This window comes from Tinamus guttatus, unplaced genomic scaffold (assembly GCF_059628265.1).
Source record: "Tinamus guttatus ecotype Peru unplaced genomic scaffold, ASM5962826v1 Tinamus_guttatus_pri_ptg000120l, whole genome shotgun sequence".
Classification (NCBI taxonomy): domain Eukaryota; kingdom Metazoa; phylum Chordata; class Aves; order Tinamiformes; family Tinamidae; genus Tinamus; species Tinamus guttatus.
The window spans coordinates 11254-155432 of NW_028288654.1; the positions used below are offsets into that span (position 1 = coordinate 11254).

Consider the following 144179-nt stretch of genomic DNA (forward strand, 5'->3'; position numbering starts at 1 on the left):
CGCACGCTTTCAGCCCAACAATTAGAAGCGATGGCCGTGGTATTAGCGTGTGGGCTATTCCCAACAGAACACCTCAACATAGTAACTGATTCAATGTTTGTGGCCAAGCTTTGCTTGGCCATGTTGGGGCCTGGCGTGTCAACATCCACGACGGCCCTAATGCTGGAAGAAGCACTTTTTTCTCGAAAGGGCACCATATCAGTCATCCACGTCAATAGCCACAGCCCAATTAAAGGGTTTTTCCAAATCGGTAATAATAAAGCAGACGCCGCTGCAAAAAGACTATGGACGCTAAGAGACGCTCGACAGCTACATGAGTCTCTCCATATCGGAGCCAAAGCGTTGGCAAAAAGATGCGGGATTTCAATCACTGACGCGAAACATATAATAGCTACGTGCCCCCACTGTCAGAAAGCACCACTGTGGTCTAGCGGGGTAAACCCCAGAGGTCTTAAACCTTCCGAAGTGTGGCAAACAGATTTTACACTCTGCCAGTTGTTGAAACCTCGAGCGTGGCTAGCGGTGACTGTAGACACATATAGTGGAGTGATCGTAGCCACTCAACACCTTAAAACTGACTCCAAAGCAACCATTCAACATTGGCTAACAGCCATGGCGTGGCTTGGTGTTCCTAATCAGATCAAAACAGACAACGGTCCAAATTTTGTATCTAAATCAGTCCAAGCATTTGCCCTGAGATGGGGTATTACCCTAACACATGGCATCCCATATAATAGCACAGGACAAGCCATAGTAGAACGAGCAAACCAAACTCTGAAGTCTAAATTAGAGGTATTAGCAAATGCAGAGGGCTTTAGCAACGCCATTCCCGCAGGAGACCAAACACGTCTACTAGCGACTGCCTTGTTAGCACTAAATCAATTTCCCAGGGGGGAGGAAGTGAAAAGTCCCACCCAAAAACACTGGGCCACTCGAGCACTAGAAGAAGGCCCACCAGTTATCATTAGAAATGAACTGGGAGAATGGGAACAAGGGTGGAAACTAGTTCTAACAGGGCGAGGGTATGCCGCCGTCAGGAAAGATGGCAGAGTCAAGTGGTGCCCGCTTAAGTCTATTAAACCAGACCTTCAAAATAAAACTAATGAAAATTGTGAGTTTCTGTTCACAGAACCAGATCATCGGGCGCCCCAAGTAACCCGTGCGCCCCAGTGACATACATCCCACCGGAGACTGTGAGTTCCACGCCGACTGAATCCAGAAAACAACAAAACACCCTCCGCAAGAGGGGTCTGCGATGTCTTTGCGTCATCTTAATTCCGGAACTTATAAGACAAGTAAAGTCACACCAGTCCTTCAAATAGATACTTGAACAGATATATCCACTCAGTGGATATCCACCATACCTTCTTCTTTGTGCCTTATGCTTTTTAATGCCAAAGTTATGATACATAATTTTAACATTGTTATAAGGATAGAATAATATAATAATAAGAATAGTATAGTAAAAATAAGGTAGTAATAATAACAGTAAGTAAGAATAAAATAAGAACAAGTAATTAAAATTAGAATTAGATAAGAAAATAAGTAAGAATAAGATAGTTATATTTTAGCTAATTTTGTTATGCATGGGGGGGGGGGGGGGAAAATGTTGCAGGTAGTTAGGTCCGGCGGCCGGAAGATGTCGTGCTGTACGGAAAGATAGGGCCCCTAATAGCCAATAGTGTTAGTTTATGATGTAAGCAGACGGATGTGACGTTGTAAACCTTAGCTATATAACACCTTGTTACCCATCAATAAAGGCCATTTTGTCGTCCATCACATTGGTGTCAACTAGTTAATGGACCGAGTGGCTTGGGGGTGGTCTTGAACCGGGTCGCTGCGCTGTTTGAACGGCAACAGTAGAGGACAACAGGGAACAAACTTACTAGATGACCCCACCACCAGCTTTACAGGTCTAATGAACAGGAGCTCAGTACAGTTAGCCAAAGCACCAGGAAGCCAAGTCACTGCAGCAGGTCTCTAAATGAAAGAGCTGAGCAGAGGGGCTCACAAGTTGATCCACTCAGATTACACGAGCACCTTGCACAATTCCTACCCATTGGAAGGGTTTCCTTAGTGGCCTTTTTGGAGGCTCTGAAGAGGCTTATAGCAAGCAGGGGAATCCTTCTGCAGTGGTTTCAAGCAATCTCCTTCAGAATGTGCTCAGGCACCTGCCTGAAGGCATCCCAATAGCAGCAGGAGACTAGGGAGATTCCCTTGAGCATGCAGTTTTGTTTTAGTGGAATCAGATTGGAGTAGCTTCATTGCAAACAGGAATCTAGAGGTTAAAAGCACAGAGAGTGAACAACTTGCAGCAGGCCTGAAACTGTGACATGCCCAGTTTAACTTTACAGTATATGATTGGCTAAAATATATTTTAATAAAAGCTTAATCATAGAATCATAGAAAGCTTAAGATTGGAAGGGACCTCTAGAGATCTAGTCCAACCCCCCTGCATACGCAGGGTCACCTAGAGCACGTGGCACAGGACTGCATCCAAGCGGCTTTTGAAGATCTCCAGAGAAGGAGACTCCACAACCTCTCTGGGCAGCCTGTTCCAATGCTCCGTCACCCTCACTGTTAAGAAATTTTTCCTTAAGTTCTTGGGGAACTTTTGGTGCTTCAGTTTGTGGCCATTACCTCTAGTTCTGTCGGTGGCCACCAGTGAAAAGAGGCCAGCACCATCCTCCTCACTGCCTCCCTTGAGGTACTTATAGACACTGATTAGATCCCCTCTCAGCCTTCTCTTCTCCAGGCTGAACAGGCCCAGCTCCCTCAGCCTCTCCTCATAGGGCAGATGTTCCAGGCTCCTGATCATCCTTGTGGCCCTGCGCTGGACTCTCTCCAGCAGTTCCACATCCCTCTTGTACTGGGGGGCCCAGAACTGGACACAATACTCCAGATGCGGCCTCACCAGGGCTGAGTAGAGGGGCAGGATCACCTCCCTCGACCTGCTGGAGATGCTCTTCTTAATGCACCCCAGGATCCCATTGGCCTTCTTGGCCACGAGGGCACACTGCTGCCTCATGGTCAACTTGTCGTCCACCACGACACCCAGGTCCCTCTCTGCAGAGCTGCTCTCCAGAAGGTCGGTCCCCAGCCTGTACTGGTGTCTGGGGTTATTCCTCCCCAGGTGCAGGACCCTTGCACTTGGCCTTGTTGAATTGCATGAGGTTTTTCACCACCCAGTTGTCCAGTCTGTCCAGGTCCCTCTGGATGGCAGCGCAGCCCTCTGGGGTATCAGCTACTCCTCCCAGTTTTGTATCATCAGCAAACTTGCTGAGGGAGCACTGTATGCCTTCATCCAGGTCATTGATGAATAAATTGAACAGGACTGGACTGAGGACTGACCCCTGGGGGACACCGCTAGCTACAGGCCTCCAACTAGACTCTGCACCGCTGATCACCACCCTCTGAGCTCTGCCATCCATCCAGTTCCTAATCCACCTCACTGTCCACTCATCTAACCCACACTCCTGGAGCTTGCCCAGGAGGATGTTGTGAGGGACAGTGTCAAAAGCCTTGGTGAAGTGGAGATAGATGAGGGGAGAGCAGTGGATGTCTTCTATCTTAATTATTTGCAATGCAAATCTAGTCCTCTCCAGAGATAACTGCTTTAGCATGGGATGGCAATCACAAAAAGCAAAACAAAGAAAACAAAACTGTCCCTGCTCAAAAAACTCCCAAAACCCACCAAAAAAGCCTAAAAAACACCGAAAACCCCAAACTTTTCAGTCTAGAAGTTTTTTTGGCCATAAACTAAGAAAAGCCATAAGACCAAACCTATGTCTCTTCCCCCTCAGGGATATAGGCCAATATTAAGGGATATAGTTTGCTTGTATATTTTTCGTTCTGCAAAATACCTGGGATTCACCACATTAAATCCTTAAATTCAAACCCCATCTTTGATCAAGATTCCCACCTCTTCTTAAGCATTAGAATTTTGATACCTACCAGTATTCATAGTTTTATTATGAAAAAATCTTAAGGTATCAAAATGGGGAAATGGAGGTTGAAGACCGTGTTTTTAGTAGCCATAGGTTGCAGCGTATTATCAAAAATAAATGGAAGAGTTTGTTATGAAGCCCACGTGAACTTCAAAGGCAAGGAGGACTCATCACCCTCCTGAAGGGGAAGTCACTCGATGGCCTGGTTTCTGCTGCTCTCTTTGAAACACGAGAATAATATCCCTCTCAAAGGTGTTGCATGGGATGGAGAGATGGGCATATGCACAGGGGCAGAGGTGGGGGATATGAGGTAGATTATTTTTGTCTCACACAGAATTCACCGCAATAGAATCACGAGTGGCATAAGCCCAGCCTTCCTCCAGCCTTTACAGCACAGTCATAGTGAGCCTTATATCAACTGTCTGATGCAGCCTGACAACCTGCATCTCAAACTCATGATGACTCCATAGCATAGAAGGCCTTCCCACTCTTTTCAGATGGTACACTGCATTTTACCTGCACAGCAAAAAGGCAAACAGAGGTAACTGCTGTGTTTTACAGGTAAGAAATCAAACTACAGAAAAACTGAAGGTCAGATTATGCAGGAGGCCCCAATGAAAGCAACTAGCAGCTGAGTAACTTAATAAGTGAATAACTTTAGTGAGTAAAATATTTTTCAAATCTACCTATAACGAGGTAGCCCTCACACATTCCTTTGCATCCAGAGAGTGCAGTGGTTAAAAACAGTGTCATATGGGAAGATAGAAATTGTGTTGCCTACACTTGTGTTCTTGCAATACTTCAACTATAAGCTGATAAAACTACCTAAGAAGTATGGAGGCCCACTTCAGAGACAATAGTACCAGATGCCTTGTTAGAAAACAATTAACTGGAAGGACGAACATCTTATCAAGAAGGAGCAAAGCAGGAAGAAGAGGACTACAACTGCATGTGAAATGTCTTGTCAGCAGATGAGGAACGAAGCAAGGAAAAGAAGATAACCACAACTGCGTGGCTGACAAGATGCTGACTGGTTGTAATTTTAGCAACACTTGTGTTGAGAGTATAAAAGAAGTTGGTTTGAGAATAAAGTTGTCTCACTCTGCATCCCAGACCGAGTCTGTTCTTTCACAAGGTACAACAAATAAGAGTTACATGAAAACAGTTAGTGCAGGGTATGTGACCAGATAGCTAATATTTTAATATTCTACTCTAATAAAGTTTTTTTTTTCCCCTCAAATCCGTGCCAGTTATTCCTTAGCATCTACAAAGACCACAGAGAAATCCAGTCTACCTTTGAGATACAGGAAAAGCAAAGTGTGCATGAGGGAACATCCTGCTAAAACAACCAAGAGCAAGGGGGCAGCAAGAAGCACACCTATACTTGCACACACTTCCCCCAAAACATGTACTGGGCACCTGCTTCCAATTACATTAGGCTGCTCTGATAGCAAATGTATCAAACAAGCTGGGCATCTGCTTGAGCTTTTTTTCACCTTGTCCTCCTGAGCACTTCTTTGCAGAGAACAGAAGCCAAAGAGCACACGAATACACCGAGACACATAGTGAACATGGCAAAGAGACCATAAAGAAATTCAAGGGAAATAAGCACATTGAGGTATGAACAAGTCAGCTGCAGGAACTCAGCACAGAGATAACCAACTAGGGAGCAATTCCTTAGAGGAGGATTGGGGATCATCAGGAGTGACAGTAATGGTCTATCTGACCCTGACAGCAGTAAAAACAGATCTGTTGAATTACAATACAATTGTACTTTATGCTGGAAAGAGGCAACAATCACCTCATATACATGATTTTAAGATTTCTAAAAAAATAAAAATAATGCTTTCACATTTCTTAAGAGATTATATTTCAATCCAAGTAATGGGGGTATTTTTTCTCTTGGGAAGAAAAGAGAGCACGGTTCAGGAAAAAAGTTTTTCATCGAAGTGTTAATTTTAAAAATACCTATATTAGAATGTTACATTAAATCAATTAGCTCAAATAAGACTGCCCATGCATTTGCCAAACAGCTTTATACAGTAACCTTATTATACCTCTTTGTGACAGTGTTTATGTTCACAGCTCTCCCGAGTCTCAAGTTGTGTGCATTACTAAACAAATGCTGCTAAGTATTTTAGCACACAACAAACAGTTACAGAAAACAATGTGGCTTTCTTTAGTTATCATATTGCTAAAATATCTGGAAATACAATATGGTATGAGATTCCTGAAATATGCAGTAGTTTTCTTCCAGCCCCAACTTTCATGACTTTATTCTAACAACTTACTGAATTGAAGTGTATTTAACTGGATTGGATTCTGATATTCTTTTGCCCCCTGCATGAATCTATCCCTCTATCCTTGCACATGCTAATGAATCATAAGAGGGGAGAAAGCAGTCATGCTGCAAAGCACTGGAGGGCCTCGTTTCACAGCACCACATTTCCAGCTGTCTGCCTAGACCTGTACTGCAAATGCAAGGAGCAGAGTACATGACATGCACATGAAAAGCCAAAAGGGAACTCACTTGGAAGCTGCCTAGGGCAGCAGCCTAGCCTGAGACCAGCTCTGAGCCAGGAAAAATAAAATAAGAACAATTATATATATATATATCTCAAGAAACACCGCTCCTTCCCCATTGGAAACAAGGCTCAAGGAAAGGCAGTCTGGTGCGGTACAGTGATCGAGACAGGTCCCCTTACTTGCTGAGACAGGGGAAGACTGTCCCATCGCTGGCAACTGCTGTCGCTGCTCCTCAGGGCAAAGAAACACCAGGAAAGCAGGGCAGCCCCAGAGAGGTCATCCTCATTGGCCATGGGGGGTGAACAAAACTCTTATTTCCACTATCTGTCCAACCTGCAGAATCCTTAAAACAAAGGACAGCAGCCCATGATTTTAACTGTCTTTCCCTGCTTCTATGAAATTGTACCTTGAATTTGGCTCCATTTTTGCATCTTTTTCAGCTCTCTCCCCTCCCACCTTTTAACAGTGTCCGGGAAAAGCAATAGACTCAAAAATCCCATGCCTACCTTGGCTGACAGGTAACACCAGGACTTGCTGCATGGCCCCTATCTATCCCAGGTGACACTTGGGACATGTTAGAAACACTCTGGTTGGTTTTGGAGTCTTTGGGAAAAGCAAAGTCAAATTACTGAAATGGTTACTATCATCTAGAACTCATTTTCTATGATTATATGATTCTATGATTTTGTTCAGGAGCAAAATTATCAAATATTAAAGATTCTCCTCCAAAAAAACCAATATTTTGATTCATCAAGCAACCTATTTATTTCTCGTAAGTTGTGCAATCTGTTGGGTTCCAGCTCAGCTTGCTTTATTATGCTCAGATGCTGCCATTACTATTTAATGGAAAACCTTCCTCTTCAGCACATTCAAGATTTGGTGGCTGAAAATTTAGAGAATAGATGGGCCCATTTCCATTTGTCCACTTCAGCATATTTTCTATTAATGTTTTCTATATGGTAATTGCGTGTATAACCAGTCTCTGAGGAATAACTTGAAGGTGTTACACTTCCTCCAGGTACCAAAAGTGATTCCTAACCACAATTGAGTGCTTTGATTCACGTTTCTTTGCAAGAACTTGCTGTATAACAAATGAGGAATGGTTGGACGCAAGGTATATGTCCCCAGGTGAACTTTGGTGGGAGCAGGGGACTTCTAGAGTGTCACAGCAAGGGAAGTCCTGAGGACGGACCAGATGCCACTTTGTTGATCCCCATCTCTCTGAAGCTATTGGTTGCATTTTCCTGGGAGACTCTTCTGCTAATTCTGGCAGAATATGGTGAAGAACTTCACCTAATGTTCCCTCTGAGATCTTGCTGCAAGCCAGCAAGCTGCCTTCCATGTACAGAAGGCTTGTGTGACAACAGCAGTGTGGAGCTCCAAAGAGTCCCACACAAGGAAGAAGTAAAAAGCACTGGCTGGTACATGAAGCAAAATCTTATTTCTCTTGGGAGAGAGCTAGTGAGATCTCTTAGAGGGAGCAAGAGTGGAACATGTTCATACAGAGTTGGCAAGAGACTGTTTGGAGAAAGATACTTGGTTCCTGAGCTCCCGGCCAGAGGCGGCTCTGACTCAGCGGGGGCGGAGCCGGCAGGGCAGGCGGGAATTTAAAAGCTGTGAAACTGCCTTTTTGGCTCAGATCTCGAAGGGAAGGGCTCTGGAGTGGACGCTCGTCCTGGAGCTCCTTGTCTAGAGGCGTACAACAGAGCGAGAGGCAGCCCCAGCGCCGACTCCCGTGCGGGCAGTGCTGAGCTCCCGGCCAGAGGCGGCTCTGACTCAGCGGGGGCGAGCCGGCAGGGCAGGCGGGAATTCAAAAGCTGCCCCCAGGAAGCGCGGCGCGGCAGTTAGTGCAGGCGGGGGTTAGGGAGTCTCCCCCTAGGTGTGAAAAAGAATCTTCTCCCCGGACTCTTCCAGCAGCGGGAGATCAGGTAAAGCCATGGTCTCCACTCGGCAGAGAGCTTCTGCCAGGAAGACTGTGGTGACCCAGACTGAAGTGCCACAGAAACATGCAGGGGTCCAGGTTTCTGGGTGTGGGAATGTCTGAGCCTCTCCATATTACCGGGGAGTGGCGAAAGCACAGCCTGCCTTAGGTGTGAGCAGGTGGATGACCTGCTCAGCCTGGTGGTGGAGCTAAAGGAGGAGGTAGAAAGGCTGAGGGCCATCAGGGAAAGTGAAAAAGAAATAGACTGGTGGAGCTGCATTCTGCAGTCTTCCCAGGAAAGCCACCCAGAGAACCCCCCAGTACCCAGGGGCAATCACAATGGAAACAGGTCCCCACTCGAGGTGGCAGAAGATCCCTTCCATGGCCCACCTCACCTCCACCTGTAACCTCATTCAACAGGTATGAGGCCCTGGAACTTGAGGATCAGAGGAGGAGGCCTTGAACCAAGCCTGTCTAGGGGGCTGTCTACAGAGAGGCAGTCTGGTCCATGCTGCAAGGCTGCTTCCCCCTAAAGAGAAAAGGAGCACTCGGAAGAAGCGGCGGGTGATCGTCATGGGTGACTCATGCTACAGGGCACAGAGGCACCGATATGTAGACCGGACCCCTCATCCAGAGAGGTCTGCTGCTTGCCAGGGGCCCGAATAAAGGATGTCACAGAAAGGCTCCAAGGATTGTTCAAGAGTCTGACTATTATCCTCTGGTATTGTTTCACGTGGGCGCTAATGATGCCATGGGGAAAATGAGGGATATCAAGCAAGACTTCAGAGCCCTAGGGATGGCCATCAAAGGTAGGGGAGCCCAGGTAGTGTTCTCCTCTATCCTGTCAACGAGGGGAATGGATTCAAGGAGGAGAAGGCGGATATGGCAGATTAACGACTGGCTGCACCGCTGGGCTTGGCAACAGGGTTTTGGCTTCTATGACCATGGCACTCTGTTTGATGACCACCAGCTAGTGGGGAATGATGGGAACCATCTCAGCAAGAGGGGCACACGTCTCTGCCCAAAGGCTGGCCAACCTGGTTAGGAGGGCTTTAAACTGAAGGGGAGTGGCACACTGACACGGCAAGCAGTACCGCACAGCCCAGGTCAGATGGCGTCCAGTGGGAGTATGCTAGTGGGGAAGTGAGGATAGGAAATGATCACGGAGGGTCCTCTTTCACCCCTCCTGGGAAACCTGTGGCCTCTCTTGCTTCCCTGAAATGTCTGTACACCAATGCACGAAGCATGGGGAATAAGCAGGATGAACTGGAGATCTGTGTGCGGTCCCAGCGACATGATCTTATTGGTATCACAGAGACGTGGTGGGATAGCTCGCATGACTGGAGCGCTGCCATGGAAGGCTATTTGCTCTTCAGGAAGGACAGGCTAGGAAGGTGAGGTGGTGGAGTTGCTCTTTATGTGAGAGAGCAACTGGAATGCATGGAGCTCAGCCTGGGAGTGGAGGATGAGGGAGTTGAGAGCTTGTGGGTAAGGATTAGAGGGCAGGCTAATGTGGGAGACACTGTGGTGGGTGTCTGCTACAGGCCACCTGACCAGGATGAGGAAGTTGATGAGGCCTTCCATAGTGAGCTGGATATTGCCTTACAGTCACAGGCCCTGGTTCTCATGGGGGACTTGAACCACCCTGACATCAACTGGAAGGACAACACAGCCAGGCACAAACAGTCCTGGAGGTTCCTGCAGAGCGTCGACAATAACTTTTTGATGCAGGTTGTGGAGGAGCTGACGAGGAGAGGTGGGCTACTGGACCTCGTGCTATCAAATAGGGAGGGCCTTGTAGGAGATGTTAAGGTGGGGGTAGCCTCGGCTGCAGTGACCATGAGTTGGTGGAGTTCAGGATCCAACGAGGAGGTGGCAGGGCTGTAAGTAGCCTTGCAACCATGGACTTCAGGAGGGCCAACTTGAGCCTCTTCGGAGACCTCCTTGGAAGAATCCCATGGGCTAGAGCTCTAGAAGGTAGGGGGGCCCAAGAGAGCTGGTTAGTTTTCAAGCAGCACTTCCTCCACACCCAGCAACAGTGCATCCCTGTGTGTAAGAAGTCAGGCAGTGGAGGCAGGAGACCTGCGTGGATGAGCAAGGAGCTTGTGGCAATGCTCAAGCAGAAGGCGGTGGTATACACAATGTGGAAAAAAGGACAGCCCCCCTGGGAGAAATACAGGAACATAGTCAGGGAATGCAGAGATGCAATAAGGAAAGCTAAGGCGCGGTTGGAACGCAATCTGGCAAGGGACATTAAAAATAACAAGAAATTTTTTTAAAATACATTAACAGCCAAAAGAAGATCAGGGAAAATGTGGGTCCGCTGGCGGACGGGATGGGCACCCTGGTTACAAATAACACAGAAAAAGCAGAGTTGCTGAATGCCTTCTTTGCTTCAGTGTTTACCAAAGGCAGCCCATTAGAGCCCCAGGCCCTAGGGACAAGAGAAGAAGCCAGGGGAGAGGAAGACTTGCCCTGGGTAGAGGAAGATTGGGTTAGAGAGCACCTAAGGAACCTCAATACCCACAAATCCATGGGCCCTGATGGGATGCACCCCAGAGTGCTGCGTGAGCTGGCAGAGGTCATAGCTAAGACGCTCTCCATCATCTTTGAAAGATCCTGGAGAACAGGGGAGGTGCCGGAAGACTGGAAGAAAGCCAATGTCACGCCAGGCTTCAAAAAGGCAAGAAGGAGGACCCAGGCAACTACAGGCCAGTGAGCCTCACCTCCGTCCCCGGAAAAGTCATGGAACGGCTCATACTGGCCATTGTCTCCAGGCACATGGAGGACAAGAAGGTGCTCAGAGGTGCTCCAAGGGGAAATCATGCTTGACTAACCTGATAGCCTTCTATGATAGAATGACCAGATGGATAAATGAGGGAGAGTGGTGGATGTCATCTATCTCGACTTCACCAAGGCTTTTGACACAGTCCCTCACAACATCCTCCTGGGCAAGCTCCAGAAGTGTGGGATATATGAGTGGACAGTGAGGTGGATTAGGAACTGGATGGATGGCAGGGCCCAGAGGGTGGTAATCAGCGGTGCAGAGTCTAGTTGGAGGCCTGTAGCTAGCAGTGTCCCCCAGGGGTCAGTCCTCGGTCCAGTCCTGTTCAATTTATTCATCAGTGACCTGGATGAAGGCACAGAGTGCTCCCTCAGCAAGTTTGCTGATGACACAAAACTGGGAGGAGTAGCCGATACCCCAGAGGGCTGCGCTGCCATCCAGAGGGACCTGGACAGACTGGACAACTGGGTGGTGAAAAACCTCATGCAATTCAACAAGGCCAAGTGCAAGGTTCTGAACCTGGGGAGGAATAACCCTAGACACCAGTACAGGCTGGGGACTGACCTTCTGGAGAGCAGCTCTGCAGAGAAAGACCTGGGCGTCATGGTGGATGACAAGTTGACCATGAGGCAGCAGTGTGCCCTCGTGGCCAAGAAGGCCAATGGCATCCTGGGGTGCATTAAGAAGAGAGTCTCCAGCAGGTCGAGGGAGGTGATCCTGCCCCTCTACTCAGCCCTGGTGAGGCCGCATCTGGAGTATTGTGTCCAGTTCTGGGCCCCCCAGTACAAGAGGGATGTGGAGCTGCTGGAGAGAGTCCAGCGCAGGGCCACAAGGATGATCAGGCGCCTGGAACATCTGCCCTATGAGGAGAGGCTGAGAAAGCTGGGCCTGTTCAGCCTGGAGAAGAGAAGGCTGAGAGGGGATCTAATCAGTGTCTATAAGTACCTCAAGGGAGGGAGTGCAGAGGATGGTGCTGGTCTCTCTTCAGTGGTGGCCACTGACAGAACTAGAGGAAACAGCCAGAAACTGAAGCATCAAAAGTTCCCCAAGAACTTAAGGAAAAATTTTTTAACAGTGAGGGTGACAGAGCACTGGAACAGGCTGCCCAGAGAGGTTGTGGAGTCTCCTTCTCTGGAGATCTTCAAAACCCGCTTGGACGCAGTCCTGGGCCATGTGCTTTAGGTGACCCTGCGTGTGCAGGGGGGTTGGACTAGATGATCTCTAGAGGTCCCTTCCAACCCTAAGCATTCTATGATTCTATGATTTTCTGAGTGAAGGAATATCTGCAGTTAGCATTGGCTGATAAGATGTGAGGCAGACCTAGAAGCACTACAATTCATTACACTGGTGCACAAGTACTATTTTGGGGTACTCTGCATTGCCAAAACCTACTAATTTTATTCTGAGCTGTGCTCTATTAGGCAGTTGTCTCAAACTACTTTTAGTTTCCTTGAGAGTGTTTTAGACCTCTAGTATGGAAGAAGTATAACCTAGGCACACCATGAAACTCAGGAAATGCAGAAAAATTAAAAATAATTTCCATCTTTCAGAAATTATATATTTTGGATTCTTGAACAAATTTCTTCTTCTAAGTCTGAAGATACAGTTAATTACAAAGAAGTCCCACCTAGTAGGTCAGAAGGGGACAATCAGCTTAAGATACAGTCATGTTCATAGAAGATGGCATGCTATGAACACTATGTATAAGATTTCATCATCTCCCAATTCCTTTACACTGGGAAAGTCTCACCAGAAAAAGCATCTCATGCTGCATTTTTCAACTCACTGACTACAGTCAAGAACTCCAACTAGATTTTAGTTTAGACTATCTTGATTATTTTCACTGTAGTCTCTTCACTGCTATATGTAGGGGGACGTTGTACAGGGGGGTGCCTTTGACTGTCCTTAACCTGGACTGAAAAGGCTGACATGCAGAATCACTGAATTTCAGTAAACAACTTTTAAGGAAGTGTCTCCTGTACTTGAGGAAGTTCCTAGGACTGAGATGCTGTTTTTAAATCTTGCGGTTAGGCGCTTGGATACAGCTTAGCAACCTATGATATGTTAGCATGTTAATGCTTGTAACCAATTACTGATGCTCTGCCGAGATGTTGCTATGCTAATTGCTATATATTGTGATATGTAACGCAAAATAAATGAAGTCAGTTCCAGCTTCTATGAAGTTGATGTCTGGCATTCCTGACCCGCTCCAAGCTGCAACAAGTGGCGCCCGAAAAGGGACAAGATTCCGAACAGGGACTCGATTCTGAACAGGGACCAGTACAGGGACCGGTACAGGGACTTGGCACAACGGTGCGGGATTCCGGAGGACGACGTACGGGTGCAGCCGAGTGATCCGACCAAGACGGGGACCGGAGCGGGTAAGCTGGCCGTGGTTACGCACACGGAAAAGACGGCATTGGGGGGCAAGAAGCCAGGGCCCGGGACGGAAAGACGGCGTCAGGGAAGGGCTAGAAGCAGAGACCCCGGTGTACGTACAAAATGGAGCGAGAAGCTGCTGTACAATTGCTGCTGGACTTATTAGCAAAAAGGGAGGCAGCAGTGAGCACGAAGAAGCTGTATGAGCTGTATAAATGGGCTAGAGACAAGGGACGCTTGCAAAGCCCCAAGCTGAAGCGAGGGGGTTCTGAGCCCCACCATCGCCCAAAGGACATCACAGGGCCACCACCGGATCGTGAGCCTCCCGAAGCTGCGAGCAGTGTACCTGTAAAAGCCTTTGCGAGCACTTCAGGACCGGGACCACCACGCCACTGAAAACCGCTGGTGTCTGGAGATCCATTGCCAACCCCCCCGCCCGCGTCCTCATCTGTGCCTGTGGCGCCTGCACCGTCTGTTCCCCCGCTCCCGGACCGCCCCGTCGTGCCTGAAGAACGGCCCGGCTGGGTCCAGGACTTGTTAGATCGCCTTGAAAAAAAGGAGAAGGGGGGCCGGGGAAGAGAAGGCGAATGAGATCAAGGAGACTTATGTTGCTGAGGGCTTGACAACAGCCAGGGGGGAGGTGCAGGGGGATTTGATCTGTCTTTTAAAGTGGGGGTTGAAGAATTGTAATGCTTTAAATGAGGATAGAACCCGTTATTAGGGCTATTATTTCTATTTGCTATGTTCGTCTCTATTATGTGTTGTATCCTTTGTATATTGATGCTGACACAAGGTATGGTTGAAAGGTGGAAATTTGTATGATCCGTAGAGTCATAAAATTATCGTACGAAATAGAATCCAGACCTTGAGAAAGAAGATGTTTGCCTGCCCAGGCTGAGTGATAAGGAGCACGGAGGCGGCTGCTCAGCCAGGCTCAGAGCCGACCTCCTCCGAAAGCAGTTGAAGGCAGCTGCTCGACCAGGCTTGTAGCCAACTTAACTGCAAACATCCTCTAAACTAATTTGAAGGTCAAAACACCCGAGAGGGAGGAAGATGAGAAAGACAGGACCCTCAGACTGACGACTGGGACAATTTACTGGGGTGCGCACCTGCGCACCCAGGAGGGAAGGTTAGGTGACTGAAGGCGGAGTTTGTCTGCCCCCCTGGTCTGCCTGCTGGCACATACTGGCCCCACGTGGCAGGATGAATCAGGCATAAACAGTCAGTGCAGAGAGAAAAGTGGGGGTGAGACTCCTAACACTGAGGCCTACGTTGTCTCCGCGGGGACGCCCGCCGCATTAGGAGCCTGTCAGCAACCCTCTAATCTGCCAACTCGAGAGAATGTTCAGTCTCAGTGTCCTGCCGACAAGTATTACCTCACGAGTAATTAGGCATACTTTGCTTCTTTAACGTGCTTTCACCTGAATAGCCGTAGCCACTTTGTTCTGTGTGATTATTGCTGAATCCCAGGCCCATTCGCAACCTAATTGGCAACGAGGATGGGACTTGGCAATTGAAACAGTGGAACTCACTAGTGGAGTGCACAGCTACGTGAGGTCGTGCCACTGGATAGAAATTGTGTTTGTGCTGTTTGTGTCTGTGGTCTTTAGATCTTTATCGTGTAATATATATATATCAGCAGAGAGGGCTGAATAAGCACAACAGGAAAGTGCAGAATTTGAAAGCGGGAAAGCCAGGAATAACTCAGACTACGGTGTTCCCCCCCACCAGTGGAGGACTGGGAGCCGTATTCTGACTTGTATCCTTGGAAAGAGATTAGGGAAATACTTCAGCATGGGAAACAAGAATGAAGCGACGGCCAAGCTCCAGTGCAACTGGCACAGAAGGACCTGCAACAGTCCTTACGAATTGTAAAAGCCTCAATTTTTACTGGAGCGGGGGCCTCCTTAATATATGGAAATCCCAAGCAATTTCTGGGGAGGAAACCAAATTGAAGCTATGCAAACATAAATAGAAATGGAAATCGAGAACCCTTCAAAATGATTGGTGCATCTTAATAATTGATTTAAAAGATTGTTTTTTCACCATACTCTTGCATCCTGAGGACCATGACATAGTGGAACGTATGAACCAAATGCTGAAATGCCAGCTACAAAAAAAAAAAAAAAAAAGGGAGGAGAATTGGGAATTATGCCTGCAGAAAAATTGGCAAGAGCAGAATATGTTTTAAACTTTTTGAGATTACCCCAGGATAGCCTAGTCCCTCTGATGGTCAAACACAGGGCTGGGCTACAGGGAGCCCTGACAGAAGTAAAGTCGGGTCCGTGTAAGATGATGCTGAGAGACTGGAACACGGGAAAAGGGACGGGACCTTTGGACTTGATAACCTGGGGAAAAGGGTATGCTTGTATCATTACAGATGCTGGAACCAGATGGGTGCCAGAAAAAATGGGTGAGACCTTGGCTAGAAGCAAACTCGCATACATCAGATGTAGCAGGCGAGCAGCCAGTACCCTAGCTGTGGAAAGTGTGAGCCTGCAGAAGAACAACATGGGAGGAAGAGGTGTTACTGTCATTATTAGCTGTATATTGTGGCTGTTAGGAGGTAATGTTACTTTTAATGCTATTATAGAAGCTGATGCTACTTTTAACACTGATGGATATGTTAAAAAAGGTTACTGTAAGTAGTGATTGCATTGATGATGTTGATTTATGGAGTGATTGGGAGGTGATAGTGATGTCTTTCTTCGTTCCTGGGGTGTCAGCTGCTCGAGCTCACAGGAATATTGGACGTCTTGCATGCTGGGCAGCTAAGCAGGCAAACGCAACCAGTATTGTGCTTAGTGAGTTGTCAGATGATTTAACCCAGGTAGAACACGCTGTACTGCAAAACCGTGCCGCTATTGATTTCCTGCTTCTTGCTCACAGACATGGGTGTCAGGACTTTGACGGAATGTGCTGCATGGACCTGCAAGATCACTCAGCAGTCGTACATTGACAACTCCACGACTTGATCAAACATGCGGAGAAAGTAACAAAAGATGTCAGTTAACCCATTGAGTCCAAAAAACCCAACTTGTTTGGAATCGGGGGAGGGATAAAATCGCTGGTAAAATCGCTACTAATGTTGTTACTATGGGGACTGTTGCTTGTAGTTGGTTTAATGATCGCTTGGACCTGTTTGCGCGCTTTGATATCACGTTTAACTGCCTAGTCACGTAATCCGAATCTGACACCTCAAGGTTGGCTTGCTTCTCGGGGACATTTGATCTAAAGAAAAAGGGGGAGATGTAGGGGGACGTTGTACAGGGGGGTGCCTTTGACCGTCCTTAACCTGGACTGAAAAGGCTGACGTGCAGAATCACTGAATTTCAGTAAACAACTTTTAAGGAAGTGTCTCCTGTACTTGAGGAAGTTCCTAGGACTGAGATGCTGTTTTTAAATCTTGCGGTTAGGCGCTTGGATACAGCTTAGCAACCTATGATATGTTAGCATGTTAATGCTTGTAACCAATTACTGATGCTCTGCCGAGATGTTGCTATGCTAATTGCTATATATTGTGATATGTAACGCAAAATAAATGAAGTCAGTTCCAGCTTCTATGAAGTTGATGTCTGGCATTCCTGACCCGCTCCAAGCTGCAACAGCTATATAGCTCCACATCCACTGTATGCAGAAGAGCTGGCACAAGCTGACACTTTTCAGGAAGTTTTCAGTTGGACTGCCTTGTATTTCCCACAAAGCTCCTTAGGTTCCAGAAGTGTAACTTGGACTGTATCTCCAGGAGCTCCTTTAGTCTTAATTACACCCAAAGCCTGTGATTATCCTGTGCTATTTGGGGACAGGAGCTACTGTGTCACATTCAATGCACAAGTGTCTGGTGAACACAAGTCATCAACAGGTGCAACTGGCATTTGAAGCAATGATGCTGATGAAAGAAACCCTCTGCTCTTTCCTCAGAGTGGCAGTAATAGCTTTTCTGGTATATGAACAGGAATGGATTCAAGTGACACTTCTGGAACCACCATATTAAACATACATATAAACTGGTAGGCCTTGGTATGGCAGATCAGTGGTGCACTATGCTACACTGCCAGTACTATTTTGACAATTCCACTGCAATGTAAGGGTAAAAACTCACATCAAAACATTTGAAAGTGGCATTTACAATGTTCTTATGTCACAGAAGATTAGGCCATAATGTCTCTTGGAACATCTTCATTTAGTGAAGATTTATTGTGCCTGAACATTTGACAAAATTAGCAGAATTAAAGCATTACATTGATATGAATTATTGAAACCATAGGTTTATACCAATGTTTAAAACACTAATAATAATTTACACATTGATAAATTATCTGAGAAGCAAAGATTAAGATCAGTTGCAGAAGGGGTTGTTTGTTTTGTTACTCTTTTTAAACACCAGCTATAAAACTGAGTTCTAAACTGAGTGTCTGCCTATGAGTACTTAGAGTTTGTGTGCATGTGAGATTCTGCAATGAGTACGTTTTGCAGGATCCTTCCTTAATCCTGGAATATATATTCCAATGACAACTGTTACCCAATTCAGACTACCTTGAACTTGATGAAAACTGGAAAATAAACAAAACCAGATGCAACAACCAATAGGTTTTGCAGTCATGACTAAATGTAGCAGCTACCCCAGAACTGGCTGTATGCATTAGGGCAGCTGTCAACATCCCACCTTAGCAGGGGTGAAATATAAAATGGATTTATTTTTCATTTTTCATCTAATACTCCAATAACAGCAACAAACAAAAATTGATGTTCCAATAAAGTTAAAAAAGCTTGTAGTACATTTTTACATAGAAACTTACAGAAGAAAAATATCCAATTGTCTTTTTAGAGAGGTAAACTCTACTTGCATCTTTGTATTTCATTACGTGAGCCATAAAAGTGTAATCTCTGCTTTTTGTGTAGTCTTATTGAACTAAGAGGCCAGAAACCTTTGCCACAAGCAAGTTTATTCCATCCTCATCTAAAAAACTCTCCCTGTATTTTCCTATTAATGCTGATCAGATTCAAGTTTACTTGTCCTATAAATAGTGTTGCATTTGTTCCATGTTTAACATAATACAATTGAAACCTACTCCTCTTAGGTAGCACACCAAGACAATTAACAAGTGAAAACTGATGACAATTTCTTACAAAAAATAAACTGCTTCATGTAAAACAGACATCTGATCATCTATTAGCACACACATTAAAGACTATTTAAGTGGCAAATAGTGCCTATTTTCCATAACATTTCTTGCATGTCAAAAAATATTAATATCTCAGTATGGAGGTTATAAGCAAGAAGGTTAAATGCAAGCTCCAAATCCTGTCTATGCTGGAACTAATTCCCTCCATGACAATGCTGAAACCAGAACTGCTCTTGTTTAAATTTAAGCCCCATGAATATGAGAAGAGGTTTTTGTGTGTTTAAAAAAAATCTGCAGTTTTGTTTGGATTATAGTGGGAAGGATGAAAAGCAACACAAAACTAAACATAAAGTATCAGTGGTTTTCAACACATGATCCTTTGGACCATTTCTAAGGAGTTCCCCCCAACATATTTAGAGTGAAGCCATCAACAAGCTAAAATTTAGTAAGTTGTAATTTGCAGTCTCACTAGTTGTTTTGAAAAAGGCTACAAATTGAGAGGGTTATAAGTTACTGTTCTGCTCACTTTAAATCCTACCTAAAGGGAGAGGCAGAAAAGACTCATCCAGCTATGAGAGGGGGGAGGCCTTGCCTCGGTGACCAAGTTACTGCTATAACTGCCACTGCTCTTGAACATGGGTGATTGATTTTTGTCCACTACTAAAGACTTTCTAACATCTGTCACAGTATTGAAACAGCAGGCCACACATGAAAACCAGGCATTCTCAGCTTCCAGTGCAAGACCTTAGCTCTTCTCCCCATACCCAACAGCTACAGATGGCCATTATGAATTAGAAAGCCATGGCTAACTGGATCCATGTTTTCACCTACTTTTCCCAGAAGAAAAATCACTGCCACCAAGCTCACTTGACTGCAAACATGAACTTCTTACCAAGATCTTAATTTGGAGGCAGTTTCCAAATAAGTCCAGACTCTCCCTGTTTTCTCTACCAAGTCATTTCTTCTAATTCATCTTACTCCTACTTGGCCTTCCCTGGAAGAAGTCACCCACATCAGGTAGCTGACCAGCTACACAGACCATAATGCAGTTGTACCATGAAGCTCTGATTCTCCTTGACATGCGTTTCTGTGGAGTTGTACAGCACAGCACACATCTAACCTTTGATGTCTGTAATGGATAGAAAAATCATAGTATTACACTTGTTTAATATTACATTACAACTAGGAGGAAGTTTTTACTTCTTCCTTCCATCAAGGAAGCAGCAACCACACCGCTGACATTTTGTACAAAAGCAACTGTGGACACTTTCCCTTGGTCTTTGGAAGAGTTAGGGTGCAATGGTTTAATTCCTACTCCTTCAGCTCATGTGCAGAAACTCTTTAGTGCCAAGAAGACAAGATGAACCAAGCAGCTATAAACTCAGGCCCCTAAAGAAGGAATAAACCATGCTCTTGAGCCTCTATCATCAACAGCTATTCACTGGCAACAAGCAAAGAGCATTGGTAAGTCTTCTCTGCCATTTCTTGTCTTTATACATATCAAGAGATAGTTGTCATTCTTTGCTCTTCCTTCCCTTTTGTGAAAGGCCAGCACTAAGATACAACACATCGGATACCAGCATTTACTGCCTGCCTTCCTTTCCTCCCTTTGGGTGTTTAAGTGTTTCTCCTCACACTAATTTATTGCACTCTGAAGTATGTATGCTACAGAGGAAGCCAAATTAGCAAGCAGTTTGAAAATACACAGAAGTTTCCATGGCTTCCTAATTAAAGGAAGCCTTGGACACCTACCCAGAAAAGTAATTGTCATACCCTACCAAGGATCAACACTTGAAATTGCAGTATGCCCTAGAATCATTTTCCTAGAGATTAGGGACACTAGGTGTATTAGATGCATCTAGAGTAGAAATGAGAAGGAAGATTCTAATACTGGGTGTATTAAAAATGCATATAGAATAGAAATGAAAAGGAAGATTCAGGCAAGTAATGGATTTTAAGAGTCTTATCTTCCCAATGTTTATTAATTCTTATTTGGGAACATACAGAGTAAAGATATATTAATCAGTGTTTAAAAAACAAAGCTAAGGAACAAATTATTTAAAAGACTGCTTTAAACTCTAAATAGGTTGGATTAGGGTAAAGAAGAAAACCTCAGTCTATTTTTCCTTCTCTACCTCTGCAGAGAATTGAACATGAAGTTTCATTTTTCAGGCCTTTAACAGACAAAAAAGAGAAAGGAAGAAAATAAGTCTAAAAATTATGAAAGAAATACACTCAAGGTTCAGTCATGAGTTCTACCTTCTGTGTTTAAATGCAACAGAAGACAACATTAAAGAGGCCATTTGGTGCCTTGATACGCTGATTCTAGCCTATGACAGTTCTATGCACATGTACAGAAATTTAAATCAATTACTATAAGTGGAATTTAAGCTTATACAGTTTATGAACTGCATAAACTGCAGTTTCTGAAAGGCCATCCAGTACAGAAAGTTGTGGGCAATATTCTGCACTGATCCCCTGGCACAGCAGGCCAGGCCACCACAGTTTTAGCTGATGTATGTGCATTCAAAAATCAGGAATTTAGTATTGATGCATTTTCCCCCCACTAGAGGGAGCCAAAAAAAAATGTATTTTTAAGACCAGATGCTTAAAGTTTTTCCTCCTGTCTAGCCCTATGTTAGTGGTTACTGTCATAAAGGTAAACATGCCCATCCTGGAAAACCAAAACCTATTATTTGAAGAGGTAGAAGTTAAAGAACTAATCCAAACAGTTTTAGTCCTACTGCTACAAATTTACAGCAGTTTAAGCATCTGAACCTAAAGCCTTGGTTTACAGCAAAAAAGTGATATTTGTATCCTAACAGGAATGAGAAAGCTGTTTTACATCTGATCTCACATAGCAGTCCATGCTCCAAACAAGTCTCGGTATCACCATTTTCAGTGACAGAAGATAATCCTGAACACACATCGATTTTCACATCGCATCACTAATACTTGGAATTGAACTAGGCACATTTGGGACTCCCTATTTCTCCAAGAAGCAGGAGACAAGCAGGGAGTGTAGCAATAGGGAAGGAGGCATTAAGAGAAAAGTAAAACAAGCTAAGAACTGGGATACATCCTTCCTCCTTTCAGAGGAAGTCCTTGCCCTCTGCTTTACTACTGCATGAGAGAATTTTGAAGAGGAATTCCAGCACAGAAACCAGCACAGCACAAACCTATTAGCAGAGGTTTGCATGGCTGCCCTTTCTACAGCACCTCAAAGACAGCATTCACTAAACAAGTGTAGAGGAATCCACAGAACAGCACCTAGCCCAATAATGTAGGTAAGAAAAATATCAAATGACATTGTAATAATAATAAAGAGTACAAGATCTGAAGATAAGGGCATATAAATAAACTATGTAGTACTCACCTCAAGCCAAACAAGGTACACTTGTCCATTCTCCTTAAGAACACTGATCTCTCCCATTGTTTTTAATAGCCTGAAGAAATCAATTGCCCATTTTCATTTTCTTACAGGCATGTAATGATCCCAGGGATGTTGCAACACTAACCTCACTTTCTGGTTGAGAAGTGATTTCACACATAGGAGATAAAACCAGGACACCCCCCAACCAAGTTTTCTTTGCTTATTTTTCCAAGTAACTTGCAAAAACTAAGGCCTTTAAATCTTTAAATACCTGAAAATGAAAGTTATTTTGCCTATATCATACTTTTTTTTTTTTTGGGGGGGGGGTATTTGATACAAGCATTACCACTTGTTACTCGGACTGCTTTGGGTTTTGGTTTCCCCCTTTGGTTTTGCCTGTTCACTCTGAAGTGAGGACCCACAGCTCAGAGCAGCTGTGGTATCCTTGCTGCTGCATGTTGCTGCTCCTCCTGTCCAGAGGAATTCCCAAAGGAAATAGGCATGGCACAAGAACAGGAGCTGTTCCTCCACCTGGGAGCTGGTTCATCCTGAAAGTAACATGTATTTTTTTTGGCTCCTATCAAAAGAGATATTACCATATGTCATCTTCCAGGACAAGTGTTAATTGCCACATTAGAATAGCTCTGTACTTGTTCCTTACTAGACTGTTATGTTTCTAAGCCATTTTCCCTCCAAATGTCTCTGGGCGGGGAAGGAAGGGGGCAAGGAATAGGAAAAGTAATTACTTTTGGACAGCAGAAAGCAGCTCTCAGATTTGCTAGTGTAGCAGATCAAAAGTATAGCCACATTAAAGGTAATTTAAATGGAAGTCAGAGTTCCTGAAAAGCTGAAAGCAGGCCTTGCTGGCTGGATTGCATTGCATCTGTACTTTGAAACTACAAAATTACATTCAGATGTTTGAAAAATTGATAAGGCCCTCACTTGGCTTCATGAGATACTGAAAATAAATCAGATGTCAAAAAAGCAGATAATAGGAATTAGGGGCAAATAACACTTTAAAAAGTAGCCTAAATTCTAGTCATGATACTAAGAAAACCAAAATAGAGATGCATTATGTTAGCTTTATTATGTAAATGTAAGTTCAACTTTGACCCACACGCAGTTCAATTTCAAGTCTGCAACCAGTACCTTGCACAAATAGCAGTTCCCAACAAAAAGCTGCCTTGTCTCCTCTGTCACTGTCCCTCCCACTGTCCAAGTCTCAGCATAAACACAGTGCAGCTAGAGATAATTTCAGAGGAAGTTGTCTCACTGAGGCATGCAGAACCTGACACTTGCTTTGCATAAAAGAACTGTGCTTGAAAGCACTCTAGTGATCTAATGAAACTCGCACACAGAAAATAAGTAGCAGCAGCTAAGCAGCAAAGAGTAAGACCATCTAATAAGTTGCATTGTAATAATCAAGTTCTGCTTTGTCATTCAAGAGTCTCCCCTGTGGATAAATATATCCTCTACAGTGAGCACATCTTAATACTGTACCTAGACTTAATTTATCTGCTTGTGTTCAGCTTCTCATGTGTTCTCCAAATCAAGACAGGAGACATGTCTTACTAGCTCACCTATTCATTCTGTAAATGATTTTGTGAAGTTCCTATTTCTTAGTAGGTCTGAGTCCCTGATACTTCAGAATTAGTAGCATCAGAAGCAATGGTTAGATTTGTCTGGTGTTTTAAGGGCAGACATTCAGTGATGCACACTAGCAATGGAAAAGCTGCTCTTCAAAGCATTATGCACCCACAGATCACTTGCCGAGACAGAGACCAACACATCAGTTTGTAACCTGTGCTGTCCCATCATCATGAAAGCAGCTGGTTGACACTAAAGTAACTCTTCTCATAATAGCATCAGCTCTTCTAGAAAGTGCATTTATGCATCACTTGCCTCTCACACTGGTTAAGAACAGCTGGGAGTACAGCAATACTGGAGGTGAGCAATTAGCCTGCTGAACCTCTGAAAGGCTCAGCCACATAAATAGAAAATTGTTCTTACTGCAACTCTTTATAAAAAGTGATTTTTGCAGTTCTTCAAATGAGTTTCTTCTATATAACCACAACCTAAGAAAAATCAAGGCAGGCATTTCTTTATCATTAAAAAGATAATAGACATACAGGTTGAAGTATTTAATATTACAAATTAATACTAATATTCTGAAAACAATACTTGGTAAGTTAGCCTCAAGCTTTAAGATGTTACTGAGTTTAAACACCCACAAGAAAATGCAAATCAAGGCAATTTTAAGGATTATATGATTTTACTGTACCATTAACAACTTTAATTTAGCATTGCCTATTAATTTTAACAAGTCTAGATCTTTATCTGAGAAGAATGGCAAATATCAATGTCTCTTAAGGATTCATTTGAGAAAAGTGCACACAGCTCTCAAAATATCTTAAGATATTTTGAGAGTCAATTAAATGGGAGCAAAAACAAGGGATTACTTTAATAAACATGCAAAGCCAACATTTGTCTTCTTGTTTACAAATACTTATTAAATAAGCCAGATACTTTCTTTTTACAGTCTTATAATCAAATTCAAAATTAGAATAGAGAATATATAGAGATATAGTGCTTTCTCCTCCACAAGAATTTCAGAGCATTTGGTAAGAATTTGTAAAACTTGTTTGCATTACTACAAATAGATTCAAGTGTCCCTTGCCTGATCAAAGGAAGGTTGAAAGAAAGAAAACAAACCTAAACACAACAACATAGAGCAGAAAAAAAAATCATGTGTAACAAAGTCCAAAAATGGAGTATAGCAATCAGGACATCAAGACTTAACAGCAAGGGAAGGCAACCTATCTATAAAGACACCTACCTTTGAGGGGCAAAGGAGCAGAAAGGGAAGAGCAGGAGAAAGGACTTGCTGTGAAGTTTCCAGATTTCCAGTTAGCAGAGCAAACTGCATAAGCCTTCAGAAACTGATTTACTTTGGAGGTGCAAAAATACTCAGAGATACTTAAACCAGTAAGGAATCATTCTGAGAATATAAGCTGATATTTCACATTGTAGAGGTCAGAACTCAAACCAACAGTTTCTGCACTAACTTTATCACATGACTACACCTAGGACACTTCAAGATAGATACCTTGTACCACTATTGCTACTTTATCACTAGGAATCTTCATGTCATTCCCTTATATCATGTTCCAGCTGCAGCTGGAAAGACACTATTTCTAGACCAAGCATCTTGCTACACAGCCTCCAAAAGTGGATCTTAAAATGCTTAAGTGAATTCAAAAGCTTTCCATTACCAGAAATCTTTTCCTTGAGCATACATAAGACAATCAAGCTGGACCTGCTCCTTAAAGCAATCATACAGATAGCTGTTTGTAAATTCTCTCTGAACACAATTATCAAAGCCCCACTTATTTTTAATGCATTTGTAATCCTCACCTTGCATTCCTCTTACTAAGACTGGAGATGTTTCAGGAATGCTGAAACACAAGCAGAGATGGTTTCCTCTCACATAACAGACTCCTGTGGATGAGAGCAAGAGAAACAGTTTTATTCTCTGCAAATAACTTTGTCATAGAAGGTACCGGGCCCACTAACACTATTAGGGACTGATATAAATTCATTTACTTGAGGAAAGTCAGTCCAAGTTAGACATCAGCAAGAAGTTAGACAGCAGAATCAATGTAAGAAATGTGTCAGCACCAATTAAGAAAGCATCTACTTTTGAAATTTTTTTTTTTTTTTATAAACACAAGCCACCATGGCCAAAAGCCTATCCAAACAAGAACTAATTTCATATTTAGTACTCCTCCTCTTAAAAGGAGATACATTAAGAAGCATCTATTGAAAGTCATATCCTGGAAACTTTGAATCATTTCCTTCATTCTTAGGGATCAGTATTGTGCATATTACGAAAGCATCAACACCCAACAGCTCGGAGTAGATGAGCAACTCAGGCAATACCAACTTTTGTTCCCCCCCCCATAGCTAGACCATATAAGAAAACATCTTGAACAATTCCCTAGTCCCTTTCAGAGGTAAAACCCCTTGTTTTATGGGGAATTCTGATGTGTCAAAACAACCTGTCCTTACCTTTATTAAAAAAATATAGCTCAAGTTTTAGAACTGGTATAGAGCCATTTGCTTAAATCCTGCAGCATACAAATTGTCTCAAGTCATTAAGTAAACACTCAAAGCCTGCAGATCACTAAGTCTGCAATTAACTCAAAAGTACCTCCTTAAATAAATTTCCTTTGATCTTGTATTTAAGGAAAACTATTACTATCTGCTTGATCTTTATTACAAGTTATCAATAGTAAAATTAACACACTATGCTATAAACTTCTAGAAAGATGTTCTATTCACAATTTTCCCTATTAGCTATACAAAATTATAGCCAATTTGGAGAAATCTATTCTGAACCTCATTCACACTTGTGTACAGTGCAATACATGCTGAGCTATGAACTTAACCACCAGGTTTCAGGTTAAAAATATTTTAACACCATTCTTGTAGGACTCAGAAGGCTTTGCAGACACATTGTGAAGTACAGAGGAGGAGGGGAGGCTCAACAAAATAGAGGCCCTCTGCCACATTAGCAACCCTGTGCTTTCATCCAGCAGCAAGCTCAGCTCAAACATGTTTGGTAAAGCTAAAGCACTTGTCCATATCTATTACCTCATTTCTGTAAAGGTCTCTAGCCCCTCTGTATCTGTAGTAAGACATTCACAAGTCAGATACAGCCACTCTGACAAACCTATAAATAGCAAATCAACAGACAAGTGCAAGCTACAGAGCAAAGGCATCCATCCCCAGGTCAGACTGCTTGCAGCAACCCCTGCAAGCCTACTGAGGGCATGAAGTGAACTCCCTTCATACTGGGATACAAAAAAAGCATATGCAGAAAGTTAAGAGTACCTAACAAGACTGGTGTCTGCCCTACAACTTCCAAGTGATACACAGGCCATACTGGTTGACTTGACTAAGAAGGGGATTTTAACATAAATACATGAGAAGTTGTAATACAATAAAATTCACACCCCTGTGCTGCATCTGTCTAAATTAACTAAGGCACCATTCTCCCCCCCCCCCCCACACACACTCAAGATAGATGCCAAACAAAATATACACACCATATTAACTATAGGCAAAGACTAAAGTTAAGAGCACTATTAAACTTACATTACTAGAACTTATGTCAGAAATGGCCATTTCCCCCCCCTCCCCCTGAGTTAGACATTCTTTCAGTTAAAGGTCAATATTTTTGTATCATGTACTCCAAATGTTAATCCATTTTCCCTAAGCACTTCTGAAATAAAATACAGTCTGCTTTCTCCATATATTACAAGCCTTTGTGTTGACAGAAAGATGTGGTAAATGTTCACGTACTAAAGCATCTCCTATCACAAAACCTTTCAAAGCAGCACTTTTGAGCTAACACCTCAAGTGAGATATTTCACATACATATGTTTATCACAACTATAAAAATCACCATAATGCCATGTACATCAGTAGATAAAGAGTAATTAGGCACCAATTGATTATCATAATAGGAATGGATTTATAAAATGAAAACACTGTTTCATGAAACATTATCCCCTGATTGTGCATTCATTGAAGAGAGCATATTTATATTGACAGTTACTTCAATGTCAAAGTACTTATTACTATAAAAGTCTTAGAATGGAATTTCCTGAAATTAGATTTTTGCAGTAGGGGTGAGAAATCTAAATGCAAATACATATAAGAAAAGCTAAAAGATTGAATTAAGGCTGTCTATATACTTAAATTTGATAATTGAAGTTTTAAGCTGCCAGTTTCTTTAAATAATTCAGGGCCAAGATCTGACAGATCACACACTGAAATGACAACTCTGCTGCTTTATAAAATGCTCCTCTGCAGGTTGGGCATCTACAACATTGAATGCACTCCTACCCCAACAGGATGGCCAAGTGCATTCCTGCTCTGAATATAAAGCTATTCATTTCTGAGGCTTTCCTACAAGTCAGTATTACTGCATCCTCTTGTTACATAAGAATTTTCTAAACTTCATGAAGTCTGAGAAAGTGCTTTCATTTCCATTTTGCAACTGGGGAGCTGTAGTACATCAACTTTGACCAGATCCCCAGCATCTCTGCTGGCATAATTTGAGAAACATGGGATCTGACCTCCTCCTACCCTAAATTTCATCACATTGTGACCTTGAGTATCATGCAAAGCAGGTACAAGTCCAAGCTTAGTCACCAATATCAAATTGTATGGGGCAGAAACTACACCTTCTGCCAGGTCCTTCCACATCTTACATATGCCAAAGAAACAAAGTTCTCTTGGTCTTTGAGGGGCCAGTTGCTCCCCAATTCCTTTTGGATTTTACTGATGCTCTAACAGAATGTATATCAAGAGCACATTTTCCTACAGTATAATTAACTGTTCTTATTTCCAGTCAGACCCCTCACAAAGTCTTGCCACACTCCTAATAATTTAATAGAGCTTCCTGAAGAAACAGAGAAGCATCTCAAAATTGGCTTTGTTGTGGCCATTGGAAGGAAGCAATAATTGCTAAACGCATTGCACAACCAACATCTTGATGCCTACATAATTCATGGCCCTCCATGAGGCAAACACCAGCCCTGACGAGTCTCCTGAGCTATGCTTGAAAAGACTATCCAGTCCCAGCCCAAGTATCACAAATCCTCTTTGAGGATCAGGGGTGCCACTATTATTTGTCTGTATCTCCATTTCATGTCCACCACCAGAAAAAAAAAAAAAAAAAAAAGTTCCTGCTATCAGACTCCTGGAATACTAGTTCTCAGACCACCTGCACAGCTTAAGTAAGGGTACAGCCTGTAACTTGAGGAGATACTGGAGTTTTGATTACCACTAATTCAAAACCTCAGTAAAAACTTGCTGCCACAAAGCTGAAGAATCAGATTGAAGGATTCAGTTCAATTGACAGGCAAGCCAGTGATTCATTGGAATAAAAGGATTCATTTAACATTGCAAATTTGAAATATCCTGCAAGCTTAAAATTCATAATACAAATCCTCCTTAGCCACTCCATCTTATAAGTCTGTGCAGTGTCCTAATTAGCCTATACAGCTTACACCTGGCATGAGTTCACACAACCATCTTTTCTGTTCCCGCTTTCACATATAAAGCCTATTTTCCTATTACCTTTTAAAACTCCAGGGTCCTGTTCATCTTTTCACTGATGCCTTCCCCAACATAAAGTGGCAGAAAGTAAAGAGGCCAAGTGGGGCATCCTGAACTGCAACTCACACTGGAACACAGCTGTTCAGTGCAGGCACATAAGCTCAGGTCCCTACAGTCAAAACTCCCATTATCTTTTAGGTGCAAAATAAAATCCCCACTATCAATAGGCTCAGAACTGCATTAATGAAGTGTCTAACAAAAGGCCTCAAAACCTTCAGGAAGTCCTTTTTGAGTTAAGCAGTAGATCAACAACATAGACAGAGGGAGGTGTTATGTCTCCGCTGCCTCACTGCAAAGTCCCTGCAGTTGAAGTTTAGAGGTTTCCTTCACCTACTGTGTCACTTTGTGACCTTACATTTACTGACCTTACATTTATCTTTGTTTCCTTAGTGTAACCTGGGGATAATACTGTCTCAAGAATATTTTGAAGATTAGGTTTGGACTGTCTGTACAGATACCTTGAAGGAATTAATATAAGTATTATTTCCCCATCTGCTGTGACTCTTGCATTCAAAGAGAGACCCTTTGCAATATCCTGTAGACCCTTTGCAATAGATACAGAGAACTTTAGAGACCTTTCAGCAACTAGAAGCAGCAGCTCAGAGGGGGAAAAAGCCAATTCCTTTGAGTCTACTTTCCCTCAGCAATAACCCTTAGCTTTGAGCCAGCTTTCTACCTACTCAGACTATGGTGCCCTGTAGCTCATTTAGCAATCTAGCCTTCTCAAAGCTTGTCTTCTCTGAGGATTCAAATACTGGACACTTATTTACTGTGATCTCATTTACACCTAAAAGGGTCTGACTACTCTTTAGTACAACCAGTAATCCAGCTCTGCCAGTATAATTGGTAGATTGTGAGGAAGATGACAAGAACAAAGGCTTGGAGCTATTCCAAGCTCTCTGGTCTAGGTTAAGGCTAAAACAAAGTAAACTATCCCAGCCAAAGGCCTTTCTGGAAGGTTTTTGAATTATAATACACAATAGAGCACATAGTGATTAGAATATATTTTCTCCCCTCTAGCCCACATATAAAAAAACAACATGCCAACAACTGTTCAAGCTAATAGGAGAGCTGTACTGGTATAGTCCATTTGCAGAAACCATTCCTGGTCTGAGAAAGCAGTTTAAATGGGCAGGGAAGAGAGAGAGGAGAGGGAAAAAAAAAAAAAAAAAAAAAAAAAAACACACACACACACCACAACACACACATCAAAAGAGTTTCTTGAATCTACCTCCTTCCTAAGGAAGGCACCTACTATAGCATAGTACTATCAATATCTGTATTTACATCTGTAGGTTTTGTTTGCACAATCATTTCACTCACAAGCCTTCTCCACTCATACCCTAGCCTGACATTTTACACCCCAAACTTTCACAGTTGCAGCTAAATGAATCTACACAAAGGCTCTTCCTACCCATCAGTTTTAACAAGTCACTACATGCTACTATAAATAACCATGATAGGAGTTTGATTGAGAAGTGCTATACCTCTGGGAAAAAAAAAAAAAAAAGTATTATTCCAGTATGCAGTAGAGCAACTGGAATCATGCATAGGCTTAGACTTGTTACAAGGTGTAAAGGACAGCACACATTATGCCATTTAATACTCAGCTTGACTCTAGTGAGAGCTCACAAAGAGTAGGCATCTTCTGGAGAGCATTATGCATCCTAATGCAGATGAGGAGTGGGCTTCCAAACACAAATTACACTGGAGCAGGGTCCACAACTCGAGAAAGGCCTTTTGGCAGGGATTCATCAAGCAGAGGTGCCTGTATCCTGACAGCTGCCCAAGTTTACACCTTTTGATGTAGTGTTTGATTTGCCAGATGCCTCTGGGCATCTGCTTCTCCAAGCATGTCTGCCCTCTGTATTTAGGATGGGTGATCAGAAAAGAGACCACTCCAAGTTCATAAAACATCAGCACACAATAGAGAAAGTGGTCAGATGAACAGAACCAGTCCAATATTGGCATTAGAACTCCTTCTTCAGGGTATGTGTCCCAGAAATCCTCTAATTACTCTAAAAGACACTCATGATGACTTAAGTCTCTATTTAGGTGTTGACAGCTTGGGAATTGTTCAATGCATGTTTTAAGTAACCTGAAATCTAGGTTTTATGACATTTGCTTCACAAGCAGACACAAGATGGTCTTTGAAAGACTTTGCTGGCTGTTACCGGTATTCTTCTACTGGAGCTTCCTAAGGAAAAGGTACTGTTTCCAGAACAAATATTTATTCTCCTTCTACATGTTACAGCCTGTACCTGCTGCACAGTTAACTACTCTCACCCAGCTCTCAGCTTCTCTAGATTCCTTTATTGGCATATCTAAGCTTTTGCTAGATAAAATGACTTGCTGATATTTAATTTAGAAGCTATTTTAACTAACCTTAGAACTAGAAAGTAAATTTAAAAGACTTAACAAAATCAGTTCATGGTCAATATATACACCATTAGAAATTATATAATATCAGAACCTCCAAGTGAGGGTTAATATAACAAGGATATGTTGGTCTACTTAAAAGTACTTCAGTAATGCTGTATAGTAACTCCACTACTAGAGTTCATCAAGACACATACCAGCTTAAATACAGGCTAGTTCTTCAAATGCAAATCTTCACAAGGAAGATGTGCATTTCAACAAGTTATTTACTGCTTTTTACAGTCTTCTTTAACTTCTCTTGTTAACTAATTCAATGAACACATTAATTATAAACCGAAATTTATAGAAGTTATGTAGAATATTGTTAGAACACTTACCACTTTCTAGCACCAAAAACATGGGAAAAAGACAAAGTTTTACTGTACTACCAAATTAAAGTGATAAAATGCTAGCTGGGCCAGGAGAAAGTATCTTAACTCTTACTCATATTAAGATCACAAACATTAAATTTGCAGGTTCCTAGTAGGAATATAGACTAGGGCTACTGCCTCCCCTAATTACTGCTGTTGTAACTACTGTTTCAGGAGTCAGACAGTCCATGACTCTAGAAAATGAAGTGCAAGACAAAAATAAATTCAAAATAGAACAGAGACCTTCCCTATTCTTTCACATTAGAGTATTTTTGCTCTTCCAGACCCACCAAAACTACACAAACAAAATAAAGGCTGGCAATATCATCATAGAATGAAAACAGCAAAGGCAAGCAAATGAAAGCAACTTACACTTATCCTCATTCCTTATTGTTAACCTCAGTGAGGATTTCCAAAGAATCACTTGATTACAGTGAGGACTTATTTTTACTCCTTTTCTTCCTATGAGCATGGTCTGAAACACTCTGCTGTAGTCTCTGGAGTCACTAGCTATACATCTTTACCTTCAAGACACACAGGCCTATCACCTAAGATAAAAATAAAAGACTTCAGTCTCTATTTATCCTTCCCCTAGCTAAAAGCAGGGCACTTATAAAGCAAGCAAGCTCTATACCCCTACACCTGCTTTTAATGCTTCCAAAAAGCCAAGAGCAATTGAAAGGCAGACCAAAAACAGTAGGAGAAAGTGTGAACTGCTCTCTGCTGTCCCCATAGACGTTAACTTTGAAGCCTTATTAGAGCCATTTAAATACTAACATTTTAATTGTGTCTTCGAAACATTCAGCCTATGTCCCGATCCAGCTTGGGTGTTTAGATGTTCTAGTTGGATACTCTTTCCACACAAAACAATAATTTGTAAAAAGAGCTTATTGTACTCCATATCAGGTTTCTGGATTGCCTTGAATCATAATTGCCCTTATGTGGAAAAAATCTCACTGTCAAGAACTGCATGTCCAAAAAGGAGACAGAGGAGTCCTAAAACTTTATTCAAATAAAGGGAGAGTCCACCGGGCATATCCCTGTGGGGTCTCTCTCAAATTGCTGGGGGACGCAGCCACCCTTTTATCCTAATTTCCTGACCGAGGGACGCCCTCTCCTTTTCCCCATTGGCCAAGGTACTCAGAAGTTACAGCCTTCCTGGCTGCCTACACCAAACTCCTGGCTCTTGCCATCTGTTCTCACCTAAGGTCACCTGACTCGTTTGTCCCCCTTGCTGAAGAATGTGGAGGAATTCCCTTATTTCCCTTATTTGTAAAGGCCCCCAACTCTTGGCACATGCTCTTTTGTCCCACTCGCTCATGGCTCTGCTCAGTCTCTCCCCTCCGTTTGTCCTGCTCTTCAACTAGACTGTGGGGAAATCCCCTTATTGGTGAATACACAAACTTGAGCGTTCTGCTCACCCTGCTGTCAGTTTTAATGTTCAATGTAATTAAACCTATGTAGTTAATTAAAGTAAATTTAAGTACACACTTGTACCAGTTAAAGCTGTTTTGTTTCATCTTAGCTTGCAAATAATCGTTTACATTAAACCAAGGTATGTATGTACTTTTCAAGGGGTTGCATAAATAATTTAACAAGTTTATAAATTAGTTTTTTTGGGGAAAAAAAAGCGCTTAGCTGGCCAAATCTAACCACATTATTTAATTAGCCACTATTGTTGTTGCATGGATGGTTTCTTCCTTCTTTTTTCCATGTTTCCATGCTCATGTTTAACAGATCTGCCTGTGTTCAAAGTGTTTCCAGAATAAGGGCATTTAAACTTAACAAAAACTTGTGTTTTACTATGATAATAATAATCTACAGCTGAAACTATTTAGAAGTAACTTCTGATCAATTCTACATGAGACAAGACCTAAGCAAGCAGCACATTTAAAGTGATTTATAAGAAAGAAGTCTATAAACTAACCAGATAAGAAGCTTGCCACTATTTTTAATTCCTATAAACATGAATCGAACCTTTCTCCTTTCTTCTGCTTTTTGCAACAGAAATGACACAACTCTGGTTTATTCATTCCCTCCTTGCTCTTACCGACTCTGCTGTAGCAGATCCCACAGCAATTTCTAGGAAAGCAAAGATTTTTGTCACCTTTGTTTTCTGCCAAATCTTAATCTCCCTAATCCTCAGCATTGTGCAGCTGGTTGGTGTATGGGGCCCGAATGGGGAGGGGAGGAACGTGAGAAGGGGGCTTGGGTGTGGTAAAGAAAAAAAAAAAAAAAAAAAAGCAAATACATGTGTTACTGCTTCATTAATGTAAACGGCACCAGGAGCTCCAGTGCATTCTGGCAATCGCAGCGCAGCTCTCCAAAGACCTTTGATACACTGGGTTGGATGCAGAAGTAAAGAGGATGGAGGTACAAAAGGAGGCATATGCCACAACGGGTCATCTTTCACCCTTGACAGTACTGCAAAGTGCAACAGTTTTGTAAGAGAGATCCTGTAAACAGAGGGAGGATAAATTCATGCATCTGCTTTTATTTATACTTGGGTGTGATTGCATTTTTGAAGGTCTTACTAATTCTACGGATGGCACTGATACTGAAGAGGTGAATTATATAATTGGTATTATGTAATATATATATACATACACCTATAGGAGTTTTGTAACCAATCCTAAGGAAAAAGTTAAGCATGTGGCCCAATATTCTCCTGTGTAGCTGAAGCTCCTCAGCTCTCCAGGCCTGCTCAGCCCTCCACCCCACACATGACCCGCTGTACTCCCCAATTTCTGCATTAGGCCCATAACACAGAGGTGAAGGGGGCAGTAGCTTTCTGCCCTTTCCCCGCTTAAAACTGGCAAATAAAGGAATAAAAAGCCTTCTACCAGGGCATGAAGTATGGTAAATTTGAGGACTGGAAAACCACCCAGTAGAGCATTAAATTTTGAATGGCAGCAACTTAAGGAAAATTGGTATATCCTTCGCAGAGCGCTTCAGTACTAGCTACCTTAAAGCAGTTATTTTCCTCCCGACACCCCTGAGTTTAAACTGGAGACTGCTGATCTCGGGGCACCCCGTCTAGCACAGCCAAGGAGCCTCCCTGGTCCAACCTTGGTCCTTCTTGAAGGGAAGCGGGTCTAGAACTGCCTTCTACTAAACCCTGGTGCTGTTCCTTATCCCAGCACTTCCTGGTGGCATGGAGTTTGCAGGTTTAATTCTAAGGGAAAGGAGTTAGAAGGAGTTATTTGCTCCTCCACTGAGATTTTGAGGCAGGTTTACTTTATTTATTTTTTAATTATTATTTTCCTCCTCTCTTCCCAACGACCCCCGGCTTCCTTGCACGAGGAGCTGCTACTGCTGGACACAAGCAGGAAGAGCCACCCAGGCCACGCCGCCTCTTGCGTGGACGGAGAGCTCCACCATGCCAGTCTCGTATTTTACACAGAAAAGCCCCCAAACGAGCCAATAATAATAATATTAAGAAGAATTTTTAAACACCACAGGCTAACGGCGGAGCAGCCGCTGCATACCGCGGACGCAGCGCTGACATCACGCGCGGGGTTTCCATGAGGCGCGGAGGGGCGGGGCGGGCCGGGAGCGGGTGCAGCGCGGGGCGGGGCGGAGCGGCGGCGGCGCCATGGCGGCGGTCGGCAGCACTTAGGAAGTGGCGGCGAAGCGGCGCAGCGCTTACGCGGGGCTTCCGCGTCCCTTCCTGTCTGTGGCAGTTTCTATTGTTCGCGTGGCTGAGGACGGTGGGCGGGACGGCCCAGAGCGGCCGAGGGCTTCCCCAGCCGGCGCCTTCCCGGCCAGCGGCGCAGGGTGCCCGGAGTGGCACGCGGCTCCCCGTGCCGCGTAGCGCCCTCTCGGGCCGCGGCGGCTGGGCCGGCGTACGCAGGTAGGCAGCGGCCGCCATGGCTTCTCTGCTGCGCGCCGGCCTGCGGAGCCGGCGGAGCAGAAGCGCGGCGGGGCGGGTGCACGGCGCGGGGTGGGGGAGGGGAGGACGAAAACAACGACGAGGAGGAGGGAGCCGCGAGGCGGCCGGCTCGGGCCGCGCTCGTCTGCTCGCTCCTGCGGGAGGAGCCCGCGCCGAGGCTGCGAGAGCGCGGCCCGAGCCGCCATGGGGGGCGCCGGGGCAGCGGTGGCGGAGCCTCGGCCGCCGCAGGCCGCGGAGCCTTAGCCGCCGCGGGAGGCGGCGGGAGCGGCCTGGGCCGGTGCGCGGGGGACGGCGCGGCCGTCCCAGCCCCTTCCTGCCGCCAGCGCCTTTGTTCGCCGGCCGCGGGGCTGGAGGCCGCGCCAGGGTGGCTGGGCCGGGCCCCGCGCGCTCTTTGCCCGGTCCCGATCGGCGCTGCCTCACCGGCCTCGGCTCTGCCGTGCTCTGGGCCGAAGGCGCTCTTGGAGCTCCTTCCTCCCTTGGGCGGGATCGTGGCCCTGGTGCCCCGAGCGGTCCCTTGGAAATAGGGCAGCCTTTCTCGCGACGGCCGGGCGAAAGCTACGGGTTCAGATCTGGAGAGGCTCCCCGTATATGCATCTCGTGCGTGTACGCTTCTGATCGACCTCGCCTTTGCCAGGGGTGTTAATATCCCGAGCCTGTATCCCGGTGTGTGCAAGGGCTGCTGCCTTCTGAAGGCTGTGCCGTGGTGTCCTGAGGCTACTGCTGTGGCGAAAGCCCTTCCACCAGGTAGAGCACAGGTGTTGTGTAAGTCACCCCACCAGCCCCCGAGTGCTAAAGGCAGCAGTGTTTCTGGGGCTGGGCTGTGGGTTACCCAGCCCTCTGTGGCTAGTGGCCCTGCAGAAAGGCCTACCTGTGTGGCCCCTTTGATAGGGAGGTGAAGAGAGGAACATAAATGGGCTGTCTTGGGACTTGACAGCAGCCAGGCAAAAAGCTAGACAGGTCTTTCTTCTTCTGCATTTTATTTCATTTAGTTCTCTAATCTTTCAGTGTAACTAATAAAAATATCTCTTCTAAGTGTTGTGGTTTTTTTTTTGTTTTTTTTTGTTTGTGTTTGGTGCATTTTGTGTTTTTTTGTTTGTTTGTTTTTTGGTGTGTGTGGTGTGTGTGTTTTTTTTTTTTGTTTGTTTGTTTGTTTTTTATTCATAGATAACAGGAAAAAGGTTTTCTTGGGTGATAAGCAATTCTTCATTTTTAAAAAGCCAAATGGGATAGGTACCCTGTTCTGTTAGTGTGACAAGCCAGGTTGTTTTCAGTGTCTCTTGGCTGCAACCAAATATTTCAAACTGTGTCAATATTTTCCTTTACTACTCTAGGTATTTTGGGAGAAATCTTGAATACCTCCAGAGACCAGTTGAGCAAACACATCACCTAGAAAACGCACAGAGTACCAGGAAGTGAATTGTTGACATCCACGTGTTAACCTGAGTGGACTTTTATTTACCTTTTAAACTTATAAATATTTACAATGAATGGGCACAGTGATGAAGAAAGCGTAAGAAACAGTAGTGGAGAGTCAAGGTAAGCACTTTTATTGTTTCAGTCCTCCTTGGCTTTGTATTCTCCTATATTGTGTTTATGAGAACACTTTACACATAGAATATCTATATCTTAACTTTGGGTCTGGTTAGTTAGGAGAAACAGCCAAGCTTTTACAGATACCCAGTCTGCTTGTTATATTCAAATTACTTAATAATCATGTATTACAACTAAAGAAAGTTGAAATAGTATTAAAACTGCATCAACACGCAACAGAAATAATATTGCTTTTGGGGGGAGGAGGGGAACCGAAACAGATGGCATTGGAATGTTAAAATAAAACTTGTATCCCCAAAGCACAAGGCATGCCAGTAACCAAAAGAGCATTGACTTTGTATTTATTTTCCAAAGTAAAAATATATTTTCCTTCGCCCCCCCCGCCCCCCCCCCCCAAAAAAAAAAATCATTCTAATGTAAAAACTAGCAGATTGGATGCTGGTGTTCTGGAGTATCTCAATTGGAAGAGCGTGATTTAAAACTTTCTGTCACAAGATGATGATAATGACAATTTCCTTACAATATCCCTGTACCTTCAAGTTGGAAATGTAGTGAACTGGAAAATTTTAATTCTAGAGCAGGGGTCCTCAAACTTTTTAAACAGGGGGCTGGTTCACTGTCCCTCAGACGCTGTCGGGGGCCGGACTATAGTTTGGAAAAAAATGAACAAATTCCTATGCACACTGCACATATTTTATTTGTAGTAGTGCACAAAAAACAGGAAAAAGAATGCAATATTTAAAATGAAGAGCAATTGTAATCAACAAAAATAATATTTCAATGTGAACTATGGGCCTGCTTTTGGCTAATGAGATGGTCAACGTTAGGTTCCATATTTGTCACTGCTAGTCGTAGCAAGTGATGCCAGTGTTCATCAGTTAGTCTGGATCTGATTGGAGATTTCAGATGTTTCATTCGGGAAAAAGTCTGCTCACAGACATAGGTGCTGCCAAAGATGGTTGCAATTTTGAGTACATGGTTCCTGAGATTATGATATGTCTCTGAGGGGAGAGATGCATAGAAATTAGTAAGGCTGCTCGATTTGAACGCATCTTTCAGCGAGTCACGAGTCTGTAGTTCAGCCAATTCCATTTGGTAAATCAGATCAACAGTTTCAATGTCAACAGAAAATGGGTTCCGGAAAAGCTGTATGTCCTGTTCATGGAGACGAAGCTCGCTCTTTAAATCTAATTTGAAACTCCTTTTGCAACATTTCTAGTGCATCCATACATGTTTTGTTTGGGAATGCAACTGCTGGTTTTTCTGCAGACAGGTTTTGAGTTGTGGGGAGATGGCAGAAGTTTTCCTCCCTTACTTGGTTAATGAGCAGGTCTAATTTGTCTTGAAATGCTTTCACATGTGAATACATATCACAGATGAGCTTCCCCTTTCCTTGGACATTGAAATTGTTGAGTAGCTGTGTTGCATCTGTCCATCTGTCAGAAACGCAAGGTGCCATTTCCATTCTGCATCTTTGAGCTCTGGTACTTCTTTGTTTTTAGAAAGCATAAAATCATAAACCTGTGGAAGTAAGTCATAAAATCGTGTCAAAAAATCGTTTCAAAACTCGCCCTCGACTCAGCCAACGGACTTCTGTGTGGTACAGAATATCTTCATGGGCAACATTTAGCTCGGACAGAAATTCCTGAAACTGTCTGTGGTTTAGTGCATGAGCTCTAATGAAGTTAACACAAGAAACTACAATTTTCATGACAGAGTCCAGCTTCAGTGATTTACAACACAGTGCTTGTTGGTGGATGATGCAGTGTATGGCTATTGGATGTGAATGGTTGCGTTTGTCCATCTCTTTGTTAATGCGTGCAACCACTCCTTTCATGGACCCCACCATGCTAGGAGCACCATCAGTTGTCACACTGAATAGTTTACCCCAGTCCAGCTCCAAATCATTCACAGTTTGGCAAACTTTCTCATAGATATCCTCTCCTGCAGTTGTTCCTTTGATGCTTTTCAGTGCAGCAAGCTCCTCTGTGACTTCGAAAGAATCATTTGTCCCACGAATGAAAATTAGTTGTGCAGAATCACCAACATCATTGCTTTCGTCGAGTGCCAATGAGAAATAGCAAAGTTTTTTTGAGGAGTTTTGCAACTGCAGATCCAAATTTTCCCCCATTTCTTCAATCCTTCGTGTCATTGTAGGTCCTGAAAAACTCACTGTACTAAATAAATCCACCTTCTCTGGACACATCTCTTTGGCAACAGACAGAAGGCATTCTTTAACAAATTCTCCCTCTCTGAATGCTCTGCAAGCGCGCTATGAGCTTGGCAACTTGATAGCTTGCTCGAAGTGATGATATATTGAGCTGCTTTTGCTTCACAGAAGTATTTTGCCGAGTTGTCAATCCATGTTCCAGTCTTAATATTTTATCTTTTCTCACTTGTCCGACCAAAGAATCATATTTATCTTTATGTTGACTTTCGTAGTGTCGACGCAAATTGTATTCCTGGAACACAGACACTGAATTCTGGCGTATCAGACAAACAGCTCTTTCTTTGTACTCTGTGAAAAAATAATCAGAAGTCCCCTTTTCTTGGAATACCCTGCACTCGGAGTCAATTTTTCTTTTTTTTGACATGATGGTGCGCGTGCTTTCCACTGGTGCTGGCTTGCTCCTCCTGCTTGGGAGCTGGAGGGAGGGAGGGAGAGACGTGGGAGCCGCCCACCTCGCTGATGCCGCCGCCCCCCTCCTCAGCCCGGCCGCGCAGTCCAGAAAGGGTGGCCAGAAGGGACTGAAGGAACTTTGCCGCGCCGGGGCTCTGGCGATTCGCCCGAGTTGGCTGGACCTCGCAGTCCAGAGGCTGCCGACTGAGCTTGCCCGGCAGAGGAGATGCCCGCGCCTCTCGCCTGCCGCGCGTCGCAGAGGAGGAGGACGGGGCGGCGGCGGCGCGGTTTGTAGCCGAGAGGCGCCCCCTGAGAGGGGCAGGTGGAGGACGAGGCGCTGGTTTCAGCCCAGTCCCGGCGGGTGCTTGGGGGCTGCGGAGGCCGGCGTGTGGGTTAAGTGGCAGGAAGTCATTTGCGGCTGCTTGGTTTCTCCCGAACACCCATGGCGGGGGGGGGGGGGGGGGGGGGGTGTTCTGTAAATAGCGGCGGGCCGGATTGAGGACCCTGGGGGGCCGTATCCGGCCCGCGGGCTGTAGTTTGAGGACCCCTGTTCTAGAGCATTGTGAAGTTCAAGTCTTTACTACTGTAGGCAGTACACATTTTTAAAACTAGGAACGTGATGAGTGTTTTGGATCTAAGAAGGCAAGGCAGCCTTGCAAATAAAGGAAGTAGTTTTGGGCAACATTTTGAGATGGTTGTGATCCTGCTGTCAGTCTATTCATTTTTCAGTCTCTCTAACTTTTTGATTAAAGGCTATTGAACCTGTTGATTCTAGATGTTGATGTCCTCTATGTCAGAGGACATAAAGAAAACGGAGTTTTGAGTTCTGGGGCTTTGAGAACTGCAGATTGAGTAGAGGAGAGAATATAAGTATTGCCCCAAGTGAAGAAATGCAATAAAAACATGTTGGCCAGCTGCTCATGTAGCATAGTGAGTGATAGGGTGGGAAGAAGGGGACAAGTGTTTAGGTGATATTAGATGCAAATCACCAGGAAATCGGTGAACATTAAGACCAAAGAAACCAAATCATCTTTGTGTATTTTTGGGTCAAGCTTTCTGTTATAACTAGGAATACCCTAGAAAGTCACAAAACTTTTGAATCTTGTGAATAATTTGAAAGTTCTAATATGCAATATTTTTTGAAGATTTACACTTCCAATAAAGATGATACTGGTTGGCATACAGATTTGGCATTTCCTTTGGTAAGTGACAAATATCCCTGGTCATTTTGTAAACAAACCAACCAAGCCTTGTCAGTTGAGCAGAGGAGCATGAGCAAAATAATGTAGATGAGGCTAGTTTTCTGAACACTTTGAGAGTTATAAATCAGACCTTCAGCTAGCATTAACTTGTTTGGGATAATTCTGATGACTTTGCATTTCATGTTTTTTGTTTGTTTTTGAACTGCCACCTAGCTAAAAATAATATAGGGAAAATACTTTGAATTATGATTGCTCCTAGATACTGTTTTATAAAAGCTATTAACACAGCTAAAATCAAAAAAATTTCTGGGGCTTCATTAAAAGTAAGTATCAGGAAGATGCTAAGTAATTTAGCCTTTATAGTTGACTGAAGCGTGATGCTGTTCTGCATCTTCAATGTGCTGCTGAGCACATCTTAAGTCTTTTTATCAAGTTTCAGGAAATTTTGAACTTTTTTTTTTCCCCCTGGAATTGTATCAATCATTAGCCTTACAGTTAGATTAACAGACAGATCTTGGAAAGTCTATTTTGCACATTTGCAGTTTGCTATTAGGAAGCTCTGTTTTGTAAATGAATGGCAAAAGTTTTATGTTTTTAATAATGAGCCCTTTTTAGCTAATTTATTTCCATTATTAAAATAACTATCACTAAAGAGTTTGCTTACAGTGTACCTGAGTATGAGTTGCCTGTTGTTTATGTTGAGAGTGGGTTGGTTTGTTGTTTGTGGGGAGAGTAAGGGGGGGCCTTGCCTTTGAAGTTCTCCCAAAATGATTTTCACTAGGACAGGAATTCACCAAGTCACTTGTGGCTGGAGGCAGATACTTTAACTGGGGAAGCGAAACTGCATTTAGCCTTCAAATGATCTGGAAATGTGAACTCTACAGAATGGAAATAGAAATCAGTAACAAAATAGTTACTATTGATAGCAAAGCATCATGGCAAGGCTTTAGTGATGCCTTTCCATTCAGATTCAGAGAAGCAACACAAGCCGAGAAAGCGATTGGGAATTGCCGCCAGGAAGAAACTGCAGAGATTAGACTTTCAAAAAGAGGGAGAACATGTGCCGAGATGAAGGTGGATACAGCAATGAATCTAAGTAGCAGCATTGCTGATACAGTTGGGGATAACCATAGTAAATCTTTGAAAAGTACGTTACTTTTAAGAGACTTATCAAGTGAAGTAAGGCTGTTTTTTCCACTTGGTCTATGTAAATTTTCACGGCCATCGCTATGGGGTGATCATAATTACATACAGCCTGATCTAGGGGAGCCACCACTGTTACTTTGGAAAGTTCAAGGAAACAAGTTTGGAAAGGTCAGGGCTGGGTTTACCAAAACTGCACAGCCTCATCAACTCTGCTTAATAATGTTGTAAGGAAACTCTTACCATGATTTACGTAAAGTCTGGATTTCAGCAAAGTCTGTAGGTTGGAAGCATCCTCCTCAACAACAGGAGGGCTGGAAAAGGGACTGATCAAGAGCCTCAGTTTTTATACACTGACCAGCACTGTAGTTAGATGAGGTAGCAGTTTTCTACTGGCTGTGAAGAAAATACATTTCTGAAACATATGGGAAAGAAATGGCCACTGTCATGCTGCTGCACTCCTTTCCACCATTGAGTCTATTCACCTAGCTGATGGATAACTGGAAACACTTACCTTGATGCAGGTGCTATACCTGAACTTTTATTTTGCCATGAGTAGAAAAATACATCTCTTGCACTCATTGCACTGTTGAATAACTTGTTGCACTGTTTGGATTTTCTTTGGTTACGCTGGCAACCTCTGAAACTATAAATCTGTGCTAATGCCTTGATGAGATTTGTAGACTGACATAAATGCTATCATCTAATCTTGCTATTTGATGTTTCATTTTCTGTGTAATAATTACAATGGAGTATACTGTCTAGGTCTTTATTTACATGAACTCACTGTCCTGGCATATTTTCAGGAGTTGTAGGTAAAATATCACAGGTGCTGTTCATCTGGATAGCAAGTAAGTGTGAGCCCACAAACTTTGTAGCAAAGCTCTGAGAAGCTGACTCCTATTAAAAGCTAAGCAAAGCATTTTTGTGCAGTATTCTTGAACGCACTTTGTTGCAAACTTGGAGTAAAATACATACCAGCTAGATAGCAATAAGAAAGCTTAATGAGCAAGGAAAGGCAGTTATACCTGGACTGCATGAGTTCCAGGTAGAGCTGGGAATGCAGAAGTCACACTGGTGTCAGTTGAATAAGAAATTGTTTCTATCTCTGTGCTCTTCCTATGGTTCCTGTAGAAAAAGACACAGAGCTCTTGAGCAGACCTCCCTTCTCTGTAGATAAACTATACTGAATCAACCCTTTATCTGAAAAGGTGTATTATACTCACTTTTTTCCCAGAAACCAGAAAGTGACAACTTGCATCAAAGACCCTTAATATTCATTGCACACTTAGAAGCTGATGTTAATGAAAGAATGTAATTTCTGTGAATTTCAATTACTTTCATAGTCTATGGATCACAGAAGATGGTTAAAGCCAACTGTTTGTCACCAGGCTAGAATTTGCTGTATCAAATCATACCTTCTACGAAAGAAATGATTTGAAAACTACTGCTCTAGATTCCTGCTATCAAGAAATTGTAAACAGGAGTTAAAGCAAAGGTTCCCCAAGCACACTTGCAGAAATGTCCCTGTCTACTAGTTTTCTTTTCAGTAGATGCTTCCTAGGTAATATTGATAAAAGTATAGAGAGAAGCTCAGGAGGGAGAGTGTGCGAAGGAAAATATAAAAGTATACATTTGTTAGGGCAGAAAACTTCTGAAATCCATAAAAATACTTGGTAAAGTGGTATGGCAAATGGTAAAGGAAGCTAGGTAAAACATGTGAACAGCAAGCTTTTAACTTCTGTTAGCAGAAATCTTCTCTTTATTCAGTAAGTTGCCAATTTCATGGAGGTTGTCATGTTATAGAATTGAGCGTGCTGAAGTTTGCGCTGTTTTGTTCTAAATTTAAAAACTTCTTTTCACTTTATTTCAAAGAGTTCAGAACATGCATCAAAAACAAAGTATTTGAGGCTAGTATTTTGCCATTACCTATTTAAAGAAGGAATTCTTAATTTGGAATACATTTTTCATTCTGCATATGGCTTGTAATTTACTTACAGGAGTCATGCTGAGCTTATCCAGATCCCAGTTTTTCTTTAGACTAACTGAGCTGACCTTAATCTAACTCGTTTCACAGGATTTGGATTCTATTGCATTCTTCCGAGAGTCTTTTTTTTTCTTCTTTTTGTTTTTATTTATTTTTATTTAGCTAATGCTCTTTTTTGACAGGTTTAAGAGTTAAAGTACAGCAATACCAATAACATACACACCAGATCTAGTCAGACAGTTCCTCAGGGTGTGTGGTTGTGGATATTTTTGTGTGTACAATGGTTGTTGGGGATTAAACTCTAGCTAATATTTGTGTTTGCTGGTGATCTGGAAGGACCTTCAGATAAAGACTTGGTTTTGTTGCTGCTGGAGCCAGCTGCACACCTGCACATGGTCACATCCCACAAGAGTAGTAGACCCCTTGGGAACCATGGATACCTCCTGCCTGTGAGATATTCCCAAACTTCCTTTGCCTTCTAAAATAGGTGACTTGTGACTCTCAAATCAAGACTTTTACACTGTGATTTATAGGGTCATGAAAGTTGGTAGATGATCAATGCAATTTTCATATATTTGCTTTGGGGCAAGTTTATAGTCCTTGCAGCAGATAATAGTCTGCAGTCTTGTAAACACAGTGTATCCTTTACTCTCTTGCCAATTATCAGCCTATTTCAGGAAAAATGAATTGAGTTTATGCTTTCTAATAGCTGAGGACAGGAAATATCACTTCTTGATAGCCTGAACTTTGGTATTTGTCCTCCTTGCTTTATAGCTGTGGTGACCCCCCCCCCCCCCCCACAAAAAAAAAAGGGGGAGGGGAGAAAAAAAACACAATGGAAAAACCCCAAAACACTTGCATTTACCTGTGAGCAAACCTGTCTGTGAACTTGTAGTTTTAAGAGCTTGGTGTTTGTTGTTTCTACTTATTCTGGAAGGAGCTCTTAGCAAAATAGCAGTTCACTCTCACATGAGATGCTTTTTAAAGATGCACAGACTATTATTTATTTATTACTGTTTGTGAGTTGAGCTTTTGGTTGAATTAAGTTTCCTGCCATTTTTAAAACAGGAGGTTTTTAAGGCAGCTTAATGGAATGAATGTAGTCTAAAATCAGCAAAGATAAATTGTCCTCTCCTTTTTTTAAACATCATTTAAGGGTGACTTATGACCAAGGGAGGGATTCATCACTGAGACCACTAAACTTTGGTAGGAGTAAATCACACGCCAATTTATGATGATGGAAGGCAGGAGTCTAAATGCTCCAGCAGGCTCTTGCAGCATAGTTTGTGTAGCTTTCTATCTTGGAATTTCCCTGCCTGGTGCCTTGGATACATTAGGTGACTATTCCTCATTGTGTGGTTCTATTAGGGACATTTTTTTGTGAGGTAAACTAGTGAAGTTTAACCAAAAACTCTGGTAAAGAACTAGTGACTAGTGAATAATCTGAAAATAAATACTGCCTTCAAGGATCTCTCTTGAATTGCTCTTGAATATAGTGAGAATAGCCAAAAGCAGTGGTTATGAAATGCAGCACTAACAAATCTGTCAGCAGTGTCATACTTGCATACCAAATCAGGTTGCCCATACGCTGCTGTATAAATGCAGCTACTTGGTTCAAGGACAAGGGCTGAGAGGCTCTTCTACTGAATATCCTGGAAGATACTGTCACCTTTACTTTCATCTGCCCACATACATGAAACTATACTTTGATATAGCAGTCCCATCTGAGAAGATGCTCTTCATTCTTAGTACACACTGCTGTGTGCCTACTGCTGGAAGGGAGCCCTGTCAGGCAACTTTGTCCTCACTGCAGTGGTTGTTTCCATGGTAGAGAAATAGTTCTGCTCCCGCAGAACTGAGGATGTTATTGTTGCTGTATCCATCACCCTTGATTTGGTGGTGCTCCTGGAACTGGGCTGTGCTGTTTCATCTCACACATGCTTGCCTTTGTTGAGATTCTTTTCAGATGAACAAAGTACGTTATACAAAGTACAAATAATGCTGTTTTAATTTTCCTTTTTTTAAGTAAATATTTTTTTGGAGCACAGGAAGTAGGCTAATATGATGCATTTTTGAAAGAGGGACTTGAGCAGGATTTTTGTTTGGAGTAATAGGGTGACGTGCTTAAAAGAGCCTGGATGCTCTTTGATAGCTGATATTCATGCTGAAAATTCTCTTTCTGTGTACTTTATGTTAACAGTATCTCTGTTCTGTAGCTTAACTTGTGTCCCATTGTTTTCCATCTATAGTTCCTATTCTAGTCTTGATAGTGCTTATAACTTACGTTGATATATATTTTTTTTTTTTTGGAAGCCCTCAGTGAAGAAGGGAGGGGCGAGCAACAGTAAGAACACAGGATAGAGATGATTGGAAGAGGACAGCAATGCAGGAACAGAGTAAGGGAAACGTGACAAAGTGCGATAGGGTAACTTGACAAACACAGGTAAATAGTTAAATGAGAATGAAGTCTTGTGCTGCCTTTGAAGTATGCTGCCTTGCTATTGTGCAGGATTTTTTTTTTGCTTTTAGTGGAGTATTTTAAAAGTCAAATTTTGATGCAGCGCACTCACTTGCAATTTGGTTAGCAGTGATAGCTTGCAATGGTTATTTTTAGAAAACATGCACTATTTTCTTAGATTGTATCTCCTTTTCCATTTCAGAAAAAGAAATTAAGCTACTTACGGCATGTCAGGATACAACTTGCTAAAGTGAGAGGTCGCTTGTCTTTCAAGTTCAAAACATGTAAACTTTCCTGAAGCTGATCCTCATTGTTTTTATCCTGTAGTAGCTGACTATTGCAGTATTCATTTTAGCACATGAAGCAAATGACATCTGGGCTGCTAGAAATCTGTATAAAACTTCTGCACCCTGTGTCTTTTCCTGTGAATTTCAAAAATCTCTATATAGAGTTTTTAAAGTGTAGGCAAATGAGCTTTCTGAGCTTTCAGTGATGCTGCGAGGTGCTGCGCTATAATAGAAGTTCTGCACAGTGTTGCTCTTTCTTAGTCATGTCAGTAATGCTCTGTGCAGAAAGAGGGAAAGGGATTAGGCTGTACAGAGTTCTAAGCACTTGGAAAAACGCCTGCAGTCTCTCGTGATGCAATGTGTGTACGAATATCAAAAGCAACAACCAAAAATAATTTGAAGTCTAGTCAATTTTTCTGGTTCTGCATTGGCCTGTGCCATCCTCTACTTTGGTGTCAGGATTAATCTGTTGTCTTTACAGACTGTACTGACACCATGGAGGGAGTGCTGTGCTGGGGGAAGGCTGGAGAGGGCAGCAATGGCAATGTCAGAATAAGTTACTGCTGTAGAAGATCCCTCAGCAGCAGGTGGATGTGTTGTTGGAGGACTAAGACTGTTTTCAGGGTGCTTGGCTTCAGCAGTAAAAGCTTACTTTGCTGCTGAGATTCTTTCCACTTCTGTGAAAATTGCTGAAATTCAGAGCAAATGTAGGAGTGTTTAAAGTGAAAATTTGAAGTTGCTTTTTCCTTTCCATTTCATTTGCAAGGAGATGACTTTTTACCCTTTAATGTGCCAGTAGTTTTGTGTTCTCAGTAAAATGTGTATGTTTGTGGGGGGGGGGGGGGCGGTGTGTGCCTATTTTTCTTCAAGGAATAAGCATCCCTAGCTTATTCTGCAGCTAAAAAAAATGGCATCTTGGAGGATGGTCAGCCTTCAGTTAAATCCTGCCATTCTTCATATTACTTAGGTTAAGTCTCAAGGCAGGGTGAACATGGGCCCTGCGCAAGTGATGCTGAGCAGCAGCGATTCCTTGTGCAGTAGTGACCTCCTCAACATTTAACAAGTGAAATAACCAAAAAAGCCCAGTATAGATATGTCCTAGTGACTCTATCTGCAAAGGCAAGTTCTCGAAGGGCATGGTGTATTGGCTTGGGGTAGCAAGTTGTCAGTATCTATGTTGAACAGAAGTCAAGGCTGGAAGCTATTACTACAATAGCATTTCAGTAAGGAGGAGTCTTTAATACCCTAGGTTTTCATTATGGGTGCTGCTTAAGGGACGTGGCTAGAGTGCTGCAGACATGCTTTCCTTTTTGATTTTGGTGTGAGGGGGAAAACAATTTTTCATTCTTCTCATTAGAAAACTTTTCTTTCCTTGTTCCAAGCAAATTTTTGCGTATTTTGATTTCTTAGTTTTAGAAAGTTAGAAAGTTCTGTATTCTTACTTTGTTGTTGCTGCTTTCTTAAGAGTACTTCAAAAATAGGAAAGGCATGGCTTTATCTCAGAAGTAGATGCTGCAGCCTGGTGGCCTAGCCTGATATGCACCTTAAACTGTTCCTCGTGAGAGGTTAACAAAAACAAAAAAAGAAATGTTAGTGCCCAAGTTTGTCTGCATGTCATATAGGTAGTTACCTTTGAAGGTAATTAAGAAATGTCTTTTGCTAAAAAGTTCCTTCAACTTTTGTTTGAGTAAATAGTCCTATTAGGCAAGATACACTTGTGTGTGGTGTTGATGCAGAGTTTTTCACGTAATTGCTGGCATCTCCAAATACCTTGCTTAGCATATGACTATTTCATTATATTTTCCATTATACAGCTTAAAAATAAATTTTGTGAGATAGCAGAGGCAGATAATTTGATAGAGGGAATGGCTAAGCTAGGAGCCTTCTGGGTTTGTTTGTTTTGTTTTTCAATCCTTTCTTACCACCCGTGGTACAAAATCATTGGAAAATGGGAGATGCCAATGCCATAGTTTTTGAAGACTTGATTGAATGTCATGGTTTGAAAATTTGACATATCAGGGTTGCACTTTGTGTGGGAAAAAAATATATTATTAGAAATGTTTAAAAAAAAAATGTCCTAAGTGTAGGAAAAGCAAGGACACAATCTGCACCTAGAATTATATGACAGCTAATAATTAGCTTTGACATAAACTTGTTCTATATTGGTCCTTAGGATCCAGCAATCCCCATGCTAAAAAACAAAATGTAATTTTCTCCAGTGTTTAAAAATAATGCTTTTTTTTTTTTAATCTGTAAATGAAACGTCTGTGGTGTAAAATCTCCTGTATGGCCTGTGTTTTGCCTTGGGCTCCCCAGCACTCCTACTGTTGGTTCAGATCAATTAGGCTTTGGTATTAGAGTACTGCCTTTAGGGGTTGCAAGTCAAATTTCTGCTGAAGCTCGAGCTAGAAAGTGACTTCTTGCAGTGAGAACATTTGGTAAATGAAATGGGTGCCAGGAATCCTCAGGGATTACGCTGCTGGTCATCCTGCGGCCAGTGACCAGGTAGGTACAGGCACACTGCAGTAGAGATGAAGTCAGAGCTCTTCATCTTACCTGTTTTTTTGCATGTGCTGCAGTTGCATCAAGACCTCCAAGAATGTGCTGTATGTAAGAGGTGGTACAGGTAGAAACTCAGTGTGGTTTCACATATTTGTGTTAATTTGGATGGCTATTTTATTGGGTTTAGCATCAGCAGGTAATTCGTCAATTGTTGTTAATTGTTTTCTAGGGCAAAGGATGAACAATCTGCTACCTCCTCCCTCCTGTCCCAGTGATTTGTGCGGGCAATGATCTGGATTTTGATGTCCCCTTTAGGGGTTTATAGTTTTGCATATTGACATTATCTTTCTTGAGATTTTTAAATATTTGCAACTCAAGTGAATATAATTGTAATTTAGCTCTAAATTCTTATTCTTGCCTGACTTAAGCCATTGCATCTGGTTGTATGTTTCCCATATGTTTGCGCTAAATGCTTGTGCAATTGATTTTAGGCAAAGCTAAAGTCTCTCTGTGACTTTTTTTTTTTTAATCTGTTACATTAGCTGTTGTGTAATATCCTGCTGTCTTCTAATTGCAGCCGATCGGATGATGATTCTGGGTCAGCATCGGGTTCTGGATCTGGTTCAAGCTCTGGAAGCAGCAGTAATGGAAGCAGCAGCCAGTCAGGTAGCAGCGACTCTGACTCTGGATCAGAGTCAGGCAGTCAATCGGAATCCCAATCTGACACGTCGAGAGAGAAGAAACAAGTTCAAGCTAAGCCACCAAAAGTTGATGGATCTGAGGTAAAACGTATAAGTCAACCCTTGTGGGGCAAAAAAAATCACTGTGCAGTTAGTTGCAAGAGCAGTTTTCATTTAAGAAAAGAATAAATAGGATGAGGCAATAAATTTTTTATTAGAATTTCACATAGAGGGATAAGTGAATGTACATGCTTTGCTGTCATCACATTTTGTTATGGGCTGAGCTTTTTATAGATAAGTGTTTGCAGTGACACTCAAATTTTTGCATTTATAAGTATTACAGTTATGTACCTACCTAAAATATTTTATGTAGCTACCTAAAATGTTATCATTCAAAAGCACCCATTTACTTAATACTTAATTCTGAAGATGAAGCCAGATATCACAATGTTATTTCTAAAATTTTATCCTTTAAGTCATCCTGTGAGTACTATTTCCCTCGTTGCCAATAAACGGTGTTACAAAAATAATTAAAAACTTTACATACAGTTGGATTTCTGTATGGCAGAAGTATGCTAAATTTAGGAAGAAAATATTGTTTAGAAATCCTCTTGAATCCACTGTATCTAAATTACCTGAACTACTTGTGTTTTTGCTCATGTACTTCACTGTTCTCATGTGAAGCAAAATTGCTGGAAGACTGTATCAGTTGTGTGACCTAAAAGGATTTATCTGGACTGGTTTAACTTCTTATTTTGAAAATATTTTACTTTAATAATAAATGATTGTTTGCAGTAAGAAATGTGCTGGCAATTCTTATGTAGTGTTCTGCTGTGCAGGCATCTTGCTGCTTTAAGCTGCTATCAAATATTATTAATGCATGCAGTATTTTATGGTTAATTTTTATTATTGGTAAAATTGAGGTCAGTCTGGCTAGCAATGCTGTGCATCTTAAGCAGTGTATGTGTGTGAAACTTTAAAAGTTCCAGTATTTTTAAATGACTGTATCTGAATTCTGGCCCAGTTTCGGAAGTCCAGTCCAAGCATACTTGCCGTGCAGAGATCAGCAGTACTCAAGAAGCAACAGCAACAAAAGACAATTTCATCAGACAGTGGTTCAGAAGAGGTGAATGATGCAAAATAAGTCTTTGGTCTCTGTCTGGCTCATGCGCTGCGTCGCTCTCCCTCTGGGTCTCTCTGGCTGCCTCTCATGCCCCTTGCGTGCATCTGGGGCTGTGCGTGTGGCTGTGGTTGTGTCGCTCTCTGGGGCCGTGCGTGTGTGTGGCCACACGGTTCTGTGCGTGTCACCCTCAGTGCATGGCTGTGATGCTCTGTGACTGTGTTGCTCTCTTCTGTGTGTGGGGGAGGGGTCTCTGTGTCTGTGTGTGGGGGGCTGTCGCGTGCTCTGCGTGTCATGCTCTCTGCGTGTGTGGGGCCGTGTGGGGCTCTGTGTGGGGCTGCATGTGTAGGGCCATGTCATGCTCTCTGCGTGTGTGGGGCTGTGTCGCTCTGCGTGTCCCGCTCTCTGCGTGTGTGGGGCTGTGTGTCGCTCTCTCTGTGTCTGGGGCTCTGTGTGGGGCTGTGTCGAGGTCGCTCTCTGTGTGGGTCGCGCTGTCGCGCTCGCTCTGTGTCTGGAGCTCTGTCTCTTTCTGTGTGTGTCGCGTGTGTGGGGCTGTGTCGCTCTCGGCTGTGTGGGGGGGGCTGTGTCATGCGCTCTGTGGGGTTGTGTGTGGGGCTGTGTCGCTCGCTGGGACTCTGTGTCGCTCTGTGTGTCTGGGGCTGTGCCGCTCTGTGCGGCTGTCTGGGGCTGTGTCGCGCTCTGTGTGCGCGTGGGGCTGCGATGTGCTGTGGGGCTGTGTGTCACTCTGTGAGTGGGGGGCTGTGTCATTCTGAGGTTGTGTGTGGCTGTGTGTGTGGCCGGCTCTTTGGGCCAACTCTGGCTGGCTCTCTGCACCTCTCTGTCCGGGTCTGTGGCTGGCTCGCTGTGGCGGGCCGCAGCTGGCTCTGGCTGGCCACGGCTGGCTGTCTCTGGCTGTGTCTCGCACTCTGATTCTCGCTGGCTCTGTCTGGCTCTGGAGCTCATGCTCTGGCTCTGTCTTGCTGTGGCTCTCTCGCTTGCTGTTGCTGCGTGTGGGGCTGTGCCGCTCTCTGGGGCTGTGGCTGTCTGGCTCTCGCTCGTGCTCTGTGGCTGTGTGTGGTTGTGTGGCTCTCGCTCTGGGGCTGTCTCTGTCTGTGTCCCCCCCTCTCCCTGATTCTCCCTTGCTCTGTCTCTTTTTCTGGCACCCCCTCCCCTTTCTCTCCCTCCTCCCCTGTCCCCCCTTCTCTCTTGTCTCTCTGTCTCTCTCTCTGTCTGTCATGTGAATGTGTCTTTCATTGCCCCAAATGTTGGGATAAAATTAGGTAGAGCCAAATTATATTATCTGAGTGTGTCTAAAAGTCTGGTTTAATCTATAAAAGTAATGTTCAAATGACAGACATGCTTATGAAGAAATTTAAAAATATCTTCAGTTGCATATTTTCAACTGAGTTGTACCAAATTTATGGCAGTCTAGGTTATTTGGTGTTTTTAGGTTATCTAAGTATGGATGAATTTTTCAGGTCTTGTAGTACAGCCTTTCATTGTATTTTTGGCTTCTGTGTTTCATAAATACAGTTTAAAATACTAGAAGACTTCTCAACTGTTTTTCTTGTATAAAGGTCACTACTATAGTTTTCAAAAGCACTGTATGCAGTAGAAAACAGCATTTTTGCAGATTTCATAGCAGCTGTTAGAAAAGAAATCTTGTTTTTTAAGAACCATACCTCAGTGTTAGATTTTTTAAAATGTAAACTGTAGGCAAAAAAAAATGTAGATTGTGTAGACTAGGAATATTTTCTTAAGGACACTAGTGATTCTGAAATGAAATGTATATATAAAGCAAGCTTTTCTTATCTACTTCATTAGAAAAATGAAGCATTGTGGTCACAAATCTTTACTTGAGTCCAGATTTCTGTTTTGATATGATTTAGCTGTTCATCCTTAAAACAAAGGACTCTATCATGAATAGTTAAAAAGTTAATGTAAAACAGGTGCTAAGAATTCTTATTTTTTTTTTCCAAGGCTGCTTTTTAGTATAAAGATGATTTTAATCCATATGAAATGGGGTTTAGGAATATGTAGTTTTAAGAGGGTTCATCAATTTCTTTTCTTCTTTAGGACTGGAAAGAGAAGTATGCATCCTATTCTCAAACTTCTCTTAAGTTAGTGTTTAAATGTGAGAGAATATGAAAGGTGACCAAGCTGTGAAACAGCAGGAGATTATTTATTAGACTTTCAATAGAATTTCATCTCTGTTAACTTAAAGCAGCTTAAACCATGACTATACTTTACATAGGTGCATTGATTATTTTTTAAGTCAGGTTTTTGGTGGCATTTTCTAGAGTTCTGCTGGCATGGTACATTGATAGATGAATAAATACAAAAACATCACCAATCCTCATTTTGTTCAGTATCATTAGTTACACTGAGGGGGTTGAAGATAAAACATGAAGAATGTGATTCTAGTATGAAAGTGGGAGATGAATTATCTTTTCAATACTGAAAATACTTCATTCTTTTTGTGATAGTGAATCATGTATATTCATGTTGTGAATTCATGTTGTGATAGTGAATCATGTATATTCATTGTTAATCTGCAGGACTCGCCTAGTAGCGAAGATTCTGCAGATGACTCATCCAGTGAGATCAAGAAGAAAAAACATAAAGAGTAAGATATTTTCATAAATAATGTCCCATCATATTTCGTCATGGTGGTATATGCTTATAATTATCCATGTTTCCTTTCTCCACCCTGGAAATACTTAAATTCCCATGTTAATTCATCTTTATCTTGCACTCCTCAGTCTTGATTGATGCTTTGGAATATTTTAAAAAAATAAAATAAATCAAAGGAGCATAAATCTCTTGTCTTTGAGCAGAAGAGCCTGTATTACCTACAGTGTTACTCAAAAACATTTATCAGCACTTTCATGTCAACATATCCTTAGGGGTGGCATATTTTTGTGCTGCTTCCAAAAATCATTGAAGAAATAGGATGCTACTGCAGCAGGCTGCCTCAGATCAAATTTAAGTTGCAATCCCATAGATTGCGCCAATCCTCTTGTGTTTTCCCCCCCCCCCCTCTGAACTGTTTAGAAGGTATTGCATGTCTGACAGTAATTAACTTTATTGACTAGTCAAGGAAGCTTAATTGAAATTGAGCTGTTGTTAAGCTCTAGAACAAGAAGTTTGTGAAAAGGATTATGCTTTGTCATCATGACAATGAAAGCAGAAGACTGACCTGTGTTTTTATGAATGATGTATAGCATTTTCAACTGCACTCGTACCTTTTCTCCCAGTTAATATGTCATCTTAATACTCAGAGTTGACAATACAGTATCATTGAGAAGTGTTAATGGAAGGATAAGTGCAAAAAAGGTTAACTGTGCAAAATGGTGCTTCTCTAGTGGTAAGAGTTATTTGCGTTCCTGTATGTTATTTACATTCCTGTGCAGTGGGGGGTGGGGGGAGTAAGAATTTATTGGCACCTAGTAACATACTCTGCTACAGGAAAGACACTTAAGTTCAGAAGTTAGCAACTAAATAAACTCGTACATCCAGTGCTTGATTTTGTTTTGACTCTTTTGAACAAGTATGTTTGCAGTTGTTGTCTGATACATAGATGAGAGTTTTCTTGTTCTATAATGTGGCACAGGATCAAGCCATAGAAGATCATATATTACGTCTATTATCTATATGACCAAATAAATGCAGGTTGAGAATTTGCATTCTTTAACTTACTGCATGCAGAAGAAGTCTTTTAATAAGACCAACCATGCTGTAGCATTGGTCATTGCACATGTGTGTGTCTTGGAACAATGAAAAATAAAATTTATTCCAGGACCTGTACCTGTTTAAGTGTGTATGCACTGGGGGGTGGGAGACAGGGGAAGAATGTCACAGCATGGATTCCTAGGCTTCCTGATTGAAACGTAATGAAGTCCTTGAGTGATAATCCACTTCTGAAGAACATGAGGACCGTTCTGGGGCCTTGGTCAAGGAGCCCTAAACGTGATGACAAGTGATAGCGTAAATATTTAACAACCTTTGAAGAATGCGTGCCAGGCTTCCCCCCACGCTGCTTCGGTCACAGTGCTGTTAAGGTGAAATTTCCTGTACAAACTCAGAACCTAAAACAAGGTGCTTTTCAGTGGTGGCTCCATCTTTCCTTTTGCAAATAGAAGCTCCCAGCTAAGCAGGAGGTGCTGCCTCTCAAGAGTCACACACTGTTTACTTGTAGTATCTCGCCTGCTTGTCAGATTTGAGAACTCAGTGGGAACTTTTGGGAGTAAATGCTTCTCTGATTGCTGTGGTTCTGGTCTTTCTGTGCCCTTCTCAAATGTGCTTCTGTGTTATTTTTGGTTCCTGTGGCCAAGTTGCCAGTGCTTCACGTGAGGCGCAGGGGAATGTAGCTATTGGGGAATACTGGACTCTCCAGAATATAACGTTTAGTGTTCGATTTGATCATGGGTAAGCTGCAGCCTTGTCTCTACATGTTACCTGTCTTCTATAATTTCTATAGAAACTGAGATTTTGTTTAGGATTTTTCTTTTAAAGCTACCTTTTGATAATAGAAAAATTATTGGCTCCAAATAGAGGTGAATTAGGTATTTTTAGTTGTTTATGTTCATGATAATTTTCTGTCCTTTCAGTAGATGTTGCAATAAATGTTAGGGGATTAGCAAATGCATAAGTAACTTTTTTTTTTTTTTTTTTATAAAAGAGTTACTTTTTTTAATCTTTCAATATGTACAGTGAAGACTGGCAAATGTCTGGATCGGGGTCAGTATCACGAACTGGCTCCGATTCTGAATCAGAGGAAGATGGGGAGAAAAGCAGTTGTGAAGAAAGTGAATCTGACTATGAGCCAAAAAACAAAGTCAAAAGCCGGAAACCTCCAAGCAGGTAGGAGGTCTTACATTTTTGATACTCTCGTCCTATTTCTGATTAATAATTTGAGCTTTGTACTACTACACATGCAAATGAAAACATGTATATTGCAGAAATTGAAAACTTTTTTAGTTACAAAGCATGTCATCCTACCAGTGCACTGTAGCGAATGTCTCTTTCCTGTGGGCTGTCACTGAAAGTGACATAACTGAACAGCCATGAAATATGCATGTTCAGAAACAAATACAGATGTTTTGTGGCTTTCCATGTTGAAACCCCCTTGTTTTGTCATATCTTATTGTCTTAAGAATTAAGCCAAAAAGCGGCAAAAAGAGTGCAGGGCAGAGAAAGAGACACCTTGATTCATCAGATGATGATGACGATGAGGATGATTATGATAAGAGAGGGTCTCGTCGCCAGGCAACAGTCAATGTTAGTTACAAAGAAGCTGAAGAAACTAAGACAGATTCTGATGATCTGCTGGAAGTCTGTGGAGAAGATGTCCCACAACCTGAAGAAGATGAATTTGAAACTATAGAGAAGTTCATGGATAGTCGATTTGGCCGAAAAGGAGGTGGGTGGGTGGGTGTGGGTGTGTGTATATATATTATTTTTTTAATCTATGTTGTTAAGATGCTGACGTAAGTTTTGGTACAGATTCAGCAGTTGTTCTCAGCTCTAGATCACCTGTGATATTTGCAAACAATAAGTTTAAAAATACCAGTAAGTCATGTTGTATTGCTTTTCTCATGCTGATAAGAAGACTGTTTTTTAAAACCCCTTTTCAAGCCTTTTGCAGTAAAGCACAGAACTTGCATAACTGAATAATACGAAAAGAAGTTAGATAGCTCTATATTGCATAAATGCACACCATGTCATAACAGTGCTTCTATTTTCTAATGCCTGATAGGTATAAATTGTATACATTGGGAAGGGAGAAGGTGGACTGGATAGGACAGCTCACCAGCTAAACCCTGAGCATTGAGAGATGGTGTCAGGAAGGCTGAAGCATTTGAATTGTGGTTTCAGTTATTCTTGTGCAAATTGTCTACATTTGTTACAAGAAATGGTGGAAAGGCTATAAAGTATGTCTAATACTTAGTGGTGTGTTTGCATGTGTGTTTTTCTGTGAATGATGGTATGAGTGTCTTATTTCCAGCAGTGACGGTTGCAGTTCATTTTGTGTTCTAGCCTGCAAATTAGTGTTGTAACTATAGGAAATTCAGTACCCTTACACTTCAGAGCTACTTTTTTTCCGTTAATTTTAACCAATCTCTAGAGTTTCTGACCCATCTCGGAGCTTGCCTTGTCTTTTCTTAACTTTCTTCTCCTTGTATGCTATCCTGAATTCCAGTCTATTCTAAAGCCTCCAACTTGTGGGCACAGTGTGACCACTGTGTTGAAAACCTTTTGGACTAGGCTTGTTATATTTGATTCTCTAGATGCTGTTGCTGTTCTTGTCCTTTGTTGTTGTCACTCTGTGTTGCTGTATCAGTCCCCTGCTGCTGATTGCGTCCTGGATATCCTCACAGAAAGGAGCCTGCTCCCTGATGCTTGTAGGCTTCAGCTGGGATGCAGTCTGTGCTTAATTAAAAATTTCCTCAGATAAGATTCTAAGGGCAGTAGGAAAAAATAGTAGAAAAACATGCCTAGGAAGAAATAGATTTATAGCATCCCTAATAGCAGCTTATTGACATCTCGGGGCTGACCAAGCATGAAGTCTAATTCACATTCAGAGATGAGAAGGATATGGTGGGGAAGACAGCAAGTAATGTTAATGGAGCATTCTCTGGGGATCACTAGAGATACTGGGAATACTAAGAAAATTCTGTTAAGAAAAGATGAGATTTTTACAAGTTAGATGCATGGGATTATTGGTTACAGATATGTTAACACATGCACCAGAAGTCAAAAGAAAAATCAAAAAAGTAACTACGTGAGAGCTGTGATCCAATTCATTTGAAAGCATCCCTGATTGCTTTCTATAGCACTTTTCTTTTTGCTTGATTGATGACAGTGCACGTTAATTAAGGTTTATGATTTGCTTTCCTTTTCAGCCACTGGTGCTGCAACCACCATCTATGCAGTTGAGGCAGATGGTGATCCAAATGGTGGGTTTGAAAAATCTCAGGAGCCAGGCGAAGTACAATATCTTATTAAATGGAAAGGCTGGTCCCACATCCATAATACGTGGGAAACTGAGGAAACCCTGAAGCAACAAAATGTTAAAGGAATGAAGAAGCTGGACAATTATAAGAAAAAGGATCAGGAAACAAAACGATGGTGAATATTTTATTTTTTACTTCCATGTTACATGCTTTTATAACAATATAGATGTGTTTTGTGGTTCTCTGAGACCTCTTTGTGAGGGCATGATTTGAAGTGTCTATGCAACAAGAACACAAAAAAAGTGAGATCTCCCCAAATCTTTGCAATCTTGTAAGGTTCTGAGCATGCCAACTTTTTGGTCGAGTATGTGAGAATACTCGCGCATCATGTAAAACTGGATCTTTAAGTAAGCAGCTGCTTCTCCCAAATGTTAGTGTCTGTTACAGAAGTTTGTACAAGATGAATGTAAATGAAATGTAAAAGAAAAAGGAAAAAAAAAAGTCTTAGTTCTTTTACTAGTTTTAAAGTTATATATTTTGATCAGAGCTCTTAAGGAGTCAATGCAGATATTATTTTGCTAAGTATTTAGTTTTCTTGGCTCAGACTTCTCTCAAAGCCTTAGCGCCAACAGCTGAAGAAATATGTGCATTTTAATGCCACACTTGATGTTCCATTTTATTGGTATTTTAATATCACCTGTGAACACTGGTGGCATTTTTAGGGAACTTTTTGTAAGATGCATTCTTGTCGAGTGAGCGCTCCCTGAAGGCTTTGTGGAAGTGTCCTGTGAGATATGCTGCTTGCTGTTGCCCATAGATGTTCTGATTTATCTGCATGCCTAGTACAAGCTGTAGTGTCTCTTGATGTGCTTTCTCGGTCACTAGTGATGAGGCATCTAAGCCAGATGGAACACTTTTATAGCAGGAATTCCTGCTTTGTAGTCACTTCAAAGCAGCTCTCTAAGAGAAGCATTCCTGCAATCCTTATGTTCAGAGCTTTAGAGTTGCCAAATTTTCTTAGTTTTAGAACTAGACAATGTAATAAGCACTGTAAATAAATTCCCATTTCAGGCTGAAAAATGCTTCTCCAGAAGATGTGGAATATTATAACTGCCAGCAGGAACTTACAGATGATCTACATAAACAATATCAAATAGTGGAAAGAATAATTGGTATGTGACAAACTCGCAGACAGAAAATAGTGTTGAGAATATTACATGGCTATTACTTGTATAATGCACTTGTAGTTAAGAGTATTGATTTGACTAGCATTTTAATGCAAAACAAACCTTTCGATTAAAAAAAATTGCCCTACTTGTGAAAATAGTTTGTCTTATTTAAAATTAATGGTTTTTTTTAAATGCATAAGATAAATACTGATCTCTCTGATGCATTTCTGCAGCTCATTCAAATCAGAAATCAGCAGCTGGTTATCCAGATTACTATTGCAAATGGCAGGGTCTGCCTTACTCAGAATGTAGCTGGGAAGATGGTGCTCTCATTGGTAAAAAATTTCAGGCATGTATTGATGAGTATTTTAGCAGAAATCAATCCAAGACCACTCCCTTTAAGGACTGCAAGGTGAGTGCATGATTGCAATGGGTTTATAATCAATTATGATAGTAGAATTGTATTTAATGCACCCAGAAATAATGTGCATATTATATATTTTGTATGTTGCTCAGAATAATATTAATGAGGTATGTACTTGTATGTGTGGGGAGAGAGAGAGAGACTGCTGAGAATAGTTTTTTTGTAAATGTTTCTGCCTTACTCCATCTACGCATGCCAGTAAAAAAACGTTTTGTTTCATTTGTTTTAGAAGTAACCTTTGTGAATGTGCTAATGTCTTTACTGTCATGGAATTTAGCAATCAAACTAATTTCAGGTGTTGCTGTACGGCCTAGTTGGGTAAAGACTAAACACAGTTATCCAACAGATTTCTGCTACTTGGGTTGCTTTTGTAGAAAAGTATTTTCATAATTTCTGTTAGTGTTAGGACTGATGCTCAATCTTCTTTTGACAGGTTCTGAAACAGAGGCCAAGGTTTGTTGCACTAAAGAAGCAACCGTCTTATATTGGAGGGCATGAGAATTTAGAATTAAGAGATTATCAATTAAATGGACTGAACTGGCTTGCTCACTCATGGTGCAAGTAAGTATAGTCTGAAATGAATTTTTCTGTTTGCAAATTGTAAGATTATATGTTAAAAGAAAAAGTGAACCTCTGAAAGATGCATATGAGTTTTATAATTTTAAAGTAGACATGCAAGGAATAGCACAAGCTTTTTGTTAAACATAGCTGAAAAATAGGTAGTATGCTAAAAAGTGGTATTTGATTTTTTTGAAATTGATTATATCTGTAACTAAACAAACTTCAAGATTTACAGTTGCAAAATCTAGATTTAAGAGCTTTTTTTTAATGTTCAAAAAATAATCTTGTTCATTTTGCTTTCTCCCCCCCTCCCCCTTTTCTTCCCCCCTTCCCCCTCAGAGGAAATAGTTGTATTCTTGCAGATGAAATGGGTCTAGGTAAAACAATACAAACAATTTCTTTTCTGAACTACCTGTTTCATGAACATCAACTGTATGGACCTTTCTTGCTGGTTGTGCCTCTTTCTACCTTGACATCTTGGCAAAGAGAGATTCAGACTTGGGCTCCTCAGATGAATGCTGTAGTTTACTTAGGAGATATAACTAGCAGAAATATGGTGAGTATTTGTATCATTGAAAAAGATCAGCGGTGAACAAGGTTAATTTCATGGTTTTGTCTTCTGTTTCTTTTCAGTATTTTTGTTCAGGAATGAGCAAATACTCATTAGAAAGCAAAATGAAAGCTTAGATTTTTCATCTGATATAAGCATGTGAAATTTCCTTACTGCTGACTAATAAAAAGGATTAAAAATGCAGATTTGCATTTGAAAATAAATTGTCTTTCACCATGGAATCATTGAGGTGCAAGGCGAGACAACCATGATCTTAATTTGTTTTTGTAAAGGAGTATTCTAAGTAACCTCATCCATTAAAATTAAAAAAAAAAAGTTTTTCCAAATCTTCTTGTAATTTCTTCATAAGTTTTAAAATTAAAAAAAAAAAAAAAAAGTCTTGGGGGGCCTTAGAGCTTGGACTAGCAGTCTTGAATTTGTTAGCGTGCTATGAATTTGCTTGGTGATCAGATTCCTTTGTATTAGTAAACAGTAATGCTGTGGTGCTTGAAATCATCCCAACCAATAAGCCTTTTTCTGTAGCTTACAGTTCACTTAATTCTATTTGTAGATAAGAACTCATGAATGGATGCATTCACAGACCAAGCGATTAAAATTTAATATACTTCTGACAACTTATGAAATCTTGCTGAAGGATAAGGTAATTGCAATCATCTTTTTCAGGGAGATACAGTTACTTGTCCAGTGCAGACCTTTTAGGGATGCATGTATTTGGGTTCTGGATCAACAAATGGGTGGGGAATTTGACAGTTTTGCTTTCAGAAGCAGGACAGTAAAGTTTTCTTTAAGCACTTTTAGATTTTTTTTTTTTTTTTTTTTGTACATATAATGAGGCTTTCTCCCCTCCTCCCTCCATCCTTGAAGGAGAGTGTTCCTTGAAGGAGAAGATGGTCCTCAAAACTGGAAAAAAAAAAAAAAAAACAAAGCAACCTTCCACCCTTACATCTGTGATTTAGAACTCTGAAATTCCATGTGTGTTTTTTCCCCTTTGTATAGTTCTCTCTATGATGGTCCCACACAGTTATTTTTAAACCTTCCAGTAATGTATCAAAAATTTTGCAGAAAGCCACTGAGCAGAACATTTTTGTTTCCATGTGCTCTTTCTGGCATGTGAAAATTAATACAGATCAGCTGTTTGATCCTTTTTTTTCTCTTATATTTAATGTGTGCTTTTTTAGGATGCTTCAGGAGTTCAATAACAAAAGTCCAATTCAACAAATTAGGTGCCTAGACCCATAGGTGTCCATATTTTGTTAAAGTGACGGTAATTGTAGCCTGCTATAAAATACCTGAAGCTGCATAAAATGCTTATTAGTATAATGTTTCTCTTCCCGCTCTCTGTTTAAGTCGTTCCTTGGTGGTTTGAATTGGGCATTTATAGGAGTGGATGAAGCTCATCGTCTAAAAAATGGCGATTCCCTTTTGTACAAGACTTTAATAGACTTCAAGTCTAACCATCGTCTTCTTATTACTGGAACTCCTCTGCAAAACTCCCTCAAAGAGCTTTGGTCCTTGCTGCACTTCATCATGCCAGAAAAGTAAGAAAGAGCTTTTTGTGATATGTGATGATATTTTTTTCATAAGTTTCTTACTGTGGAGTATTGTAGCAATTGGGAGAATTGCATAAAATAGTTTAAATATTCTGTATAAAGCAGGTACACGTTTTCAATGCTGCTTTAGATAAATAATTCTGGTAGCAATTGTTTTTGCCTCTTACTTGTTTTTCCTGTTTTACTAGTTCACAAAAAGATGGGATGATGTATGGGTCAGAGTCCTGAAAAGATACTTTGTCCTAGTCTGCAAGATGGGTTTAGTCTGGGGATTTACCAGATGGTTTTACTCTGGGGAAATAGAATGGGATTGAGGATATTTTCTCTGCTTTCCATTAAGGAAAGCACATTTGTAGCAAGATGCCAAATGAAGATAACCAGTAGTTCAATCCCGTAGCTAGTTTGCTCATGTGGCTTGCTAACATTAGGTTTACTGTACTGACCTTATCTTATAGTAACTTGTCTTTACATCCAGGATAAATGGGAACTCTTGGCACATGTTCTTATCGGATATCTTGTAAATGCAAAGCACCATAGTTTTGGTTAGTTTGGGAGCTATACTTTGCATTGAGGACTTAAGAACTTTACAACCATAACCAATGAAGCTGTTAGCTAGCATGCATTCTTCATCTGACTGCTTGGCTGCTCTCTTAGTCTGGGTAATCATCCTTCAGCTATTTCATGTGTGCTGTGTTCTGTTGCTTCTTGACTGTCACTTCTTCAGGACATTAACAGTACATCACTATTTTCATAGTGATTCTTGTAGTCACTCATTCTCCTCTATCTTGAAGATTTTCTTCCTGGGAAGACTTTGAAGAGGAGCATGGCAAAGGGAGAGAGTTTGGTTATGCAAGTCTCCACAGAGAACTTGAACCATTTCTACTGAGAAGAGTTAAAAAAGATGTAGAAAAGTCTTTACCTGCTAAGGTTGAACAAATTTTGAGGATGGAAATGAGTGCATTGCAGAAGCAATATTACAAGTAAGAAATGACATTACTTAGTTCTTGTGTGTTTGTGTTTTTTTTTTTTTAATATAATGCATCTACCTGCAAATTACTGAGTTTAATAGTTTTTGTGATGCATTCAAGCTTAAGGCAAAACAAGAAAAATTCTGACAAGCATCATTTTATCACAGTGAAATTCCATAAATTCCATTCCATTTGGCTTAATTACATTGACCTAATCTTTGTTCATTTAGCTTCTGTTGTACGGCGTGCTTGTACCTTTTTTCTTTGGAGCTGCATTTTCTCTTTGATTTGCTTCTGTTTTGAAAGCTTACAAGTATCTTAACTTCTAACCTTGTGTAGAATTATTTACACTGTACATTCTATATCATAGGTGGATTTTAACCAGGAATTATAAAGCCCTGAGTAAAGGTTCAAAAGGCAGTACGTCAGGCTTTTTGAACATCATGATGGAACTCAAGAAGTGTTGTAACCATTGCTACCTCATTAAACCACCAGCTGATAATGAATTCTATAATAAACAGGAGGCCTTACAGGTAATACTACTTTGTTTTTTAATTACATTTTAATTACATTTTTTAATTACATTTTATACTGTTGAGGCAATTTGTTCCTTCTTACTAAAGTATATTATGAAAGAACAAGATCTCTGAAATGTGAGTTTTACAGGTAAGTCGATTGGTTTCTTATTTCTGAATTAGAACTGAGTATTAGACCATTACTAAAGACAATATCCCTGATTTTAATTGTGATCAAAATAAAAAGGGATTAGTTTGAAATAGGCTATGTATTTTCAGATGAAATAAGCTTATGGCCCATTTAAAAGCAATCTTTTTTAAAAAATAGTAGTTAAACAGATAAATGTAATATGAATGTAAACACACAGGACCAAAACACTTTGTATGCCCGCAAATAGCCAAAGTGGAAGGAAATAAAAGTAACAAACAGCCGAAGCTTATTATGATTTTTGCAGTTATTGTTAGGAGTGAAAACAACTACAGCACCACTACCAAGAATGGGCTCTGTGTGTGTGGCTTCCTCCTCCCCCCCAAACCTATGGGTTAGGTAGTCTTTGCACTAAAACTGTTGAGAACCACTTCAACAGTTAAAACAACTGGTATTATTTGATGCTGTTTATATCAACATAACTATTTCTAAAGTTATTTTTTTCTGAAAGCTTTAAAGTTGGTAATAGTTTTTCTGAAAGTATTGGATTGTGCGGTGCCAGCTTGTGATTTCAAGCTGTTTTATGTTAAAAGTGTTCCTTAAAGCTAAAGGATATTTAACTTGCAACTTGGGGCATACAGGATGACCATCTAAACTGTAATTAAGCTGCCAGAACTGTTCAACTGTTCTTTGCAATAATTGTCTGCTTTTAACAATGACTTCCTCAGCCATCTTAATAAGCTTTGTTACAACAAAATATCCTCCTGCTTTCTGGCATAAAGAATGAAAGTGCCTAACCCAAATTTTTCCCTCCCCAAAATTGTTTCCCAAGCCTTTTCCAAGTTCAAGAAGCCTAAATTTTCAATATTAAATTCCACGTGCCCCAGAGTTTTTTGTTCCAGTTATTCCCAGTGGAGCAGGGAAGGCTGCCTAAAGCCTGTTAGACTCCACAAACCAGATTCTTCTTGCTTCATCTTTCACGAGAGACTTGAGTGATGTGACGTTGTCTAGGAATACTTACAGAATGAAGCAGCAGTGTCTGTTTTTCATCATGAGATGGGATGTGAGGAGAAAGGAATTGTAGAAATAGTCTCTTTTTGTAATAATCTCAAGTATTTTGTTGACTCTGAAAAGTTATTGTTTACTTGGCGAAATAGAACTTGGGCCTATACCTTAATTGCTCTGGTAGCTCCGTATATTTACTTAACACTTTGGTGGAATGTTAAGATGCCGCCTTAGGAGTGGGAGCTGAGAATTGCATTTCCTTAACAGCAATGTAGAGTAGCATATTTTTGACTTCAGTTGAAGTACTCGATGCCTTTATGATGCCTTTTTGCAAGACCAGGGCACTTGCTAAATCCTGATTAAACTTTTGAGTTAGTCAATGCTGCATAGTTGTTAATCTGTGTAGCGACGTAGTATAGTCACCCGAATGTGTGTGTAGAAGCACATATGTTGTGTGTACATATTCAAATATTCTTAAGGGAATGTTAATTTTTGTCATTCTTCCCATACCAGTAGGCAAGGAAGCAAACCTAAGATGAATGTTTAACTAATTGCAGTGCATGTTAATGTTGAGATGAGCATATTCTGTAATGTATATTTCATTGTTTTTGTAGCATTTAATACGTAGCAGTGGGAAACTAATCCTCCTTGACAAGCTACTGATTCGTCTGCGAGAACGTGGCAACAGAGTTTTGATATTCTCTCAGATGGTGAGGATGCTGGACATCTTAGCAGAGTATTTGAAGTATCGCCAGTTTCCCTTTCAAGTAAGAATTTTGCTAGTAGCAGCCAAGGAATTTATTCCCTCTCTTTCTTTTTCTTTTTCCTTCTTTTAATTTTTTTTCCTTTTTTCTTTTTGTAAAAAAAATCTGTATAAATTTATCTTTATGTACAGGAAGCCTGGCAATTGCTACATGCCAAATGAGGTTTTGAAATGGAGAGGATGGAAAAGGCAGTGTAAAATGCTACATAGCTGGGTTTTGTTTTCTGTGCAACTCAGAAATTGAAGTTGCTCTGATTAGAATATAGTATGATAATTCATTTCTAACTGTGGTATTAAATCTCTAGAGACTTGATGGATCGATAAAAGGGGAATTGAGGAAACAAGCACTGGATCATTTTAATGCAGAAGGATCAGAGGTATGGTATTAGTTGTGCGTTGGCAAATATATTAGTTGTGAATTAGTTGAGAATATATTCCGAAGAAATAAAACAGACCTAAAAACTGAAGGCTGAGAAAACTTATGGTTATAAAGTTGATATTTTTCTTGTTATTATCTAGAATATAATTTTTGCAACTCTTAGATTTTTTTTTAAGGTGATGTTAAATAGGAACACAATTTGTGAAAATTATGTTTAATCAATCATTACAATCTTTTAATATTTTTAGTGCCCTTTATCACAGTAGTTGTAAGTACTGTATAAGCACTGAAAAATTTAGCTTCATAACTTGGTTGTTGAGTAGGACTTTATCCTGTGATTTTTACAAGAGCCTTAAACTCTTGGCAGTGGACAGAATTAAGTCACCATCTTGGGTGACACTCTGTCTTTTGATACCAGCATCTTTTGACTCTTAGTTCATTGCCCTCAAAGAGAATAGTGAAGTACTGATTGCTAGCCTACTTGTAAGGATTCAAGAAGCTACTTTCTTTTCTACATTGGAAGATTCCTAGTTTATTTAATATTCCTAATCATACCTGTGTCTTTGGCAAAAGGGGAAGGATAGCATTTGTCACTTATTGCTGAGCTTAAGTTTCCACTGTGCTTGAGTAGGAAGGACTTAACTTCATAACATTAGGCTGCAGATGTGTGTTAAATACAGAAGTTTTACATTCTAGTACAGACATCATTGCCTCTTTATGATGCCTTGCTAGTTCTCCTGTACAGCTTGTGAGATGAAGGGGGGAAATCAAGACTTCACACAGTATTCAAGAATGCAGACAAACTATGGATTTGTGCAGCAACATAATTGTCCGCTGTTTTATTCTCTGCTCTTTTCTTTCCTGAATAATTCATAACACTTTATTGTTTTTTGGCCATAACTGAACTGAGGTCTCCATGAGATATCTATCACAACACTGAGGACCAGTTCCTAAGCAGTAATGATTTGCTATTACCTCTTACTGTTTATTAGTTAATCAGTTACCTTTATGTTTAAGTGCCTTCCCTCCTATGCCATTAACGGTTTAGCTTTCTTTAAAAAAAGATGAGGAGTAACCGGCACCTACAAGACTTTAACGAGTAGGTTGTTTTGTACTTTTGACTGGTGTTTTGTTTGTTTTCCTACTTCCTCCACCCCTCACCCAGGTAGTTAATGCTTGTCTGTGGTGCTGCTTCCCTTAAACTATAGAGAAATAAATAGCTGGTCACAAGAGAAAGTGGTATTGGTGTTTACTTTATCCTTACAGAAACTTCAACTATTGAACAGATGTTTGATAGCATACGAGTTCAGTGTGCTTCACAGAACATACATATTAGTGTCATATTGGTTCCCTGAAGAATATTAGAACTAATACATATAAAGCTATTTCTTATTTTGTGATTTTTAGGACTTCTGCTTTTTACTGTCTACCAGAGCTGGAGGGTTAGGTATAAACTTGGCATCTGCTGACACTGTGGTTATATTTGATTCTGACTGGAATCCACAGAATGATCTGCAAGCGCAGGCCAGAGCCCATAGGATTGGGCAGAAGAAACAGGTACATGCCATCGGTCTGCTTAGAGCTCTGAGCCCAGAGGAGGCTTCCTCACCAGGACCCTCTGCTTTGCATCTGGGGACAGTCTTCATGTGTTTTAAGAATAATTAATATTTGCTTAGTCTGTCTAAAAAATATTTACAGTACTCATCCAAATAGTTTAATTGTTTAAATCTGCCTGATGTGGAAGGCAGTATGACAGCTGTAAATGCATATGGATGGAAAGAGAGGAGAGTTATGGACCTCTCCCACATTCATCGATACCATGTCATTCTAGAAAGTAACTGCTCAGGCACATCCCCTCTACTTAAGTGAGGTGTTTTCTAGTTCATTCCTGACTCTTCTTGCAGAAGACATCAAGCAGTGTATCAGAGGAATGACGTTTGTCTATGGCCATGCTTTTGCATAATCTTTGTAGTTTATAGAAGAGAGGTCTAAATTTTTTTATTTTTTTTTAAATGGAATATGCAGAGACTATAGTAGCGTGATTGAACAAGTATTTCATAAATCAAACCAGTTAAAAAAAATTAGGAAGAGTCGTAATCAAGGCTGACATATTTCCTTATGGTTCCTTAAGGCATTTTTTGTTATCTTGGTAACTTTTTTTCTGATATTGTTTTCAAAGTGTAACTAGAGAACAATATGAATAGAGTTGTTGTTTTTTAATATACATAGGTTAATATTTATCGGCTAGTCACAAAAGGATCAGTAGAAGAAGATATTCTTGAAAGAGCCAAGAAGAAGATGGTGTTAGATCACTTAGTAATTCAGAGAATGGACACTACAGGGAAAACTGTGCTACATACAGGGTCTACTCCTTCAAGGTATATTCTAATGTTCTTCCATATAAGCTTACCCTTAAGTATATTTGACAGGCAGGTAAAAATGCAAGTTGTTTGAGCTTGTTAATGCGAGGGAAAAAATGTGTAGTAAGGATGTGCAAAGTATATTGTTTTGCGCATCTTTATATATTAAATGCAGCATTTATTTTTAAGGGAAGTAGATGCTTGGTTGTTTCATGATTATAGTTATTTGAAAATAAAATCTCTAAGGTGTTCTTCTGAAATTCCTGTATTTCAGCTCAACACCCTTTAATAAGGAAGAGTTATCAGCAATTTTGAAGTTTGGTGCTGAGGAACTTTTTAAAGAACCTGAAGGGGAAGAGCAAGAGCCCCAGGTAAATGAAACCGTGCTTCTACACTTCATGGGTATAACCACCAGAGATATCTATGAATTATTTTGTTATAAAGAGAAACTTGCTCTGTTTCAGGAAATGGATATAGATGAGATCTTGAAGAGGGCTGAAACACGGGAAAATGAGCCAGGCCCATTAACTGTAGGAGATGAGCTGCTTTCACAGTTCAAGGTAGTGCTGTGATTACTGCCTCCCATAATTACACTTCCCTTTATAAATACTACTGTTTCCCTTTGCCTACCTTTCCATCTTTCCTTGTTCTTATGAAACAGATACCACAATAAGTTAACACTGTATCTTTTTTTTTTGTATAAAATGCATTTTCATCTATACAGAATAGTTACCATCAGAAAAATATGTTTCAAAATGCATAATATATGTTGCTAAAAGAAAATATATATATATTTACAAATGTATTCATCGTTGATTTAACAATTAAAATTCTAGGAAGGGTTGTTTTTTACTTAGTGCTCAAAAGCATCTGTGTTGCTTTTGGAAAATAAAACACAAATTTGGGTTGCTTGGTTGATAAGTGAGAAATTCCTTTCATTCCCCAAAATTCAGTAAACTTGAATTCTAGATATTTTAATTGTTGTCCAATGATATATATTATAAAGTGTGCCCAAATTGGTTTGTTTTGCTTGTAAAAGTCCAGAGAAGCATTTATTTCTTTAGTTCAGTAGAGTATTTGGAGTATCACCTTCCTGCTGATTATTTATTTTGCAGCATCTAGTGATTTCTACACTTTATTAATGTATGGTTAGCTTTACTATGACCATGTCACATCGGTTTAGACGTTCAAATGCCATTAGCCCTACTTTGCAGTAAAATTAAATAATGATTCTACAGCTAGCATGGAGGCTATTTCTTTTTGCTTCTGTATTAGTCAACTTTAAAATAAGAAAGAGTGTAGTCTTCATATTTCGTCATGTATATAAAAAAGCTTTCATCAGAGACAGTGTTTCATTAAGCATTTTGTATTTATAAATTATATATGTATATATACATTTCTTTCAGCATGTATGTATCTGTGTAAAATGTCACATCGTGAGCTAAGCTTTCCTAAAATTTAGTTGCTGACTCTCATTTGACTTAGTGAATTTGTTCTGATATGTAAGGTGGCCAATTTTTCCAATATGGATGAAGATGACATAGAATTAGAACCAGAGCGAAATCTAAGAAATTGGGAAGAAATCATTCCAGAAGTCCAGCGGCAAAGAATAGAAGAGGAAGAGAGACAAAAAGAACTTGAAGAAATATATATGCTCCCAAGGATGAGAAATTGTGCAAAACAGGTATTTCTGCCTTCTTACTGACTTTCATTTTTGTGGTGGTGCTGTTCTGGCTTGTGTGTTTTTGATGGCTTCTTTTTTCTCCTCCTCCTCCTCCCCCCCTAATGCATTTTTGAATGTCACTTTGAACTACTTCCTCTGCAATTACAGATCAGCTTTAATGGCAGTGAAGGAAGGCGCAGTAGGAACAGAAGATATTCTGGGTCTGATAGCGACTCCATCTCAGAAAGAAAACATCCCAAAAAACGTGGAAGACCACGAACTATTCCTCGAGAGAATATTAAAGGATTTAGTGATGCAGAGATTAGACGGTAAGATTGGGGAGGAACGTGCATGTTTAATGGGACTGAACAAAATTGTTTAAAATTGTATTCAAGTTAGTAAATACAGACAGTTTATTTTTTTTCTGAATTTAGTTGAAAATTTTTGTTCAATGCACTTGAGGTTTTACCTTGTGTACTTTGCAGTGCTGGCATAAAGGACTGTCCAGAGGTTGAACTCATTTTGGTGAGGGATTAAAAAAAATTTGGTTGGAAAAATATTCTTGATTGTTCAAGTATGTATTCCTAGAAGAGAGTGGTTTCAAAAAAACAGATTTTACAGTGGGTAAACCCCTCATGCTCCCCCAGATACTCTTTCTCATTAGTATCAACTGTAATTGAAGAAAGCATGCACATCTTTGTCGTGGTACCCACAAAAGGTTGAGTGGGTTTTGTTTTACGTTTTTTGACACTGTAATTGAAATAATGTGATATAGATGTGTTTTAAAAGTTTTTTTTTTTTTTTTCTTAAAAAAAAAAAAAAACTTTTCATTAATAAATCTGTATAGCTGATCCTCTCAGTATTTGGTGGTTTTTGTTTATTTTGGTGGAAGGAGGAAGAGGAATTGTTTTTGTTTTACCTTTATGGGCTTTTGAAATGCTTTTTTTTTTTTTTTTAATTTGAAGTATTCAAGTTTCTCTATAATTTTGTAATCTTTAAAATATTTTAGATTATAGAAACAACTTTACAAGATCCTTGTTCACTTTGCATTTTATCTAACATAACAGATTGCACCTTTTGACAAGGTTATTTTTATGCTTGCATTAGTAACTTGGATTCTTGTTTGTTGAGGAAAATTCCTTTTTTTTATTTCATTCCCTCTCTGTGTCCTGAATATTTGCAGTTTCTTTCCATTCTTCCACATTTTTTTCCTGAGGGCAGTAATATTCCTTTATCCTTCATGTTATATTAAATTGTAAAACCATCTGGCTGAAGTTGCAGCTATCTCCTCATTATATGAGAGAATTTGGATGTTATGTTACGCCTATTTAGTGTAAATCCACATTTGATTCTTATGACTAGATACATCTAGTTCCCGAATCTTTTGTCTCATGTAAATAATAATTTCTGAAATAAAATGTACCATCTTTTTTTTCCATTGTTTTTTAAACCAAATAAAGCTGTTTTTAAATGTGGAGAATCATGATATACTAGGCTGCAGCTTCTCTGTAGTTTTCACTTTCTGTATAGTGTTGTAATAAAAATGTATTGCTACAGTTTTAAAATGGTTTGGTTAGTTAAGCATGTATTTAAACTGTAAAATTATTTTCTGTTACTAGGTTTATCAAGAGTTACAAGAAATTCGGTGGCCCCCTTGAAAGGTAAACTTGCTGATAGTTTAGCAACTTGGAACCTTGTTTTCATAAAATTAGAACAATACATCTAGAAAACTTAAGTTGAAGAGAAAATGGAATACCTAATCTGTTGTCTTAACCATAACGTGAATTTAGTGTCTTCATTTTCTTCATATATGGCATGTGTGTAGACAGCCAGTGCGTTTTGCAGGACTACTTGGTCTTATGTTGTTTTGTTTAATCTGCATTAGTGATAATCACTTAGACGTCTTATTTGATAGGCTGTTAAAGGCCTATGATTTTATCCATCATAAAGGCAAAACTACTTTTGACAGTTTTCTTGTTGTCAGTTCTTATTTTTACATTTTTTGTATTTGTCCATTTTTTGAGAATAAATTCTTAATTTCCTTAAAAATATTAATAGTCTATATGATCACATAGTTCCTTTTCTTTTTTAAGAAATACCCAGTAAAATAACTCAAGGTTGTGTAGTTCTTGTTATTGCTGAATTGTCCTCTGATATCTGGATCAGTTCTTTATTGTCTTTTTATTTACTCATTTATTTTTCTTTGTAGTTTTGTGTACTTTTCCATAGCTGTTAACATGGATAAAAATCGCACACAGCATAGCAGCTGTGGTTAGCTTACAGGATCACCTCTCGATTCAAATTTTGAAGGAGTTATTCACAAATTAGTGAAGTTTTAGAGCTGTAAAAAAATACATGTCTATTTTATTACAGGTTAGATGCTATAGCTAGAGATGCTGAGCTGGTTGATAAATCTGAGACAGACCTTAGGTGCCTGGGGGAGCTTGTTCATAATGGATGCATTAAGGCTTTAAAGGACAATTCTGGACCAGAAAGAGCAGGTACGATGTCCTTGGGTGTGGAAAAGAGGAATCAAAAGTATAAAGAAGCTTAAAGTTTTTCTTGTACTCTGATTGTAAGAGAAAACGATTGAGTTTGGGGAAAATATAAATGATAGTAATAAATGTCATTGTGCTAGGCTATTAAAAAAGGGTTTATAATAAGAAGAGTTTATCTCCCATTCCTTGGGTTAGTTGTCATAGGAGAATGCAAAATGTTTTTGCTTTACCATGAAATTTAAGATTAATCTGATATTCTATGGAAGGCCTTGAGATTCTGAAGTTTAGCTGGAGTGTTTGGTTAAGAAAAATACAACTTGATAAAAGTGAAGGTGTGCTGCTACAGCAACAACCTTCCCTGTTTTCTTTACATTTTGTTTGTAAGGTACACATATAGCCTAAATACTTTGGTGTTTTCTTTTAAGGAGGTAGACTTGGGAAAGTTAAAGGCCCAACATTCCGAATATCCGGAGTGCAAGTAAACGCAAAGCTGGTCATCTCTCACGAAGAAGAGTTGGCACCATTGCATAAATCCATTCCTGCAGATCCAGAAGAAAGGAAGAGGTATTTTTTTCTAAAGGGAGCCATAATGGAGAAAATTATTAGATTTTTTTTTTTTTTTGCATATATTTTTATCAATCCGGACTAAGCATACTGTGACACCAGTGTGTCTCCATTCCCCGTAAAGGACTAGCAGCAAGTCTGCTCTGTGTCTTTGCTCTTTCTTGCCTTTCCATAGTAGACTGTACCTGCTTTTGTTTCTGAACTGTATTCATTGTGCATTGGGTTCAGTTAACCTTCGTACTCCAGGCTAATCAGGCTTGTGGAGCTGCCCAGTGTGCTATCTGCCTGAGGCAAAGCGGTATCTGTCACAGTGGAGCAGACAGCCCTTACTGGTAACTGTTTCCATCCTCACGCTGAACTTTTTGAGCTTGCCACCCTGTGTATCATACTACCCAAACTATCTGCAGGTTCAGTTGGTGGTTACACTTGGGTAGTATTTTAACCTTTTCTTCATGGCTGACCAACTTTATGACTCATTTCATGGCCATTGTATCTTAATTCTGACCTGCTTTAAACATGCTATAATACTGATTTCTGTAAATGTTCTAAAGAAATTGTAAGGAAGTCTGATGGTAGATAACTGAATTACTTTCCTAAATATATCAGCCTCCTAGTGATGTAGCAATGTTTACTTTTTCCACTCATAGTACATTCCCCACTCTCTTGCTAAGTTTCTGAGGTAAAGATCACTTATTTTTCTAACTTACCTCCATTAGATACGTTGTCCCATGCTACACCAAGGCAGCTCATTTTGATATAGATTGGGGTAAGGAAGATGATTCCAATCTGTTAATAGGCATCTATGAATATGGTTATGGCAGCTGGGAAATGATAAAAATGGATCCTGATCTCAGCTTGACACAGAAGGTATGTAATCTACAAAATTTTCTGTCATAAGGAACTTTTCTGTTTAGGTAATAATGCTGACAAGTCACATGCGTTGACTAAACAGTCAATGGAAGAGCATATTTAATCGTAGCTTAAATGGCACAGAAGTTGTATTTCAACTTGTATTTTCCTTCGTACCCTTCTTGTGGTAGATAATTAGACTTCAAGGTCTTGTGTATTCTGTTAAAGTATGTCTTCTCACAGTTTATTATGTTTTCATATTTCCTTGTCATGACTTTTGTCATGTGAAGTTTTTCTTTCTAATCTTTTGTTTTCCCGTTTTAGATGCCCTAGTTGTGCTCACTTTCTTCTTGAGCTTTCGGAAGAGAGGCTGTTCTGTGGTGTGTTGGTTGTGTGTGGTTCCCCCCCCCCCCCCAACTTAATGCCCATTTCATTCATCTGAAACTGTTTTTCACTTACAGCCTGAGAATGGCCATACTCACCAGACCAGAAGTAGCACAGTAGCTGCTCAACAGTATTGAATAACAGATGTGTAGGGATAGACTCATGTGAAGCAAACTTAGTGATATAACTGCAAGGTTAGAAACAGAAATCTGAGGCTAGTTTCTTGAGTTTTTTGATAACTCAAGACAGTTTTCCAAACTGTCTAAATGCTTAAGAATCTATTTTTTGCTGGCATGTATGCCAGATATAGTTGGAGTGGGTTTTTTTTTTTTTTATTAACCAATCTCTTTTGCAGCTTTTTCTTTTCCTCATGTTCCAAGCTAGTAGCTCACAAACTTGATGATTTCTGCACCTGGTTGATAATAAAGTTGTTCCTCTCAGATTTTGCCTGATGATCCAGATAAGAAACCCCAGGCCAAGCAATTACAGACCCGTGCAGACTACCTTATTAAATTACTGAATAAAGACCTTGCAAGAAAGGAAGCACAAAGACTTGCTGGGGTGGTAAGTATTTTGACATGCCATAGTGAGATTAAAATAATATGCTTATGAGCATGTTAGTGATCCTCCCATTTTCTCCCCCCCCCCCTTTTTTTTTTCTTTCCTTCTGCTCATTCTTGGTGCAGTTTTTCTCTATATTTCTAATCCTATTACATGAAACTAACTCAAGTAATGAATTGCAAGTTTACTATTGTTTTATTCCGTCTTTCTTGTATGTACTTTTTACTATCGTTTTGTTTCAGTTCCTGAGAAAAATTGAGCCATTAGTGGCAACGAATAAGAGCAACCCCTTATTTAATGTAGAAACAGATCTTTTTCTTTAACTGTTGTGCAGAAATACTTGTTAGTTGAAGTAGTAAAGATACTTATTGCACTCAGGGCAATTCAAAGAGGAGAAAAGCAAGAACTAAGAAGAATAAATTGCTAAAAGCTGTGAAAGTAAAAGAAGAAATAAAAAGTGACTCCTCTTCACCACCTTCAGAAAAATATGATGACGATGACGAGGATAATAAGGTAAAAGATGGCTATTCAGTTTTTGCTGTAAAGTTATTGTTAATATTATATAGGTACAGTCACATGGAAGATTGTATCTATATTAATTTAATGATAGACTTGTAGCTGAGGCATCATCATTAGGTTTCCAAATTATAATATCATAGAATAATGTTATAGTCTGATCACAAGTGTCATTGTGCAATGTCAAGATTCTTCATGACTTCAGCCTTGTATCTGCCAGAAGTATCAATCTAATGTAACATCTGAATTTAAAACTTTCTGGCAAATGTTAGTACTGTTTATACAGATTCTTCAGGTAGATTTTTTTTTTTTTGTTGTTATTGTTCAGGCTTAGTTCAAAAAAGTTGTTTAATTAGAAATAACAGCATGAATAAATGATGTTCTGATGCTTAAAAGTGAAAGGCCCTGTATATGTCATGGCTTTCATTCTTCCAACAGATCTCTTAATATTGTTACTCTTTATTACTGATGTATTCTTTCAGGACTGTGTGTTCTGCTTTTGTTGGGATTTAATAGGTTTTCTGGCTTTAACATTTATCTTGCAGCAAAACAGCTAAAGAGAGAAAAAAAAAAAACTTGGTTAAAGTTTAGCAACACGCTGAACCTAATTCTGTGACTTCAAAGGCAATTAAAATAGGTGTGTGTGTGTGTGTGTGTGTACCACTAAAATCCTTCCTTCCAATTGAAAATAAACTGAATTGAAGTAAATGTTTTACCTAACCCTTTTAAACTATTACAAGTCATTGAAAATGTGTGTTAAGATAATAATAATCAACCTTTTCTGTAAGGGGGGAAAAATGTTTATTCAAATATACAGTTAAAACTGAGTGAGACTGAAAAGAATCATGATACACTTCTATAGTCATCAGTCTTAAGTGAAGTGTTCCCTAATACATTTAAATTACACTATGAAAAATAAAACATAAAGCAGGAAAAAAAAATGAATGTAGACTTGTTAATATTTCCATGCAATAATTTGTCTGGAACATGCAACTAAACTGCAAGGGCAATAAGTAAGGACAACTGAATCATAAAATTAGGTAAATTAGGTCTTTAATCTACTTAAAATGTGCATTGGGCACCAATCTCCACCTGAAACAGATGATACTGTCAGTCTGTCAATTGACCTGCATTTGGGGAAAGAACCTGGAATTCTGTCTCCTTTTGTATCTTTACTAATGAATGTTCATCATTTCATGCACTTTTGCGTACATAACTGCCTTTCTGAAAACTGGGATAGATTGTTAAATCCTATTTCTGGATCTAAGTGACACTGACTTGCTATAGAATATGTAGGAAAATTTTCCTCTTTTTTTGTTGGGCAATTTCCCCTAAATACTGAAGGTTGGACTTGATGCTGGCTACCTAATCTAGGCACTTTGGGGTCCATGTGTTGGGTATTTTCACTTGCTTTTCTGGAAGCCAGGGTTCTCTATATGTTCTACCAGGATGCATTTCAGATATATTTGTGACAGTTTTTTCTTTTTCCCTTACACCTGGACAAGAGGAGATTGAAACGTTGTTCCTTGTGAATGTTTAATATGTGATCAGTGAAGAGTTACTGGAACAAAGCAAACTAGAACAGAGGTCTTCAGTCCCCACCATCGCTCGAGTGCCCTGACCAATCAGTTCAGTTCGCCAATGTCTGCTTCTGTATTTTTTTTTTTTTTTTTTAGATCTTTACAGCTTAACTACCTTTTACAGGGGCAGATATCCTTGGAGTTATGAAAGTTAAAATGACTTCACCTGTCACCCTTGTTACTGCTGCCCAATCAGTGCTTGATTTATGTCACATCAAGGGGATGAGTGAGTGGTCCTGGTTTTTCTTTGCAGTTGCCTCCAGCTCTACTTGATAGGTGTTAAATCTAAAGAAGTTATATACAGATTAAAAAGGATGTTTTAATCCGATGGTTACAAAACTGTATAGCTAGGTGCTCAGTTTGATGTGACACATATGCTTGTGTATTGCAGGATGAGATTGTTTCAGTGAAACGTCCACTTAAAAAAATAAAAGCAGAAAAAGAAAATGAAGAAAAGCCTGAGCCGGATATTGGCATAAAGAAGGAAGCTGAAGAAAAAAGAGAGACAAAAGGAAAGGAAAATAAGAGAGAATTGAAAAGGGAGAAAAAAGAGGATAAGAAAGAATTAAAAGAAAAAGATATTAAAGAAAAGAGAGAAAACAAAGTAAAAGAATCCACACAGAAAGAAAAAGAAGTAAAGGAAGAGAAGGTAACTAGGTTTGCTTATCTTATAGCGCTAGAAGGCCATCAGGATTTTGTGAATGATTTTGAGTTGAGTTCAATCATTTATTGATCAGTTGTCATTTCACTGAAATTTTTTTTGTAATTTGAAATTTTACTTTTACCACTTGCAACTGCAAGAACAGGTATATAAAATAGGAAATTACCTTTGAAGATTCATAATTTAGTGGGGCTGCAAGTGTCCTAAGAAATTTCTGTTTTACATTCTCTTTTTCCATGTGTTAGACAGAAGATAACTAGCATTGAATATTAGGCATTTTTTCTTGCTATTAGTGAAGAGAATGCAGTAATTATGATAATTGCTTATTTACAGAATAATTCCAAACCAAAACCAGAGTTGGCTTATTGGATTAATTTTCATTTTTTTGTAGGCAAATGAAACCAAATCTGAAAATAAAGAAAAAACTAAAAAAGTTCCATTGTCAGATACTCCGGTTCATATTACAGCAAGTAGCCAGCCAGTTCCTATATCTGAGGAATCTGAAGAACTTGATCAGAAGACATTCAGTGTGGTAAGACCCTTATTGATAACTTAGTGTTTGCACTTGATACGCTAAGTGGACGCAATTTCTGATGTTCTTTGTTCTGCCATTAGGCATGTTAGTAAAGTGTTGCAATTTGCAAAGGAACGAACCCCAGTATATTGAATCAAAGACCAAAGTCCCAAATCAAACACCAAAGTCACTTAATAAAGTATCAGATCAAACTTATTATGTCTGGAACAGTACAGTATATACCTTATTTGTCTAAAGGAATGCGAAGCACCATTACTGAATAAACCAGTAATCTAAAGGCTTATACTAAGACTATCCAACCAGCTTCTTGGTCACGCAGCAGCCATACAGTTGCTTTTACTCCTTGTCTGCTGATAGAACACCGGCACTGCCATCCTTGAAGCCGGTTATCTACTAATGAGGCATCCTGTACTACTGTCCTTGAAGCGGGCCTCCACAGTAAAGCCAGTGAAGTTTCATATCAGTGAAGGGTTATGGATGCGATACTCAGGTTTGTTCTCTGGCCAGCAGTTTGGTTATTTATTGCAGTATGTGCAGTTTATTGCACTGAATATCTATCCTAAGGAATAATTCATTTATATACTGCTTCTTAAAGGACAGAAATTAATGAACCTGAACACAGTTGCAGTTTCCCCTGAATTTAAAACTCGCTATTAGACACAGAAAGAAGCAAATTCTAAAGCCCTTAGAAATATCTTGCCAGTGTAATCTATCTGATACTGAAAGAATATCAGTTAAGTTAGTATTGCTGAATAGAACAGAATCAATATTTGAAGAAGGTAGGTAAGCTCAGTCTGTGCAGATTTTCAAAGGTCAGTTGGGGCATTTGGGAAGATGCCAAGGAGTTGCTTCGAGCATCTACTTTTCTGCTGATTGGTCTATCCGGGTTTCAGCAAGTGTCTTGTTACTGCCAAGCAGGCTTACTGGGTCTCTTGTGTTGGCAGTGAATGGCAAACTTTTAGTTTTCTGTGTTTTTTTTTTTTTTTCCCTTCCTGATCACCTTTAGGTTAAGCATCACATTGTGTCAATTGTGTTTTAAAGGCTGCTTTAATCTGTGGCTAGTGCAGTATCTAATGTGGTTCCTTGATCACCTAATGACAGTGGAACAGCTTTAGTGATTTTTTTTTTTTTTTCCTTCTCCTGAGTGGTCCCTAATTGTCCCCTTTTTCTCTTACAGGTAGCAATTGTAGTTTGGGTTTGTGTATTGGTCACGGTCAGATGTACTCTAATTAGCATCTTAGCTACTTTTTCAGATGGAAATTATTGCTGTAGGTTGCTGAGGCAGTATGCATTTCACCTTGCCATTGGGATTGGATAGTATTGCCAAGTGTTTTATAACTTAAAACGTGCTAACTGGATTATGTTACCATTAATGAGCTTGGTTGTATCTGTGTAGAACTTGGGTTGAAACTCCTTGAAGAGGAATTTAATTGATTGCCAAGTTTAATTGTTACTTAAAGTATTTATTTAAAAACATATTAAATGTTCTCATATTTAATCTTGACACCAAGTTTGTATAGCTTTCAAGATCCTAAAAAGTAAAATAAGTCCTGTCATATACTTGTGCTGGAAGTTATAAACATAAATGTAAAATCCAGTTGTAATAAGTTTTTTTCCCCCCAAGAAAGTCTTTTAGGTTACTACTAAAATCTTCTATATCTTAGCATATTATCTAATGCTTTTATGTAGGAGTAGATTTTCAGCTGGATTTAAAATACTACTTTTTCCAATGGAAACCTGTAGTAAAACTAAATTTAAAGAGCTGTGAGTGAAACCTTGTGTTTAATTTGGCTTAAAACGGTACTGTCTTTGCCTGTATAAATATCACACTAAGGGTGGGTCATGTTTTAAATTCTTTTTTTTTTTCTTTGAGTAAATGTATTCCTTTTTTTCCATTTTTACAGTGCAAAGAAAGAATGAGGCCTGTCAAAGCAGCATTGAAGCAGCTGGATAGACCAGAGAAAGGCCTTTCTGAAAGGGAACAGCTGGAACATACTAGACAGTGCCTAATCAAAATTGGGGATCACATTACTGAATGTCTCAAGGAGTACACAAATCCTGAACAGATTAAACAGTGGAGGAAGTAAGTTATTCTGTGAGATTTTACTCAAAAAAATAAAATCCACAATTGTTCTGTTAAACAGAATCTTTTTAAATTATTTGTTTTTATTTTCCATGTTGTGTACATTTCTGCTGTTTTAAATAAGGACCTATAAAAGATGATTATAAATGGCTGTTTTTTAATGAATTCTCTTTATTTATACTGCTAGAGCAATGCATTTTGTCCAGTAGATGGAGTCATCTCACTTCTTGCAACTAAAAGAAAACTATTTAAATAGCGGAAAACAGTTCTTATCCTTAAAGAATCTACTTTTTTTAACTTTGAGGGAATTTTATTCATGCTAAAAATGGGCCATTCTAAACTTGGGTTTTGAAATTTGTATGATTTTGAGTTACAAAATCCCTCATTCTTTTTATAAACTCTAGAATTAAATCCCATTAGCAATGACTTCATAAAAGCAGTTACCATAACATGTAATGAGAGATGACTTTCGAAAACAAAAGAGGTTTTTAACTGTTTTATGCATCTTTATGAGATGGTAACTTAATTATTAAGCAACAAAATCTTCTGTAAATTTGCTATATTCCCTTTTTGGGTTGCTAATATAATTGGAGTTGGTTTTATTATAATGTGCGCTTAAAACCTTTGTTTGAAAACATCCTGAATTCTGTATAAAACATTCAGTTAAGTATTTAACTTCCTCGCAGACAGTTATCAGCATAGTATGTTTCCATTTTTACTTACTTTGAAATATTAGGGTGAAGTGAAATATAAAATCCGTGTCTCAAAGGCCTTTTTGTATAAGTTTTATTTCTTTTAATGGAAATTCATAATAGAGCTACTATAATAATAATTTGTAATACTACTACCACCTTATGCAGATTGTGTACCATATACAGATTATTAAAATACGTATTTCAGCTGTCTTAACATATATAGTGTAGTAGCGCTGCATTCAATGAAGTTATACAGATGTCATTAGACGCATCCTTGACTGGTGGTAGCTACTTTTGCAGAACTCCTAAGCCACAACTCTAGTATTTAAATCATCACAGCAAAAGAGCACATTGATGCTTGTTGACCATACCCACTTAAAATGTCACTAAACTAAGTGCTAAGTTGAACAGTAATATTCTGTAGTCACTTTTAAACATTCCCACTGTTGATTAAATTTGACTAAAAGAATTCTAGACTTGAGATCTGGTATCATGACTGCAGAAGTAATGCAGACTTTTTTCTTTAGGGTTTTGGCTTCTCAACAGCAAGAGCTGATTTGTTCTTCTTGCTTTGTAGCATAGGTTCCCTAGATTAGTGTTGAATTTTTGGGCATGATCCTTCCACCTTTTCAGATTTCTCATTTGGGTTTCCAAAGCTTTGACCAGGCCATGAAATTCTGGGGAGAGGGCAGTTCTTCTCTCTGATATCTTTAGGAAATGAGGCACGTAGTTTAAATGTCTTAAACTGCAAAATATTTCAGGTTTGGAAAAGACGTTATTCAGTAGTCTTTTTAGGTGTTTTTGCAAATCGTGCTATTAAAAGAATTGTTATAAATAAATTTATTCATGCATTTATTTGCACTCTGAAATCTATCACAAAGTGATAAATTGGTAAAGGAATTATTTTTTTCTAATGTTTGAAATGCAGCTAGGTAATGTTTGCTATGCAAATAGATAAAACGCTATGTAGTGAGTCTTTTGATTTTAGTGTACCAAAGTACTGCTGAAATGTCATTTAAGTCCATGTTCTGTTGCATGATACCAGAATAAGCTAACATACAGAAGAGTATATCATACCTTTCTTCTTCCTCAGAAATTTGTGGATATTTGTTTCTAAGTTTACGGAATTTGATGCCAGAAAGCTGCACAAACTGTATAAACATGCAATCAAAAAACGCCAAGAATCTCAGGTAACCTTTCCAAGTTTTCTCTAAATATAAAAAAATATATTTCTCTAAATATAAAATTATACATTTTAATTACTATAACTGTTCTATTAGCATAACATTTAAATGGATTGCTAGGAAAAGAATAATTGTGAGATCCATTTATGTGTTCATAATAAACTAGCCATTTATGGGGAGATATTTTTGAAGTCTTCAGGTGTAACTTTGGATTTTAACATAGAGTTTCCATATTTGTCTCTTTTAGCAACACAATGACCAGAATATTAGCAGCAATGTGAATACACATGTGATTAGAAATCCAGGTAAGAAATCTTATATTCTTGTGTTGGAGATGTTGAATAAGTTATGTGCAATGAAATAACCTTAGAAACTGTCTTCTAGAGCTTCTATACTGCTACATATCAAAGGGATATGCTGACTTAGGGTAATTTAACAGACCTGGTACTTACTGGATTTAGTAATATGTGTTGGGTTTTGGTTTATTTTGTTTTGTTTTTATTATTATTTATTTTGGGGAAAGGAGGAGGGGGCCTACCCAAAACTGGGAGGTTCTCTGCTTATTTGTAGCAATTGTAATGCTGTAGGTTAAAAGATATTCCCTGAAGCCATGGTTAACAATCAATTATATGGGTATCTTTTATTGTTGACACCATCTTTCTGTGTTCAAACGCTTGCATTTTTATAATAGTTGCTTTTATATGGTGTTGGGTTATAATTTAGGAATATTCTGATAGACTTAAAATTAATATGATATGTTTTTTAGGAATGCCACTAAAAAACTTTGATTAATTGCTTATACGATTAAAGCTCATGTTTGTGCTAGACCCATTCATCCTTAGGTAATTTCTCCCACTCTGTCTAAAACTGCTGTACTAAAGGCCCCAGATCTCTGTTGGTTGCTCATTTGGACTATACTGTTTCTCTTCATTTAAGGAGGATTGGGTTTGCCAGACTGAAAATTTTTTTTCAGCCCTGCACAACTACATTTCCAGCTTGTTTTCCCTGCTACTTGCTTCTTGGGTTTCTTTGAGTTCTCTCGCAACAGTGCATTTGTCTTTCAGCTATTTAGATACTGTCTTTATTAGATTGTAATGTCACTTTTCTATCATTTTAAATCTGACATGCAGCAGTGCTGTTTGAGTTAGGCAAAGAAAAGGTTTTACAATGTGTGAAGCATCCTTATAACCTGTGCTTTATTAAACAGATGTGGAAAGACTGAAAGAGAATACAAATCATGATGACAGTAGCAGGGACAGTTATTCTTCTGATAAGCATCTGTCTCAATATCACGATCATCACAAAGACAGGCATCAGGGAGATGCTTATAAGAAAAGTGACTCTAGGAAAAGGCCATATTCAGCCTTCAGCAATGGAAAAGGTCATAGAGACTGGGATCACTACAAGCAAGACAGCAGGTGAGTTGCTTCAGAAGTTGTAAAATCTGTTGGGAATTCCCTTCCAGTTCTTGTAGGAGGCTTGTAGTAAGCACCAAAGTGTCTTTTTCTGAGGAATGCTGAATTTCAAAGTAATTGTATGTCTGTAACGCAGCTTTGTTGAATTGGTAGAGTTTTAATTCTTACTGTGGATTCAGTGGCATTAACGTAATATATTTTTCAGATACTACAGTGATAGTAAACACAGAAAGTTGGATGATCACAGGAGCAGAGATCACAGGTCGAACCTGGAAGGATGTTTGAAAGATAGTCGGCCTCATTCAGACCACCATTCCCATTCAGACCACAGGATACATTCAGATCACCGTTCCAGTTCAGACTACAGTCATCATAAATCTTCCAGAGATTATAGGTACCACTCAGACTGGCAAATGGACCACAGAGCTTATGGTAGCGGCCCAAGGTCACCGTTAGATCAGAGGTCTCCTTATGGTTCAAGATCTCCCTTAGGACACAGATCTCCATTTGAACACTCATCAGATCACAAAAGTACACCTGAACATTTATGGAGTAGCCGGAAAACATAACAAAGACTGACATTTTCTGGACCCTCTTTTAGCCATATACAGTAAACACACACAGTAATTGCCTTACATGACTTGAAAGATATGGACTAGATATTCTATCAGTAGCAGTATTGTTACTTTTTTCCAGGATGCAAGGTCTATTATCCCAACAGAAGAAAAATATTTTTGTATTTAAAGTTTATGCTGCACTGTGCTGCAAATGTTGTGGCTTTTTTTTTTTTTTTTTTTTTTAAGAAATGGAAGATGTTTACTTTTACAGGGACCTCAACACTGCCCCATTCAGACTGGATCTTATTGTAAAACTCTTCATGTCAGAGTGGTTTTAGGCTGAACACAGTTTAAATTATGTTTATAAATGAACTTTTAAACTGATTTGTGATGGTGTTTCAGGAAGGAATGAGGAGTTTGTTTTATTTTGTTGTTGCTGTGTTCTTTTTCTCCTTAGAAAAGAACTCTCAAAGACTTTGTTCACTTTCCAAAGCTACTTGTTTACATTGTACACTGCGACCACCTTGCCGCTTTTCATCACAAGCTTGAATATTTAAATTCTGTACCTATACCTGTAAAATAGCCAGGATTTCTCCTGTTTGTGATCAGTTGTAATGCCTTTTTACAAAACAAAAAGACACAAAAATGGCTGTAAATTATTGTAAATTAATTAAATGAGCTTTTTTCCCCTCTCAGGCTTATTTTGACTGTTCCTTTCCCCACAAACTCAGGCCTTATCACAAGTATGAAACAAAACCAGTGTACTTACACTTTTTAATAAAATATCTTGATGGAATCACTTCAGAATGTAAAAAATGGGGAAAGGGAACATTTTATTCCATTTAGTGCTCCTTTTTTTTAGTGGATACTTTAGATACATATTTTGGTTTTGTTTTTTGTTTTGTTTTTGTTTTTCTATTAAACTGTCAGTGTTGTGATTGTTGTAATGAAAGGGTGAGAAATATTCAGATAAACTGTGCTCTGGAAAGCTTTTTCAGATGCATTGATTTTGAAGAAGGAGCGTTCAATATCTGAATGCTTCAGAACCCAAATCAGCCAAAATTTATTGTAAATTCATTTGTTTTCTCTCTCTAACATGGGCAATAATGTCATATGTGCTATGCAGCCAGTTAATATTTTAGCAGATTTGAATGACTTTATAATTGTTACAATGCACACTGATTTGTACATAGATAACTTCTATCTGACAAATTAAATTTAAACTAAAAGGATATGTGGGTTCTTGTAGTTTTCTGCTGATTTTTTTTCTATAGTGTACCTTTCTTGCATTTAAGTATAGAAACATTAAACTCTTGTAAATACTACATTTTAATACAGAACATGAAAATCAGGGAAGATGAGCTTCTAGCCTGGCATTGTGTGGTTGGAACTGTATCTGTTGCTCCATTTTTTTTCTTTTCCCCCTCTCTTGTCTTGCAATGTTGAACTTCCCTGCATTCCCATCCCTACCAATTAATCAAGTGTGTGTATATATTAAAAAAAATAAAATAAAATAAAAGGGGGAAATCAAATGAAAACCTTTTCAGAGGGCATTGTTTCACATGGGCATTGTTGTGGCTTGTTTAAAGTTATTATAATTTAACCTAATGCACTTAAGCTACTTTAGTGTAAACTGGAACTTAGTTAGCCAGTGTGTTTCTGTCCTTAGCTCTTCATCTTCCCAGGATTGGGAGGTCTTTGCATTGTGCTTTAAAGCACAGAGACTGACCATTTTGATATATTTTATTTGAGAGAATCCGATATCTTCTGTTAATAAGCCATGTATCCAGTTTCCCCACATGCAAATTTGATCCCTTTTGTTCTTTTGCAACGTAAAGTCTGAGGACTGTGTTGGGTGCTGAAGCATCCATTTTGCATCAGCCTCTTGCTTCAAATGTTGCTTATCTACAAGCTGTTTTAGGAAGTAAGAAATGTGCCTTCAAGAGAACTTGTGCTCTTGATAGACTCAGTTCTTTCATCTACCGTGCAGGGAGAGCTTGAGACTGCCATCTTAATCACGTTAAATATTTCTTATATGTCATCTCTAGTACTACTCCAAACAAGTATTTTAAAGACAGAAATGTATTCTCTGACTAGTTACCATAAGCTCATTGGCCATTGTCGTGGCATCACTGTTTGCCCCTCTATAGCCAGTGTTTTCCCCGTTTTGACCTTCAGTGTGGATGTCCCATCAAAGCTGCTCTCAAATGTCCTCTGGTTTTTGGGGGATGCTTATTGCTGTCAAACGCAGGACTTGCAGTAGATTTGAGTGGCAGCAGCAGCATGATGTCTTTCTCTGAAGAAAAATGTTCCTTCTCTGAAAGGGATGCCTTCTTGCTCTTGGAGCAACCAGTGCATTGTAGATATTAGAGCTCAGTGCTATTCGTTACTTACACAGCCCTCACTATTTTGCTGAAGAGTTTTTCATTTATGTTATAAAATCCCTGTGAGGTATTGCCTTTGGGATGTGTTTTTGAGGAGCACTGTTTCAGGCTCCAGAGGACTATTAAGGCTTAAATCCTTATTTAGTGTTACTGGTTCTGTGGTCAACGACAGTGACTTTTTGGACCATGCTTTACCTGAGCGGGTGGAAAGATTAAAAGTCACTAAGAGAGAATCATCTTCACCCAGCCTTTTTCCCCCCATGCTGGGGCATTGTATAAGTATCCACATGGTCAAGTTTTATTTAAATAGAAAATTAATCAAATCCTAGCTTCTTTTATATTCTGTGGGTGGAGTGCTCTTATTTTTACCTTTACAGAAATAAATCTTGTAGACGATGCATGTCTTTTTATCGTCAAAATCTCAGAGAGTATCTGCTTCTATATAAAGACTCTTCGAGGAGGTAAGAGGTACCTGGTGAGAACTGTCTGCTTGTGCTGATGAAAGTTTCCTTTGCTCAGCTATGTTGGGACAGCATACGTAGCACTGGTACATGCAGTCTCTTTTTTCCAACAAGCAGTGCACAAATTGTAGTTGCACCTGGAAGTTACTCTCTGTTCTTAAAACTTCACGCTACTAAAAGCTTCAATGTAAAGGGCTCTAAAAGCTATCTGAGAAACACAGTTCTGCTAGGAGCAGAAAGGAAAAGGGTTTCTGGAGTTCCTGACTTGTTTCTTATACTCCTTTTCATTTTTCTCTGTAGTTCAACTGTTCTTGAGATAGAGTTGAGAGTAGCTGAGTGTAAGGGAGGACATTCTGATCTACCCATCCCTGTGGCACCAGCACATTGTGAGAGGTCAGTAAATGAATTCCCGCTGGATATGCTAATACTACAAAAGATACATTTTTGAATGTTTCTGGCACATACTTGCCACCGCCCCCCCCCCCCTTCCCATTGCTGTTACTATTATTAATTGGCAACTATCACTTTATAATTTTCAAAGTTACAAACAAGTGGAAAACTGCTTTGGGGCAAATAACACCATTTAATGATGATGGTTAATTCATGTAAAAAAGAGTGTTCTTGTCCTGTTCAAAAGAAAATGATGGATTTAGAAATAGTTATCTATCAAGAAGATAATATTCCTTTTTTAAGTTGTTATTTTCAGAATCTGCAGTATAATATTGAGAAGCTTTTAATATATACATCAAAACCATTTCTGTTTAAAATATGGGAGCAGGCTGGATGAAAAAATATGTACTCATATTCTATATGTTATGCTCTGTAGAAAAATTTGGGGAGAGGGTGTTGCTTTAAAGCAAAGGGATAAGTTTTAAATGCCTTCTTTTCAGTTTACTCCAGAACATCATCATTTACATAAACTGAGTTAATTAGATATAGAAAACCTGCCTGCATTTACTGTGGGTTATCAAGATTGTATTTCTGATTTGTTATGTTATATAATGTGGCTTCTCTCCATGAATCTCCAAGTCAATCACAGGAAGTAAACTGAGCAGTAGTATATACTTTGAGATATATAACATGGTCTGTGTTTTATGAAGAAACTTGAAAGGTAAATGATTAATCATAATTCTGTGTTTACACATCACCTGAGACCTAAATGTAACTCCATCTATTTAATTAAAGTCCAATTCATTGCATTCAGTTGTAAGGAAAAACGTAGCTAGGTAATGTTCCACATTAATATCTCTAAATTATGTCTGAGGTAGCTGCTTTCTGAACCTTGATTTGCTGCTTAATCTTTTGTTGCAAGTGTCCCACAACCTTTGGCCACAGCAGGTAACGTGGCCTCATGTGCAGGTCCTTCATGAGGCTGAAGTCTAAGGTGTCTCTAGCCCATGTGCTGGCGCATCGGGCAGTGGTATCTATTTTACCCTGCCCTCCAAATGCGTCTCTTGGCAGTACATGTGCCCTGTGACCTGACTGAACATGTAGAAGATATCATTTGCCTCCAGCCCTGCGGCCGCAGAGTACAGCGGAGCCCTTGGAAAACGGGTGGCAGGACATGGGCTGCCAGAACAATCTGGGCTTTGCCTAGGTCAAGCCAGGGCCATGTTTGAAGGGCCTCTGGTGAGAAGGTCTGCAAGGAATGGGCCACAGCTGGTTGGGAAACCACAGATTGGGCACATTCCTCTTAGGAAAATGAATCCAGCCATACCAGCTCCACTCTGAAACTGATTCACAAGCTTTTAATGCAACGTAGTGCTTTTTTATATGGAGGTTATGAATGAAAGCCAGTGAAAATACATAATAATGACTAAAACCCATGCAAAATATTTTTCTGTTCAGGATTTTCTGCCAGAAATATTAATCCCAGACTCAAGGAAATTAGTGACAGCTGATCTCTCACAGTTTGAGATGCTGTATTTGCATCAACAGCAAGGAGGGGATTGCTAGCAGGATGGCAATGTGCCTTTGCATGGAAAGCCCTTCTCTCCCCTGCCATCTCTTGCTTGCCTCTTGACTGCTTAAGCTGTCTGCCCAGCCCTATCCCTGTTGCAACTGCACCTTCCCCTTCTCCTTTTTTCCCCACCTCCGACTCGCCTGGTGCTTGTAGCCTGCAAGCAGCTCTGCAGCTTCATTTCTGAAAGTGCTGCTGTTTCTGCGGCCTGCCAAGCCCTGGCCCTGCTCCTGGCAGAGCCTCTGCTGCCCTGTGAAGTCGAGGCTCGAGCTCTCAATTCTGTGAGGTTTTTGGAAACCCAGGCAGGCTGCTCCTCCCCAGCATCTGTCCAGGGAGTGTGTGGAGAAGGGGCACATCTGGAGGGAAGTTATTCATGTGTCACATCTAAAATTCTGCAGAGCTAGATGTGTTCTTGGGAAGTGATTAATGGACAGTCCACATCTGACTCTGCAACTAAACTGAGGGCTTAATAACAGCCAGGCTCAAAAACATGTAGAGGAATGAAGGTGAGCCAGAGAGGGTGAGGTGTGTGGCAAGTCTGTTCCTAAACCGTTAGCAAGGAGCTGGCAAAACCGCTAGAACTGGTTAAACCAGAGCGTGCTGGAGGTGTTACCCTTTGACTTAAGCTTTGCCGCCTTCAAATGTGTTTAGTGCAGATGCTGCTTAATGTTGCAATCGCCCTGTTTCTGACAGTTCGACAGCTCGTCGACCTTGTTGGAAATATTGGTGGGTGAAATACTCGAAATGTAGTCGCTGTAAGAGCTGCTACTGTCAAGGTAGATCTAGTGGCTTTTCCTGAAGGTGAGCTGAGGAATACACAACTTATTGAAGAATTACTGAAATCTCTGAAGCAAAGCCTTGAGTCTTGCTTTTGAAAACATAAACTTTTGGTCCAGTCAGAAAGCTTAAATATAGATCTAGGTTGAGCTTATAAGCTAAGGCTGAAGCCGAAAGAACATGTGTGTTTTGTTATGCTTGGAGTAATATTATTATTTATTTGCTAAAGTTACAAATTAAATATTTCACAAGTGTTTCAACAAGCCCAGTTTTGAGTCTGTCTTTTCTGAAGATAAGCATCCTGAAATGATGTCAGAAAAATCACATACCACTGATCACATGTAAGAAATGAATCAGAGCAGCTTTTATTCCTCCTGTACTCTAGGACTTCAACTGAGTTTTAATTGCAATGAATTTAGTATTTGCTGAAGTAATTGGGACATTTGGAAATAAATCTTCTCACTTCAACTAGCTACTGCTTTTGGTTTGCATTAACGCTAGCACTGATTATTGACTGTATTCGCGGTGTGCAGAAGAACTGGCATTAACAAAAGTTTCTTTGACGTTGCTTGTAAACCCCAGAGACGGAGATAAATCTTTGAAGCTGTGGTATATGTGACCTTATCAAGCCATCTCTCTTTTAAGTGAGCCGTGATTTAATCTTTCTGCAGTAGTTTCTGAGATACTTAAGAATAAATTCTGTGAAACTATCTGTGCCTATTGGTAGCCTAAATACATGCTCTGTCTTGTGAATCTTGGAACCGTGACATGTAGTGGATCACTGAACTGCACGCACAGCAACTAGAGCATGCAAAATCCATAATAAGATTATCAGAAGTCCGTGGCCTTAAATGCCTCTCAGTTCTCTTTTCTGGAACCATTGACTCTTTTTTTTGGCACTGCTTGCAAAGAAGTTGTTAATATGGCAGCTTCCTATTTTACATTTTAAAGTAAAAATTAGACTGGGGGGGAGAGGTTGATGATTCTCTTTGTATAATGAAATATGGGAACGGATTCTCTTTCCAGAAGGGAATACGTAAGAAATTTGTTTTAAAAGATCTGCAATGCAAAGCAGGGTAATTTTATTTCACCAAAATCAATTAAAACTATCAAATCAGGAATGGGAATGGTCTAATCCTGTCTCTTTTTTTTTCTGCTATGAAAGTAAACAAGATTGGAAAATTACTCTTATCTCCCAAGATCTTAAGTGTTCCCGAAGTCATGTCAAATTCCAAATAATTGCATCTGAAGAGTTAGGCTCCAGTTACTCCAGAGTAACTGGAGTTAGGCTCCAGTTACGTTAAAGAGAAAACATGTTTGGGAAAGAGATATTTCATTATCAGCTTTTAATGGAGAGAAAAAAAAAATACTTGAAGTACTCTGTTTTCGGTGCTTAAAAACTGTACTCTTCCTTTCAAAGGCATGGTATTGGGATACCTTCTAACCAGGAACTGAAGAGAGAGCTATGCTCACAGTGTATACCCATAGCCAGCAGATGACGAGAAATGCAACAGTTAATGCTGCGGGTCCTCCACTATTCCATCAAGTTCAGGTCAAGTTTTCAGTTTTTCAATTCCCATTTTATCCCATGATATTTGTGAGATAATTGCTCAAGAAAAGGGAACTTAGAGAAAACTAGAGCCTAACAGAAGGTATGGTATTACAGAGGCTTGCTTGAGGTGAGACAGTTACCAATTCCAGGATGGTTGGTATGTGCAGAATCTAACTCACCACGATTCCCTCGGCAGCACAATCTGCCCTCCCAGCACATACTAATAAGAGTAAACGAAGAGTGGAGCAGAACAGAGACACCATGGCCAAACTTTGTTGGCTTCCCTGTGGAGGAGGGGATAATCTGATGGTGCCCTGCAGAGGATGAGTGAATGGAGGGTGGAGCAGAGTGAAGACACCAAGGCCAAACTCTGTTGTACTCCCTGCAGGGATGGCAGCCTGGTGGTACCATGCAGCTGATGGGCCACATAGTGTGATGTCTGGTGCTGGACCGACAATGGTGGCAGATCGGTCCCTTCTGATACACTTTGCTCAAACTCTCCTTCTTCTAATCTCATTATAATACCGACACACGACCCCATCCCACTGAGCACAACTCCTCACTGAGCATGCTCTCTAGGTTTTCGATTAACTCGGGAGACTTTTTAAAATCAATGAATAACAAAAGTAAGTATGACTAGTCACTCAAGCTCCGCCTAAATGTAAAAGAAAATATATAAAAGGTGAACTAAGGAGGGATATGGTAGGAAGGAAGAATGGGGTAAGCACTAGGAAGGAAGAGTGGGATGGCAAGAACGGAGGAAGAGGAACTAAGGAAGAAGGAAGAGGAGAGAGGGAAGACTCCATCGTAACTTCTGGATCAGTCGACAGGCTGAACCCCTTTCCTCCCCTCGGGTCAGGATACTGCCTGAGGAGACTCCTCAAGACTGAGAGCCCTCTCCCATCTTCTGGGTGAGTGATGATTGTGCATTTGTACACCAGGCACTAGCTAAGGACCCCACACTGTAGTAGAGAATTTCCTGTACTGACATCAGAAACTTGTTTTCCAAATGTTGCATTTGAATAAATTGTGCTATTCGTGAACCCAACCACTTGTCTTGAAGACAGTCGGACCTACAGTTGACAGACTGTCAGTGAATCCGATACTGCCAGAGTTGGACGTATAGCTGACGCAGTATTTGGTATCCCTATTAAGAGATGAGTCCAGCCGCCCTCAGTCCCTCTAACCTTTCAGGATCGGCTGGAATGCAAGGGGATTCATCTCTTACCAAATTTGTCCCCCCCATCAAACTGCAACATTATTATAGAATCTTTAATAAGCTTCCTCACTCTGTTTTAATTGAGTCCATTAGAAGATGAATGGTATTAACCCTTGGATAAGAACCTGGCAAGACTACTAAAACAAATGGATATGAAACTTTCTCAAAGTGACAGTATAGCAAATTATTACAGTCTGCCTGCAACTATTTATATGTCCTGAAATAATGTTACCCTTGTGAAGTCCAAGGTCGTAGCCTCAATAGATCACAGACTGCTCTTTGGTTTAAATTCTATGTAAGCATATAAGCTCTGTAATCTTGAGTGCAAGCGGAGAAGAAAAAAATAAAGAAAAAGAGAGAAAAAAATAGTTGTTCTGTCATAGCTTAAGCGACGATGGGAGAACGTGTCAAGTTTAAAGAGTTTGTGTTATTTTAAATTGCAGTCTTGAAAACAAGGAAGTATTATGTCTTAAAGCATCAATTTACTTGTAAATTATCCAATTTACTTTTGAATTTTTTACATATTCCATCTGTACTTAAGGATCACCCTTTTAATTTGGTGGAAAATTATTCTTAATACATAATAGAAAGATCAAAATGCTATTTAAGTATAAAACTCGGACCTTTCTAAAAGAACCACATCCAATCCTTCCATAATTTAAAAAAATACATTGGAATTATTAATTTTAATTTTGCTTATTAACTATGAGTCAGGTTCTTCTTTAGTTTATAACCTTAATATATGAGTTTGTAGTGTAATAACACAGAATAAACAGGTGGACTAAGTACCTACCATTAACAGAAGAAATGCTTTCCATCAGTGTACAGTAAACATTCAAAACTAAGACAAGAATATATTTAGATGTCAGTGCTTTCAACATGCCTTACATGATTGGAAGTGTAACTTCATGCTAGCAGGTGAATCACTCAATAGTTAGGATGCTCCAAAATTAGGTTTACTTGAAGAATCCTAATTCAGCCCCCTGTATGCCATCCTTATAATGCAATTTGAGAGACAAACAGCTAGGCCACGTCATTCACCGTAGAGGGCAAGCACCAAGTACATTCATTATTACTTTTATTATTGCTCGGTGTATAATCACAAGATGCACTCTGAGTTCTGTGGGCGTATTAAGGAGCAAGGTCTCTGTGATGGTGAGCCAAAAACTTTTATTTAGTGTTAAACACAACTTATATAGTTTCCGATCCCGGAGCAGCCCCCGCCCTGCTCGGCAGCACGCGTAGCCCAGCAACCCAACCAGCCAATCAGGCAGGTGATCCCGCGCCGACTACGCGCGAGGCCGTCCAACGAGCTGCCTGGTCACACGCTGGTCACTTGGCTGCGGCTCCTGCCTCTCCTGCTCAGCCCCGCCATCTGCCGAGGAGACACTGCCCGTCACTGACTCCAGGCTGACTGCAACAAGTTCTATAGGAAATACAAAAATCTCTTCTTGGACAGACCATGATGCTCATAGTCTGGCTTCACAAACACTTCAAAACCTGTCGTTCATGAGATGAGTTGATATTATTCCAGCATAACATCAGGGGATCTGAGACACACATCAATTAATAGTGGTATCTTTAACAACCATTGATTTTGAAAACCAGAATACCTTAATTAGGGTATTTTATTGCTTGTGAGTCTCTATCCCTACCTGATGCTTTCAAACACCATAATTAATCTGGTGTTTCTTTATCCCTTAATATCTTCTTTCAACCACCTGGTCTGATTCAGATCTCCTGGCCTTTTTGGTTCCTTTGCACAGCTCGTTGCTGAGCCGTACAGGAATGACCTGGGGTTGCAGCAGGGAAGCAAACACTGCCTGTGCCAGCGCTCCTGTCTGGGCAAGCTGTGCCGTGGGGAGAGGCTCTTGTGCTTGTCAGGAAAAGACTTAGTCTGTGGGAATTCTGATTACTAAACCCAGGATCCTCATTAGCTCTTTGCTTAAAAATAAAATACTCGGCATCTGGGAGCAGCCAAAGAAGGAAATTAAAAGCAGACATATTAACTGGGACCCGTTTGGGTTATTCCTCAGCCTGCAAATGGACAGCACATGAATGTGGGCCTAGTCTTCTACAATAGGAACTCACATGCAATCCCATCCTCTTTTTTTACAACCCTTCAAAACCAGAGCACTGTGTTGAATTCAAAACTGCAGAGTTCAGCCCGAGAATACCAGTGTGGTGTTCTGACAAAATTGCTGCTTCTGTAGCTTTTTGGAGCAGATGTGGCCATGGGTGTCACGAATGCAACTCCTGCCTGCATCTCTGGAGAAAAAAAACAAGCCAAACGGACTCCACCTGCCCTGGCTTCTCTCTTCCCATCTGCTACAGAGCTGGAGAGTGGCTGAATCTAATCTTACAACTAAACACAGGACAAGTCTGGTTATTGGCCTTGTTGGTGTCCCACACGTAAATACACTGGTATTCTTGGGCACCAAAATTACCCAGAAGGGCAGAGGAAGCAACCTTTGGGCTATATAGTTGGCATCCTCTGTGGAAAGTAGTTTCTTGAATTAGTTAGTGATGGTCTCACCATGCATCGTGGCTGATTACTGCAGTGTATCTTGCATCTGCTTTATGTGTGTGACAACCACAACCCAGTGTATCTGCTGTGCAGCAAATCTTTTGATTTTTGCTAAACCTAGTTGCAAGACAAATATCAAATTTGGGAGACTGGCTGGAGACTCACTGTTCCCTGAACACAGCTGAAAAATCTAATTTCCAGCCATTGTTGTACAAATTTACCCTCAGATTTACAAATTGTCCAATCATAACTCTGTTACTAGCTACTGTCCTTTGTAGTCCTCACCAATAATGTACTTGGAGAAGAATAAAGTGTAGTTTGCGTTGCGTCTACCCGGGTTGTTTGGGGGGGGGGGTGGAGGAGGAGGAGGAGGAGATCCCCAGTAAAGGCCTTTACCACCATCCCCGACGTCACAGCCTCAGAAATGTGGATGTGCCCCCGTTGCCAGAAGATCCGGACTGGGACTTGCAGGGCACTGCCGGTTATCATAGAATCATAGAATGCTTAAGGTTGGAAGGGACCTCTAGAGATCATCTAGTCCAACCCCCCTGCACATGCAGGGTCACCTAGAGCATGTGGCACAGGACTGCATCCAAGCGGGTTTTGAAGATCTCCAGAGAAGGAGACTCCACAACCTCTCTGGGCAGCCTGTTCCAGTGCTCTGTCACCCTCACTGTTAAGAAATTTTTCCTTAAGTTCCTGTGGAACTTTTGGTGCTTCAGTTTGTGGCCATTACCTCTAGTTCTGTTGGTGGCCACCACTGAAAAGAGGCCAGCACCATCCTCCTCACTCCCTCCCTTGAGGTACTTATAGACACTGATTAGATCCCCTCTCAGCCTTCTCTTCTCCAGGCTGAACAGGCCCAGCTCCCTCAGCCTCTCCTCATAGGGCAGATGTTCCAGGCCCCTGTGTTGGGAATTGGCTACGAGAGCGTGGACATGAGTATGGATCCACTGACTTTGGTTCAGGCCTGCAACTGAGCATGCAGGGGCTTCTGGGAGATTAGGCCTCAGGAGAGAAGTGCTGAGGACGTGCTGGTAAGGCAAGGACACTCTGTCCTTGGCTAGTTTCATAAACAACTTTGAGGGGATAAGGCAGGAAGAATGAAGAAGCTGCTTGCTTATCGACCGTAATCTGGGCTGGCCAGACTGAAGTTATCTTTCTAATAAACAATCAAATATCGTTAGCAACCAATCACCGACTGACATGTTGGCATGCTCAAACTGTAACTGTATAAATGTGCGCTGTCTCGGGCAATAAAGTGAATACTGCTTATCACTCATATTGAGATGTCTTAACTCAGCGTATTCCTCCACCACCCAAAAGTGGCGCCCGAACAGGGACCCCTGACAGGGTACCTTCGACCCGACTCGGGGTGGTGGACGCGGAGAAGTCTCGGGAGCAGCGACCGAGGGGCAAAGACTGCTTGCTGAGTAGTCTCGAAGCCTGAACCGATTGAAGTTCGCCGTCCGCGGGGGCCGCCGAAGAAAGAGCTGCAACCTGGTGCTGAGGAGAGGGAGGAGGCATCAGGATAAGGTATTTACAGAGTTTTAGAAAAGAAAAAGGATGGATCTTGAAGTGGCCCTAGAGTTATTGCAGTGCTTTTTAGAAAAGCGGGGAGTAGATAAAGATGTTATAAAAAAATTTAGCAGGGTTGGTTTCGTTGGGATGTTCGCAAGGATGGTTCCGAGACCCTGATTTACTGTTTGAGGTGGATGAGTGGAGGAATTTAGGAGATTGGTTATGGGACAAAGTAATAGATGATGATAAGGGAGCAAAAAAAAAAAAAAAAAAGAAAAAAAAAAAAAAGGAAGGGAGCCCGCCCCTATACTCTGATAAAGGAGAAGTAGGGCCAGCGGTAAAGCAGAAATGGCCTGCTGTCCAAAGAGTAGATTGGGGATCGATAGCTCGGGAAGCGGTTGAAATGGGCAATTATGACATAGCGGAAAATTTGACGCAGGGAGATTGTGCGTTCCCAGTGTTGTTTGATATGCTAGAACGAATGTCCCGGGTCCCCGTAGGGGCGCAGGCAATGTTAGTAGAGGCTGTTCGAGATGTTGGTAGGGATCTAGTGCAGGCTCAGCAACAGGCATTTGCAGCTCTGGCTCCCCTGCGATCACCTGAACGACCTCGGCAGCCTCCCCGGCAATCGTCGGCCAGAGGGAACAAATGCTTCCGTTGTGGCCAAGAAGGACATATCCGAAAGCATTGCCGAGCAAGTAATGTATGGTGCGACTCCTGCCAGAGCAAATCCCACAACACGATCGCTTGCCGTCGTTCGGGAAACGGTCGCCCGAGCGCGCCAAGCCGCCGCACGACGACAACAGTAGCGGCCCCAGCACAAGAGCAGTGCCCTTGCAACCAGCCAGTACCCTCCAACCAGCCACGAGAGGGAGCCTCAGGTTGGACCTGGCAATAGAAGCCCCAACGGACCGCAACGAATCCCTACGACTACACGTGGACCGATAATAATAAACGGCGAGCCACAAGGTGCCCTGCTCATCGGTCGCTCTTCTAGCGGATTGAAAGGACTTTGTGTACTACCTGGCGTCATCGATGCTGACTTTCAGGGACAAATTTCAATTGTAGTACAAACAATGTTCCCGCCTCTTTACAACGGTGGGTAGCACGTCGCGATCCGACTTTGCCTGTTGATCTTACCATTTTGAATACCCCCACGCAGCTCATTGGTGCACTGACACAGTGCAAAAAGAAAAAGGGGGATTTGATCTGTCTTTTAAAGTGGGGGTTGGAGAATTGTAATGCGTTAAGTAAGGGCAGAAACCGTTATTAGGGCTATTATTTCTGTTTGCTATGTTCGTCTGTATTATGTGTTGTGTCCTTTGTATAATGATGCTGACACGAGGTATGGTTGAAAGAAGGAAATTTGTATGATCTGTAGAGTCATAATGGGATCTTGAGAAAGAAGATGTTTGCCTGCCCGGGAACTGCAAACATCCTCTAAACTAGTTTGAAGGTCAAACACCCGAGAGGAAGATGAGAAAGGCAGGACCCTCAGACTGACGGCTGGGACCACTTACTGGTATGCGCACCTGCGCGACCAGGAGGGAAGGTTATGTGACTGAAGGTGGAGTTTGTCCGCCCCCCGGACTGCCTGCTGGCACGTACTGGCCCTACGTGGCAGGATGCACCGGGCATAAAAAGACAGTGCAGAGAGAGGAGGGGTGAAACTCCTAACACTGAGACCCACGTTGTCTCTGCGGGGAGGCCCGCCGAGTTGGGAGCCTGTCAGCAACCCTCCAATCTGCCAACTCGAGAAGATGTTCAGTCTCAGTATCCTGCTGACAAGTATTACCTCAAGAGTAGTTATTCATACATTGCTTATTAAAGGTGCTTTCACCTGAATAGAGGCTCGCAGTAGCCACATTGTTTTGTGTGGTTATTGCCAAATCCCAAACCCCTGATCATCCTTGTAGCCCTGCGCTGGACTCTCTCCAGTAGCTCCACATCCCCCTTGTACTGTGGGGCCCAGAACTGGACACAATACTCCAGATGCGGCCTCACCAGGGCTGAGTAGAGGGGCAGGATCACCTCCCTCGACCTGCTGGAGATGCTCTTCTTAATGCACCCCAGGATCCCATTGGCCTTCTTGGCCACGAGGGCACACTGCTGCCTCATGGTCACCTTGTCGTCCACCATGACACCCAGGTCCCTCTCTGCAGAGCTGCTCTCCAGAAGGTCAGTCCCCAGCCTGTACTGGTGTCTGGGGTTATTCCTCCCCAGGTGCAGAACCTTGCACTCGGCCTTGTTGAATTGCATGAGGTTTTTCACCGCCCAATTGTCCAGTCTGTCCAGGTCCCTCTGGATGGCAGTGCAGCCCTCTGGGGTATCGGCTACTCCTCCCAGTTTGGTATCATCAGCAGTTATGCAGCATATCCTGGATAAATCCAGCAGGGGTAAGGATATCCAGTCCGGGGATTTGATCCGTCTTTTAAAGTGGGGGTTGGAGATTTTTAATGCTTTAAGTGAGGACAGAAACCGTTATTAGGACTATTATTTCTATTATTTGCTATGTTCATCTGTATTATGTGTTGTATCCTTTTTATAATGATGCTGACACGAGGTATGGTTGAAACTGCTATGAAAACGTTATCTGTTTGGGTCCTTCGCTACAATAGATTGACCTCTACAGATCACAGGGTGGCATGTAGAGGACGTGGAAATTTGTATGATCTGTAGAGTCATAAAACTGTTGTGTGAAACAGAATCCAGATCTTGAGAAAGAAGATGTTTGCCTGCCTGGGCTGAGCAACAAGGAGCACAGAGGTGGCTGCTCAGCCAGGTTCACAGCCGACGTCCTCCAAAAGCAGTTGAAGGCGGCTGCTCGACCGGGCTTGTAGCCAACTTAACTGCAAACATCCTCTAAACTAGTTTGAAGGTCAAACACTCGAGAGGGAGGAAGATGAGAAAGGCAGGACCCTCAGACTGACGGCTGGGACCCCTTACTGGTATGCGCACCTGCGCACCCAGGAGAGAAGGTTATGTGACTGAAGGTGGAGTTTGTCCACCCCCTGGCCTGCCTGCTGGCGCATACTGGCCCTACGTGGCAGGATGCACTGGGCATAATAAGACAGTGCGGAGAGAGGGGCGGGGCGAGACTCCTAACACTGAGGCCTACCTTGTCTCCGCAGGGACGCCCGCTGAGTTAGGAGCCTGTCAGCAACCCTCTAATCCGCCAACTTGAGAGAATGTTCAGTCTCAGTATCCTGCTGGCAAGTATTACCTCAAGAGTAATTATTCATACTTTGCTTCTTTAATGTGCTTTCACCTGAATAAAGGCTCGTGGTAGCCACCTTGTTTTGTGTGATTATTGCCGAATTCCAAGCCCATTCGCAACCTAATTGGCAACAAGGATGGGATTTGGCAATTGAAACGGTGGAACTCACTAGTGGAGTGCACAGCTACGTGAGGTTGTGCCTCTGGATAGAAACTGTGTTTGTGCTGTTTGTGTATGTGTGGTTTTTAGATCTTTATTGTGTAATATATATCAGCAGAGAGGGCTGAATAAGCACAACAAGAAAGTGCGGAATTTGAAAGCGGGAAAGCCAGGAATAACTCGGACTGTGGCGCCCCCCCACCAGTGGAGGACTGGGAGCCGTACTCTGACGTATCCTTGGAAAGAGATTAGGGAAATACTTCAGCATAGGGAACAAGAATGAAGCGACGGCCAAGCTCCAGTGCAACTGGCACGGAAGGACTGGCAACGGTCCTTACAAATTGTAAAAGCCTCAATTGCTCCTGGAGCGGAGGCCTCCTTAATATATGGAAATCCCAAGCAATTTCTGGGGAGGAAACCAAATTGAAGCTGTGCAAACATAAATAGAAATGAAAATAGAGAACCTCCCAAAATGATTGTATTCAGTTATGATTATTCCTGTCACTGAATATATAATTGGAATTGATATTTTAAAGGGACTGACTTTGAACCTTTCTGATGGTTTGTACCAATTTGGAACAAAGAACTATATTAGTGCCCAGACAATTTTAGTCAGAAAAGTCAAAATGCCCCCTGTGCAGATTCTTGCCGCAACTAAATTGATGGCCATGACGCAGTACAAGATTCTGGGGAGGGGGGCATGAAGACATTTCGCAGACAATTAAAGACCTAGTGGATGCAGGAGTTTTAAACCCACTACCACAGCTTGGAATAACCCTGTCTGGCCCCTCAAAAAGAGTGATGAGTCATGGAGAATGACTGTGGATTTCAGAGAATGATGTCTACTCCCTATCCCCCAGTAACCATTCCCAAAGGTAACCGTGTCGCTCAACTTGTGCCTTTTTTGAGTTGTGCTCCTCACATAGAACTTAAGGAACGATGCAAAGGAGGCTTTGGCTCAACGGGCCCACATCAAGCTTTCTGGTCACAACCTGTATCAGTGCGGAGGCCACAAATGACGTGTACCGTCTCCAACAAAGGCTATTCACCATCAACATTGAAGATTACGGGTTTGTTGGACACTGGGACTGATGTGACTATTATCTCTCAACATTCCTGGCCGTCTTCTTGGCCCATTACGGACACTGGGATGGGTGTAGTAGGGCTGGGGGGATCCACTCAGGGGAGCATGTCTCTCGTACCTGTGCTGATCACCAATCCTGAAGGGCAAATAGCAACGATCAAACCATACATAACCTCTGCACCCCTGAACTTGTGGGGAAGAGATTGTTTAGGACAATATGGGGTTAGGATTACAACGGATTTGTGACGGGGGCCACTGCGTTGCAGGGTGTTTGTCGACCCACACTTGCTTTAACCTGGTTAACTGACAGGCCTGTGTGGGTGGATCAGTGGCCCCTAGCAGAGGAAAAGTTGCAAGCCCTGCAAGAATTGGTGTCAGAACAGCTTGTGACTGGGCACATTGAACCCTCTCACAGTCCTTGGAATACCCCTGTATTTGTGATTAAGAAGAAATCTGGCAAATGGCGACTTTTACATGACCTACGACAGGTAGATGCTGCCATGGCCACCATGGGAGCTTTACAGCCCGGCCTTCCTGCACCCTCAATGATCCCTATGGACTGGGATATTGTGGTAATAGACCTGAAGGACTGTTTCTTTACCATTCCATTAGCACCCGAGGATAGGGAAAAATTTGCTTTTACTGTATTACCTACAAACCATTCTGAGCCAGCCAAAAGATATCAATGGAAGGTGTTACCTCAAGGTATGAAAAATTTGCCAACAATTTGCCAATGATTTGTTGCTCAAGCTTTATCTCCTGTTCGGGAGTGATTTCCAGGCTGTTATTGTTATCATTACATGGATGACATTTTGCTAGCTGTTACACCTTGCGAAAGAACGGACTCAGTCTGGGATGCAGAGTGAGACAACTTTATTCTCAAACCAACTTCTTTTATACTCTTTTAACACAAGTGTTGCTAAAATTACAATCAATCAGCATCTTGCCAGCCGTGCAGTTGTGGTTATCTTCTTCTCCTTGCTTTGTTCCTCATCTGCTGACAAGACATTCCACATGCGATTGTAGTCCTCCTCCTTTTCCTGCTTTGTTCTTTTCTGATAAGACATTAGTCCTTGTGGGTCAGCCCATCAACCGTGCACTACTGTAGGGTACGGCGGTTGGAAGATCTCGTGCTATGCGGAAAGAATAGGGGAGATGGGCACGTGCAGGGGAGATGGGCACGTGCCCGTATAAGGCGATGTTAACGCTATTGGCTACGGGGCGCGCTTCCGCACACAGGCACCCTATATAAGTTCGGATGTACCTGCAATAAACACCATTTGCTGCATCCACCATATTGGTGTCTGTGCTCATTTGGCCCGGGTTCCCGGGTGGTGGCGCCCGTGCTCGCTCGAGGTAACGACGAGGCAATTGAAGCCGAAAGGCAGCAAGTGGTGACCCCGACGTGATTCGGCGGGCGGCTCCTGAAAGACGGGGCGGCCGGGAAGCGGCGAGAACTCCATGGAGGCGACTGTGAAGGTCGTGTTAGCGTGTGCTCGGGAATGGGATGTTTCTGTGTAACCTAGCGCAGTTAAGTGCTGCATCGAGCGGCCCCTGAAAGAGGGGGCGATTCACAATGCCGGGGATGTTGTGTTTCCCCAGCATTGGGCAGACTGTACTACTGCACTAGCGGAGTACAGTATGAGTAGTAAATCGGCAAAAGAATTGAAGACTTGGGGAACTATCAGGCAACTTTTACAAAGAACTCGGGAAGAGAGCGAGTCCTGGGAAACAGCGTGGGAGGCAGTGGGCGTGACCGATACTGCGGGGGCTCCGAGACACGTGGTCAAGGAAGGGGAAGAGGCCGGTGGAAGGGATTCCGGGGCCGGAGAGCCGAGAATGGGGGGGGCGGAAGAAGCGCCACAAGTCTATCCGGCAGCCAGGGATGGGGAGGGGAGGCCCCCTGCGTACCCTTGGGAGGAACTGCAGGCCGCGGGGCGGCGGTTAGACCAGTCCCCTGCTGAGCACGATCCGGGAGGTGGCGGCCACGTAAATCAAGGGGAACGTCTAGTCCCGACAGCCCCACCGATGCCGATAGTAGTGGACGACCCCAGGGATTGGGTTCCAGGGATGCTCCTGCGACCTCAATACCCTCCAGAAGAGGATGAACCGCCTCGGAGGGCCCCCCAGCGGGTTCATGGCGCCGCCGGGAGATGGCCAGCGCCTTTGCCGATGCTGAAAGAGGAGGCGGGGGAGGGGTCAGACGACTCCTCCTCCGGGGGGGGGGGACTCCGTGGGGGAGCTGACGGCCAAGTTTCAGCGTTTGGGGTGGAGGCTGGAGGAGGGGGCGGTCCCCAGGATGGGGAAAAGAGGAAGGGAGGAAAAGATAGCTCAGAACAAGGAAGGACTTGGAGGCACGATGGCAGAACTCTTCCAACTCCTCTCTAGGATCGAGAGGGAGGTAGGCATACAGCGGAAAGGTTTGCAAGAGTTGCAACGTAAGAGTTCGACTACACCAGGTGAGCTGCCGCTCACGAATTGGAAGCTTGTGGCTACCGAATGCGCGCTGGGCGGGCTTAAATTCCAAATGCCACAGGTCCTGCCGGTGCGGGTGGCCCCAGGGGGTGGCATGGAATGGGTACCCCTAGAGACCAAGGTCATCCAGCAGCTGGCAAAGAGCATAGAAGAGCATGGGATAAAACATGCCATTACACAGGCACTGCTGGATACGGTTCACGCGAGTGCGCTAACGCCATGGGACCTACGCGCCTTGTCACGTATGATCCTCCCTCCGACAATGGCAGTGTTGTGGAAAGACACGTGGACCACAAGGCTGCAACAGATGATGGCTGAGGCACTTAATGACCCTCAGCATCCGTTGCGGAATTCGACACTAGAAAGGCTAAGGGGGGCCGACCCCAATCAGGCGACCCCCCAATTGCAGGCGATGCACCTGTGGCCAAGAGAAATACACGCCTCTGCAGAAAGTTCTAGGAGGGCTTATGATGATGTAGGGAAGCTGCAGCAGGCACCTGAGCCTTGGACAAAGATCAAGCAAGGCCTTACCGAAACGTTCGAGAAGTTTTGTGACCGACTGACTGCGGCACTCGAGTCTGCACCCATGCCACATGATGCGAAGCCTGCAATTATGCTGGAATGCATCAAACAACAGGTCAATGAGCAAACCAGAGAGGCCATGCGTGTCCTACCCAAGGGCGCGTCCCTGGGACAAGTAATCAGGCACGTGCTCGAACAGCAACAGGCACTTCCTAAAGCGGTAGTGAAACAAGTAGTACAAGCGGCAATGGCTGCCCGCATAGGGGTAGCGAAGGATGCAGTGTGCTTCAGATGTGGTCGGACAGGCCATATCAGGGCACAGTGTCCAATGGAATGCTCGCCGGCAGGCTCTCCTCCCGGACCGTGTTGGGCCTGTGGGGATCAAGGGCATCGGGCCGAGACTGCCGGAGGTCGCAGGGAAACTCCGGGCGGGGAGGGGCGAGGGGGGGCCGCCCTTCTCCGCGAGTGCGCGCCCCCCCCCCCCAAGGAGGGTGGAAGCAGAGCCCCAGGGCGTATCCGACGGGGCACCCTGGGGAGGGAGGACAAGGACAACAAGAGGAGAACGAAGCCAGGTGGCCCTGGTCCTAGGCTGCCAGCAGAGCCCCTGTGTTAAGGTGCGCCTTCACGGCCCCCCGCTGGTGACCCCAAGGATATTAGAGCTCACAATGTTAATTGATACAGGGGCAGATGTAACGTGCATACCAGAAAGCAACTGGCCGGCCACCTGGCTGGCATCCCCAGCGGGCTTGCTAGATGGGGTGGGGGGAACAACGGACGCGCGATGCAGTGCTGTGCCTCTGGCGTGTGAATTAGAGGACCCGGGAAGGCCCCCCATGCAAGCGATTGTCCGCCCATTCATAGTGACAATACAGGAATCCCTAATCGGGCGTGACGTATTGGCTCAACTCGGCATTCGCCTGACAAATTTAGCGTAGGGGCCACTGCTTACCTGCTGAGCCCTAACAAGGCCATTCCCTTGAAATGGAAAACAGAGGAGCCGGTGTGGGTAGAGCAGTGGCCCTTAACTCAAGAGAAGCTGGTGGCCGCACGGGCCATTATACAACGCGAATTGGATCAAGGACATTTAGAGCCGAGCCTGAGCCCATGGAATACGCCTATCTTTGTCATTCTAAAGAAGGATAAAAGTAAGTTTAGATTGCTACACGACTTAAGAGAGGTAAATAAGAGAATGAAGGACATGGGGGCTCTTCAGCCGGGGCTTCCACTACCCGTGGCGATCCCTCGAGGATGGCCGGTCGTGGTAATGGACATCAAAGACTGTTTCTTCTCGATCCCACTGGCCCCTCAGGACTGTGAGAAATTTGCCTTTACAGTCCCAGCTGCGAACCTGAGAGAGCCAGCGCAGAGATATCAGTGGAAGGTGCTCCCTCAGGGGATGAAAAACTCCCCAACTATTTGCCAGAGGTTAGTGGCCCAAGCATTGCAACCCATTTGTGACCGCCACCCCGGGGCGGTGATCATCCATTACATGGACGATTTGCTGCTGGCTACAGCCACGCAGCAGGCTACTGACAAACTGGAAAAGGAGGTGGTTGATCATCTACAGCAGGAAGGGCTGTATATTCAGGAGGCAAAGACGCAGAGAGGTAGTTCGGTGTCTTACTTAGGGACACAAATCCTTCCTGAAACCGTCCGTCCACAGCCGATCAAACTTGACCTGGAGGTGAGAACCTTGCATGATGTTCAGAAGTTGGTAGGGGCGATTCAGTGGTTGCGCGCCTTGGTTGGCATACCTACCGACCTCATGACACCGTTGTTCGAACTGCTGAAGGGCCAGCACCCATAGGAGAAGCGGGAACTGACGCCCGCAGCTATCGAGGCCCTAAAAAAGATCGAAAGCCTAGCCTCTGAAAGCCACCTTTGCAGGTGGGACCCGGCGCGCCCTGTTGAGCTATACCTAAATGTAACAAGAAGGGGAGCCGTGGGGCTGTTAGGACAAGGGAACCCCGAGAGACCACATGCCCTATGGTGGATCTTGTCCAAACAACTGACAACAGCCTACATGTCCTATTTAACGGCGATGGCTAAGCTAATCATTAAAGGCAGGGCCGCATGCATCAGACATTTTGGCGTTGAACCGACTGCGGTGTGGGTGCCAATTAAAAAGGAATTATGGGATGAAGCGATGCAAGAGCAGAGCAGTCTGCTTGTGGCCATAGAAGGGTACCCTGGGGAGGTGAAACACGGCCCTGCCTTGGAACTATACCGGCACCTGCCACTCGTTGCACTACGGTGCACCCCACGAGTGTTGAGCGAGCCGAGGGAGGGCCTTACGGTCTTCACCGATGCCTCCTCCACGACTGACTCAGCTGTTGTAGTATGGCGTGATATTACCTGGGAAAGGGTCAGGATTACCGTACCGGGCAGTACTGTACAATATCTGGAAGCTACCGCGGTCGCTCATGCTTTGAGAATCTGGCCGGGACAGCATGTGAACATAGTTACTGACTCAATGTTTGTTTATAAGCTACTGCTTAACATGGCCACCCCCGGATGGGCAGGAACCCCAATAGCAATCATGCTGGAGGAAGCGTTACAGTATAGAACGGCCACGGCCTCCATTGTGCATGTAAGAAGCCATGACTCCCTAGCGGGATACTACCAAGAAGGTAATCAGAAAGCTGATGAGGCTGCAAAAGGGGTTTGGACTGCTGCACGTGCCCGAGAGGTGCACGAGTACCTACATATAGGAGCCAAAGCGTTAGCAAAGCATTGCAGGATACCACTAGCGGCGGCTAGAGACGTGGTGGCAGCTCACAGTGGGATAATCATGGCTACGCAGCACCGCAAGGTGACTGCACGTGCCGCACAGCAACACTGGACTACTGTCATTGCCTGGGTAGGTGTTCCACACACCATCAAGACAGACAACGGCTCTTGCTTCACGGCTCAGTCCACACAGGACTGGGCCGAGAAGTGGGGGATCCGTCTGGTACATGGAATCCCATACAACAGTCAGGGGCAGGCTATAGTTGAGAGAGCGAACCAAACACTCAAAGAGAAGATTAGGGTTCTTGGGGAGGGGGAAGGACATCCCCAAGGAATCCCCGTGGTGAAGCAACCAGAAATTTTAATGCGAGCGTTATACTCGCTAAACCACTTTGTCCGGGGCGACGAGAACAAGACGTCAATAGATAAACATTGGGCGGTCGCAGCTGTGGAGGACGGACCTCCAGTTCTGGTCAGATTCCCGGAACAGGGGGTTTGGGAACCCGGCTGGGACCTGGTAACCCAGGGAAGGGGTTATGCAGCTGTGCGACGGCAGGGAATAATCAAATGGGTGCCGGCAAGATGGGTGAGGCCGGACCTTAAGACTAATAGCGGCTGCAAGTCTTCTCTTACAGGACCGAATTGTGGGACGTCCTCGCAACCCGCACGCCCGTCTGGAGGAGACGAGGAAGCCGGAGGAGCGAAACCCTCGTAGACGCGATGAGAAAAGGCCGCCGCACTTGTGTGTTATCCTATTGTTGCAGGTTTTGTGGCAGTTCGTTCAAAGTAGTGATGTTTAGGTTAACATGGGATGTTTGGGTTAACATGGGACGTTTACGTTGACATAGGATGTCTAGGGGAGGGGGAGATGTAGGGTACGGCGGTCGGAAGATCTCGTGCTATGCGGAAAGAATAGGGGAGATGGGCACGTGCAGGGGAGATGGGCACGTGCCCGTATAAGGCGATGTTAACGCTATTGGCTACGGAGCGCGCTTCCACACACAGGCACCCTATATAAGTTCGGATGTACCTGCAATAAAGGCCATTTGCTGCATCCACCATATTGGTGTCTGTGCTCATTTGGCCCGGGTTCCCGGGTGGTGGCGCCCGTGCTCGCTCGAGGTAACGACGAGGCAATTGAAGCCGAAAGGCAGCACACTACTAAGGCGTTCTTGTGATTAACTATTAACAAGGCATCTATTATCTACTGACAAGGTACTATGCCTCCACAACTGAGCCCTGGAAATATTTAGGGCTTACAGTCACTGCCCGGCGAGTGACGCCACAACTCATTAAACTTAGTGCTAATGTTCAAACGCTTACTGATGCCCAAAAATTGGTGGGGTCGCCGAACTGGATTAGACCCTATCTTGGTCTCACAAATTCCCAGCTGCAGCCCTTATTGGAACTGCTCCAGCATTCTGTTAATCCTTCTGAACCTAGGACTTTGAGTCCTGCAGCGGTTCAAACAATCCAACAGGTGGAGTTGTTATTACAAACTAAATTTGTATCCCGCATTGACCCACTACAGATAGTTCAGTTGTCTGTCCTCATTGATCGGACAACTCCTTTCGGTGCTTTGGTGCAATGGAACCCTGAATGGGCAACTCCTTTACATATTCTGGAATGGCTGTTTTTACCTTTTCAACCTCGAAAGACTGCACCAGGATTGTTTGAACTTCTAGCAGACCTTATTATGAAGGCTCGTAAAAGATGTGTGGAACTGACAGGAAGGGATCCGTATCGCATTGTCGTCCCAATACAAACGTGGTATTTTGAATGGTGCTTAGCCAACAAGTATGAAGTTCAAGCAGCTATGGCTGATTTTCGCGGGCAGATCTCTTATCATTTGCCCTCACATCTGCTTATTAAGCTTTTTCAGGAAATTACGGTGGGTCAAAAGCACTTGAGCCAAATGGGGCCAGTTGATGGACTCACTGTCTTTACAGATGGATCTGGAAAGACCGGTAAAGCTGCTGTGGTATGGTACGACAACCAAGAATGGCATGACAAGGTAATCTTACAAGAAGGATCACCTCAAATAGTGGAGCTGCGAGCTATGGCCGTAGCTTTTCAAATGTTTCTCCAACCTGTGAATATTGTTATGGACTCTGCTTACGTTGCCAATCTAGTTGCACGGCTAGATAAGACGGTTCTGTTTTTTATTGATCAATGTCCACTGTTTTCGGTACTCTTGGACCTATGGTCTGCAATACAACAGAGAACCGAACCCTATTTTACCCTACATATTCGCAGTCATACTGCATTACCTGGCTTCTTTGCTGAGGGTAATGCAAGGGCAGATGCCCTTGTGTCTGCTGTGGCCTTGGGGCCGCTCCCTAACAAACACCAGCAGGCTTTATTATCTCATCGTTTTTTTCACCAGGGCAGCTCGGCACTGAGTCGACAATTTGTCTTGACACAATCCGCGGCACGATCTATAGTTGCCACCTGCCCTGATTGTCAAGGGCAGCAGACACCTGTTTTCTATGGAGTTAACCCGAGAGGCCTACAAGCGTTACAACTGTGGCAAACAGATGTCACCCATATCTCTGAATTTGGGCGGCTTCGGTTTGTCCATGTTTCTGTTGATACATTTTCCCACGCTGCTTGTGCTACAGCCCAAGCAGGGGAGAAATCTTTACACGTAATTCACCATTTTCAACGTGCCTTTGCAACTCTCGGCATTCCTCAGACAGTGAAAACAATGGTCCTGCCTATGTTTGCAAAAAGGTGCAGAGTTTTCTAAATCAATGGGGTTTTCACCACATAACTGGGATTCCCCATTCCCCTACAGGCCAAGCCATCGTTGAACGCTTGCATGGCACTCTGAAGCACCTCGTGCAAAAACAAAAAGGGGGAATGCAGGGGGAGTCCCCGCAGGCAAGACTAGATAAAGCTGTATATGTGCTTAACTGTCTCTCCTTCCCTAACAACTCTATCACCCATTTTTTCACATTTTTCCTATTTGACTGCAATGGAAAAGGTACCGCAGTGGGTACCGGTGCAAGCTCGTGATTTGGTTACTGGCCAGTGGTCTGCGCCACACGAGCTCATAACTTGAGGAAGGGGATATGCTTGTGTCTCCACAGAGAGTGGACCGCGATGGGTTCCAGCATGGTGCGTGCGACCTGCATTGCAGTCACTGCCCTCCTCATCCTCGGAAGTTTTGGAAGAGGAGATTGGCCTCCAGCTCCTCCCTGAGGAACTGGCAGCAATGTCTGGATAACACTAGCCAACGCAATCAATCAAAGTCTACGTGTCTGGTGGGAGTTCCAGCGGAGAAAAACGATTGGTGGCGGATATCCGAACGAGCCGAATACAAGGGCTTCAACTGCTGCATAATATGCTGGAAATGGATCAATGAGACCAGAGATCCAAACTGGGAGGGTAAAGACTAAAGTTGGTCTAACTGACGGAGTACACAAGTTGCAAGTGGATGATGGATGGGAGTGGTTGAATACGTTGTTTGGCAACTGGGGTTTGTCTGGGTGGTTACTATCTCTAGTGAAAACAGGTTTGCTGATTTTGGTAATTATTGTAATTGTGTTATTAATGGTACCTTGCTTGATCTGTCTGCTGCGAAGGCCCTGCAGCGAACCGTTAGTGCCATTTTTGTAGCACAAATACAAAAAGGGGGAATTGTCAGGGATTACAGTAGGTCTATGGAATCCCTGGCTCCCTTAGTGGAGAATGTTAACCTTGAAAAGATTAGAGCGTATCTATGAGATAGGGAGTTCACACGGAGACAGCAGAAAGTTATTAACAAGTTTGAGGAGGTTTTAGCCACGGAGCAGAAACTGGCCAAGCTAAGAATCATCCAATCATAACTCTGTTACTAGCTACTGTCCTTTGTAGTCCTCACCAATAAGCAGCAGCCATGACGAGGAGAGCTCGGTTTAAATAATGTACTTGGAGAACAATAAAGGGTAGTTTGCGTTGCATCTACCCCAGTTGTTTGTGTTTTTGGCCGCCACGACAGTGACAGTAAGAGCTGCTAGTTCTTAGCATATCACTGAAGTATTTATGTGAATTACTGAGTTATTCATTTTGGACACCATTTGCACCAAGTATTCTGCATTATATTAAAATAATTGCTGTTTTGTCATTTCAGTAAAAATGGTTAGGCAGAATAATTTACCCTACTTACTAAGCACAGATGTTGGATCTTAATTTCAGTCTCCACTGCCAAGCTGTATTGGAGATGGAAATTTCTGTGATCTGTAGAGTCATAAAAATCTCCCGTGGGAAGCAGAGGCCAGACCTTGAGAAAGAAAATGTTTGCCTGCCTAGGCTGAGCGATAAGGAGCAGGGATGCAACTGCTCAGCTCGGTTCACAGGCAGCCCCCTCCGGAAACCTGTTGAAGCCGGCCGCTCGGCCGGGCTCGTAGCCAACTTAACCGCAGACGTCCTCCAAACTAGCTTTGGAGGCCGAACACCGGGAAATGAGGAAGAAGAGAAGGAAGGCAGGACCCTCAAATTGAGGACTGCGACCCCCGACTGGTATGCGTGCCTGTGCACCCAAGGGGGAGAGTTGCGCAACTAGAGGCGGAGTTTGTCCGCCCCCTGGCCTGCCTCCTGGGTCAGACTGACCCTACGTGCCAGGACGCACCGAGCATAAAGTGGACAGTGCAGAGAGAGCGGTGGCAGGGAAGAGAAACTCCTAACTGAGGCCTACGCTGTCTCCGTGGGAGCTGGTCAGCAACTCTCTCTCTCTGATCTGCCAGCTCGAGAGGATATTCGGGTCCAGATCAGCAGGTATCACCTCATGAGTAGTTATCCATACTTTGCTTCTTTTATGTGCTTTCACCTGAATAAATGCTTGATGTAGTCACCTTGCTCTGGTGTGATTATTACCGAATCCCGAGCCCATCCGGAACACAAGCCTGTTGATTAAGTGGAATGTGTCTGAAAAGACAGGTTCTTACGGATTATCCTCATTTCTTCTTCGTGGTTATTCCTCCTCCTCACATAGTGACTAAGAAGCAACCCTATGGCATCACCTGTAGTTGCCTGCTCGTGTGTTTCGCATCTTTCAAATGTGAACAATTGTTCAAAATTATTATTTCTAAGGATATTTCTTAACTGCTAAGAAGTGCTTTATTGCTCGTCTTTTATCATGATTATAGAAAGTGGAAAGAGGAAGTGTTTCTATGAGTCACAAGTACTGACCTATCTGTTAGTCTAAAAGTAATGCTGGCAGTGAAAGCTGTTTTATTTACTAAGCTCCACTTTATTTAATCAAATTTTCTAAAATCATTTAGACTCTGTAACAGTGCATACTTACTTTCTTTAGCCCCTTGTTCTCCTTTTAAATCTTCTGATATGACAGAGATGCGTTTTTTAAAATCAGGGTTTCATATTTCAATGTGCGTAATAATATATGGTAGGAGATGGAGGGGAAAATGCTCATGCTCTTCCCCGACATTAAAAAGAACTTTTGGTTGGAGCCGCTAGAGGGAGGTGCCCTTTCAGGTATTTTAAACAGCAGCTGAACTAAAATGCTTCCTATGGAAAATTCAGAGCAGTATCCATTTTAAGCCTGTGTTGCTGTGCAAGTTTAATGTCTAAATGGTTAAAAAAAAAAAATCCCTGAAAAAAGTTTGCCTACACAATCATATGTACATAGTAAATACTGATTTTTCTAAATTTACTGGTAATGGTCAGTAATTTTGAAGAATATGCTAATCTGAATAGTTTTAATAGGGATTTTTTTCCATTAAGCATTGGGGATGATCATTTATTTACTAAAAGGCAAAGCACTTGGAGATTAACCATAAGATTCTTGTGTTTATTATGTGCTTTGTGGGTAGTTCAACAGATGAGATTTTCATGCTTCCCCCAATCTGGGTCCATCTCTCTCAAATTCAGTTCATGTGTGAAATACACTTTAGCTGTGCCTGGCTCCTACAATGGAGCAATCTTCTCAGCTCTACTCCTGAAAGGCAGAGAATGAGACACTAGAGTAAATTTCAGATCTCTCTAGACTGGAAAGTAAGCCCCACATTCATTTCCCACTAGAAGAATGATTGGATGCTAAAATGACCATCGTTGCACAAATAAGAGCCTGACATTATGGCTGTTCCTGACTTCCTTTTTTATTTGAAATGTGTGTTTCTAGGAAAGGTTTTGACAGCAGAAGCAGGAGGGAGAAGCTAGCAGAATCCCATTGTATGGCAGAGTCATCGGAGCCAGGAGAAAGCCTCAGAAGTGGATGTTTCAGCCCATAAAGAAAATGAAACTTTTGCTAGGGATTTGGAGAACATGATGACATGAAAACCGTGAGGTATATGAAAATGAACAAAAGGGAGAAAGAAGATAAGTTTTTCCAACAGTCCACTGATCGTGAGGGCTAGGACAGCGCTTCTCAGCCTTGCTGGCCTGTGCCTCACCCCAGTTCAGCAGGAGTTTTGGAGCTTCCTCGCAGCCTGTGTGTCAGGGCTTGAACAAGAGGAGTGTTATTAGCTTTGGGTCAGCTCTGCACTTTCACAGGGCAGGAGATAGCAAAAACGGTCTGAGAGCAGTTAGACTTGTTCAGAGGGGGATTAAGAGATATTGGATTTACAGGGCCTATGGAGAATGTGTACAGGTGGTGGTAAGGGATGGAGCGAGTAAGGATTGCGGGTCTGAAGCCAGGAGAGTGGAGAAAAGCTTGGAAAACCCAACCCCTGGCTGTCCTGAAGCAGGGAGTCTGTGCATAGGCACCAGCAGTGCTGCCCAGGACACCTGGAAGTTATCAAGAGTGACTGTAGTGGTGTCAAGAACAGGAATGCAGCTTTTAAGACTACAAGACCCTCTTTGAGAATCAGAGACTACTAGGAAGAGGCAGTATCCACCTGACCAAGCGGGACAAAAGCATCTTTACCAACAGATTGGCCCACCGGGTAAAGAGAGTTTTAAACTAGGAATGATGGGGAAGGGTCTGACACCCTTTCTGGAGATCAGCATGACCAAGTGCCCCTATACTAATGGACACAGTGTGGGGAGAAAAGAGGAGGCGTCAGAGGTCTGCATGCAGCTGCACTTGTACAATCTCTTTGGGATCCCAGCTGAAGGGCTGCTCCCGATCGGTACAGGCTCCTTAGGAAGGGCAGACTGGGACATCAACAAGGGGAGTTGTACATGTGGGAGCTGTGGGAATGCATGGAGCTCTGCCTGTGCGTGGGCTGCCTTGACATCGTAGCAAAGGGAGATTCAAACTTGGCCTCCTCAGGTGAATACTGTAGTTTACTTAGGAGGTAGCAGAAATATGGTGAATGTTTCGTTGTATCATTGAAAAAGCTTAGTGGTAAGTGAGACTTGTTTCATGCTCTTGTCTTCTGTTACTTTCCAGTGTTTTTGGTCAGAAATGAGCAAATACAGATTAGAAAGCAAAGTGAAAGGTTAGATTTTGATGTGATATAAACATGTGAAAGATGCCTTCTTGCTAACTAATAAAAAGTATTAAAAATGCAAAATTGCACTTGAAAATAAATTGTCTTTTGCAATGGGGCCAGCTGCGAGCTCATGGATGAGGATTAGAAGGTAGACCACTGTGGGTGACTGTGGAGGCCTGCTTCAAGGGCAGTAGTACGGGATGCCTCGTTAGTAGATAACCAACCTCAAGGACAGCAGTGCAGGTGTTCTATCAGCAAACAGCAACTGTATGGCTGCTGCGGGACCGAGAAGCTGATTGCATAGTCTCCGTGTAAGCCTTTAGATTATTGGTTTGTTTAGTAACTGTGCTTCGCATGCTTGTAGGCAAATATGGTATTGTATCCGAGACAGTATGGTATATAAGTTTTATCTGATGCTTAATAAAGTGTCTTTGGTTCATTATACCGGAGGCCCTGCTCTCAATATGCCACAGGTGACATTGTTGGGGAGGTTCTGCTATAGACCCCCCTGATCAGGAAGCCATAGATTAGGCTTTCTTCATATGACTGGAAGAAGCTTCACAATCTCATGGGTCCTTGTTCAGGAGGAGCTTGAACCACCCCAGTATCTGCTGGAGGGACAACACAGTGGAACAGATGCAATCCAGGAGGTTTCTGGAGTGCATTGGTGACACAAGTGATGGAGGAGCTGGCAAGGGCTGCTGCTCTGCTGAACCTCATACTAACAAGCAAGGAAAAACTAGTTGGGAATGTGGACATGGGAGCAGCCAAAACAGTGACCATAAGATGTGTGGTTTTTATGAACAAGAAATCATGCTTGACCAACCTGATAGCAACCCCACACAAGCCAAGGGGCTTGATCTTCCTGGCTGGCTGTGGTGCTAGTGGGCAGATCGCTATTAAGTACTCACCTCCAGTTCTCTTTCCACACTTGTAAAATCCATAAGTAAGTAAGTTCCTGAAGACTTTTCCAAACCCTCCTTTGCATTCCTCTTGGTCTTCTCCATGTTTTGTTTTCTCCTTTCTTTCAAATTAATATATGCATTGGATCTCAGAGCACTAAACACCAAGAGCTTTTCCTGTTTTATCACCAAGAATATGCTGAGGTTTGTGTTCCTTATTAGGTCAGATCATCCCCACAGAAATAAACTCTTTTTTTCTGGCATTTTTTTTTGCACTTGTGACTTCTTGATGTCCTGACGTGGCACAAGCTTCTCCTCGTGAGCGTGCGTGCTGTGCAGGTGCCTGCTGAGCCTTCAGCCAGGGCCTCTGCAGGCTGGAGGACAGGCCTGCACCCCGAGCACTGCGACACTTCTGCAGCCACCACGGGGTGCAGCCCGCACCGTGAGCAGCATTTCTGGTGGGCCATCCCAGTCCCTGATGCCTGGGCTGAGACAAGTTCTTAACAGTTTGCTAGGGTTGATCTGATCGTCCCTCCGGGCAGGCGAAGGTGGGAGGTGAGGGCCTCAGGTGGCTCGGTGGATGAGGTCACAACCTTCGGCTCTTCCTAACCCCAATTTAAACATTTTTATTTATGGCTGCGAGTTTTGCAGTCCCAAAAGGAATTAAATTAACAGGCCAGACCTAGTAATAACCTAATAAAATCAGATTCATGCCATGGAGTCATTTATTACAGTTCATTTGCTACCAGCTCTCGGAAGGATTTGTGGGCCTTTGTGGGGAACAAAAGAGCAGTTAGTGATCAGGGCAAAAAAACAGACTGGTTATTTTCCAACCCCGAAAACAAACACCTTTCCTCCTGGGCCACCTGACAGCTGCCAAACAGGCCATTTTCAGCCACTCTGCTGATTACATTGTATCGCTGAAAGACAGGCCAGGGAGCAACAGGAGTGTGATGCGGCTAAGGAACACAGCTACTCTTTAGAAGTTTTTTTTTTTTTTTTTTTTTTCCTAAAAGTGCCCGCTAATTGCATTATTGGGCCTCAGTCCTGAGAATGGTTAAGCAGATAGATAACCATCCTGTGAAGAGCAATGGAATGGCTCATGCTGTGGTAGGGATTTCAGAGTGGTTCGCTGGCAGTGATCGTAGCGGATTAACCGTTTTGTGGGGGAAACCATTTTCTTCTCTCTTTCAAGTTCCACATGAAGTGTTTTGCCTTGTGTTGGAGGAGCCATCTTAAAAGAACTATAGATATATTGATTTGGATTGCTAGCCTGGGGATTGCTTTAGCAGACTACCAAGCACAGGCTGTATGGATCTAACAGACTGCCAAAGGCAAGGAAATTCAGGTGGAAGGCTGCCAACCTGTCTTTAACACACGCTGCTTCATATAGATATTCCAAGTTTCTCATAATGTGTGCCATAATCCAGCACTATTAAGGAAGTACACCACCAAGAATCAGACTCTGTGACCCACAGTCTTGAGTATCTTTGCTTCCCTGTGTGTCGTTTCACTTACATTTTCAAAAAATGGTTTTATAGATGAGTGAAAGAGATGCCAATAGGGGAAATAGGTAATATAAAAAAAATGAACAGGCTAAAAGATGGAAAATATGATTTAAACAGGAAGTTTTAATTTTAGGACAAGAAAAGAGATTATGGTGGCTCAGAGTTTGTGAAGTGGATGTGTGAAAAAAAGGAAAATAATAGTTTCCATTAATATCATATTTAGCCAGCAGTGTCTCATTCATGTTTAACACGTCCTAATTAGTCATCAGGATCAAGTATTAGAAGATATTAATTATTTGATTTTTAGTTAAAGCATATGTGGTCATATACCTTATTAAGATAAATATTTGGATTGTCCCTTTCATAACAGTAAAATTTTTAGTGATAACTTTTCACATTTTCAGGATAATCTATTGAACCCACATCATCTTCCTTTCAGCCTAACATCTTCTAACTGAATCCTGTAAACCCCTCTAAAACTATGTTGATTAAAAAAAAAAATGCAGCAACGAATTTTACCAGCCAGCTAATGATGACACACATTCTATATCAAGTGGCAAAATCAAGCCCCATCTGCAAAAATGAGCGGGTGCTAATTTACGGGGACCTGAGCCTCTAAGAGCTGAAGCATTCAAGGTGCAGCTGCTGTCTGATCCAGCAGTACCTACCCTGCCTCTGTTTTCTGTATTGAGATTTACTGCCTGCCCAAGTGCTGCCTCTGCCCACGTGCCCACACTGTCCCCTGGCTGCGGAGGCCTGCACAGCTCAGGGCTCGCGCCCACCCATGTGCCAGAGCTTGCGTCCTCCTCAAGGGCTCGGGCTCATGAGCGTTTTCATTCGCCACCATGTTGATAGAGCTTGAGCCTGATGGTTTTATATCCCACAGTGTGACAGACGTTTTCAGCGTGTGGAAAGTCCCATTTGCAGCTCTGAGTTGCTGATAGTCAACGGAGCAACGTTCTCATGGGCTGCACATCTGTGTGCTTGAGTTATGTCTGTGGGGAGGCATTGCTGGAAAGCTAGGGATGAAGTCTCTAAGCATTTATTTGAATTTGCTTTACATGAGTATGACCTGGAACTTCTGCTGGAGATGAGGAGCCCACTGGGCCTGGTCACGGAGGGACATGGTGGCCTTGTCCAAAGATAAAATGAGAGATTTCCTGTCCTTCAAGCAGAGAAGAAGTGGTACAGAAACCAAGGGTACAAAAGGGACAGGAATTTCCAAAATTGTAGCATATCACTGCAAATGCAGAGCTAGATCCAGGCCAGCTGCTCCTGCACTATGATGTAATGCATTTCTTTTGCTTGTAATCTAATTAACTGGTTCATTTACAAACGAACCGCTGCACGCTTTTTTTTTTTTTTTTTTATTATTTTTTAAGGATTTTTTTTTGCTTAATTTAAAAGTCTTGAATGAAAATTCTACTTACGTGGTCTTTTCCCAATGTTGAAAGAATTGGTAAGATTTTCATGTCTGAAGTGCATGGCCTGGCTGGCTGACTGTGTTTTGGTTAACTTCTCGACTAACACGAAGTGAATTCCTTCAGGTGAACCTGAAGTGGGGGAAATGCTCCAGAATACAATAAACTCCAGTGGCTTCTGGGGACCAGAGCAAGGTGAATCGGGAAGCCTCTGAGCTGGGCACAGGGCAGGCGCTAGAGCTGCACAACCAAAGACATCACTCTGTGCTCCTGCTCCCACATCAGGCCACACGAGAGCAACCGCCTGGCACTGTTTCAAACAGAGGTCCATTTAACTAGTATTTCATAAGTGAAGTTAGACATTTTACCAGAGCGTCTAAACCCAGAAATGTAATAAAAAAGAATAAGTATGTACAGTCCTACAAGGACAAGTTGAAGCTCGGCTGGCAGCTGGAGATGAACTCCTATGTTCTGCGAGGGGACATACATGTCTGCTTGTAGAAAGCTTTCAGAGAGCCGCAGCTTGGAGGGCTGTGACTGAAGGAGTTGATATTTATTGAAGGAGGAGTTTCAACCAATCGGTGGCTGTGGCAGGGAGAGCACCTGAAATTATTGTTCACCTGAGGCACAGGTGCATCTATGTTCCCAATGGGAATATTTTGATCTTTTTAGTGTACATAAAGGCCATGCCATTTGTAGGGGGAGGTGAGATTTCTTAGTACTTTTTATAAGCGTGTAAATATATTTTTATCTTCCCAAATGGTAGCTTTCCAAAAAAAGATTCACAAGCATGATTCTTGCAAGCCACCATTTAATTATTTAGGGCCTTTTGATACGTTTTATAATTGATAAAGTATTGTACAATTGCTAAAGGCTGGGAAAAAAAAATCTGATATCATCTGTCTCTCACAGCTCATTGGCACCTGCATCAAGGCAAGGGCCAACAGGCTGGTGGTGGCAGCAAAGATGGTACCAGCAAAGATGGTGAAGTGTTTAAGATGATCTTTTTAACATGTGCTAGTCACCCCCAAATTTCGCCGCTATGGGGCTAGCCCTATGGCAAGACAGAAGATGGGAGTGGAAAATCGATGTTGCTGTCCCTGCAGAAAGTGGGAGCAAAGGGTTTAAACCCTGCCGAGCTCTTGGGAGCCCATCCTGGTGCTCTCCAGCTGCTGGATCAGTCCCATGGGAGGCTATAAAGGGATGTCCAAATTGGAGGGATTTTTATCAGCTATCGGTGTAACCTTGGTGCTGGGCTACCTGTAGTGCAGATGTTATATGTGTCTGCAATGATTCAGGGGGAGACTGGGCTTTATAACCCCTGAAACTCTGCACGGGGTGTCATGTTCAGGCCCCGCGGTGCCCAGATTGCAGCGAGCAGACACCCAGTGCGCTGCTTTCCGCAGACTTTCCAGCCTGGAGTCGCAGACCCACTCTGCATAGCGGGGCTCCTCTTGCAGTGGTAAAAGTTTCAGCTGAGCTCGCCAATAGCAGAGCAGTTAGTCTTGTCACCTGAGAAGGCAGGAAACCTTAGTTTAAACATCTCCTTTACATAATTTGGAGTGGGAATTCTTGCAAAGGCAGCTCTCACTTCCTAGGCAAATACCTGCATCACATGGCTACGGGGTACTTAAGGGACTGGCTTTGGCAACCCCTTAAAATGGTGAACTACCATGAACTATAAATAAGGGGATGCAAAAAGCACAGGAGCTATCAGAGGAAACACCAACAGATGACCCAAAAGATAAAACATAGCACTAGAAATACAGCCCTTGTTCCTGTGCGGAGGTTACGTGTTAGACACGTGCCCCTGATTAGACACTGCAGACAGGCCAGGAAAGGGGCTCTCTGAGGCCAGGCAGGAGACGTGTGTGGGGCTGGTGGAAGCTGCTGACTCCACGAAGCACCAAGTGGGACGATGCATTTCATTTGCTAACGGTAACTGAAGTGAAGCCTGCCTCCTGCTTCTTCATAGACACCTAAGACCTGGTTTGGATAATGCTATCACCCTCTAGCAGAGCAGAATGGCATTTATTTGCACAAGCCTCGGGTGCTGAGGATTTGGCACTCTCTAGGGATGTGAAAGATCAAATCTCTGCCTTGGCAGCAGAGGACTTTCCAGTCGCCTCTCAAAGAAGTGCTGCGCTTATTACAAACATGTCTGGCCATCCCCTGGGCCTGAGCGCATGGAAAAGTTGCCAAAAACATCCTGCCAGGAGGCAGGCGGCTGAACCACTGACCTGCGACGGGGTGAGGGTGAAGGTATCACCCCAAGACCTGTCCCCTCTGCTCGGCAGCCCAAGTGGGGAGTCCCTGGGGGACAGCAGAGTGAGCTGGGGACCCTGGAGTTAGGAGTCCGTGAACCCCACTTTTGGGTTAGACACATCACACACCAGAGCATATGAAATCCTTTGCAGACCCAGCCTTCAGCACATACTAAAAATCAACACAAAGCATGTATTTTGCATTTTTAAGGGATTATTTTCCTATCGTTCTAATATATAAGAAAGGGGAAATTAAGCTTTACTACTGCAGCATTCATGAAAATATTGCCTTTAAATGACTCTCATTGTCAGTGTACATACTACACATTGGTCTTATACCTCGTCATTAGTGCTGAGGCTTATCCCTGTATGTATCTGACCCTGTAGTCAATCTTACTTTTCACAGTTGCTTTACTAATCAACAGTCTTTAATCTCAATGCAGTATAATTTACAAACACAGTCAGATTAAAAGAATTCTGAAATGATTTCCATCAACATTACAATAACTTTTTAACCTGTGTACTTGTATGTGATCTGTGGCTATGTTGCTTTCCAAACTAATTAATAAGACTGATAAAATCTAATGAACAGCATTGACACACAGAGGCCTCATTTGTTTTGAATATAGATGGAGAGAATGAGCATCATGACACAGAGAAAGTTAATCTTGTAAACAGCACTGAATAGCTTTTTTTTTTTTTAAGCCAGTACTAGTCAGGCCTAGGTGTTATATAAACAGTATTCTTTAATGCCTCGAATGGGGAAAGAACTGAAGAAACACCGTTTATCAGTTTAAGCCATAGATGGGAATTAAAATAAGCCGAAGCATGAACAACTTGGTGCACAGCACCCCAGCTGTACCTGTATGAGGGAAACGCATGCGGGGTTTGAAACGCTGCTACAAGCTGGACAAAAGAGGGGAAACCCACAAGCCACAGGGAGCTTTCCCTGAACGTGCCCCCTAATGAAGCGGTCACTGGGTGTCCGAGAGCTTGCAGCACTGTTTAATGTTGAGCGTAACAAGCAAATAGCCACAGCCTCAAAAGCCATAAACCAAGTGCAAAGCATCCGTAACGCAAACAGAAGATACTCTGGCTAGAAATGCTACAGAAGCGACTTAAAATAATCTTTTGAATAAGCCAGCAACATCTAAGGCATTGGCCTTTTTTAAGACCAAGGCCACCAGGTATCTTCAGCAATAATTTAGTAGTTGTGTTAAAACACTGATGGTCACGCTACAGTGCCTCCCGCAGTGCTTGCGCTGGTAAACTAGCTCGCGTGAGAACTCTTACAGAAAGGACGGTCTCCCTGGGTGCTCCCCGAGCACATCCAGAGCTCCTTGTGGTCTGGGAGCCACTGGCTGCCGCTGCGGGGCGTCTCAGTGGCACATCCGCGGCTCAGAAGTGGCCTTCTGCCAGCCCCCGCTCGGCCGCAGGCTGGGGAAGGGATGCACAGGGTTGTGCTCGCTGGGCCTGGTGCGTGGGGTATGTGGCCTGCTTCCAGCACTGGCAGTTTCCGGGCATGCGTAACACACTGGTCTGTCACGCAAACTTCCATAGCCATGTAGGCGCTTCTGTACCATTGATTCTTTCAATCCCTCCATTTCCTCCCCAGTTTTACAGCAATTATTTCTCTCTCCTGAGGTCCTTCTCGTTTCAGAATTACCCAGTAACTCGCAAGCAGGATTTTCACAACCTTTCTCAAGGCGGCCTTGGCAAAACCAGACCGTGGGGCCTAAGCTCCTCGAAGCACCTCCGCAAAGGCGGCGAGGAAGAACGCACAAGTAGGAACCGAAGGGACATTTCCCACACGCTGACTCTTCCATAAACTGGCACTTTCACAGCTGCGGAGCACAAATTTTCTGCGAACTTGGAGGAGGGAAGTGAGCACGTGCGGGTAAGTGCCCCGATGGCACCCGGCACGTTCCCACGCTGTGAACGATGGCTGGGGAACAAACCTGGGGCCCTGACTTGTGGGTTGCCCACCTGCCCCGTGCGGTCTCCTCCGCAAGCTCCGTCACGGACACCACAGCACAGACGCTCCGCAGTGGGGCAGGCAACTTTATTTGGCTATCTCAATAATTTAAAGTATTTACACACGGCACAATCACTCTTTCACACAAACATATACTTGTATATTCACAAACCACATCTAAAAGGTTTTGCAAAGACTGACACATTGTGGGGTTTCCAAGCATGAAAATAAAACCTGCAGCCTTCTAGAAGACGGCCATTCAGCGGCTCTGTGGAAAGCAGTGTTCCCTCCACGCTTAAGTTCTCCCCAGAGACCATTCACTAGCTTCAAAATATCCATGTGTTTGGCACTAACTAGAGCTCTCTTGGCTACGGTGGACTTGAAGAACGAACATGTGCAAATAACATTTTCTCAAGAAGTCCTACAGCAGGAACAAAAAAATGAAAAATTTTTGAGAGGAAGTGCTGCAGTTCTGAAATATTACTCATCTGAGGGGCTCACAAGTCAATACTAGTATACATATACATACAGAGATATATATATTTATACCTACAGGGTCCATGGGGGGCAGAGGATGCACACCAGCAGCGGGTGAGGATGCGCGGGCAGCCGTGTCAGACTCCTCCATGGGCTCCCAGCCGGAGCATCGTCACCCAGCGCGGCCCAAGGAGGCCCCGCCAGGCACGGGGATCTCCCCTGCTATGCTCCGCATGGAGCAGCTGGGACCACGGGAGCAGACACGGTGCAAACTCACCAGCCTAACACCCCTGAAGTGGCACCAGAGACACCCACGCTCTAGCCTAGGATAAAATGCCATCGCCAGCCTTAGCTCAGGCTCCTTTCCTCTAATGTTTTCTCCTGAGCAATGTACTAGGCAGTTACCAAAAAGGTAAGGCAGAGCTTTTCTGAGAAAAGCCCACTGCTGTCCTGACCCCTCGCCAGCGCCCAAGGCAGCCAGAAGAGCCTTGGTAGAAATACAGTGGGCGAACAAGCCCCGCCACCCCACAGCACGGCAAGCACCAGCTCGGTCTCACACGGAAAGTGGAGCCAGTGGTCTCAGATGAGCATGTTTAAGGGTGGAGACTTAGACCTTTAGGCCACTGAAGAACTTTTCTAGTCTCTCAGGAGGAACATTTCAGAGCCTGGGGGTTCATCTCCCCCTTTTAATGCACAGAGGGTATTCAAATCTAGACATAGGCACGATTGCTCCAGTCCAACTCACAAAATAACTAACCTTCCAGGTAGCAATAATTATTTTGAAGAGGATACAAACAAGTTACCTAACCCTTTCTAAAGTTACAAGAACTAGACAATTTAAGCATCTCTAAAAGTCAACACTCCAGTGCTTCTATAAAGCTACATAAGTCTCACTCCAGGGCAGTCACCACAGAAAGGCTGTGGGATTTTTCTTCTTAAAAAAAAAAAATCACACTATAGAGGATGTCAGGATTACAAAGGTAGTTTTGCATTTCAGGTCTCTCCAGCCTAGTGCTGTGCAGGGCAGAAGCAGAGCTCTACAAGAGGGTTCTTTGAGCCCCCTCCAAAGGGGGAAGGAGCATTTGTTTAAGGGACAGAAAAAGGCTCCCTTCTTAAATTGTTTTTCACTAGAGAATGCAACAAATCACCAGCCTGATTGTAGGAAAAGAGAGCCGCTAACCTCTACAATCAGAGGAAGGCCAGAAAACAAAACAAGTTCATATATATAATTTTAAAAAGTTTAAACAAAGTAGTACATTGAGAGAACACCGGGTATTGTATGTACACATGTATATGTATAATACATAATTACTCAGATACACACGTAAATATTTAATATATAAAAAATAAAGTGCTTTCTATCAGATCCCAATGGAGGGACATTATAAAACATTTCATCAGCTGCAAAACAAACAGATACAAAGAATACTACATCCAACGTACATAGAAACAGAAACACAATATGTACAATCTGGTGGGTGTCCTAAGACAAAACATCCCTTCATATACATGATATATACATATATACTCATCTTTACTCAATATATTATGACAATATATATTTCAAAACTTTGTTATGGAGGGGGAAAAAAAAAAAAAAAAAAGACTCTATAAAAACACACCAAGGATCAAGGTGGCAAGTCTGAGCGCAATGCCAAGGCTGCCGCACGTGCCAGCAGCTCCTGCACCGTGGGGGAAGATGTGCCAATGCTCACGGCGCGGATGTAGCGCCTCCACGTCCTGCAGCGCGTTCTGCGCTGCCGCCGTGAAGTTGGCGTCACCCGTGGTGAGCAGGTCAAAGACACACGAGTAGAAGTAGATGTCCTTCACCAGCATCTTCTCGCGGCACGCTGAGGTGGCGCTCTCCAGTGTGTAGGCCGAGCGGGCACGCGCGGCAGCCGGGGACCCCACCCTGGGCAGCGGCAGGTAGCCGCTCGCGTCGATGTGCTCACCCGATGGGCAGCCATTCACGCACAGCTGCAGGTCCTGGCTCTCCTCATAGGCCATGGCCAGCTCCTGGGGCATGCGGATGGCCAGCGTAAGGTAGCGCCCAAGCTGCCGCACATACACCGTGGTGCCCATGTACCGCGCGTGCATTTCCACATACTTGCCGCTCACTCTCTCCACGATCTGCAGGCTCCTGGTGTTCCCGTCGCCTCCGCTTGTCGTGCCATCCACAAAGGCTGCGGGTAAGTCATCAGTCACTGCCTGGTAGACCTTCTGATCTGTGCAGTCTTGGTATGACTTGAAGATAATAGTTATCTGAGAGAGGGAAGGAGGGGGAAAAATAGTAGTTAACAGCATGGAAAGAAATACACATTTCCATTCCTTTTCCATTCTGCAGCTGTGACTATTTGGGCCTGCCCACTAAGCTCAGAGCTCGATGCTCATCCCCACTCAGAGAGCGGTCCGCATACATGCTCAGAAAGCAGCGTTTTACACTTTACTCTGGCTGGGTTGTAAAAACATCCCCACACAGCTGTTCATGTGACACTGTTTACAGACCAGAAATTATAGCTGCCCTTTCTACACCTAGGAAAAAAGAAATCCAAATGCTTGGGCCTCCAGATGAAGAAAGGGTTTTATTTTTTGAAGTTACCAGGCCCAAGGCTCAGGGCACACACAGCTCTGAAGCTGCTGCAGTGAGGACCAAAGCAAGCCTTTACTGAAGGATGGATGAGTCTACACTATACAAGCCTCACTTACATGAAGATTACTAAAAATAAAAGCAGCCTATGTACAGAAACCCACAGAGAGGTTCTATATGGTTTCAGCCATATAGAATACACACAGACTATTACCCCCAAAACACTTCGAAAGCCTTTCTCTGCTTTGAATCAATATAAGGTTTGTGAATATGGTTTTCTTCTTACAGGACCTTGTGATCTTGATTCCATCCCAGCATTTCATCCATCCCTGCTTCTGCTTCCATTTCTCCCTTCGTGAAACTGCGGAAAGGAGAGAACAAGCAGGGGAAGAAAGCAGGAGAGAAGAGCAGAAGAAAGGGAAACCCAAAGTTTCATAAGCAAACCCAGATTTGAATATGCAGACCCAAATGTGATCTGTCTCCTTAGTGACTTGCTGAAAGTCTCTGAAAAGGTGACTTTCCACAGGCCAGCCTCATTGCAATACATGGATTAGTCTGACCAGGCGAGCAGTAACTCAGTTTGGCACCTCTGCACTGTACCACCCATCTATCACTGATGCACAATGTACCGCTGTGTGGTTAGAGCATCGATGCCTTTCTTGAGCCTTCCTTTCTCCTTTGTGCCCAAGCCACTCGGCTCTGCTCATTCATTTTTAATATTTCTTTCCTTGAAGTCTAGCCCACCCATAGCCATAAGATACAAGCTCCTATATATCTAGAAATACCACCTCAGGTATCCAGGTCTTCTGCACTTACTGCAAGCAACACTGGGATGCCTGAGGAGAGAGTTCAGACCAAGTCGGCCTAGGATTAGACCAGGCTTCAGACTTAACTTTGGGCAGTTTTTGATCTTGCCCAGTTTCACCTACTATTGTAGCAGGGCAGTCCCCAGAGATTTAGAGGAGACTGTTTCAGTGATGTTACTGGGGCCAAGTTTACAAAGCTAAACACAGCAACCCCTCTGGTGGCTTGCAGAAACATCCTGCCTTTCCCCGACCTGTTACCGCCCTGCGTTGGGGGCACAAAGGGGAAGGGAAAGTGTGGGGATCTCACGCAGGACAGGGAAGGCAAGAGGAAGTCGGCCGAAAGAAAGAATTCAACAGGAGAAGGTGTCCAAAGAGAAACCCAAGATCAGTCAGGAAAGCATTGCTCTGACATGGTCGAGAAGGTCACCATTTATTTAAAACAAAACACCACCCTCTAGAGACATCTAGCATCTAAAATTAACTTTAATACTACCCAGAACTTGATCACAGTCACATGTCCTTTAATCAATGGGACAGCAGCTAAAATATTCCTTCTTCGTTTTCCTGGTGGACAACCCAAGGAGGAGAAGGGCTCTTCTACCCTGCAGTGAGTTTGTAACACGTACATAACAGCAGGCAGGTAGAGCCTGTTTAAGTGCCCAACATTAACATTTAACTCACATTTCCATGTCTGAGAAAAACCCGCCATCTCTATCCACTACTCGATTCTCCTTCCTTCTGCCCCCAAGACACCCCCAGAGCTACGGAGACAGTCACACAGACACTGCCGAGACCACGTACTCCTCCTCCTCTCCTGCTCCCTGAACGAGGGGGTTCAAGGCACTGAGGCTCCAGCAACATTTTTCCAGCAGTAGTCCCAGAAACTAAGACAGACGATTTAGCACCGGACAAACTGTCACAGTTTGTCCTAGAAAACAACCCCTAGTCAGGCCGCAGTGTCCTGAGCACCAGGAAACAGGAATGTTTATCTTCACATTGATGAAGTTGACAAATCCCCAAAGCCAGTAAATCGCCTGTGCCCAGGAAAACTGTGGTATTTTTGCTGTGGGTCCTGCTGTTCCTACGAGCCCATCCAAACCGATGCAGCACATTGGTGTGACTGAGGGCAGCTCCATAACAGAGCTAAACGAGCTTTCCTTACAGAGCAGGAGATTGCCCTGGCAGTGCCAAAGGCAAGAGCACGGAGCAGAGGCCACATCCGAGAGAGGTCCGAGATGCAGCCTCAAGGCTGCATTAACCTCCTGCCTTCCAGCTCGCACGGTGCCAAGGTCCCTTTCTCCAAGGTTTCTCTATCATCAGTTCTGTTCCTAAAAGGAAAGCCCAATTGTTTTCAGCATGTTATGAACCAGGCACCGGTTGGCCATGACCAAAAGGCCTTGTTTTAGGTTCTGGTTAGTCCCTGACCACTCTTGGTTCTTTCACAACCATGTTATTTCTCCAACCCTAATTTCTTTCATGAAGACAAGTGATCCAAAAACAAAAAGATATAGATAATAGAACACATTGACAGAGGTAGATTTCAGTGTTGAAATAAACTAAAGAGATGCTAAGATAATCACAAGAGGAGGTTGGAGCCTGCCCTATCTCCAGGTCAAACACTGCTCACAGAAGAGGTTCAAGGATGAGCTGTCTGGAGACAACCTTGGCCACCTCATTTGGGCACAGCCAGGTGGCTTCTGATAGGAAGGAGAGAGCCGTTCTCTTAAGCACCCTGGTAAACCTCAGCCTTTTAGAAACATCCCAAACGCACGGAAAGTGTTTTGGCACCTACATTTTCACGCTGTTCGTAGCTACCTGTTGAGGTGGTTTGTGCCCTGCTCTACATCCAAGCACAGACTGAAGGACCCTGGGCTCTTCACTCTCCCTTTCTGCTCGCCATCTTCCTGGCTCTCCAGAGACCAAAACGACACATCTCAGGAACTTAGAGCAGTGTTTTATCTGCTCCGCCTCATGAACGAGGTGGCTTTTGACCGCAGCCCCTCAGCAAAAAGGTAGTATGGGCCTCCTCTGAGGAATAAAGCTGCAGTTCATTTTTATCTTAGGCAGGAAGTCTATAAGGATGAGAAAATTAATCACACATGGTCAGCAATCTGATGCTTCCACTCAGAAGCCTGACTGAACAGTAACTGGAAGATGACTATTTTAATATTAATTATTTAAAGGAGAGTAAGTACAGGGTGTTCAGTCCAATGATTTCCTCCTGCAAAAATAGAAACAAGACTACAAAAGAGATACCTAAGTGTTTTGACTCTGGGGAAAAAGAGCACTTACCCACTGTTTCATTACACTGCTAATGCAGCCTATTCCCAGATTCAAGGCTTTATGCCCAGCAAACTTACCACAGTGAAAGCTCTGGGTTTTCTACTGCCTGTTTGTTTTTCCTTTCCCTACCTTCCCCGTGCCCATTCTCCACATCTCACCCCTAAGTTATCTGCTATAAAACACCTGCATGGGAAGAGCCCCTTCCCCATTTCTGAGCGCTGCAAACAAGGAGAAAAGTTTTCCATAGGGAAACACAAGCACCTCTGCCTCATTTGCTACTCTGGGATAACTGCAACAGAGATAGCCAGAGCACCTGTCACGCTGGTCAAAGAAAACAAGGACTTTGTTCCCCTCCAAATAAAGCCCACGACAAAACAAGAACAGAAAAACCCTATTCAAGGTACTATATGATATCCTTCCTACCCACTCCTCCAATCCCCTTGAAATAGTCACTTAGCCTCAGGAGCTCCCCCAAGCCTGGGGAGCTCTCCTTCCTCTCCAGAAATCAGATAAGGAAACACCAGTGACCTGCACCAGACTCACTCTGAAAATTTGCTTCCCAGCTCCTTGGTGATCCTTCATTCCCCACCTGAAAAGTCCTGGGATCCTATGCCAAGGGGCACAAGCAGATCAAACAAGCTCAGAAGAAAGTGGAGCTGCAAGTTTCAACTAGACCACAGAATATACAGTAGCTTTGTTCCCTCTGAAGAAACAGATGTCCTGACTATCGGCATCGCAAACATGCAAAACACCTACAAACAAATTGCCAGGAGCATTCTGTGAACGCACATGCATCTCCCACAGGAGGACATACCTTTCCAATTAAGGAATTAGAGGAAGAGTTTTCCTGCTTTCTGTTCTTTCCTGACAGATGTGTAGTGAAAGCAGAAAAGCATTCTTTTATTCCTCATTTTCTTGTTAAAAGCCGCCTGATGGTCTCCTGTCCTCTACAAACTTAGTGGATAGCTCTCAGATTGCTGGGGCTCCTCAAGTCACAAGGGGTTTGGAGTGAGAAGACAACTTTACACAGAAAGCTCCCTTCATTATCAATTCCCTTAAAGGTTCCAAACACTAGTGAAGTGTAGCGAATTTGAAGGTAAGAACTACCTACAAGGCTAAGTGATGACAAGGCCCCCAAAACAGACAATTCAGAAGTCAGGAGAAGTTGGATTGCTGCAGGTGGGGCAAAGATTCAATATTCTATTCCTACACCTCCTTCAATCATTTCCCCTGAAAGGGGGAGTTTAAAATATTTTAAAGCTTCCACACTTTTTGTCATTACTTTTATTAGGTCTGCTTTAGAGAAGAGCAAGAAGGATAGCTTACAATTGAGTTGCAGAGAAGCAAATATCAAAACTCATTTCCCATTGAAATTAAACACCTATTTAAAACATCTGCAATAATAAATAAATAAAAACAAACAGCAAGATTGGTGATGAAGTTGTGAGAAGTTTTCTTACTGAGAAGGCAGGTAGCTTACTTGCACGCTCCAAGTTATAAAAATACTGTCTAGATAAGGAAAAACACTGAAATTGTTTTCTTGATGTCTCTTTAAGCCATATCTTAAGCTTATCATATTTTGGCCTATGCCCAAAATAATGTAAGCAAATGCAGCAGCACCATCACAACCAAGATGGAACACTTGTGGAAAGACCAAAAAAAGATTACATGAATCAATCCAGCAGCAGAGTTTAATAGGCCTCTCCTGTACCTTTTATAGCAGCCTGCTCCATAAAGAAATCAAAAGGATGCATTAGAGATATTAAAATTTATCTTGAAAAGTTACTTGTGCATACAAAACACAACCTTCATTTCCCAAAGAGCTGTGCTGATAAAAGTTTGATTACCTGCCAAGAAAGAAAACAGTCAAGTACTGTGTACATTTAACAGATAGTGGTGCTGGGGATTTCTAATATCCTAAAGCTTATGTCTTATTTCATTTAATTGCTCCTGCACACTTAACTGCTTATGCAACCGCAGGGACGTCAAATCCAGTACTAGTATTGCAGAAGTGAAAACATACTACTGCTTTTTGCAGAAGGCCAGAGAAGAAGAAAAACCAAAAAACTCCAAAACCAGATGCATTAAGATTAAAAATAAAGACAAAAGATCATTTTTTAAAAAACATTTTTCCCCTCCAGTATGTACAGACATTTACATCCTCAAATCCACGTGGTTGCCTGTTCCAGAATACATTATCCCCCATAACATGCAACAGCAGTCAAACATTTTTAAAATACAGTCAGTTAAAGATAAGACCACCTATCTACTACTACCATCCTGGCCTGGCCACCCCGCGATTTGTGTGCAGAAAGACCCTCCACACTTTTCCTCTGGTACTCTCAGGAGCAGAGCACTAAACACATTAGCAAAACGGAGGATAAAACCTTTCTGACATTATACAGCACGGGTCACAGTGCAATTGCATCTTGTGTGTTTGCTGCAGTTTGGGTTCTCTAGTATTCAAAGGGAAATAGTAGAACTTGAAATGATACAAATCAGGGTTGCAGGGGGTGGGAAGAGGTATAGAATTACCTCACTGTGAGGGACAGATAAATAAACTCTTGAATCCAGATGTGGAACAGCTGAAGGAAATTGTGCTAGAAGGTTCAAAAATCCATGAGCGGCCTAGGGAAGGTGGAAAAAAAATCTGATTTTTCATTGTTTCAGTGTTTTCATAATATAAGTGAATCTAGCAGGTCATAGCTTCAAAAGCCAATGAGGAGTTAGTACCTTACACGTTTGTAGTTAGTGTCACTCATTGTGTGGAGACACTAAGTTTGTACTGATTCAGAGACAGGGCCCACAATGCTGTGAAAGGAAAATTCATGAAGTGTTTTTAAATGCAGTTACCGTCTGTGGCGCAAAGCATCACTCAGCTACAGCCTTCTGGAGTGTGGGGAACATGCAAGAGAAGTGTCACTTGGGTTTCTTTTGTATTTCTATAGCCTCACAGTTCACAACTGCTTTTTCTGGTGTTCAACCATCTTTCTGGTGGTTTTGGGCAGGGGTCCTCAAACTACGGAGTGTGGGCCCGTACAGACCCCCCCCCCCCCCCCAGCCTTCTGCCAGGCAGGGGTTGGGGGGGGAAAACCAAGCAGCCACAGATGACTTCCTGCCACTTAATCCACCCGCCCCAAGCACTCCAGGGCACTAGGCAGCTGAAGAGTATAGGGGAATTCCCCTATTTCCCTCCTTTGTAAAGGCCCCCATCTCCTTGCAGATGGCTCTTTTTGTCCCACTCGCTCATGGCTCCACTCAGTCTCCCCTCCCTTTGTCCTGCCTCTTCAGCCAAACTGTGGAGAAATCCCCTTATTGATGAATACAGAAACTTGAGCATTCCGCTCAATCCCTCCTCTTTTTTTTTTTTTTTTTTTTTTTCCCTTCCTCCTTTGGACAATATTTGTTTTTACAAACCCCTACGCCCATCTCTAGAAGCATAGTGGACTCTGCATAGGTTATTAACTAACAGCCTGCGTTCAGTAGGTCTAGTACCCATGGGTAGTCTTCACATCCTCCTGGACTCCCACAGACCCAGCAACCCAGAGTTTATTTTCCAGACCCACTCCCAGCCAGCGGTACAGAACTACGGAGAGTTAGCCAGGGCTTTCCATACTCTGGTATGATGAGTCCATCCATGCTCAGCTGTCTTGATTGATGTTTCTGTGGTTAGTAATACCTGATAAGGTCCACGCCACTTTGCTAGCAGTGGTGCTTCTTTCCATTCTTGGACCAAGACCCAATCCCCTGGTTGGATATCATGGACTGCAAAATCCAAGAGGAGGGTCTGTGCGAGCTGGGCTTCCTGTCGGAGAGACTTCACAAGAGAATGTATTCTGGCCACATATTGCTTTAAATATATATCACTTATCCCCACCTCCTTGCCAGGTTGGGTGTTAGCAGGATAGGGAATCCCAAACATTATTTCAAAGGGGGACAGCTGAATGTCTCCCCTTGGTTTTGCTCTTATTCTTGCTAAAGCTAATGGTAAAAGACGGGTCCACGGCATCTTAGTTTCTAACACCAATTTCAAAAGATGCTTTTTAATGTTCCCATTCATCCTTTCCACTTTACCAGAACTCTGAGGATGCCAAAGAGTATGCAAGTCCCATTGAATCCCCAGGGCAGTCATGACACCTTGAAGGACCTTTCCGGTAAAATGAGTGCCTCTGTCTGAATCTATTGCCTCTACCAACCCATATCTTGGAATTATTTGTTCTAAGAGCACCTTAATTACAGATCCAGTTGTTGCTGAGGCAGTTGGAAATGCCTCGGGCCATCCTGTCAACTGACATACTATTACCAGAAGATACTTAAGTCTCCCTAAACGGGGCATCTCAGTAAAGTCTGCTTGGCATCGTTGGAATGGGCATACAGCCCAGGGTCGTCCTCCCCTTGCAACTTCTCTTGTGGCTCGGCCGTTTGCCTTAGCACAAATCAGACAGCCCTCAATAGCCCGTTTTGCCAGTACAAAAAGACCAAGGGCAGGATCATTCCTTTTCCCAGTATCCTCTTTTGGCTTCCCTTTGCTGCCCTCCCTGGATGTCCATAGTGGGGTCATCACCCCTTTTGTTCCCCACTGTCCCATAGTACTCACCAGTGAGATTTCAATGGTCCTTTCCGTCAGACTTCGCGCTACCCGGAGGTCCTTTCCTTCAGACCTAGTCCTTTCTGTCGGACCTAGTCCCTTCCGTCAAACCACTTGAGGACCCCCTCCCAGTCCTACCTGCGGATCTCCCTGATCCGCTTCTTGTCTGTCTCCGGACAGTCTTGGGAACCCAATCAGTCATCCAGTGCAGGCTGCCGTCGAAGGGAGTCGATCACCAAAAGCTTTGCCGTCGACTCCAATCGCCGTCTGCCATTCCCAGAAGGTGGAAGGCTCCCGGACGAGCCCCCAATTGTGCGGAAAATCTCGCTGTCAAGAACTGAATGTCCAAAAAGGAGACAGAGGAGTCCTAAAACTTTATTCAAATAAAGGGAGAGTCCACCGGGCATATCCCTGTGGGGTCTCTCAAATTGCTGGAGGACGCAGCCCCCCTTTTATCCTAATTTCCCGACCGAGGGACGCCCTCTCCTTTTCCCCATTGGCCAAGGTATTCAGAAGTTACAGCCTTCCCGGCCTGCCTATACCAAACTCCGGCCTTCTGCCATCTGTTCTCACCTGAGCTCACCAACTCCTTTGTCCCCCTTGCTGAAGAATGTAGGGGAATTCCTCTATTTCCCTCATTTATAAAGGCCCCCATCTCCTTGCAGATGGCTCTTTTTGTCCCACTCGGCTCATGGCTCCACTCAGCCTCCCCTCCCTTTTTCCTGCCTCTTCAGCCAAACTGTGGAGAAATCCCCTTATTGATGAATACAGAAACCTGAGCATTCCGCTCAACTTCGAGCAAGCTATCAAGTTGCCAAGCTCATAGCGCGCACTTGCAGAGCATTCATAGAGGGAGAATTTGTTAAAGAATGCCTTCTTTCTGTTGCCAGAGATGTGTCCAGAGAAGGCAGATTTATTTAGTACAGTGAGTTTTTCAGGACCTACAATGACACGAAGGACTGAAGAAATGGGGGAAAATTTGGATCTGCAGTTGCAAAACTCCTCAAAAAAAACTTTGCTATTTCTCATTGGCACTCGACGAAAGCAATGATGTTCGTGATTCTGCACAACTTCTAATTTTCATTCGTGGGACAAATGATTCTTTCGAAGTCACAGAGGAGCTTGCTGCACTGAAAAGCATCAAAGGAACAACTACAGGAGAGGATAACTATGAGAAAGTTTGCCAAACTGTGAACGATTTGGAGCTGGACTGGGGTAAACTATTCAGTGTGACAACTGATGGTGCTCCTAGCATGGTGAGGTCCATGAAAGGAGTGGTTGCACGCATTAACAAAGAGATGGACAAACGCAACCATTCACATCCAATAGCCATACGCTGCATCATCCACCAACAAGCACTGTGTTGTAAATCACTGAAGCTGGACTCTGTCATGAAAATTGTAGTTTCTTGTGTTAACTTCATTAGAGCTCATGCACTAAACCACAGACAGTTTCAGGAATTTCTGTCCGAGCTAAATGTTGCCCATGAAGATATTCTGTACCACACAGAAGTCCGTTGGCTGAGTCGAGGGAGAGTTTTGAAACGATTTTATGACTTACTTCCACAGGTTTATGATTTTATGCTTTCTAAAAACAAAGAAGTACCAGAGCTCAAAGATGCAGAATGGAAATGGCACCTTGCGTTTCTGACAGATGCAACAGAGCTACTCAACAATTTCAATGTCCAACTTCAAGGAAAGGGGAAGCTCATCTGTGATATGTATTCACATGTGAAAGCATTTCAAGTCAAATTAGACCTGCTCATTAACCAAGTAAAGGAGGAAAACTTCTGCCATCTCCCCACAACTCAAAACCTGTCTGCAGAAAAACCAGCAGTTGCATTCCCAAACAAAACATGTATGGACGTACTAGAAATGTTGCAAAAGGAGTTTCAAATTAGATTTAAAGAGCGAGCTTCGTCTCCATGAACAGAACATACAGCTTTTCCGGAACCCATTTTCTGTTGACATTGAAACTGTTGATCCGATTTACCAAATGGAATTGGCCGAACTACAGACTCGTGACTCTCTGAAAGATGCATTCAAATCGAGCAGCCTTACTAATTTCTATGCATCTCTCCCCTCAGAGACATATCATAATCTCAGGAACCATGCACTCCAAATTGCAACCATCTCTGGCAGCACCTATGTCTGTGAGCAGACTTTTTCCCGAATGAAACATCTGAAATCTCCAATCAGATCCAGACTAACTGATGAACACTGGCATCACTTGCTACAGCTAGCAGTGACAACTATGGAACCTAACATTGACCATCTCATTAGCCAAAAGCAGTTCACATTGAAATATTATTTGTTTTTGTTGATTACAATTGCTCTTCATTTTAAATATTGCATTCTTTTTCCTGTTTTTTTTTGTGCACTACTACAAATAAAATATGTGCAGTGTGCATAGGAATTCGTTCATTTTTTTCCAAACTATAGTCCGGCCCCCAACAGTGTCTGAGGGACAGTGAACCGGCCCCCTGTTTAAAAAGTTTGAGGACCCCTGTTATACAGTGTAGCTTTCTCTTGTACTCCATCTTTAAACATCTTGGGCGGGAAAAAAAAAAAAAAAAAAAAAAAAAAAAGCCACTGGAGCAGATTTCTCAAGAGACTAAAGTCTCTTTTGCAAAACTTTAATAAGAAATAGGATAGTTTCCTTCCTTTGTTTTGTACTCCCCTCCAGTAGCACAGCTACACCTCCATGGCAGTTGTGCAGGCTCTAACCTACCCCATGTATAGCAAGAGTGAGAATTTCCCAGTGCTGATGGTCTGGGAAGACTGCAGCATTCCCCAACAAGGGTTGATTCTCCTCATTTTCCTCCTGTAAGTACACATGCTACCTGCCTTTGGCATAAAGAGCCAAGTACTCTTCTGAAACAAAGGGCACAATACTATTAGTAATAGAGCATTTATTTCTCATGCAGCCACTTAAATTCTGCCCACCTGCAGATGGACCCACGCTGTCAGTAGGATTTTCAGGGTGCTACTTCCTTCATACAGCCAGGGCGCTAAGACCCTCCAGCAGCCATGTGGCAGCAATGTCTCCTCCCCCTCCCCTTCCCTGGGCTATCTCTTCTCAGTTCTCTGCAATTCTCCTTCTGGCCTCTCCTCTCAATCTTCAGTGCCTGGCAAATTTGTTGCACCGCTGTCAGTATTTTTTTTTTTGTTCTTGTTTTTTGCTTTCAACTGTTAGGAATGTACAATTTATGGAAAGCAGTGATGTTTACTCTTTCCTTGCCCTGACCCTCAGATTTCTGCTTAGTGAAGGGGCAGTCACAAATGCTGCAAGCTGATGCATGTTTAAGGCATCAGATTAGTTTTCTTAAGTGTTTTTCTGGTGATATTTCAGGGTGGGAGGCAGAGGTGTTTTGAGGATGAACTTCTTTCCTGTGAGGGTGACAGGGCCCTGGAACAGGCTGCCCAGAGAGGCTGTGGCGTCTCCTTGTCTGGAGATCTTCCAAACCCGCCTGGACGCTGCCCTGTGCCACGTGCTCTAGGTGTCCCTGCTGGAGCAAGGGCGTTGGACTAGATGATCTCTAGAGGTCCCTTCCAACCTCAACCATTCTGTGAAATCGGCAAAAGAGCAAATTCACAGAATATAGGCCCAGCAACTGTATTTTCTAAAAACTACAGTCTCAAACATTCTCAGCCTCTTGCAACCCTTCCTTCATCAGGGTTAAGTAGCTCACTGCTGCTACGCCTCTGACTTAAGAGTGACCCATACCTTATTTGTAGCAGTAGCACTGGATCCTGGGACCACAGGAACATTCGTCACTTGCACTGATAGGTAGTTATTGTCTATGAGGGGCCAAGCCCCTTCCACTTTGCATGTCTGGAAGTGATCCTTGAAAGTCCTCAGGTGAGGGTCACCGAACAAGCCACAGAACAGGTAGGTGGGAGGAGAGAGCTGCTCCCCGCCACGCTGCTCCCTGGCACCCACGCGGGCGCTGTAGTGGCAGGGGTCATGCGTCACCTCAGGGTTGGTGGAGGACGTGGGTCCGTCCTTGGAGCAGTTCCTCTGGCTCATGAGGTCGCTGATGCCGAGCACCGTGGAGTGGTAGACGAGGTTTCCGCGGCACACCTTGGAGTTGCGGTAGGTGCAGGCTGAGTACGCCCGCAGGGCCTTGCAGAACTCCAAGTCAAAACCATCGAGAGCGGAGTTGAGATGTGACGTCAAGGCTACAAAGTCCGTGGTGCACTTCTGGATGCGACAGTGGGTTTGCAGCTGGCAGTCGCCTATGCGCAAAACAGAAGGCAGAGGGAAATCAAGCAAAGCTCTGGGATTGCAGCCCCTATGCTCCCCTCCCTGCCCATAGGCGCTGCAAAGAAACAAACTTAAAGACATCCTAGAGGGCTCACCCCTTGGGGAAAGGCTCTACAGAGGAGAGAAATCCCTTTTTCTCCTCTGTAGGGTGGTGTTTGGCAGGGGAACGGAGGGACAGCAACACAGGCCACTTCTCTCAAAGGCCCAAGCGCAACTTTGTTTTCATCTAGACAATGGCAAGCACTGGATTAAGAGCATTAACTCCTGCCAAGTGTGAGCCCAGAGTTTCTTTTCCAGATGATACCAAGCCAATTATGCAATTCTACACTTAAGTTAATCACTTAGTCAATAAACAAGGCTCTATTTAGCCTTTCAGTACTTTCTGTGACAAGCTGCTGAACTTTAAAAGAGAATCCTGCTCCTGCGAAGGACATGAAAAAGAAGGCAAGCGATACAGGTTTAGACAGAAACAAACTGAATGAAGCAAGGATCAAAGTTCCTCTTCAAGAAAGCAGAAGGCGGCAGGGAGGAAAGGGGTGAAGATGGAAGCAGGCCATAAACGCGGTCTGCTTCGCTTCCCCAGCGCGGCTGGGGCTCAAGCTCGGCTGCTTGCTGTCTACAGGGGAAAAGCAGGAAACCCAGAGCTGCTGAGGCCGAGGCTGCCAGCGAGAGACCCCAAGCATGGCGAGGGCACCTCTCCCAGCCTGCAAGGACAAGGAGATAGGAGCTGCAAGGAAACCCCTCGCAAGCGCAACCCGGAGCACTCATGAGGCTCGAGCAGCAGGTACACAGTCCACTTGACACAAGCAAACCAGTTGCGCCTTATCTGATCACTGGATTTCTGCAAAGAAAATACAATTACCATCCCGGCAAGCAAAGGGGCGCTTTTACAGCCCTCCCTTTCGCTGCCATGACCCAGAGCCCTTGCAGCCTCTTGGGACAACTTCAGCGCAGGGCAGCTCGCCAGGGCGGGCGGCCGCGGACTACTCTCTGCAGCTGGTCAAGGCGAGGAGGGCTCCGGTGCGGGGAGAACAGAATCTCCTCCAAACCTGGGGGCTGCACGCGGCCCCGGAGCGTGGGCGGGAGCCCAGGTGGGGCTGCCGGGGACGCGCCGGGCCTGCAGCTCCCGCACCATCCGACTGCGTGCACCCGCCTGCACCTCCAGCGGCCGCAGAGCCGGGAACGGCAAGAAAGCACTTCGGAAAGTACAGGGAAGGCGGGACAAAGGGAAACGTATGTTTCATCCATGCTCTGTTCGCTCCGCTGCTGCGCGGCCTCGCCCATTTGCTCCCGACCCCCGCGGAAAACGCGCGTGGCCGCGGATCACCCTAAGCCTGAGCGCGGCCCCCGCGCGCTCCCGCAGCAGGAGATGCTGCCGCGACCCCCGCGCGCTCTGGGCACCGCGACAGCGGCGAGAGCGGCAGTCCGCGGGCACAGCGCGAAATGAGCGACCGAAACAACCGGATGCGGCCGCCCGTGGCACCCGGTGCCGCCCGTACCTGCGCGCAGCAGCAGCCCCAGCGCGACGAGCAGGCCGAGCGCGGCGGGCGGCCCGCGGCGGCGGGTGGGGGGCGCCTCAGCCCCAGCGGCGGCGCGAGGGGGCGCTGCACTCCCCATGCCCATCCATGCAGGGCGCAGGCGAGTGGGCGGCGGGACGGCGCCGCAGCATGGGGCGCCGGCCGGGCCGCCCCTCCGTCTCCTCGTGGCGGCTTCTTCTTCCTCCTCCTGCTGCTGCTGCTGCTACTGCTGCTCCCGCAGCGGCTGCTTCAGCGGCGCAAGCAACAGCCTCGGGGAACCATGGCAGAGCCTACTGGCACAAAGGACGAGATGAGCGAACACCCCACACAGCCACCGCAGCCCCGCTACGCTACACTACACTACTACCCGTCGCGGCCACCGTCGCCCCTCGCGCCCTACCGCGGCGCCCCATTGGCCCCCGACCACGTCCTGCAAGGCTGCGCGCCGCGTCCATAGGCCCAGCCCCGCGCCGAGCGCCGCAAGAAGCCCAAGCCCCCGCCCCTCCCCGTCCCAGCGCCTGCCCTAGGGCTGCCCCACGTGACCCGTCCGTGCGCGGCGGCGCCGCTAATCAGGGCCGCGCTGCTCTCCCCGCGGCGCCGTCGCGCGGCCGCCCGCGATTGGCTGCGTCGGGAGACGCCAGGGGGCGCGCGCCGTCTTCGCCGCGACCCGCGCAGCGCCGCAAATCAGACTGGGCCTCCCAGTTTGGCCTTGGATCAGCGAGGGAAATTACAAGTGATGTGAATCCCATACAGAGGCATAAGGAGCAGTAACACTGGTGAGTCACTGGTTAAATGATAACTCACTCTCACCTCGGTACACTGGACAGCATGGGAATGTTTTTGTAGCCACCCCAAGAAAACGGTGGGAAATTTGCCACAATTCCCTATTGGCAGAGGAGGGCAGTGCCCTTGGGATGGCATGAGGACCAAATACGCTAGTGTGTATCTCCTTTAGAGGCATGTGTTAGTGAAACTATGTTGGCCTAATGACACCACTTCCTACTGGAAAGAGACCCATGGATTCCACATGGAAAAGGACACAGAGAAATGGAGCTGCATGGTCGTTGCATAGCAGAAGGAAAGGCACTGAAATCTGAATTTGGCTCTTTGTTTCCTTTAGACCATAAGAGAGTTAATATTCCAGGGAGGATACCTTTTTCTCTCCCCCCTGCCCCTCACCCCCCCCCCTTTTTTTAGCATATTCTAAAAGATTCTATGCAGGGGAAAAAAAAAAAGAAAAAAAAAAGAAAAAGAAAGAAAGCTTAGATAGAAACCATTAGGTTTCTATCTCTTTCTCTCTTAGGAAAGTCTTTATTGCAATCCAGATCTGTTGTGGGCAGCAGTGCAGTCACAGCTGCGTAGATGCACCCTGGGCAGCTGCTCCTGCTGCGGACCGTTAGTTATTGTCACTAACGTTACAACGTCAAGCAGAGCTGGCACGGGTGTCCTGCTGCTGCCGCGCTCAGACACACGGTGCCACTGCATCCCTGGCATCACTGCAGGCTTCGGTGTCGCGGGTGGGTGGGTCCTGCACCATCCAAGCTCACCATGTTCCTCAGCAAGAATCCGGGCACGATGAAGACATTTGTCAAGTGTCTTAATTTAGATGTAAGCTTGGGGCCACTGTAGGCAGGAATGTGGGGTGTGTCCCGAGAGCTGTTTTGGCTGTTGGGAGTGCGGCTTGTCAAGCTGCTGCCACTGGAATTTGTATCCTGCTGGTTCTTCTAGCGGCTGCAATTTTTGTTATGAATGCGGAAAAGATTTTGACAGTTGCATGGGGTTTGAATGGGGACCCTGTAGCATATCCTATCACATTTAGATCCTGAACTGTATGGTGAGTTTCTTCATGCTGAGGGAAGAAACTGAGAAAAGGTTTTTGGAATTCAATGGTAGAGGATGGGAAAAGATGGAATGACTTTTAGGATGAGGCTTAGATGCAGAGAAGGATACCAGATGGACATTGGTAGAAAAAAAAAATCAAAGCCAAGATGTTTTTTAAAGAGAGCCAGAAGGCCAAGATAATAGATATCTCTGAGACATCAAGATAGATAGAAATAACATTTAACTTTTTAAAAAAATTCTCTCAGCAGTATGTTAATACTGTAGGATTATCTGGTAGATACACTCCCAAAGTGGAGTAAAATGATCTGAGTGGCAGAGAAATATGATTTCTCTATGATTGCGGTAACGGGTATGAAGGAAATGGGGTTATTATTAGAAAATAATCTGTGGGCTAATCTTTCTTGGGCAACTCGAGTCTGGTATCGAGGTAGCAGGTCCTGGAGTTGGAATGCCTGAGAGCTCTAGCACCAGGAGCAGCAGCTCACAGGGACCCTGCACAACCTCGCAGTGTTTTGTGGCTTGCAGTCCTTCACAGTCTTCTTCAGGACCTCACCCGAGATGATGCTTTAGGTATTGCCACCTGGAGCGTTCTTAGAGCTTGATGTGGAATTTAGTGCAAGAAATACACCAAAAGCACAACTTTTGTGGCCAAAAGCCCTTGGGTTGTAGCAAGGCTGATCACACTGTGGTATTCAGTGCCATCATGCTGCTTTCATAACACAGAGAGCCAGTCCTGGAACCAGCGGCAGGAGCGTGATGGCCACTTTCCACCCAACATAGGGCTCCAGCAGACAAGTCTTCCTGTTACTCCGCAGTCTGGGTGTCTGCAGGGAGAGGTGGAAGGAGAGGTGCTGTTTCGCAGAGCTGACTTACATCTTTCCACCAGGCTAGCGCTGAATGAGCATCCTGGGGAGTCCGCAGAGGCCAATCATCTGCTGTGTCTGCTCTGCACATAGACTTTGGCCAGTCCTGTGTGCAGTGTAAATGCAATCTAGTGTGTGATGGAAGTGCTGGAGGCCATATGTCTGAGTACACTTAAACAAATCCTATAGTACATGATTGTAGCATTCAAACAGTGTGCGTTTGAAGTAGAGTGATGAGGCTGGACATGATTTTGAGACAGTCCTGCAGAAACGCAGGACACACAGATCTATTTGAGCCAAGCCTAATCTGTAAAATTTCCAACTTCCCAGTGTTGTTAGTTCTTGCTATAATAAGCAACATAGGTATATAAGCATTGTCAAGCTGATAGAAGGGGCCAAGACTACATTAAGAAATTCTTCCAATAAAAATATGACTAAAAATAGGAGATGGGCTGAGATGATGGTGGAGATATGGTCTTTGTTTGTGGCAAAAATGTAGAGGAAGTTATTTGTTTGCATTGCTATTGCAACTTGAGCATGCATTGTGTTGCGCTCTGAGCATGCGTGTATATACATGCATTTTTGGCATGTATAAACACCTTTATGCACTTTTGGAGTACATGTTTTTCAAAGAATTGCCAGTGAAAGTGGGATATAATAACGTGCTTTGGAGCATGACAGGAGGATGCAAGATCTTCAGTTCCTTGATTCGCTGAAAATATAAAATTTATTCGCTGAAAATATTTGATACCCCAGAGGGCCGCGCTGCCATCCAGAGGGACCTGGACAGACTGGACAACTGGGCGGTGAAAAACCTCATGCAATTCAACAAGGCCGAGTGCAAGGTTCTGCATATGGGGAGGAATAACCCCAGACACCAGTACAGGCTGGGGACTGACCTTCTGGAGAGCAGCTCTGCAGAGAAGGACCTGGGCGTCATGGTGGACGACAAGGTGACCATGAGGCAGCAGTGTGCCCTCGTGGCCAAGAAGGCCAATGGGATCCTGGGGTGCATTAAGAAGAGAGTCTCCAGCAGGTCGAGGGAGGTGATCCTGCCCCTCTACTCAGCCCTGGTGAGGCCACATCTGGAGTATTGTGTCCAGTTCTGGGCCCCACAGTACAAGAGGGATGTGGAGCTACTGGATAGAGTCCAGCGCAGGGCTACAAGGATGATCAGGGGCCTGGAACATCTGCCCTATGAGGAGAGGCTGAGGGAGCTGGGCCTGTTCAGCCTGGAGAAGAGAAGGCTGAGAGGGGACCTGATCAGTGTCTATAAGTACCTCAAGGGAGGCAGTGAGGAGGATGGTGCTGGTCTCTTTTCACTGGTGGCCACTGACAGAACTAGAGGTAATGGCCACAAACTGAAGCACCAAAAGTTCCACAGGAACTTAAGGAAAATTTTTTTTAACAGTGAGAGTGACAGAGTACTGGAACAGGCTGCCCAGAGAGGTTGTGGAGTCTCCTTCTCTGGAGATCTTCAAAACCCGCTTGGATGCAGTCCTGTGCCACATGTTCTAGGTGACCCTGCGTGTGCAGGGGGGTTGGACTAGATGACCTCTAGAGGTCCCTTCCAACCTTAAGCATTCTATGATTCTATTCTATGATCCCTAAGGAGGTGCTATGTGGCAAAGCAAACAAGCTGCCATTAAGGTAGGTAAACGCTGAGGAACATGGGCTCCTCCTCAGCAATTGCATCATGGATCCTCCTGTCCTGAGGCTAAAGCAGAAGAACACACAGTCTTTCAAACTGAATACCAAGAGGGAGACTGTTGATCTGATATAGGAACCAGAGATCATGCTGGCAGGCTTTTTCTGCACCCACAAATTACTTTGCCAGATTTGGCAGAGGTCATGGTTTGAACCACGCGTTTATCACCCAGTATTGCTTCATTCTCCTTTTCATAGAATCATAGAATCTGCTTTTCCTGAGGAGAGCTGGCGTTTCATGCAGCGTAGAAAAAGCAAGATGGCACCTGAAGCCTTAGCTGTTTCTACTTGCCCAAATTTTACACTTGCAAAAACTTGCTGGGAAGCAAACACTTGATCCCTGTGTGACCACTGGGCCTGAGAGGCACTGCCAGAAAACTACCGCTGGGATTAAATGGGGGAATAGTTGAACGACCCTGAGATGAAGCAAGGGAACAACGGGATGACCCTTGGTTTAGCAATAATTGAATAGGTGGAAAAGTGCTGCCCAAAGGCAGGATGAAAGCTGAACCAGAACGACAGCCTTGGGATTTCGAGGAGGAAAACGCCTCCTCTTACTCGAGTCCCCCATGGTCAGGAAGCCAGGAATTGCTATTTTCCTTGTAAATAAACAAGGCTG

The 144179-nt window shown here is 43.0% G+C and overlaps 2 protein-coding genes across 2 annotated transcripts; one reads left to right on the top strand and one right to left on the bottom strand.

Annotated features, from left to right (window-relative positions):
- Positions 1–37192: 37192 nt before the first annotated feature.
- Positions 37193–84897, top strand: LOC104579947 (ATP-dependent chromatin remodeler CHD1). Its single transcript, XM_088521388.1, has 36 exons — positions 37193–37462; positions 50254–50458; positions 51381–51482; positions 54035–54102; positions 56190–56339; positions 56633–56898; positions 58382–58607; positions 59504–59604; positions 59835–60013; positions 60459–60586; positions 60926–61142; positions 61708–61797; positions 62505–62695; positions 63499–63687; positions 64046–64208; positions 65958–66110; positions 66412–66483; positions 67893–68042; positions 68715–68863; positions 69120–69216; positions 69310–69405; positions 70353–70529; positions 70677–70837; positions 72128–72169; positions 72882–73009; positions 73432–73570; positions 74287–74437; positions 75245–75367; positions 75743–75877; positions 77852–78109; positions 78513–78653; positions 80561–80739; positions 82528–82624; positions 82866–82923; positions 83826–84036; positions 84239–84897. The coding sequence occupies exons 1-36, from the start codon at positions 37410–37412 to the stop codon at positions 84600–84602; spliced, it is 5409 nt and encodes a 1802-aa protein (XP_088377514.1). The 5' UTR covers positions 37193–37409; the 3' UTR covers positions 84603–84897.
- Positions 84898–124709: 39812 nt separating this feature from the next.
- Positions 124710–139248, bottom strand: LOC104570821 (repulsive guidance molecule B). The gene is made up of 3 exons (XM_088521386.1): positions 139131–139248; positions 137092–137603; positions 124710–125363 (listed from the first exon to the last, which is right to left on the bottom strand). Exons 1-3 carry the CDS (start codon positions 139246–139248, stop codon positions 124710–124712), a joined length of 1284 nt encoding a protein of 427 aa, XP_088377512.1.
- Between the last annotated feature and the right edge of the window lie 4931 nt (positions 139249–144179).

Coding starts and splice junctions, on each gene's coding strand:
- LOC104579947 (XM_088521388.1), top strand. CDS start 37,410: ATGAATGGGCACAGTGATGAAGAAAGCGTAAGAAACAGTAGTGGAGAG. Junction 50,459..51,380: donor CAAAAGTTGATGGATCTGAG/GTAAAACGTATA, acceptor ATTCTGGCCCAG/TTTCGGAAGTCCAGTCCAAG. Junction 68,043..68,714: donor GGATTGGGCAGAAGAAACAG/GTACATGCCATC, acceptor TAATATACATAG/GTTAATATTTATCGGCTAGT.
- LOC104570821 (XM_088521386.1), bottom strand. CDS start 139,248: ATGGGGAGTGCAGCGCCCCCTCGCGCCGCCGCTGGGGCTGAGGCGCCC. Junction 137,604..139,130: donor GGGGCTGCTGCTGCGCGCAG/GTACGGGCGGCA, acceptor TTTTGCGCATAG/GCGACTGCCAGCTGCAAACC. Junction 125,364..137,091: donor GTGCTACTGCTACAAATAAG/GTATGGGTCACT, acceptor TCCCTCTCTCAG/ATAACTATTATCTTCAAGTC.